This window comes from Bubalus kerabau, chromosome 14, assembly GCF_029407905.1.
Source record: "Bubalus kerabau isolate K-KA32 ecotype Philippines breed swamp buffalo chromosome 14, PCC_UOA_SB_1v2, whole genome shotgun sequence".
Lineage (NCBI taxonomy): Eukaryota > Metazoa > Chordata > Mammalia > Artiodactyla > Bovidae > Bubalus > Bubalus kerabau.
In genome coordinates this window covers 73,547,089-73,691,267 of record NC_073637.1, presented here as the reverse complement: position 1 = coordinate 73,691,267, position 144,179 = coordinate 73,547,089, and the positions used below count along the sequence as shown (strand labels likewise).

Below are 144,179 nucleotides of genomic sequence, written 5' to 3'. Positions count from 1 at the left end.
TTTTCCAGGCAAGAATACTGGAATGGGTTTCCATTTCCTTCTCCATTACATGCATTACTATGGCATTATTTCATTAACAAACTCAAAAAATGTTTAAATATTTATCATCACCTTTAATGAAATTATGTATAATACCAAGATGAGTTTCAAATAACTTTAAATGTTAAGAAAAAAAAATAGGCTTGCTTCACGGGTTAGATGCCTTAATTTTAAAAGTCTTTCTAATTATTAGTTTATATTATCCTTAATATCTCAAGGCAAGATAAGGTTTATTATTTATAGCAGATAAAACCTACATATTGAATACTGTTCATAATAGTTTCTAAATATTTTTCAAATTCTTTGGGGATTTGATTAGATTATCATGATTATTCTTTCAAATATGACCAAAAAAATCCTGTCCTAATACGTAAGAAGTCTCAGCTTTGCCATTTTCCTATTGCTCACGTATATTTATGCTATTCGTATTGTCTTCAATGTTTTTTTGTTTTTGCTTTTTATTTCTGGGCGTCCCTGGTGGCTCAGTGATAAAGAATACAAACCCGCAATGCAGGAGATGCAGGAGATGCTTATTCGATTCGCTCCAAGAATTCCTGGAGAAGGAAATGGCGCCCACTCCAGTATTCTAGCCTGGGAAATTCCATGGACAGAGGCGCCTGGGGGGCTACCATCAATGGAGTCACAAAAGAATCAGACACAATGTAGCAACTAAACAATAGCACAACAAAGAATCTTTAGAAGGCATTTATCTGTTTTGTGGCAATGCTCATTTACTTAAAACAAGACAATATATTCTTTAAATCAGTTTAATGAGGCACATAGCAGCCCAATACATTGCAATACCTTGAAAGCAAATGAGGGCAAGGCTGCATGCCTCTTCGTGTTGTAGATGAAGCCTGTATATTTACAGATAAATGACTGCCTGATATACAATACACTGAACAGAGGTGTTATTTTTAGGCCCCATGTTAAATATTAATAGAGTTTAATATCTTGATCATTTTAATATAAAAAATACAAAGATAGCTTATAACATTTTCTTTGCAAACCCAGCAAATCATCTTGTGCACCACACTTTGATGACCACTACTCTAAATCACACCTATTTATATGGTCAATTAGGGCAACTTATTCACCTCTCTGCATCTCAGTCATCTCCCAATTAAAAATAAAAGTCATTCCTGTTGTAGTTTAGGGTCCAAATTACACAGTGCTCTTCTCCTTCAAAGCCTAATTAGTTCAGTTCAGTCACTAAGTCATGTCTGACTCTTTGCAACCCCATGGACTGCAACAGACCAGGCTTCCCTGTCCATCACCAACTCCTGGAGCTTACTCAGACTCATGTCCACTGAGTCGGTGATGCCATCCAACCATCTCATCCTCTGTCATCCCCTTCTCTTCCCGCCTTCAATCTTTCCCAGCATCAGGGTCTTTTCAAATGAGTCAGCTCTTCACATCAGGTGGCCAAAGTATTGGAGTTTCAGCTTCAGCGTCAGTCCTTCCAATGAATATTCAGGACTGATTTCCTTTAAGATGGACTGGTTGGATCTCCTTGCAGTCCAAGGGACTCTCCAACACCACAGTTCAAAAGCATCAATTTTTTGGCGCTCAGCTTTCTTCACAGTCCAACTGTCACATCCATTCAGGACTACTGGAAAAACCATAGCCTTGACTAGATGGACCATGGTTGGCAAAGTAATGTCTCCGCTTTTTAATATGCTGTCTAGGTTGGTCATAAGCCTAATGGTAAGTAGTGGAACAGGGAGATGGTTGAAAATCAAAGCCTCAGCCTATTTAGGGATGTGCATCACTTCAAAAGTATAATAATTCATAACAAAGATACATGATTGATAACTGAGGTCAACATGGCTGTCTCCTGCCCTCTCCTCAACCCCATCCCCATGCCCACCCTTGACTCCTTGCCCAGGTCTAGACCTCAGAAATGGGGAAGAGTGTGGTCTGCAAACAGCCTCAGATACCTGCTCCATGTCTGCTGCTTGGAGAGGAGCTCTGCCTCAGGGTGACGGCAGCGGCGCTCACTACGTGCCTAGAGGGGAGCCCCAGTGGGCTCAGCGGAGCACAGCGAGTCTGTAACATGTCCTGGGTCTGTGAGTTCAAGGGCAGAGGGAGCTGAGGAAAAGCCTCATCTTAATTCTCTTCAGCTAAACAAAGAGCTCAAGAGAACCAAGATGGAGTCTCTACCCACGACTGAGGGGCAACCGTGTGTGAGACAGCTGGGATGAGAAGCACTGACTGTTAGGCTCTCCACAGGCCTGGGAGGAGCAAGTATAGAGAGGAGAGAATGGAGCCAGAAATGTCCCCCCTTAAAATTCCCCTTAAAGGCCCCTTCCATGGAAATATAAAAATAGAGGAGAAGGATTCCTCCCTGAAAAATCCACCTGGCAGGACTGGTAAAATGATTAAAGGAAGTGTACATGGAAAGCTCCTGAACATGGTTATATACGTAGCAGGTATTTCATAAAATTAGCTGAAAAAGTCAGAATAGTCCTTGAACTATACATCTGAACTCCAATGGGAAGAAGTTGCCAGTAATTACTATTAATGACTAATTTTTCCACAAGCACTTTAGTCCCTCCTTGTATATTATTGCTATTATTAAGTCCCTAACAAGGTTTGTTGGCAAAGAACAATGCATTGCCTTGAATTGAAAATAGGCAGGAATTCAATAGAAAAAAAAATTTATAGGCAGTGTAGAACCCCTTAAGTTGAATTAGATTCTTAAATATAGTACTTATAGTACCCTTGATGTAAGCTTTTTTAAAGCATTAGGGGAATCAAACAAACAAGGTCTATATTTTTGCATAGGGTGTTTTATGTTAAATGCTGCAATATTTATGTTTGGCACTATTCACTCCCTGGGAAAATATAGGCTGTGTGTCTTTTGTTCCCTTGATAGTTCAGACACACTGATACCCAAGGGCTTACTACACCCACAGATTTTGTCACAATACTTATATTTTGAAAAGGGATTTTTACCATTCAAAAGCAAGCCAAGACTAATTTTGTAATTGATGTATACTGTGAGATGTTATTATTTAGTACGTGTGAAGTGCCTCGAATATCTATTGGCAGTGAATATGACATAACAATCTATTTTACACAGTAAAATGACTTGCCAGGATCTGTTTTATCTCCAACCAATCCCCAATTTAAAAACTCTTGTTTCTTTTTTTTTCCTTCTTTCTTTTTTTGCCTTATTAAACTTACCATCAAAGCAATCAAAAGCTTGGATTATTTATCCAGTTCTCCTGCACCTATTTAGAACAAGTGGATTCTGACTTCCTTGTTAATTTCAAAAGTTAATGTTTTGCTTATGGAACATTTAAGTATTCCTTTCTTTGAGGTATTCCTTTCTTAAAGCAACAATAGTGAAGGTCAATTAGCAATATTATTTCCTACGGCTATGTAACACACCAGTTTTTTTCTCTCAGAAATAGCAGAAGATAAGCACTTTCTTTTGCTTTTACTTGGGAAAATGGAATGATGCTCAGTAGTTGGGAACTTAGAGATGGCAAAAAGACTACTTCCTGGAGGAGAGTGCAGCACTCAAGGATTTATTGAACAAAGGTCAGATTCTAAGCAAAGAAGAAAGATGATGACTATATAAGGCTCAACGCTTTCCAAAAGGAAGAGCATGCATTTCAGTTATACTTTCTCCACCAAACTGTGCTGGCATTATGTGTCAGGTGCTTTACAGATTCACCCAAATGCTTTAGCAAATAAATAAACCAAAGCTGCTAGAGGTTAAGGACATTAGTAATGTCAGGGGAGTTTGTGATTTCCTCGGTTCGGTCTCATCACAACAAAAATTTGAAGCAACGGATGGACCAGTGTGACAGCCCTATGTAATTTCCTCGGATGGACCAGTGTTACAGCTCAGCTTTACTGGCAAGCTAAGGAAAATATATCCTCGAGGCATGAGGGCAGGCTGACCCAAAGACCAAAGAGAAGAGGAGCCCCTGGCCCAATGTTGGCTCCTCTTTTTATCTGTTTTTTCTCCTCCCCCGAGCCTGCCCTATGTAAATTGTAAATTGGGCTAGCCAGGAGGGCTGTTTGTTTTACCTGAGGTCCTCACTCCAGTTCTTGGACCTTCCTTTGTTCTATTTTCGTGGGCTGTTCACTTCTTTGTCTTTTAGCCACCACCATTCTGGACTCCTTTTTCCTATTCTAACTACATAACAGAAAGATCAGGTAGTTCACAGATCATGCTGCAGGGACTCAAGCCAATTCAGTCTATGATTTTTCCACTAAACTATTATCATGTAAGAAAAAAGCTACACTCATCAAACTATCATTTGTGCTTCATTTGTACAGAAAGTCTAAGCTATTTAGATTCTAGTCCACTGCCACCTATCAGCACTATATCTGTAGGGAGGGATCACACTAATTTCAGTTCAATCACGCTGACTCAAAGGCATGCATGGGTTTATGATTACAAATACCTCTGTGATTCAAAAAGGCAAGTTCTTCAATTTTTTCCAATCCATCAAGTTGACTACTTCAGAATAAAACACTCCTATATAAGATGTTGCATGCTGATAATAAGCTTTTTAAAAAAGAAATGGAATTAACATTCATTATGCCAGGTCTTATGCAAGAGTTTGCTTTCATGATTCTAAAAGAACTTTACAGGAGGGTGTATTAGTTCCATTTTATGGATCAGGAACTTAAGTCTCACAGAGAACATGTCAGTTGACAAAGAAGACAGAGGAGGCCAGTAGTCCAGCTCTCCTGAACACAGAATGGTGGGAACACAAACACCGAAGGAATGAGACAGACCTAGGTTGGGCTGGCACTGTTCCTAACCATAACCTTGCCAGCCTCTGGACTATGCATAGGGGTATCAAGAAAGACTAAATTTCTCTCATTTGTTTTGCTTATGGGTGTAGTTTCTTTGATGACCTAGTTCTGTGGTGTGGCTTTTCAGAATCATTCTTGAGAGCTCTACCAAGTGTCCATTTCCTCAGCTCTCAGGATGACTTTGTAACCCATCTACTCATTGTAGAAAGTCCCTTCCTGCTTGAAGAAAATTAAGTGGATTGGTGCTCTGTTAGAGAATTCTCATCAATATTCATGCAAATACAATGGGTTAGTAGAATTTGTGAATCAGACAACATCATTTATACCCTTAGTACTTAATATTTTAGACTTTAGGCATTACAATTCATGAAAATGTGTAACCATATTGTTGGTTTAATAGAGGGCCAGATGGTTTGGCTTTTCTTTAAAAGGCAGAAAACCTGGTAAGAGATAGGGCTAAAGGGAAAACAAAACAAAACAAGGTAACAGATGCAGCAGCCCAGGATAAGATGGCAGTTCACAGATTATCTGCAGCAATTTTTCTTCTTACTTTGTTTTACCTCTTTGCCATGTGTGTGAAAGAGAAACTAAAAAGTGAAAGCCTAAGGAAGAGACTGTGGAAGTCATGGACAAAGTTTTTTAAACAGAATAAAAATAAATAAAAGAAAAATGCCATCAAGAAGTGTTAGATAACACATCACACAGAAAGATTAAATATTGTTTAAAAATTATCTCGATGTTAGTTCAAGATTTACAAATGGATTATGAACTGAAGTTTAGAACACACTGGTCTAAAGAGATTGTGTCCCAAGGAGTTCCAATTCTTCCACTGTCTTTGGGAGATCTTTCTCTTTCCCAATTTCTGCCTTTCTAGTCTTCCACTCCCCCCCCCCCCCCACCAACACCAGAGGCAGTCTTAATTGTGTCCTAGTAGTTGGAGTTTTGCCAAAAAAATCAACCTGTCTTTCCAACCCTATCTCCAAACTACCCAACCATTTAAACTTGTTGACTTTGACTTACCCCCAAGATTTCAGGAAACCAAATTATTAAACTAAATTGTGTCCAAACTCAATAAAGCAGCAATTCTTTTTACAATATCCCTGAAGAATAGCCATTAAACCTCTGCCTGAACAGTTATATTAATGCTTTTGTTGCCTAATTAATTAAGAGAAGGAATTCAGGTCAGATGTGAAGAATAGTCAGGTATTCTTCCCTAAAAGCAATTAACCACTTGGTTTTAACGTTTATGCTCCTTGAAAACATTATGCTTATTTACATTGTGCTTCTTTATCTCCCTCCCCAATTCAGGTGTAAACAAAGTGATAAAGTGTTTTCTGGTGCATCTGTTAACATAATATTAGCTTCGAACAGCTGAGGATGGCTGGACCTTAACCTCTACTTTATTTCCTCAAAATAACAGTTGTCAGATGCATACATACAGACATGACTACATAAATAAAACTTCAGAAATAAACATTTGCAGAGGATCATATGCTCAAACTAAAATTTCTTAATACCACTCAATCAACTGATGTTTTAGTCTTTTCAAGTTCAAGTGATGATCAAAGATTTATATCAGTTATGCAGATGATACCACCCTTAGGAAGAACATGAAGAAGAACTAAAGAGCCTCTTGAGGAAAGTGAAAAAGGAGAGTGAAAAAGTTGGCTTAAAGCTCAACATTCAGAAAACTAAGATCATGGCATCTGGTCTGGTCACTTCATGGCAAATGGATGGGGAAACAGTGGAAACAGTGGCTGACCTTATTTTGGGGGGCTCCAAGATCACTGCAGATGGTGGCTGCAGCCATGAAATTAAAAGATGCTTACTCCTTGGAAGGAAAGTTATGACCAACCTAGACAGCATATTCAAAAGCAGAGACATTACTTTATCAACAAAGGTCCGTCTAGTCAAGGTTATGGTTTCTCCAGTAGTCATGGATGGATGTGAAATTTGGACTATAAAGAAAGCTGAGCGCTGAAGAATTGATGCTTTTGAACTGTGGAGAAGACTCTTGAGAGTCCTTTGGACTGTAAGGAGATCCAACCAGTCCATCCTAAAGGAAATTGGTCCTGAATATTCATTGGAAGGACTGATGCTGAGGCTGAAACTCCAATACTTTGGCCACCTCATGTGAAGAGCTGACTCATTGGAAAAGACCCTGATGTTGGGAGGGATTGGGGGCAGGAGAAGAAGGAGATGACAGAGGATGAGATGGCTGGATGGCACTGACTCAATGGACATGAGTTTGAGTAAACTCTGGGAGTTGGTAATGAACAGGGAGGCCTGGCATGCTGTGGTTCATGGGGTCGCAAAGAGTTGGACATAACTGAGCGACTGAACTGAACTGAAATTTCAGGTGTACACAAAGTGAATCAGACATATTGTTAATCAACTATACTCCAGAAAAATTAAAGCAACAAAAACAAAACAGCGACAAAAATCTACATGGGGAGAGTTAAATATAGAGCCAACAGAGGAGGCTTCTTTCTGAAAAATCTCTGGTCCTCCACACCAAGAGCAGTAGTGATGCTGTTGAGGAGCCCAGCCCAGAAAAAACTACTGAGAAACTTGGACAAATGTGAAGTCCTGATCTGCATCTCCATATTCTTCTGTCTTTGGACTTTCCCCTTACACTTATTTATTATTCTTTAAGCATTTATATGCAGTCTTCTATCTAGGACCAGTTGTATATATGTTGCCTTAAGGATCTGGTATTTAGGACCCACACCTCCTCCTTATAGCAGATCATCTGAGAGATTTAGAAAAAGAGAATGAATCTCAAGAATAAAATGTTTTAGTTAACAGTCTCAGAGATCTCAAGCAATGGATATGTTGGACAGGAGCAAAGAGGAGTATTCTTTTATAGTAATGCCTTTGACCAGAATACAGAGTGAAGAGAAGTAGACATTTTCTGTTGCACAGCTGAAAATAATATCAGCTTTTTGAGGCAAACTATCTCACATTCTTTTGGTCCTATTTTCATTTCTCCACATTAGACAAATTTTCGAAAATATTGTCATTTTGTGCTAGTTTTTAACATTTGCTTATCTTTGAATTTCTATAGCTAGAAACAGAAGAATGAAGAGATAGAGTTTTATTTCCTATTATACAGCCCAGAGTTTACTTTGATGTGAATTTCTGCAGGCAATAGAAACATACAGGGACATGATGGTAACCCACTATGTATTGTCCTCTGATCCATCTCCTTTGTCCTTTTCTGGAGTGAAGAACAGGGACAGCTGCTTTTAGCAAAAACTTGGCAATTCCCCTAGAAGAGGCTCAATTAGCAAAGGTGATTTTCTCTGCTGGACTACTGTTCCCCAAAGAGCAGTGGCAGCATTTCAGCTGATTTAGGTTATGACGGATGGGGATTGTCAGGTTCTAACTGTCAGCTCCTTGGATCAATAATATTGAGCTCTCCTTTGGGGTGTCCAAAACAGTGGGTGTGGCATAGATCTTCCATCCTTTTCTACGAGGAAGAAATATCACATGCAACATTCCAGATCTCCCTAGCTTCATTTTTTCATGGTCCTCAGAAACCTGGGAATTCAAACGTAAGTTTATCCTGTGCAGTGCAGAAAGCCAACACAATGAATAGAAGCTGATTCCTTTCTTAAAATGATGGTATATCTTTTTAACAAGATAGTGAAAATAAAAATCTTAGTAACAGAAAAATAAACCTATGTGTAGGCTATAATCTAGACACAAGTCAAAGCTTAAGTTTATCTTATCTATGCATTTTTAAATAGGAAAAGTGAATGATCAGGAGGGCTGTATACTTCTGAAACACCTGAATAAGTCAAACTATAATTCTTTCTGGAGACACACTAGTTGTTTGTCTGTTCGTTTGTTTATTTACTGGCGCTTCATCTGCTTTGCTTCCATAATGTAGCCTACTCAGTCAGTTTCCCTGAGCCCAATGACCTTTTAATGGAAACACTTGCAGCTCCTTGCCCAGTAGCTGACCTGACCACAGGAGCATTCTCATACCATGGACAGGGCAGATTGAAAATGCTGAGTAATGATGATGGACAGCAGTTGGAAGATGAAAAGCCTCACTTTCTCAACCCCCTGGTGGATAGCCCTGAGTAACACTCTGTGCAGTTTTCCAGCTGTCCCCAGGAGGATTGAGTCCCAGCTGCACATGTGGTTATCTGTCCATGCATACCCTGTGTGGGCATCAGTCTCTTTCCTGCCTTCTTTCTGCACTCCCTGCTAGTGCTTCTTGTGGTCACTTCTTAAATAAACTACTTGTGTTCAAATCCTTGTTGTAAAGTGTACTGGTGGGAGAGCCAACCAGTGAAAAACAAGAATATTTTTATTTTGCTACTGTTTTCTGATTATAAAAATCACACTTGCCTACTGAAAGTAACTTAGAAAATAGAAGCTACCAAAAAAAAGACAAAAACTGTCAGAACGTAGATGCAGTAGATACTATTACGTTTTTTAAAGTTTTGGTGTATTTCAGTCCATATAAAAAATGTAAAGTATTAGAGTTGTATTAACCATTCAAGTTTGTATCCTGACACTACCATCACCAAGATGCATAATTTAGTAATTTAGACATTTCACCTTTAGCTATCTTAATTTTATTATTGGTAAACAATGTTTGCACACACAACCAGATTGTTATAAAGGTTAAATGCAATAAAATGTCAAGGTGTCTGGTGCAAAGCCAGTAGCTAATATTCACCATTTTAGTTGTTCTCCTTTTCAGGGATTTTCAGTGAAATAGATGGTCTACCTTTGCTTCTCCCAGCCTATTTGGTGATCTCTCTTCAGATCCAAACTTTCCAATAGTTAAAAGTATATAGATCAATGTTACCCAAAGTATAGTTGAAAAAGTCACTGAGCATCAGAATTACCCAAAGAGTTTAATAAAAAGGAAAATTCCCATAGTCTACCAAGTCAATCTCTGAAACAAGGCCCAGCATTTCAACAAAGCACCTCACGTGATTCTTGTTCCTGTTAAAGCATAAGAAGAAAATATTTAGGTTAAACTAATGAAAAGGACTTGGGAGACCTAAGGCTGTGCTGTGGGCTTTCCCCTTTTCAGGAGTCAAACACACTGGTGGACAGGCCTGGATTGAGACTTTGCCTACGCTGAAAGATCATCGCTGTTTCGAGTTTGGGCTTTGAAGCCAGGAAGACTTGAACTCAAGTCCTGGCTTTGCCCCTTACTTACTGTTGGATCTGGAGCTGGTTACTTGGTTACTGTGAGCCTCAGTGTCTTCCTATGTAAACTATGGGTAATAGTGGTAACTATTTCAGAGGGCTTGCGTGCTGTGCGTGCTCAGTCGCTTCAGTCGTGTCCAACTCTTTGCGACGCTGTGGACTGCAGTTCCTCTGTCCATGGGATTCTCCAGGCGAGAATACTGGAGTGGGTTGCCATGCCATCCTCCAGAGAATCTTCCCAACCCAGGGATCAAACCTGAGTCTCTTATGTCTCCTGAACTGGCAGGCTGGTTCTTTACCACTAGCGCCACCTGGGAAGCCCAGAGGCACTTGGGGATGATTAAAGGCAATAGTGATGTAGGTAAAGCATAACACCTCGCCTAGAGAAAGTGACCAGTGAGTGGTTGCCATCTTCACAACTATTATCTGCTCCCAGGAAAGCACAGGGAGTATACACTAATAAAGATTTCCTAAAAAACTTGCAGCAGCTAAGCTGTGGAAGCATCGGTTCCTCACTGGGACAATATAACTAGAAGATAAATCTTTGACTTCAAATTCGGGTGCCACAGAATTTACTATCAAGTTGTCAATTTTTTTTTCCAGGACAAATTCTAAAACCAATTGAATGCCTAGATATCAGCTGAAAACTGGGATCTGCCCAGGTAAATCAGAAGACTACATGGTCGCCCTGCTTATAATTTAACGTTAATACTGCAAAAAGGCAGTCTTTGGAATGGAAAATCCCAATATTGCACAGTCTGTCATTTTCTACTAGTATCTAAAAAAAAATATGATCTCAATTTCCCCCAATTGTTCAATAAATCAGTGCTAACCCTATGCTTTCTAATTCTGGATTAAATAAATTATTTCTTTGTTTAGCAGACTGTATTTGCCAAGAGGTGCTACTTTTTAGGTTATACTTCAATGCATGACAAATAATGTAACAGATACAATTGAAAAAATCATTTGTCAGCAGTTCATAATTTAATTTCTGTGACTGGAGAATGAGGTATGATGCAGTAGAAAACCATATAAAAATTTAGGAAAGCTAGATTATTTGGGTTGTCATCCTGACGCCATCACCAGCTGGCTGTGTGATCACAGGCAAATCACTAAACTCTGCTGTGTTGCACAGTTTCATCAGCTGCAAAATGAGAAAAATGCCACTTGCCCTAAGTCCTTCCAAGATTGGTAATAAGATCAAATGAGATGTCAGAGTAAGTGCTTTGAAAAAGTATGACAAAAGAACACTTATTTTTAGTAAAGGATGGAGCCTCACTTCTTCAAGAGAAAACACCCATATCTCCTTTTAAGCCACCAAATAGTATTGAAAGAGGCGATGTATAATTATAATAGAGCTCAAAAGATCTGGTCTCGCGGGCCTCATCCTCTCTGCTCTGCTATTGTTGCGGCAGATGATTAATCATCAGATTCTTGACTTCCCTCTTTGCTGACTGGCCACCCTAGGGTTGTAGCTACGTTTCAAATCCATCTTTGGGCTTTGCAGCGATGCAGGGCAAAAAGCCTTCCCTAGTGTTAGGGCATGCCAAAGCTGAACCTGGAACCCCCATTAGCCTAATTGACAGCATGACTTTGCCCTGGGGAGAAGAGTGATCATCTAGCTATTTATCTTGTCTGTAGGTTTATCACCACTGCGCTCAGGCAGAGATGCTTAAATATAAAAATGAGGTAAGGCACATTTTTGCCAGACTATGTGCCATTAAAGCCAGGTTGGGGGTCAGAAGCATGAAAGGGGAGCATCTGGGATCGCGGTCCTCTCTGTTGCCGCTTAATGTCTCAAGTGGCCTTGGCGTAAGGGGATGCTTACGAGGGCACTAAGGGACATCTCTTTGTAATTGGGAGCAAGCTGGAGCTGCGTGGCCACTGCTACCCACGGAGCTGCTGCCTGCAAGCGGCTAGACTGCTGGTTTTCTGCGAGGCAGGAGAGGCCCATTAGAAGCATGGAGGGGCGGTTTAATTCTGCAACAAGATGTGTACAAATGTATGCCTCCTATTGAAACCCATGCAACAGCTTCCAAAGTTAATTAAAAGCTAATTTTCTAATGAGGTGGCAACACTGGCAACAACATGCTATCAGTATGAGAGCTGCAGCCAGCAGCCGGTGAGGGAACAGGCGGCCTCCCTCTTACGGGATGGAGCATCCTACCTGTACACATTAATTAGCCTCCAGCTGTATTGCTTTAATACTAGACACCAGTATAGATGGTCATAAAACTCATAAATTGCTTTGGCATTGCCAAGACATCATTGATACTTATTTTACAGTAGGACTCTTTCCAGCAATAACGTCACAAGCAGTGAAATCCGTTCCTGGAAGTATTAAAGCCAGGGGCAGTGTGAGAGCAACTCTGTTATATGACGTGGACATTTTAATCCCTTGGGCAATTGTTGTATGTGAAACAGACTTGAAATTAGCTTTAATAAATAGAGAGAAAGTACCTTAAATTAACTGCACTTATGTTGATTTTGCCTCTTGTTTTGATTTCCAACACATAGCCCGGCAGGATGACTTGTGGTCATTATCCTAATGATATGGGTCTCCTGGACATAGTCAGAGTGTGCCAGCCACCTGTGGCCATTCCTTGGCGTGCTTCACAGGGAATGTATAATGATGCCATGCAAATAGATGCTGAGAACAACCAAAGAAAACGCTACGGAAGCTCTAGGATACTAGCTTGTTGGTTAAATTCTATCAGTAAATAATTGAAGACATACTTAGGGACTTTAAGATAGTCTAAGAAATTGAATAAACCTGTATTATATATCCAATCAATGCTAAGCAGCAGGTATAAAAATTTGCTTCGAACGTACTGCTTCTGCAGAAAGCTTCTTGCTGCCAAAGGAGAGTAATTTTTTAAAAATTCACCTGCTTGTAAAATAGTATAGAGATTGGTCTTTTCAGTTAACTAGTCTTTATGTACACACTGGCTTCCCTGGTGGCTCAGTCAGTAAAGAGTCTGCCTGCAATGCAGGAGACCTGGGTTTGATCCTTTGGTTGGGAAGATCCCCTGGAGAAGAGAATGGCAACCTACTCTAGTATTCTTGCCTGGACAATTCCATGGACAGAGGAGCCTGGTGGGCTACAGTCCATGGGGTCGCAGAGTTGGGCACAACTGAGTGACTAACTTTATGTACACACTCCTTTCTCTTATTTCTGGATGCCTTTTTATTCTCTCTCATAGTCTCTTTTGTAGCTTCTGTCTCTCTCATTAATTTCTTATTCTTGTTTCTCTTTTCCCTCACTTTTGTTCTCTCATATTCTTAGCAGATGGTATGTCCTTAGTACTTAATTTTAAATTTCAGAATGACATCATTACAACGGAAGTCCAATATTGCATACTTTATTGAGTCTTTAAGTAAATATTCATTCAGCAACTATTATGTGCCAGGTGCTGTTCTGAACCAGTGCTGAGGAACCACAATTAACAAAATCAGTGACACTTTTTCTGTTGAGGAGTTGAGATTCTCATCTATTTCTCACCCAACAAAAAGCAAACAATCAATGAAGTAGATGCTAATCGCATTTAGCACATGGAAATACTGTAGCTTAGAGATATTAAATACCTTGATTAACGTTATATATCAAAGCCTTATATTTTTCCACCACATACATTGCCTTAGTTGAATAAATTAAAAAAATAGCTCTGGGAGAAAATTAAGGTGGTAAACAAATCTTATGAGAACAGTCTTCAAAATATTCAGAGTAAAGACATCTGTAAACTGGTGGTGTCAGACCCTAAAATAAATATTTTTAAAATTAAATTATTTAAAACAGAAAACTTACAACTGACACCACAGAAAGACAAAGACATACAAACAATTATATATCAATAAAGTGAACCACCTAGAAAAACTACCAGATCCTAGAAATGTATGATTTCCTATGACTTAACCAGGAAGATATAGAAAACATGAGCAGATCAGTAATGAAACTGAATCAGTAACTTTAAAAACTTCCAATAAGCAAGCCCAGGACAGGCAGTCTCACAGGTGAATTCTACCACATATTTAGAGTAGAGATAATACCTATCCTGCTCAAACGACACTAAACCATTGCAGAGGAAGGAAGATTTCCTAATTCATTCTGCAAGGCCAGCATCACTCAGATACCCAATCCAGACAAAAATACTTGAAAAAAAATTATAGTCCAATACCACTGATGAACATAGATTCAAGAATTCCTAAGAAAACATTAGAAAACCAACTTCAACAATACATTAAAAGGATCATCCACCATAATCAAGTGGTATTTATCCCAGGGATGCAAGAATGTTTCAAAATCTGCAAATCAATGTGATACATCACATTAAAAATTGAAGAATAAAAATTATATGATTGTCTCAGTAGATTTGGAAGAAGCTTTTGACAAAATTCATCTCTTTGTGATTTAAAAAAAAAAGTGTCAGCTAAATGGATATAGAGGGAATATACTTCAACATAATAACAGTCATATATGACAGACCCACAGTTAACATTGTGGGTGAAAACAGAAACAAGTCAAGGATGCCCACTCTTGCCACTTTTATTTAATATGTTATCTAATAACACATTGATATTGTCCTAGGAACAACAATCAGACAAAAAATACAGAAAGAAATAAAAATATCAACTACAAATTGGCACTTGCCATTTACCTCTACAAGGATCAAGTCATAAGCTTCTGTGACTGCTGACCTTCAACACAGGCTGAGAGGAGGAGAGGGTGGAGGTCACTGTGCCTTGGAAAAAGTTCACAGAAGAGAATTCAGATAGATATTTTCAGGAGGAGATATCATGAGCCCAATTCTTACATCTCCTCATATCTAGAAAAGTACTAAAATCTTTAATGGTGATGTCTATTTCTTGAGATTAGCAGTAACTGTCATAAGACAAGCAGCAGACTTCTGCAAAACAGTATGTGCTTAATTTCATGTATTTTCCCTTTACCAAAATCACATATGCACTGACCTACCCCCTTATCTTTTTGGAGAAGCTTCTCAGAGCTATCTGAAATGCTATATCTTAGGCTATAGTCCCGATTTTGTCCCAAATAAAATTTGACTCACAACTAACACATTGTGTGTTTTTTTAGTTGACAAAAGAATTCCAAATTGAAAAAGAAGAAAAACTGTCACTGTTTTCAGATGACATGGTACTTTATATAGAAAACCTTAATGAGGTGGCAAGACTATTAGAGCTCATCAATGAATACAGAAAAAGTTGTAGAATACAAAATTTATATCTGTAAATCTGTTGCATTTCTATACACAAATAGTGAAACTATAAGAAAGAGAAATTAAGAAAATAATTCTATTTATAGCCGCATCAAAAAGAACAAAATACAGAGGAATAAATCTGAGGAGGAAGAAACTTGTACTTGGAAAACTATGAGACACTGATGTAAGGAACTGAAGATGACACAAACAATATGAAGATATGTCCTGCCTGTGATTGGGAAAAATTAATATTATGATGATCATACTCTCCAACGCAATCTGCAGATTTAAGAAATCTCTATCAAAATACAAACGGCATTTTTCACAGAACTTGAACAAATAACTGTAAAATTGGTATGGAAGCACAAAAGCCCCTCAACTGCCAAAACGATCTTGAGTAAGAAGGATAAAGCAGGATGTATCATGCACGCTGACTTCAAATTATACTACCGAGCTACAATAATCCAAACAATATGCCACTCGGACAAAAGCAGACACAGTAATCAATGGAACAGAATAGAGGGCCCAGAGCTAAATCCAAAATTATGTAGCCAATTAACCTACAAGAAAGGAGGCAAATACACACAATGAGGGAAAGATAGTCTCCCCAGCAAATGGTTTGGGGAAAACTGGACAGCTACATGCTGTCAAAATCTAACTAGACTATTTTCTCATACTACATACAGAAATAAACTAAAATGGATTAAAAACTCAAACATAAAACATGAAATCTTAAAACTCCTAGAAAAAAACACAAGCAGCATGCTGTTTGACATCGGCCTTAGCAATATTTGCTTTTTTGCTCTGTCTTCTCAGGCAAGGGAAACAAAAACAAAAATAAATAGGACTACATCAAACAAAAAATCTTTTGAACAGCAAAGGAAAATAACAGCAAAATCTAAAGGCCATCTGTGCCTCGTTGGTCAGTCATGTCTGACTCTTTGTGACCCCATGGACTGCAGACCACCACGCTCCTCTGTCCATGGGGATTCTTCAGGCAAGAATACTGGAGTGTGTTGCCAAGCCCTCCTCCAGGGGATCTTCCCAACCCAGGGATCTAGCCCAGGTCTCCCGCATTGCAGGTGGATTCTTTACCAGCTGCGCCACCAGGGAAGCCCAAAGGTCATCTACTGAATGGGAAAAGATATATGCAAATGATATATCTGATCCAGGGTTAAAATCCAATTGTACAAAGAATGTGTACAAGTCAATATCAAACAGACAAACTGATTAAAAAATGGGTAGAGGAACTGAATAGACATTTTTTTTTTCCTCAGAGAAGACATACAGATGGCCAACAGGTACATGAAAAGATCCTCAATATCACAATCATCAGGGAAATGCAAATCAAAGCCACCATGAGATTATCAACTCACACCTATCAAAATGGCTATCGTCAAAAAGCAAGTGTTAGTGAGGATGTAAAGCAAAGGTGATGCTAGTGTGCTGTTTGATGGGTATACAAATTTGGTGCAGCCACTATGGAAAACAATACAGAGGCTCCTAAAAAAAATTAAAAATAGAACTACTGTATAATGTGGCAATTCTACTCCTATGCATTTATCTGAAGAAAACAAAAACACTAATTAAACAAGATATATGCACACCTATATTCATGGCAGCACTATTTACAATAGCCAAGATATGGAAACAACCAAGTGTTAGTCACGTGGTCGTGTCTGATTCTGTGGTCCCATGGACGGTAGCCCACCAGGCTCCTCTGTCAATGGAATTCTCCAGGGAAGAAGACTGGAGTGGGTTGCCATATCCTTCTCCAAAGTGCCCATCAATAGACAAATGGATAAAGAAGATATGATACATATATAGACACAATGTAATATTGCTCAGACATAAAAAATAATGAAATTTTGCCATTTGTGACAACATGCATGGATCTCGAGTGTATTACACTAAATAATGTAAGTCTGACAGAGAAAAATGGATACTGAATGATTTCACTGATATAAGTATCTGAAAAATAAATGAGCAAACATAACAAAACAGAAACACTCATCAATATAGAGAACAAAACAGGTGGTTGCCAGAGGGGAAGGGATTGAAGGAGAGGAAATAGGTTAGGTAGATTAAGAGAGACAAACTTTCAGTTACAAAATAAATAAGTCAGGAGTATGAAATACATGATGTGGGGAACATAACCAAAATAATGTAACATTTTGCATGGTAACTAGACTTAGCATGGTTATCATTTATAATGCATAGAATAGAAATATTGAATCACTGTTTATATACCAGGAATTAACATAATGTTGAAAGTCAAAAAGTACAAACTTCCAGTTATAAGATAAATACATACTAAGAGGTGTAATATACAATGTGGTTGATATAATTAACACCGCTATATGTTTTAAATATAAATGTAGAGAGAAAATCCTGAGTTTTCATCACTAGAAAAAACTTTTTCCCTAATATCATATCTGTATAAGATGATGGGTATTTAAACTTATTGTGATAATTATTTCATGAGGTATGTACATTAAATTATTATGCTGTACACAAACTTACACAGTGCTGTATATTAATTAGAAGGAAAAAGTGAAAAAGTTAAATTATTTATATTAAATTTTCATTGCCTCAATACAATTATGATAACCCTAATAAAGATAAAAATGAGAAAAGTCTTTACAATTTGAATCTGTAGGTGCATTATTCAAGGAGTGTGGGTGTCTTGAGCTTTCATCAGGTCCCCAAAGCTTGTTCATTCAACTGGTCTAGAACCATCACTTGAGAGGTTACATATACCTCTAATGGGTGCTTTCTGGTGGATTTCAATGTAAAAAGGTATATTAAAGAAGAATAAATTGAGAATAATATTTGTTATTCTTTAATACATCTTGAAAGCTCTCTTTAGAGGCATATGTAACTTCTAAAGTGATGGTTCTAGACCGATTGAATATAACAAGCTTCAATGCTACTCTCTCTGTCCTTCCCACCCTCTCCTATACCAAAGCATCCACAAGTCTTTCTCTAGGTCTGCAACTCCATTGCTGCCCTGCAAATAGGGCCATCCTTACTCTTTGAGCACTTAAAGTGAAACTTTGATGTGCCAGAAGGCTGTCTAAAGTGAATGTTGTCAATATGAAATATTATCGCCAGAGAAACTAAAGATATTTTATATCATTCACTGGTTGGATTTGTTGAGCCATAAGTTTTTTCTTTTAATGTTTACTATACAGTTTAACCATCTTCACTTGAAAAAAATGCTACCATCATCTTTCTTCTTAAAACATTGTAAATATAAACAGGTTTTGACAATAAAAGCAAAACAAACAAAAATACAACAAAAAATTTAAAGAAAAAACTTGCTACCACAAATAAAGAACAGATACCAAAAAAGTAGCAGAGACTTTAAAGAATGCCATCAAGAAGTTTAAGTTTCTAAGTTCCTAAATGAATTGAAGTGACAGCAAATTGATAAAGATAAATACAAAAAAGTTTCACTTATATTCCAAATAAGAGCAAGGAAGTTCCACATTGCCAGCTGCTCGGGTCCCATTGTATTAGTACTGACAGATGACAAGTAGAGAACAGACTTGGTAAAGGCTGACCATTTCTTTCTGCCTTGGTTGTCGAAGGAAGATGATCCTCAGATAGGAAAGCTGGGACATATGCTTTTAAGAGGAAATCAAAGCCTTCGATTCATAAGAAGAATTTTTGTCTCAACTACATTTGTCTCTTAGTTTTCATGTATCACTTATTTAAAACTTTAAGGAAGTTTAGTGTGAATTTGTCAGTCTAGTTTGGATATCCTTATGGAATCATGGGGCTTCTCTGGTGGCTCAGATGGTAAATAATCCGCCTGCAGTGTAGGAGACCTGGGTTCGATTCCTGGGTCTGGAAAAATTCCCAAGAGAAGGGAATAGCTACCCACTCTAGTATTCTTGCCTGGAGAATTCCATGGACAGAGGAGCCTGGTGGGCTGTAGTCCATGCGGTCATAAAGAGCTGGACATTATTGAGTGGATAATACACTCATGGGGTCGCAAAGGGTCGAACATGACTGAGCGACTGAACTGAACACACACACACACACACACACACAAAATGAACTCATGAAGACTTCCCAGGTGGCACAGTGGTAAAGAATCCACCTGCCTATGCAGCAGACACAAGAGACTCAGGTTCCATCCCTGGGTGGGGAAGATCCCTTGAAGTAGGAAATGGAAATCTACTCCAGTATTCTTGCTTGGACAATTCCATTAATAGAGGAGACTGGCAGGCTACAGTTCATGGGGGTCACATAGAGCTGGACACGACTGAGCAACTGAGCACACACACACACACACACGGAATCATGAAGATGTGAAATTTTGAGAGACTTGAGGTGGACAAACTTAGCTCTGCTCTTTCAAAGCAGGTCAGAGAATTTGACTCCAGTCAAGAGTCTAGGATGTGTTGTTTAAAAATGTATTTTGTGAGCACTTAAAGTGAAACTCCAGTACTTTGGCCACCTCATGCGAAGAGTTGACTCATTGGAAAAGACTCTGATGCTGGGAGGGATTGGGGGCAGGAGGAGAAGGGGACGACAGAGGATGAGATGGCTGGATGGCATCACTGACTCGATGGATGTGAGTCTGAGTGAGCTCCGGGAGTTGGTGATGGACAGGGAGGCCTGGAGTGCTGCGATTCATGGGATTGCAAAGAGTCGGACACGACTTGAGCGACTGAACTGAACTGAACTGAACTGAAAGTGAAGGCAACATTGTACAATAAGAACTTATATCAGGTTTATTTTCATTTATAAAATATTATGGAAATGCAGTAATCATATCTCATACCATAATGTGTTTAATAAGGTCCTTATCTGGGAACACTTGTTTTTTTCCTAGAGCAAAGTACAGTATGACCTTACAGATGTTAAATACAAAAACTGGCAGACTCAGTAGAAGTGGCATTGTTTATACAAATATGTCTTTCTGACAGCAAAGATATTTAGAAGCTGAATAAGCATGGTTTAAAGACTGGCTCTAAAATCAGACATTTTTATTTTGAAAACTTAGATTCATTACTTCCAGATCATGACCTTGAAAAATCACTTCACTTTTCTAAGCCTCAGTTTCAATGCAAAATGGGGATAACAATATGGTTTGCCTCCTGGGGTTCTGTAAGGATCAAAGAAAATAATACACATGAGGTGCCTACCAGTAGACTTCACTGGCACAGTGCTCAGTAAATGGTAGCTTTTATTGTTACTATTATAACTAATAAAATGTTGTAGTCTTGGTAGTTGTAAGCCAAAGCAATGCTTAAGGAAAAGGGGCCAATACAATAACATGACAAATTTTAAAACCATCAAAGAAATTATCATACGAGGACTATTAGTAATAAGTCCTAATCTTCTCACGTTAATATAATGCCTCATTAAATTGTTATTAGTAATCATTAATGTTAATTTTATTTCAGAGTGAGCTCTTCCAAGGTACTCAGAGAACTGTGAAGTCATACATAATAGATGTGTAAAACATTATAAAAACATGTGAAATAACAGTATTGATGTACATATAAATAGTTCATTGAAACTAACTGAAGAAAAGATAACCACTATAATTTGCATATTTGTAAATTTGTTTTATATATTTTCTATATATAAATACATATATGTTCCTATATTTTCATGTCTGGTTATTCAGAATATGAAAAAGATACCTGCTTCTCAGTGATGCTGTGCCATACCCATCACTCACTGAGTGGTTTCATCAAGCACAATGTTTTCAACAGGACAGGAATTAGTGTGCTCACTTCTTAATTTCAGAGTATGTTAGGTATTCAGGAAGTTGCTAAGTAAGTGGCATTTTCCTAGTGATTATTATTGTGCCATTATAATATCAGCCCATTTACTGAATCTCAGCTATATAAGGCCAGTGCAGGAAAAGATGAATCAGACATGTGGCCAGCCTACAGGGGGATGATAGAATGTATGATGAATGCTAATGCTTGCTGGGCTGTGATCAGCACCTTACTGAAGCTGAGATGCTCTGGCAAGGGACAGACTATTCCAGCTGAGTCTGAAAGGATCAGTACTACAGATCTGGAGTAGTACCCATGAGTGTGTTAGCCACTCAATAATGTCCAGTGGGTTGATGGTGAAAGCAGAAAAAGAATCCAGAAAGTAAGGACAGTGTGGCCAAAAAGCAGAGAAGAAAAACATAGGTGAGCATTGGGGAATGAATGAATTTCATTCAATTTAATTAGATTGGAACCAGGGACTCAGATTAAAGACAGAGGTGTGCTGAGAGGATCACAAATGGACCTCTGAGGAACACTGGCCTGTTAAGGGCAGAGAGAGAAAGGGGAGGCTGCAAAAAATCAGGAGAGGTGAAAAAGTAGGCTAGGGAGTGACCAAATACAGTGACAGTTTAGAAGCACTGGGGAGAGGATATGGCATCAGGTTGCAATTTTAAGTAGACTAGTTAGGGTCGGCCTCATTGAGAAGGTGTCATTTGAGCAAAGATTAGAGATGAAGGAAAAAGTCAAGTAAACATAAGTCAGTGCAAAGGCCCTCTGGTGGAACTGTGTTTGGTCAAATCAGGAAGAACCTGAATTGTGGCTCTGGTAGAGCAAGTTGAGTGAAGAGACACTCCTTTTCCAAGCCCCTGACCTTCTTTTTCTCCACAGCACTTCTTATCACCTGGCACATTATGTTTATATATTTGTACATATTTTTTAATTTGTTCATTTTCTATTTCTGCTCACTTACTCCTCCAGAATATGCGCTCTATGTGGACCTAGATTTTATCATTTTTGGCTCACTGCTATATTTCCAGTTGCTAAAAACTGCCTTACTTCTAGTAGAAATATAGTAAATATTCGTTGAAAGAATGAATAAACAAGAATAAAGCAATATGGTAGGCCTGTGTATGTCTACATTTGTGTCTTTTCATTAAAGACAGCAAAAATTTGGTGTTACTGTAGTCACAGGCTATTGAGATCTGCAAACAAATATATTGCATATTTTATAATATGAAAGAATAAAGTCTAGAAGGCTAAAAGCAAACTAATTAATGTATAGATGTTATTAGGGTATATTTATGGGCAATATGATTTTGGCTTTTTTTTTGTATTTTTCCTATAATTATTTTATATATATATATATTTTAAGCCTGTGATATTTGCTGAATTAACTTAAACTTTTGAAATAGAGAGAGGCCTGTGTATATTAAAGCCTCGCTTTGGGATCTTATTATAATTTTTGGTTCGGTGGATTATAATTGTAGTATACCTCCACAAGCCACAATTTAATGAACCTAGAGCTTCATTTCTAGCACCAAAGAGAACTGGCAAACCTGGAGCTCGATAATGCTGTTTTGTTTCATTAAATGTTCTCACTGCCTGTGTGGAAATAAATGTGCGTCGTCCCTGACAGATGATAAAAGGCAGCAGACATCATTAGTGTCCATCACATGACTCCTGATACCTACTGGAGAGAAGGCTTCTGTTTGCTCATGATCAGAGGTGAAATCTTTCTACAGATTGATTTGAAATTACTTCTTAACTTCAGTGGTTCAGATCTGGCCATGAAGCCAAGAGTGGCTTCCTATTCCAACCTTAAAAACCTTCTTCTGAGGTTTTAAATTATTTCAGCTCTGTATTGCAGGATGTTTCAAGGGGGCAACCATGCTCACAAAGGAAAAGGGCTCCGTGGAATGCTTTATTAGAATTTCAAAAAAGTACCATCTCTTGAACTGCTCATTACTAGGAACAACCTGATGCCAAGCAATTTATGATTATTAAAACATATAATTTGCATTTAAATTAAATGAATTAATAAATAGCAGAGATTACAAAAATGTGTTATATTTTCTTATTGCTTGCTGCTTTAATTTTTACACATGTTAAAATGAACAAAATTTATAGGTTTCCACTTATTTTTTACAGAGAAATTATTGAAAAAAAAATGAATTGGAGAAACTACTTAGTCTCTATTATTTCCATCTTTTTCATGAGAATATGTTCCCATATTTGTGTTTCTTTTAAAACATGGCTTCTTTTAGTGAAATTCTCAAGATATTTTAAGTAATAGCTTTTAGAAGATATTTCTCTGGTTTATCTAAGACATCTTTTTGAAAAGATGTATAGGGAACCCAAATATTTTGCTTAGAATTTCTTATATAAAAAGGTTTTCTTATATTGATAAATGATAGTTGTAATAACTAAACAGTTAATAGAGAAACTATTATGTGTATGAAAAGTATACCAGGTACTAGGATGAATGATATTCAAATGAATATAATTTGAATTATATTAAATTATAAAAGTCCAAATTATAAAGTCCATTTAGGGGTATACAATTAGAAGACACAAAAACATTTTAAAAATCAAAATATAATAAGGTCTATAGAAACCAAATCAAAGGTGGCTTTGTACATTTAACCTAGAAAATGAGCAATTTCAAGATTTATTTAAAAACCATGGGAATTGAGATAATGATATCCTCCTGAAGTGAAATTTCTCAAGTCTTCCACCCAATGATAATATCAAAATATGACTGCAAATACAATCACAAATGGCTCAAGTATTGAGCCTTCCTAGGAAGTAGAAAATACCAAAATCAAACAGAAACATAAATACCACAGTCCAACAGGCATCTTACGACTACTGTAAGAGATTGCCCTAATGATACAGTGGTTAAGAATCCGCCTTGCAATATAGGGGATAAAAGTTGATCCCTCGTCAGGGAACTAAGATTTCACATACTGTGAAGTAACTAAATCTCAACTACTACATTACTGAGCCTGCACACTACTAGAGTCTGTGCACCACAATGAAAGATCTCACATGCTACAACTAAGATCCAATGCAGTCAAATAAATATTTTTAAAAAGACTACTGTAAACCTATGGGTTCCAAAATTAGGAAGCTTCAATTCAGTCACTCAGTCATGTCTGACTCTTTGCAACCCCATGGACTGTAGCACTCCAGGCCTCCCTGTCCATCACCAACTCCAGGAGCTTGCTCAAACTCATGTCCATTGAGTCAGTGATGCCATCCAACTATCTCATCCTCTGTCGTTCCCTTCTCCTGTGTTCAATCTTTCCCAGCATCAGGATCTTTTCCAATGAGTCAGTCCTTCCCATCAGGTGGCCAAAGTTTTGGAGTTTCAGCTTCAGGATCAGTCCTTCCAATGAATATTCAGGACTGATTTCCTTCAGGATTGCTTAAGACACACCATTAAAAAGTGGAGCACATCAACAAGTCATGGACCCCAGAGAAAGGAAATACTACTAAGTGCCAACATTTGAGGTCTGGTATTTGGCACTTCACAGTACCAGCTATAGGAGAAAGGTTTGAAAATGAGTAATACTGGAAGAAGTTAGCAGTGTCAAAAGAGCATAGCTTCCTATAAAGAATCATAAAAGTAGAGAAAAGATTATGCTCTTGAGGAAGTAGCAGAAATGAGAAAGAAGGTAAAATAAAAACTGAGGATCTTTCAGAAATGAAAAAGAAATAAGGCATGCCAATCCTGCCTGTCTCCCCTACCACTGAGAGCATTCATTAAAGAAACTGTCTTCAGCAGGTTGTTGTAAAGAGATAATCCTGGACTACAGACTCAATTCCTAAAATGACTAGAAATAGAGAAAAAAATCAAGCCAACTACATACAAAGCTAATGGAAGAATAAAACAGAAAATTCAAATCAAAACACTTCAGCTGAAGAATTGTTCCATACCAAAAAACAACAACAACAAAAAACACAAATCAGAAGAATGCTAACACAATTTTTAACTGAACTAAAAATGCTCAAATAAACATTTGGAAATTAGATGTAGATATGTAGAGATGCAGATGTAAATGTAGATGCAGATATAAACTAGAGATAGAAATTTTAAAGCTTAAGACCACAGTGACAAAATGCGGAATATTGCAGTAGGAGCTGATTGATCTCAGCAAAGAAACTGGAAAAAAAAAGCCCAACTCACAAACAGAGAATACATTGAAAGGTACCCAAGGTATATAATAGATTGTAGCAAAATTTACTGAGACTCAAGAAAAGCAGGAAAACCAAGAAGATAAAAGTGAAATAAAGCAGTAAGTAAAAGGGTCAAGGAAAATCTGGTGAAATGGAAGACATGAAAAGAGAATTCAAAATACATATAGTTGAAGTGTCTGAAGAAGGAAAACAAAACATTCTCTAACTGACATGAAAGTATAATTGAAAACTTTTCAGAACAAATAAAATATTATTTTTACATATTTAAAGGGCCCACTGTGTGCCCAGGAAACTAAAAAAAAAAGAGAGAGAGAGAGACATATCCTAGAAAAACAATTAGAATTCAGGGTATACAGGCAATAAGATCAAGTTACTTGCCCATCGAGGGGGAATTGGGAAAGACTGGCATTAAGCTTTTCAAGGGCAGCAACAACAACAAAAACAAAGCAATGTTGTGGCAACATTTTGAAGAAATTGAAGGAAAAAAATTGCAAGTCAAGTAGTTTATAATAACCATATTGCCTGAAGTGTAAAGGCAATAGAAAAAAAATACATAAAAGGTTCATGGATCCAGGGAATACTTTATAGATGAGCCCCTCCTTAGCTGGCTGAGCTTCATTCAATTAGGAGATAACTTGGAAAATTTTGGCAAAAGAACTGATCATACATTTTTTATTCTAGAGTTAAATTTAAGAGTAAAATACCAAAAAGGGTAGAAGAATACACTCTAGAAAAGTAGAGAGAAAACAACTAGAGATGGATGAAGGGAAAGACAAAGGAGAAAGCAGTCTAAGATTATTGACTGCTTTATAGGTAATAGACGAAGGTCAAGGGTATCATGTAAGCTTGACGGTCCACTGAGTAACAGATTATTTGTGAAAATGTATATTAAGTGTATTAAAAATGTATGTATATTCATTAATATACATTTTCACAAATAATCTGTTACTCAGTGGACGGTCAAGCTTACTAGATAAAAATACCAATGTTCAAAAATACCAAATTTTTTAGAAGCAAAGACACATCAAATACAGTAACATATATATGTCAATACATTTGATGACTGTAAAATTATAAAATTATTTGCAGAGTTGATAATAATATTGAAAAATGTGAATGGGTTTCACTTAGCTATTTCCAAAAAAATTTCAAATCGGCTCATAAAACAAATCTGAACTCTGCAATTGTTAATTCTATGTAAAGGGCACACCTAACATACAGTGATTCAGAAGGTTGAAATTATAGCTATAGAAAGAATATATCAAAAAAATTAAGTCTGTAAGAATCGTGACATTTTTATTAAAAAAAAAACACTGCAGAACTCAGATATAAAAGCATCAAAGACATTCTACAATGCTAGAAGCCAAAACTCATAATCAAGATTTAATCACTTTGAATATCAATACACCAAATAACAAGACACCAGATAACAGAGCAATCATGCTCAAAAAGCAAAAACAACAGAAAATACAAAGTTGCCCTAGTCTAACTGATGGATCAACGAGTGGTCACACCTTCTTGATGACCTCCTCCAATAATAACTATGGCAGGAGGAGGTCCTACTGGCATAGACTTGCATACAGGGTAGAGTATATGGCTAAGCATGCTCCAATGCACAGGACAGGGCCCCACCATAGAATGATCTGACCCAAAATGTCAACGGTGCCAACACTGAAAAACCCTATTCTAGGGAATGGGATGTAGTATTTATTCATTCAAAAATATTTACTGTGGCAAAAACCATGGGTCTACAGGCATTCTTGGCATTTGAGATACAGCAATAAAACTCAGAATCCTCACTGAACGACCTCAGAGTCCAGTTGGAGAATTATATAAATGAATAATTGTCATGGAATAAATTCTCTGAAAGACAAAGAATCATCATCACCTCACCTATCCTTGAGTTGGAAGGGATGGGGACTGGAAGGGGAAAGGCCAGGCAAATCGGAGAACAGAGAGGTCTTCAAGGATAGATAGGTAGGCATTTTCCAAGATTAAATATAAGGAAATAGTTTTAGGCAGAGGAAAGAAAGAAGGTGACAGTGAGTACAAAGGGACGTTAACAAATGACCTTCTCACTCCATCTACCTCATGCCCCCTGTGTTCCAGCCGCTCTTGGCTGCAACAGGCCAAGCGCTAGTATATCTTTATCCTCTTTCAGTGGTTTTCTCTCACTTTAGAATATACTTTCCACTCTGTTTGATGAAACCATCACCATCTCCATCTCAAGATCATGTCACGAAAGCAAGAGTATTGTTTTTGTTTCTTTTTGCTTTTTAATGTTTACAGATATGTTGCAAGCACAAAAACAATTCTGGCATGTAGCAAATGTTCATTTTTTTCAAATGAACAAGTGAATAAACCCCAAATCGTTACCAAGTCTAAGCTCATACTGCTTGCCACGTACAGGCCAATAATGGAGACGCGAGTTGTTGGGGCAAGGAATAACAACTTTATCTGAAAGCCAGCAAACCAAGAAGATGGTGGGCTTGTGCCTCAAAGAACCACATTGCCTGAGTTAGAATTTAGGCTTCTTTTATACTAAAAGGGGAAGGAGTAAAGTGCAGTATTTCCTGATTTTTTCATCAGCCTCTAGAAGAGATGTGTTAATTTCTTCTTCTGTCTAGTCATTCACAGGTGGGTCTGGTCAGGATGTTTCTTGTTGAGCTAAAATCTTTCCACTCAGTCCTGTCTGACTCTTTGTGACCCCATGGACTGTAGCCCACCAGGCTCTTCTGTCCATGGAATTCTCCAGACAAGAATACTGGAGTGCATTGCCATTTCCTTCTACAGGGGATCTTCCCAACCCAGGGATTGATCCTGCCTCTCTTGTATCTCCTGCATTGCAGGCAGATTATTTACCATCTCAGCCACCAAGGAAGCCATGAGCTAAACAAAGGTTAATTTAGCTTAACACTCATTACCTGGGAGGTAGGATTCCCCGAGATAAGTCATTATGTATAACTTAACCTTATAGGCAATATCTCTAGTTATTAACTGGTAATAGGATACAAAATGTTCTTCCCTATTACAATATCAGTTCTTTTCTGAAATACTCTTTAATTCTTGCTAAATATTCTTCCAACACACAAACACATTTACAACACAGAGACATGTTCCATGCTCAGTTGCTTTGGTTACGTCCGACTCTTTGCAACCCCAGTCCCCCAGGCTCTGTCAGGGGATTTTCCAACCCAGGGATCCAACCCGCGTCTCCTGTGTCTCCCACATTGCAGGCAGATTCTTTACTACTGATCCACCAGGGAAGCCCAAGACATATATACATTCCAAAAAAAGAGAACTGTATCACAATCACTTGTAATCCTTTATAACTTTTTTGACCTCCCTCCATGTCAGTTAAGTATAAATACATGATATTTTAGTGAATCCATCGCATTTTATTTTATAGAAGTAACAAGACATTTAAAAAGACTCCTGTATTGGAAATTTACATAACTTTGTTTCTTTTTTTTTTTTTTTTACATTATGAAGAATGTTTAAAGTATATATCAAATTTAAGAAGTTTTAAGGCAATGGCAACCTACTCCAGTACTCTTGCCTTGAAAATCCTACGGACAGAGGAGCCTGCTAGGCTGCAGTCCATGGGGTCGCGAAGAGTCGGACACGACTGAGCGACTTCACTTTCACTTTTCACGTTCCTGCATTGGAGAAGGAAATGACAACCCACTCCAGTGTTCTTGCCTGGAGAATCCCAGGGACGGGGGAGCCTGGTGGGCTGCCGTCTATGGGGTCACACAGAGTCGGACACGACTGAAGCGACTTAGCAGCAGCAGCAGCAGCAAAGTACACTGCAAAAGTCCCTTCCAGAAAGTGTGTGAGATTACTATTCCCCCAAGCAGTGTATGAAAGAGACTGTTTCTTCATATCTTTAATTAACACTGGGTACTGGCTTGTGTGTTAGATTTTAATTTAATGTGTTATAAACCAACAGTATTTTCTTTATGGCTTCTGACTCATGAATCAATGCCCAGAAATAATTTCCCTACTAAGAGCTTCTAAAAATATCTATAATTTCTTCTAATACTTTTTATCATTTCATTTTCATACAGAAATCAAATTCCATCAGAAATTAATTTTAAGTCATGGTTTAGGTATCTTTTAATTTCCAGATGGATATTCAGTTAGTGTATTTAATAAATAACTTATCTATCCTTATGACTTATAGGAAACATTAAATGAATATTCATATTTTGATCTATTTCTGGACATTGCACTTTTTCTATTGGTTTGTCTACTTTTCCTTGACAATGATATTATTTTATGTATTATAACTTTATAATACACTTTCATATCTGATGGGTTAAGGTTCTCTTTTCTATTTCCAGAGCAGAAGACTATTTTTATTAATTCTTTTTTTAAAGTTTTATTATGTTACCCTGTTACATTGTTTTATCCAAAGAATTCTCTTCATACTTTTGCTGATTTTCTTCTAGATAATTCTATAGTTTAGATTGCAATTGTAAAAGATATTTCTATGCTATTATATTTAGCTAATTATTGTATAGATAGATAAAGCTATTGATTTCACAAATATTTTTCTAAAGGAACATGCTACATAAATCTTAATATTTTCTTAGTTTTCTAGTCAATCATATAATATGCAAATATTATACTTTTTCCCACATTTACTACTTATTCCTGTTGTTTTTAAAATCTGACTAACTGGCTGTCACTTTCAGAATAACTTAAAATAGTGTAAAAGCATAAAGGTTTCATGATTTTAATAATATGAAGCATGATAACATAATTCTCATTTCAGTACTGAAAAGAACAAAGATTGCAATGGATTGAATCATATCACATATTTAAAATCTATGCCTTTATAGTGATAATAAAAAAACAACAGAAACAACAATGGTACATCTTCATTGGCCACAGTTAAGAGTACTAAGTCATAACTCTGAAATTTGGATTTCTTTAAGCTGTTTAAGCTAACCAAATAATTGGTAAAAATTGTTTTTAATAATTTCACTTAACATATGCTAAAGGAATGATGGAAAATCACCAGTCTGAAATGCCTAATGAGATTAATAACCTAGGAAACAATTATGAATGGATTAAAAAGCTTTAGGTAAAACTTTGATGTAAAACCTTATTTTGGAGGGAATCAGGTTACTAGCACATGAATCCGGTGACAAATTTCGGCATTGCCGTGAGACAAGCAGATATCATGTGTCTCATTAGGAATTATGAAATACCCTTGCTTTAAAAACAAATGACAACAACAAAATTGTCTGGATCTAACCTAACTTAAAACTTAACTTCTATTTTACAGAAAATAGGAAAAATAGAGGGAAAAAATGAATAAATGAATAATAAAATGGAAAAGGCCAAAGCTAGAAAGTTGAATGTTCAAAAGGACCAATAACTTGGTTTTCTCAACAATCAATGGCATGAAAGAAAGAGAGGTTTGTTGCTGACTACAGTTGACTCCTGAACAACGTGGGTTTGAACTGCAGGTGCCCACTTACATGTGGATATTTTTCAATAGTAAATACTACTACACGATCTATGGTTGGCTGAATCTTCAGATGTGGAGGAACCAGGAATATGGAGGGCTGACTGTAAGTTAGAGGCAGATTAGTCCCCATATTGTGCAAGGGTCAGCTTTAAAAGAATTTAAGAGACATACAAACAAAGGTAGTACAGATCTTGATTCAAAACCTACCTTAAATAGATATCTTAGAGACAATTAAGGACATTTGACCCTTGCCTTGGTATTAAATGATATGAGGAATGAATTATTTAATTTGATTAGCTTCTTAGTGACTAAAGAAAAAAAAAAAAAAAAACCTAACAGAAAACAAAATACCAAAGTACTTTCAGGAATGCATACTGAGATATTTGCAGGTAAAAATGTCAGCATATTTGAAATTTGCTTTAAAATACCTCAGGTTACAGAAGAAAATGGGTGGAGTATATAAAAAAAAGTGGCAAAACATTGGTAGTTGTTGAAACTAGGTGATGGGTGGATTGAAGTTCACTGTACTCTTCTCTCAAGCTTTGTGTAATACTTGTATTTAGTGGCAGATAAAGAAAGCAGGTAAGAAGAAAGACAATTGAAAAAAAAAAGCGAAGGATCAGTGATATTTCTAAGTAAAATGGTAAATATGTAGAGGCAGTTAATATAGTACGCACCAAGTTAAGTATGACAAAGTACATGTGAGGTTCATACAAACAGAGAAGGAATGTTCAAGATTGCCGAGAATTTAGAACTGAGGCAGATAGGGGAGACGGTAAAGAGTAAGTGAACAAGAGAACTCAAATAAGATGCCGAGATGGGCGCTATCTTGATCACAGATGTGGAGGAGCTAGTGCAATAAGTAAGTTTTTAATGTCTGGGTCACTTCTCTTTGGTCCACCAACTTCTCTCTCCTGTTGTTTTATGTACAGCATACTAATATGGGCTAAGACTATGACCTCCATCATTAGTCATTATACCAAGAGTTATATTTGGTCATGTTTTATTTATAAAACTTTCTTTTAAAAAACTGCTACAATTTGAGAGAATTTTAAAGATGCCTTTACCTTCACTTTATAAATATGAGAATAGGGGAAAAAAAAAAAAGGCCTCTGAATTTTGTGTTATCCTAGGATGTACAGAGAAGATAAGCCAATGAAGACCTGCCTTGTCACATTCAATAGAGCAACTGCAGAAGCAATTTGTTACAAGCAGATGGATAGTTGAACACTGAAAAGGATGATAAACTGGAACAAAATTAGATATTGAAATCAATTTCTTTTAGGCTTACCATGAAACTTCACATTTACACAAACAATTGTATTTGAAGAAGTCAGAAAAAAAAATGCCATACTAAGATGGGTGCCCATGAAAACAGAACTTTACACATGCTATAGCCTTTATAGCCACCATTTACTTGGTGGGTCCAAATATTTATAGTTCATTGTTATGACTGCCAAAACTGGCAACCACAAGGATTGTTGTCTCAATTAGGACAGTAAACAGATTGTCTCTTTTTTTAATGAAAAAATCTAAAATGTAATACTTCACAGTTTAACATGTTTATTCATCTAAACGAGCTAAAAAATAATGGTGCGACATCTGTTCGAGAGGCATTGGTACCTCAAATTTTGGCTGCCTCCCCACCAATTTGGTTGTTGTTTTAAAAAATGAAGAATAGGAGGGGGTACTGTCATCAAAAAATCTTCTGGCAAGTGAAGTATCTTATTTTTCTTGAAATACGGATCTCATGTCTGTTGCTAGGGATAAAAAAAAAATGTGTTTAACAAGGAGGCACAGTGCTGAATATGACAGCAGTTCAATTGTTTTAAATACATTTACTGACCCACTATAGATATTTCCACACTGCTATAGTTCTTTAAGCAACTCTCCCAGTTCCCTCTATATTTACCTGTATAGCTAAAACCTATACAAAATAGCAAAGTGTTTCTGTATCCACTGGATTCATCTGCTACGATATTTTCTGTAGGTTATACTGATTTTAGATATGGTGTCAGTGGAACAAAATCTAGCAAACATCCTAACCAGACTGCACTGGAGCAATTCTAATAAAAGAAGGCAGTGCTGCTAAGGCAGAAGCGGTGCGAATCTCCCCAGAGAAGCCTCAGGTAAGTGTAAAGAAGCCTAATTGCTGGTAACAAGAAAATAAAAGCTTATCTTAGATAGCCTCTGGCTCAACAACTTTATTTATAGATGAAATACATTAACATTTAAAATCTGTTTAATTTCTAGAAGTTTATTTCTGAAGCTTATCTAAAGTATAACTTGTTCTACTGAATTATCATGACTATATAATTTCAGAATCTGGAAAAATAAAGCATCTTCATTTTCACATAAATATAAACATTATAATGAAAATTTAGTTTGATTTTCAGTAAGACTGAAGATTTAGACTAAGTTAAATTTCAAACAATGAGTATGATTTTGAATGATAATTAAGATCAGAATAATGTATTTGACTTCCTGGAAAAGAGCAATATTTCTGTTTTACAATAGATCTAATGCTAGTTGTCTTGATCTTCAAGAAAACCAGGGTTAAATGTATATGTGCCCCAATACAAGCAAAGATCATAAATGCTAAGTGCTGAGTTGAAAAATATTGTGATTTTAAGTTTTATTTATTAAATGCAAATAATTTTTGACCATATATCACATGCAAAAACTGTGCCAGGCTCTGAGAAGACTAAAAGAGATTAATTTTAACATGCATTTATTAAATATATGCAGATTGCCACACTACTGAAATTACAGAAAAATAAGAATATATTCTCAGGACTTTGTAATCATCAGTTGAAATGGAAATAGTTCTATTTTATGAAAAATTGAAAAAGATTAGAAAATCTTCAAGTATTTTGTCACCTTAAAACAACAAGCCTCATACTAGTACTAAAACAGGCTTTTAGTACATTTGTTTCAAAAGAAATTCTAGATGAGGTAATATTTTTACATCTCCTCTCAGATGAATTTACATTTTCTTTATTTTGCATGCAAGATAAGATGCAGTAACCATTTTCACTTCATTCACAACATTTCCTAGGTTGTACATTAAGTCCAGCTGCATTAGTTGAAATTATTTTTTCCTGCAGAAACAGCATGTTAACAGATTCTAACATTCTGAAAAGTAATTAAATTTTTCTGTTTTTGTCTTCTGAATTACTCTGAGCAATGAATTATTGCAGGGGAAAAACCCACTCCTAAAATCTGTCTGGTGCCAGTCTCAGACTTACACCAAATACCCCTCACTATTCAAAAGTGTAGTGCCCTGAAAACCGTAGGCAGGATAACACCTCTCTGACCTCAAAGATTCAAACTAGACTTCAACCTGGGATTTCTCTATAAAAAACTGCTGCTTTCTAACTAAGGCGAGTTTGAAAAATGTGTACTTCACGAAAATAGTGTATTGTAAACATACACTGTCTCACTTTACCTGCTATTTATTAAAATCAGAATTTAGCTCTTAGAACTTACCATAAGTCAGTCAGTCATACAAACAGACCAGCCATAGACTCAGAGTATTGGTAAAACTATGTAATGAAACTTGCCTATAATCATACTATGTTTAGCCTAATATTCATTATTATCAAAAACAACATTTTCTCCCAAAGAATACCTCAATGGTGAACAGGATAATAAATTATTTTTTCAGGGTAATGAATTTTCAAACATTTCTAAGAGTATAATCATGTATTTTAAATACTATAAATTCTGTTATATCTCACTTGGATAGGTATCTAATAAACAAGTATTACATATCCTTGCATTTAAATTACCACTGAAATTAGAAATAATCTTTATTTAATACGACTGCATTTAGCACCAGATGGGAGGGAAAATAACTAAATGAAAATTGTTCACGTAAATGTGATAGGAGTAAGGGAAAACAGTATTTCTTGACATGTGGCATGTCACTCAGGAAAGTAAAAGACCCATCATATCCAAAATGCCAGCTTGGATATTCCCTTGCCACCCACTTCACAAACAGACATACCACATGGCATTAAATGCTGCAACCTTTCCTAAAAATGCCACTTGGATTGGTCCACTGTGGTGAGTGTATAGGAACTCTTGGTCTGTCTCTTAAGTTTGTGATTTCAAGGGGAAGAATCCAGTAAATAGCATTGGCTAAATTCTGCCCTCAGCTGTTTGACAAAAAGGATCTATGAGGATACTGGATCTTTTGGCTGTTTGCATCTAATGAAATAAATTAAACTACTTGAAAAAATTCTATAGAACAAAATGCTATATATAGCCACATTCAACTATCTGCAAAAGTCTCAAAGATATTTATCAAAACTTTGTTCTCTTGGTGAGTATGGAAACAATCTTTAACATTTTATTTACTCTTTATAAATACACTATAAAACACCTTAAGAACATGTTGCAAACTATTCATTTTCTATACACATTTATATAAGGTAGTAACTAACGACTCTGCTGTGGACACGTATTTTTCCATTTTCTAAGCTTAATGTATTTGTGTGCTGTAAAAATATTTTAAAAATCCACTACCAGTAAAAAATATTGAATACATTAGTCATTATAACCCAACAAATGTAAAATACCTTGAAAAATCATATAAACAAAAAACTCCATATGCAGGTAATATAAGACACATATTTTCTTCTATGACTTGCTTTTCACAAGAGAGTCTTAATTGATTTAATTCCCAAGAGGCAAAGTACAATTTTGTAAAACAAGTCTGCATTGTTCAGATATGAGACAACCCAAGAAAGTGCCTCTGAGTAGGTAGGACTTCTGCTATGACTGTTGTATGAAAAAGACTGCACAGTTAGATGACAGATTGTTACTCACTAACGAGAGGGGCAAACTGATACAGCAAGCAGCCAGAACAACATAATTAAAAAAGGATTCCAAGTTTATATTAGTAGAGTAATAAGTTAATTAAAATCAAGATCAACTGAACTTTCTATGTATACCAGTTCAGACAGCCCAAGAGGAAAGAAACTCTATTTTCGAGACATATGTGACTCTTTGAGCTTCTGTCATCCAGGTGCCATTTCTGATGGAGCACATGTGCACTGAACAGTTGGCAAAGAAGGAAAAAGATTACGGTAGATGTATGTGCAGATAGTCTCTCTAATGATATAAAATACGCCTGGAAAGAAAGCAGGGCTTCTTTGTAAAATGAAAAATGTCCCATGACTTTTCATTCCTTCTTAGGCGCTCAGTGTGACTAGAGAATGCTTCTGGAAATGAGGATATATACTTCCACTCACGATGTATATGGAACAAAACAGATTTGGTGATCTGCATGTGATGGAGTTATTCACATAAATTGCCTAAGACATCCGAAGAATTTAGGATCTGTTTCCCATTTTATCAAAATGCACCATGAATAGGTTGCCTGTCAAAGTAGAAAGATTTATAAGAGTATCTGGTAGCACACATATTATACTACATTGCTAGGTAAGGTTCTTTTCTTGATATCCTACACAACTACTTAAAAAGATATTTCTGCAAACTGAAAATACCAGCAGAAAAAAATTCAAGATCTTGTTGTCTCAGTACTTCAGAAAGTATTGGTCCCTAGAGGTGCTTTTATAAAATTATTTCCTTTTCATGCATGGATTGCTGCTCAACTAATCTTCATCTGGTTCCAGATCAGGGTCAACATCTGTGGACAGTCTGAGATAAAAGAAAGCATAGAAAGCCAGCAGGAGGGCCAGAATAGCTGCAAGCACAAGGCCAACTTCCTGAGGAAGGAAAAAAAAAAAAGTAGATTTGAAATTCATGAAATGCGATTGGTTAATGTTATCAGTTTCATGACATTAAAAAAAAAAAGTCTAGAATGATCACATTCTTTTTGTTTAACACTTTCTGTCATTAAGCAAAGAAACTTATTTTGTGGTTGAGGACACCTATTATAATGGCAAGTACATCAGTGGGTGGGCTTCCCTGGTGGCCTGGAAAATCCCACAGACAGCGGAGCCTGGTGGGCTACAATCCATGGGGTCGCAAAGGAGTCAGCTATGACTTAGTGACTAAACAACAACATCAGTGGGTATAATAACAGAAGTATATTCATACCTGTTATTACTTTTATTTAGCTTGTGTCTTTCTAATAATAACACTAACATTTACAATTTTAATATATTTTCATAGTTTAGATATCAAACTGTTGGATGCAAGCAGTGCAGTTTGCACCTACACAGTTTATCTTTCTCTGTATTTCTTGCTTCAGCGCATTTATTATTAGTTATAGCAATTGGACACAGATTCTAAAATGATCACTCCTTTTCTAACGGGAAGAAACAACTATAACAAGTTTCTAGATTACGTCTCTGCACTAGTGCCACCTGGGAAGCCCATAAACATCCTTATTAAATATTATTTTGTTAAAACTCTTATTTTTAACTTCTAAATTCTACAGTTTACAATGTGGTAGAACAAAACGGAATACTCTTGGGTCATGAAGCATGATGTGATATGATAGAATTATCACAACTATGAAGGATGGTCCTGGGTACTTCACTTAGTGATCTGATGCAGATTATATTGATTACGTTGAAATAATAGCCAGGAAGTTTACCACATACACAGGAGCAAAATCATATTATTTTTTAGAAAATCTATAAACTTTTTGTATTGATATAGAGACAGACCATGAAGGAATTTTCTCAATGTTAGCATATCACTTGGCTAAACAGAAAAAAGAATAAATAATGCCAGTACAGTATCCTAAAGGGCTTAAATATTCCCTTCTAATTTTCACTTTCATATCACACCCCTTCCTGATACTATTTTATGGAGAAACCATTTATTTGCATTTAATACAAATGTAGCTTTCATAAGCCACTTAATAAACTTTAAAGACAATAAAATCAATTTGGTTTATAATAAACATTTCATTTTTACCTGAATTTTGAAATTACAACTGGATATTTTATATAAATTTTTAGCTTTATAATTACATTTTTTTGAAAATGTATAAAATAAATATACATTTATTTTATATTATTAATTTATTTTATATTATTAATATACTGAAAGCTATAAAAATAAATATTGATGAAAATCATGGGGTTGAAAGATTTAGTGTCAACTATTTTTGTTAAGATTTGATTTTTAAATCTACTTTAATGAAATCAAAACAAAACAAAAATTACTCTATCAATAAAATGCCAAATTAAAGTGAATTCTTCTCTGTTGCAGTTGGAATACTTTGGCATCTCAAAAGGGCACGGCAGCATCAGACAGGTTTCATTTATTTTCTCGTATCCACAGCTGTGCTCCCAGACCCATCTGGTTACACAGCTACTAATTTTAAGAGGACGTAATAAACAAGTGACACACAACTGCAAACTCCATCTGTTCTGTGTAGTGGACAACAAAACTGTTCAACAGCAGTCACCATTCACATCAGCTTAACACAAGAATAAAGTTTTTACTCTTGATTGGAGGCCATGATTCTCATTCTCACTAATAATCACCTCTAATTGCTGCTTTTCAACTCCTTCTTATCCTTTCAAGCAACACTGTTTCACCTTCATTGTACATGTTTAGAATATCCAGAGGCATAAAAAAGAGGTTTAAGGGTAGAAAGTAGAGAACATTCATAGAATACAACTTCAGAGGATCTATTAATTCAATTAAGTCTATTCACTATACTATGTTATGCAGGTGAGGCTCAAGAAGTATTGGATGAGGAGGTACAGCAAATCATTTTTGTCAAAATGTCCCTTTTCTGTTAAAGAGATTATTCCTGTGGGGACTGCATGTTTGGAAGGTTAAACCTGTGGTAAAATTGGAAAACACTGCCTTCAGAATGCTGGTTATGCTAATCATAACCTATACCCCTAAGACATTGATGACTGTCCTTGCCCTTGGCCATTTTTGGCTTTAGATCAGAAATAACAAAAAAGAATAAAAATAATAATTCCAGGTGGCTCATGTTAGCAAGATCTGGTTGACATTTGAATATGTCATTTATATAACAGATAAATCAAATTTTGATCCTTATTATTTTATTATAATTATTTTTCAAATAAACTTCATAAACCACTTAATAAATATAGATTTTTTCCTTGTAAATACTAGGAAACAGGTATTTGCATTCTAAAATTTTTTTTTACTAATTTGCAATTCTTGAAAAAAGTTTTCAAGTTGAACAGCAACCAAATAGCAAATATTGGTCATGCAAATATTTTGTAGGTGGTACACTTTACTGGGTCATAAATTATTTTATTTACATTGGTAAGAGACAGGAACCAAAAATAGCTTCACAATAGAAATTAATTCACATTTTGAAGTAGCCATATTCATGTCTTATTCTAAATCATTACTGTTTCTTGAATTTTTCTATTGCTAAACATTCATTTATTAAAACGCACTGGAAGCCCCTGAGGGTAAGGTACCCTACTGTGTAATTTTTATATCTCATATCCATGATTCCTCAGTCAATTGATTTTAGATGGTACTGAAATCTGGAAGTGGTTTCTTGTAAAAATTTCTCCAAAATAATTATGTTTTTTCTTTCCTTTCACAGGTTCTACAATATGGTAATACAATTTCTAAATAAATAATGAAGGATTGAGTCAGATTTATATAATTCATATGTAAGGTATATATTAAAATTATAGACTGCTTTGAAAACTTTACCGCAATAACATCCACAATACTATCTTCACAACAAAACTAAGAACGTTTTGTAATATGTAGTATAGTCACACAAGGCAGACTTAGTTGAAGTAGGGGATCTTTAGGCCAATGACAAGCATCCAAGGAAAGTCTTATTTATGCAAACCAGTAATAGCTACTTCAAACACATATTTATGTTAAGTGTTTTCATTGTATCATTGTATTATTTAACTCTCCCAACTATTCTGTGAGGTAAATGGCATAAAATCCATTTTACAAATGTGCTATCTTAGACTCTGCATCATTATAACAGTAGAGGAAAGAAGCAAGTGATTCTAGGCCTCTTTATTCTGTGTGCAATTTTATCATTGCTGTTATTTTTCTATTCCATGCAGTTGTTCATATTTTCTATAGATTTATATTATTTGAAGAGCGTAACTATGATTCCCTCTAAAAACTAAGTAGTCAAGTGATAAAAGATACCATTACGGTCATCCTGTATTAACCAGGTAAGAGTCAAACATGTCTGATGTTTGTTAGTCCTTAGTTGCTTCTCTGACATTATCGCTATGGATAAAATCACTCACCAGGGAAATTAAATAGCATTAAATGGCAATCCTGAAAGAAACTTCGTTATTTAAAATACTATGCTAAAATGACAAGGCAATCAAAGTTTGACAGGGCAAGCTAATTAGGATGCTAGATTTGAAATGTAAAACACCTCCATGGTTCTGATTCTAAAAAGTTTCCTATCATTTTAATGGGGATTTCACATAAATTTTCAAGCAAAGTAAATGGTGTTTAAGGCTAAGGTTTTTGTTTTTCACAGGTTTACAAATCAAAATGCTTTGCTAGTTTATTAAAAAGGAGCTACGTTTTTGAGGTCAAAAACTTTTCTGTATGTGCTTTAAATCATAAATGAAATCTAAGAACAATTTTTTTTCTCATAAGAGAGAAATTCTATATTGTTTTGAAAAAATACTTTAAATGACTGTACTGTAAAGTAGACTTATACTAGAAATATGGTTATTTCCTCCAAGTAAAACCATAGCAAAAATTATAAGAGCCAATGAAAAAGGAAGTGTATGGGAAAGTGGTATACATCAATAAATGCACGGCTGCACTGTTTTCAAATTCTAATTTATAGTTTCTCATTATATTGTGCCGCAAGTAGAGTGTGCTACCCCGATATTTTTCTGACAAAACAAAAGCAAAGTACTGTATTATGAAAGATAAAAGTAAATGACACATTCCTTTCCTGGAAAATGACAAGACCATGCTCTCACTACAAAAGACAATCATCAGGTAACTAACTGCAAAATAAGGAAATAAGCACTGGTTTTAGAAAGTTCATGTCATAGAAATAATTTTAAAGATGAATGAAATTTCATGTGAAATTAGAAGAAAATGTCAAAAGATTAATCTCTCTCTTTTAAATAAAAAGGTAATTCACTTTTTTTTTTTTTTTCATTAAAAACCGACACACAGAACTAACTGAGGAGACTATTGTGAAAATACACCACAGCACACGGCAATGCTTGATCTAAATCAGCAACCAGGAATAAAAAGAAGGCCGTGTTTTGTGATTATAATAGCAAATTCTGGAAGACAACCAAATATATCATCTGGCAGTTCAACAGCTGTTACAGCTTGGTAGTAATACCTTGGCATTTGCTATAAGCTATAACTTAGAAAAATTGATTTTTCATCTGCCAGATAAAAACCAAAATCTCCTTTTAACATTTTAATATTTAAATAAAATATATGTACTAGCCACTTTTACACATTTGACAGTGGAGCCACCAAAATAATTTTTCTATTTATAGTTTAATTTTACTCTAAATACTTGGCAGAGTTGACATGAGTAATAATGTAAATGTAATTTTGTTGAACTTCATTGTGATAGCACATTGGATTATCTGTTAACATCATTCTCAATAGCTTTTATCCTTCTTAAGCAGTAAAAACACTGGTTTTTTAAAAGAACATCGTCTGGGAACATCATTAGAATTTCATCATCCAGAGTACTGACAACTAAACCAATATATGAGCAAAATTATGTATATTAGTGACCTAAGTATATACAATTATAATTAAAATATAAACAACCATAAAGTGCAATTTTTTGCAAGTGAGAAAAGTTTTTGATCCAGGCCACATATATCACTGAAGTGAAACAGAAGCTACAGAAAAAGTATGTTGCAACTTTAAGTGTAACTGGTTCTCTTAAGTGATATTGGGTCTTAATCTAAGACCTGATAAAATCTTAGAATGGGAAGGATGTTTCTCATTAAGTAAATTCTTTTCAAAAGCCTTTAATTCCGGCATTTGACTTAGATTTTGAAATGTCATAAAACATTTAGAATTCAATATTTATGCAATCCATTGTAGAAAATGAAGTGGCAGGCAATATATCAAATTTTAAAGTTATCAAATATAGGTACCTTTATGCCAATTGCTGTTTTCTTTGCTTCTGCTTTTAATTTAGTTGCTCGTAAAATAGGTTTGGTTTTTTTATAATCCTGTTTACCTAAAAAGAAATAATTTCAGACAATGAGCTATAATTCAAGTTTAATAGCCATCTGAAATGTCAAAGAACTTTTAGAGTAAACCTGGAACACAAAGTTGCAAAGTAATTCCCAGTTACAGAAACCATAAACTGGTCACCCTAAAAGGTCAACTTTTCTTTCTCCTACTTTTTCAGGAAGACGACTTGACAGACATATTCAGTTTCCTGTGACGTGAATATCAACAAAGATTAAAAAAAAATCCCTTTAGAGAATAAGATGTTTAAAGCAAAGGCCATCTGGAGCATTTGGAGACAAATATGGAAATAAATGAATATATATAAGATCCCATTAAATAGGTAAGGTTAAATGTCTTTATCCTGGAGAGGGGCATGGCAACCCACTCCAGAATTCTTGCCTGGAGAATGCCCATGGACAGAGGAGCCTGGCGGCTACAGTCCATGGAGTCACAAGAGTTGGGGACAACTGAAGTGACTTAGCATGCAGGGAAACAATTTTGTCTTGGTAACTAAAGAGTAACAGTTTATTAGAAATTTTATTATGATATATCAAATATTCAATAATCAATTTGAGAAATATTCTCAAGCTTTCTCTAGGTAAGATATTGAAGACTGATCTGAATTAACTTTCAATTCATTAGAAAAAAATATTTAACTTCTGTTTGTTATCAATGGAGGACAGAATAAATATGGCTTGATAAATGATCCAGGGTAGCTATATTGAAATATTAGTTTCAATCTTCTTTTCCAAATTTAACAACCAGAAATGAACAAAATTGAGTTCGAGTCACAAAATTTGCTTTTTGCTGTGTACCATCTGGTGACCCCACTAATGAGTAACAAAAGAGCTATTACACAGCCTGTGAGGAAAATAGATTTAACAACAATAACAACAACAAAAACACTGACTAGAATAATATACATATTTTTGTTAACCAAACTCTTAGCTAAGAATTGAGTCAAATGAGGGTCAAATATAAGCATATGTCATTCTGAGTGGGAATTAACATTTAACCAAATAATCTCTTTGAGTATTTTATATTCTCTTATTTGGCCACACTGAAGTAAGCCTGAAAGCAGTTTATCTAAAGTATATCATCAAAGTGTAATGTGCAATATATTTCTTAATGTGTTTGCTAATGATTCAAAAATATCTTTAAAATTCTATTAGATTTTTAGAATTAGAAATGGCAGGGAGAAGTGAGATAAATAGACTGGAATAACAAAGAAATGCCATATTTGTGTTTGTCAGACACAGAAAAGTATTTGTTTGGCTGAAGAATTATGTTTTTATTAAAGAAGAGTGTATGCTATTTTCTTAACTGTATGGTATAGCAGTCATTCTGGATCTATGAGCATGCAGAAGTCTAATAAATATTATTTGATGGTAGAGCTTAATGATCCAGAAATGAGCCAATTGTAAGAATGTATATCAAATGATCTAAATTTAAATTATACAATGAACAAAATACAGAAAAATACTACTCTGACCCATTTTAAATTAGCAACATTTAATTTTGCTGAAAAAAAACCTTGACAAGTGTTCACTCAGATTTCACATTCTCAATAGTCAAACTATTCATGTCATTATTCCTGCTGAGATATAAACAGTTCAGAACAATGAAACTGGTGACACATCAAATGTCTCCACTCATGGTTACAAAACAAATTTTTAATGAGAATCTAAAAAGAAATTTCATTATTATGTATATGAAGCCAAGGAGTCATTTCTTATATTATCTTATATATGCCCTATAACAAACTCTGGGTGCAAGAGGGGCAAAATAAATAAACAAAAAAGAATTATCTTAACCCATTTGCTTTTCATAGACATACAGTATTTTGGATGATGTGTCTGTCATAAAATAGATTAAAAAAATGCCTAAAAGAGTCAATGTTAAAGTGGGATTTTATCATTCTACTTCACTTTCCGTTGGCTAAATAATGCATTCTATTTCAATTCAACTCCTATAATCTCTTAAAGAATAATATTTATAGATTTTTATTAAAGTTGATACAAACATTTGAAGCTATATTTATAATAAATAGTTTTAAAAATTATTGCACACCTCATACCTCAAAAGGTATATCTGTCATTAATGTAGCATTCTCTTTGCCGACTATGATATCCAAAAGTATATACTGCAAAATGTGGTTTCATTCTGCTAAGGGAAAACATTTACAGGGACATCTGCTAAGTTCTTTGTAACTAAAACCAGATCTTTCCTTTATATCCAATGAGAATTTTAACATTTTTTTATGGCTTCAAAAAATACCTATGCCCACATGATCATAAAAATATAAAAAAGAAGCTCTTGACTTTGCTTACTTACACCTAGGAAAAAACACTTTTATATAATCTAGATTTTATATGTAGGCAAATTCTGAAATCCAGTTGGATCTGATTCTGATTACATCAGTAACACAATAATCAAAGTAGCAACTTAGCAATTGCTCATTATATTTTATATTAGGGAAATTCAAGCCCATGAAGCTAATACAGGGTCTCAATCATCTCATTTTTCTCTTCTCATTTTCACTATTCATCACATTTACATATTTGAATTTCCCATGATACAGTTTAAGTAGCAAAAGTTTTCTCCCCCAACAAAAGCATCTCCTTAATTTCTGATGTACTGATTTATGTCTCTCTCCAATATAAGCCTATTATTTCATTTTATTTTTAAATTATCATACAGTAAAGTCAACAATTTTTTCTTTCAGTGTACAGTTATATCAATTTTAATGCTTATACACAGATTCATGTAATTACTACTACAGTCTAGATATAGAAAATTTATCTTGGGTTTGGCCAAAACCTTCATTTGTATTTTTCTATAACATCTTACAGAAAACTCTCTGGCACTATCCTTCTACACTCAACCTCCCTCCAACCCATAATTCCTGGCAATCACTGATCTATTGTCTATTTATCTAGCTTTGTCTTTTCAATAATGTGGCAATAATGTGACAAAGGCTTTTTTATTCAGCATCAATTCAGTTCAGTTCAGTTCCTCAGTCATGTGTGATTCTTTGCGACCCCATGGACTGCAGCACGCTAGGCTTCCCTGTCCATCACTTACTCCTGGAGCTTACTCAAACTCATGTCCACCTAGTTGGTGATGCCATCCAACCATCTCATCCTCTGTCATCCCCTTCTCCTCCTGCCTTCACCCTTCCCAGCATTAGGATCTTTTCTAATGAGTAAGTTCTTCCCATCAGGTGGCCAAAGTATTGGAGTTTCAGCTTCAGCATCAGTCCTTCCAATGAATATTCAGGACTGATTTCCTTTAAAATTGACTGGTTTTATCTCCTTGCAGTCCAAGGGACTCTCAAGAGTCTTCTCCAACACCACAGTTCAAAAGCATCAGTTCTTTGGTGCTCAGCATTCTTTATGGCCCAACTTGCACATTCATGCCTGACTACTGGAAAAGCTATGGCTTTGACTAGACAGATCTTTGTTGGCAAAGTCAAGTCTCTGCTTTTGAATATGCTGTCTAGGTTGGTCATAGCTTTTCTTCCAAGGACCAAGCATCTTTTAATTTCATGGCTGCAGTGATTCTGGAGCCAAAGAAAATAAAGTTTTTCACTGTTTCCATTGTTTCCCCATCTATTTCCCATGAAGTGATGGGACCAGATGTCATGATCTTAGTTTTCTGAATGTTGAGTTTTAAGCCAGCTTTTTCACTCTCCTCTTTCACTTTCATCAAAAGGCTCTTTAGTTCTTCTTCACTTTCTGCCTTAAGGGTGGTGTCATCTGCATATCTGAGGTTATTGATATTTCTCCCAGCAACCTTGATTCCAGCTTGTAAGCACATCATCCAGCCCAGCATTTCTCATGATGTACTACTCTGCATATAAGTTAAATAAGCATGTGACAATATACAGTCTTAACATACTCCTTTCCTGATTTGGAACCAGTCTGTTGTTCCATGTCCAGTTCTAACTGTTGCTTCCTGACCTGCATACAGATTTCTCAGGAGGCAGGTCAGGTGGTCTGGTATTCTCATCTCTTGAAGAATTTTCCATAGTTTATTGTGATCCACACAGTCAAAGGCTTAATCAATAAAGCAGAAATAGATGTTTTTCTGGAACTCTCTTGCTTTTTCAATGATCCAACGGCTGTTGCCAATCTGATCTCTGGTTCCTCTGCCTTTTCTAAAACCAGCTTGAACATCTGGAACTACATGGTTCTCGTACTGAAGCCTGGCTTGGAGAATTCTGAGCATTATTTTGCTAGCATGTGAGATGAGTGCAATTGTGCAGTAGTTTAAGCATTCTTTGGCATTGCCTTTCTTTGGGATTGGAATGAAAACTGACCTTTTCCAGTCCTGAGTTTTCCAAATTTGCTGGCATATTGAGCGCAGCACTTTCAAAGCATCATCTTTTAGGATTTGAAATAGCTCAACTGGAATTCCATCACCTCCACTAGCTTTGTAGTGATGCTTCCTAAGGCCCACTTGACTTTGCATTCCAGGATGTCTGGCTCTAGGTGAGTGATCATATTTACCTTTTAAAAAATTGCCAAACCGTCTTTCAGTGTGGTTGCATTCGCACCAAAAACAAATTAGAGTTCTGATAGTTTTTCATCACCACTAGCACTTGGTATTATTTTATCTAGGTTATCTAATTTTTCAGTGTATAATTGTCTGTACTATTCCCTTATTAAAGTGAAAGTCATTCAGTCGTGTCTGACTCTTTGCCACCCCACGGACTATATAGACCATGGTATCCTCCAGGCTAGAATACTGCAATGGGTAGCCTTTCCCCTTTCCAGCTCTCCAAGCTTGTTGGAGAGCTTCCCAACCCAGGAACTGAACTGGGGTCTCCTGCATTGCAGGTGGATTCTTTACCAACTGAACTATCAAGAAAGCCCGTATTCACTTATAATCCATGGTATAGTTGTAAGATTGATAGTATTCTGGCTTATTTTATTATTGGTATTAGTACTATTTTTTTTCTCCCTTAGATAGTCTAACTAAAGATTTTTCAATTTCATCTGTCTTTCTAAATAACAACATTTGGGTTTTATTGATTTCTTTCTACAGATTTTCTTTTTCATATTATATTTCCACTCTAATCTTTCTTATTTCCTTCCTTCACATTGCTTTGAGTTCAGTTTGCTCTTGTTTTTCAATTTTTTTAGATAGAGATAAAGGTTATTGATTTTAAATCTTTTTTATTAATAATGTCATTAACAGGTATAAATTTACATCTAAATACTGCTTTATCAGCATCTCATAAGTCATAAAGGAGAAGAAAAAATTATATACAAAAACACTTGTAGATATATTTACCTATGCAGTCACTTTTATTGATGTTAGCTTATTTTTTCTTTGTGGATTCTAACTACTGTCTTATGGATTTTGATTTTAGCCTACAGAACTTCCTCGAGCGTTTCTTGTAGCGCAAGTGTGCTACTGATGGATTTTCTGGTTTTGTTTATCCAAGAACACATTAATTTCTCCCTTTTTTAAAGGATAGTTTTGCTTGGTACAGAATTCTTGATTGGCACTCCTTTGCTTTCATCACATCAATTCACTCTTTATGTCTGACTCTCAACAATTTTCTTATCATGTGGTCAGGTGTGGATCTCTTTCAGTTTATCTTACTCAAAATTTTGTGAGGTTCTTGAATATACAAATTAAAGTTTTTCATCATATCAGAGAAAGTTTTGGACATTATTTTTTCAAATATTATTTTTGACCCTCTCTCTTCTTCCTCTTATTCTAGAACTATTATTATGCATAGACTTGTAGTCTGGATAGAGTCCTGCAGGTATCTATGGCTCTGTTCCTATTTAACCACATCTCATTCATTATTTTTATGTAATGTTTTTCAAACTGGATAATCTCAATAACCTCTCTTCATGTTCCCTGTTTCTCCTATAAGGTTAAACCTACTGTGAAGCTCTTTAAGTGAAATTTTTATATTTATTATTATATTTTTTCAACTCTAGAATTTCTATTCCCTTCTATACATAATTTACATTTCTATAATATTATTCTCTATTTGTTGAGACATCATTCACATACATCAAGTCTTTAGACATGGTTTTCTTTAGTTTTTTGAACATATTTAAAATGAATGATTTAAAGTCTTTGTCTAGTAAGTCCAAAGTTTGAGCTTCTTTAGGGACACTTTCTATCCTTTTTCTGTGCATGGACCATAATTTGCTAATTTTTTTTCATACTTTTTGTAGAAAACAGTTTTCTACAAAATAATGTTATGTGGCAACAGTTAAATAATGTAAAATGGCAACTCTGCAAAACAGACCTCCCCTAGAATTTGTCGTTACTGGTCTTTGTTCTTCTTTTGTTGGTGTTAGTGTTTGTCTCTTTGTTTAGTGACTTTAATGGGCCAATTCTGTAGAGTCTGTATTCTTTGTCATATGGAATCACTTCCATAAATGTTCATCTAGAAACTGGATAGATATTGTCTTAAATGTCTTGAACCAGTAAATCTTTCAGGTTTGTTGAAGAGATGTTTCATGCTTTAACAGGACTTCATACTCCTGCCTTAGCCTTCACTTCCTGCTAGCTTCCTCAAGATCAGCAAGAAGTGAGAGTTTATAGCTTGCCCAGGTCTTTACTGAACATGGCATAGCTCTCCACAGGTTCATGACTTTCTAGATCCCCAAGAATCTATCAGGGATTTTCAAAGACACTATGAATATCTCATTATCTGGTCTAAAAAAAAAAAAAAATTTTTTTAGGTCAGCCTCATGCTAGTAATGCTGCCTCAGGCAGCTGTGATATTTAATGCTTGCCATGGATTGTATTTCCCAAATGCCATCAGGAAAGGACTCTTTACACAGAATGAAGAGTTTATTTGACCTGCCAAATAAAGACAAGGTCAAATAAAGACAAGTTCTTTGATTAGCTCTAGTAATTTTCTGGTGGAGTCTTTAGGGTTTTCTATGTAGAGGATCATGTCATCTGCAAACAGGGAGAGTTTTACTTCTTCTTTTCCAATTTGGATTCCTTTCTTTTTCCACTCTGATTGCTGTGGCCAAAACTTCCAAAACTATGTTGAATAGTAGTGGTCAAAGTAGGCACCCTTGTCTTGTTCCTGACTTTAGCAGAAAATTACTAGAGCTAATCAATGAATATAGTAAAGTTGCAGGATATAAAATCAACACACAGAAATCCCTTACATTCCTATACACTAATAATGAGAAAATAGAAAGAGAAATTAAGGAAACAATTCAATTCATCATTGCAACAAAAAGAATAAAATACTTAGGAATATATCTACCTAAAGAGACTAAAGACCTATATATAGAAAACTATAAAACACTGGTGAAAGAAATCAAAGAGGACACTAATAGATGGAGAAATATACCATGTTCATGGATCAGAAGAATCAATATAGTGAAAATGAGTATACTACCCAAAGCAATCTATAGATTCAATGCAATCCCTATCAAGCTACCAACGGCATTCTTCACAGAGCTAGAAGAATAATTTCACAATTTGTATGGAAATACAAAAAACCTCGAATAGCCAAAACAATCTTGAGAAAGAAGAATGGAACTGGAGGAATCAACCTGCCTGACTTCAGGCTCTACTACAAAGCCACAGTCATTAAGACAGTATGATACTGGCACAAAGACAGAAATATAGACCAATGGAACAAAATAGGAAGCCCAGAGATAAATCCACACACCTATGGACACCTTATCTTTGACAAAGGAGGCAATGGAGAAAAGACAGTCTCTTTAACAAGTGGTGCTGGGAACTCTGGTCAACCACTTGTAAAAGAACGAAACTAGAACACTTTCTAACACCATATACAAAAATAAACTCAAAATGGATTAAAGATCTAAGCATAAGACCAGAAGCTATAAAACTCCTAGAGGAGAACATAGGCAAAACACTCTCCGACATAAATCACAGCAGGATCCACTATGACCCACCTTCCAGAATACTGGAAATAAAAACAAAAATAAACAAATGAGACCAAATTAAAATTAAAAGCTTCTGCACAACAAAGGAAACTATAAGCAAGATGAAAAGGCAGCCTTTAGAATGGGAGGAAATAATAGCAAATGAAGCAACTGACAAACAACTAATCTCAAAAATATACAAGCAACTCCTGCAGCTCAATTCCAGAAAAATAAACGACCCAATCAAAAAATGGGCCAAAGAACTAAACAGACATTTCTCCAAATACAACATACAGATGGCTAACAAACACATGAAAAGATGCTCAACATTACTCATTATCAGAGAAATGCAAATCAAAACCACTATGAGGGACCATTTCACGCCAGTCAGAATGGCTGCGATCCAAAAGTCTACAAGCAATAAATGCTGGAGAGGATGTGGAAAAAAGGGAACTCTCTTACACTGTTTGTGGGAATGCAAACTAGTACAGCCACTATGGAGAACAGTGTGGAGATTCCTTAAAAAACTGGAAATAGAACTGCCTTATGATCCAGCAATCCCACTGCTGGGCATACACACTGAGGAAACCAGAAGGGAAAGAGACATGTGTACCCCAATGTTCATCACAGCACTATTTATAATAGCCAGGACATGGAAGCAACCTAGATGTCCATCAGCAGATGAATGGACAAGAAAGCTGTGGTACATATACACAATGGAGTATTACTCAGCCATTAAAAAGAACACATTTGAATCAGTTCTAATGAGGTGGATGAAGCTGGAGCCTATTATACAGAGTGAAGTAAGCCAGAAAGAAAAACACCAATACAGTATACTAATGCATATATATGGAATTTAGAAAAATGGTAATGACAACCCTGTATGCGAGACAGCAAAAGAGACACAGATGTATAGAACAGTCTTTTGGACTCTATGGGAGAGGGAGAGGGTGGGATGATTTGGGAGAATGGCATTGAAACATGTATAATATCATATAAGAAATGAAACGCCAGTCCAGGTTCGATGCAGGATACAGTATGCTTGGGGCTGGTGCTCTGAGATGACCCAGAGGGATGGTACGGGGAGGGAGATGGGAGGGGGGTTCAGGATGGGGAACATGGGTACACCTGTGGAGGATTCATGTTGATGTATGGCAAAACCAATTCAATATTGTAAAGTAATTAGCCTCCAATTAAAATAAATAAATTTAAATTAAAAAAAAAAAAAGACAAGTTCTGAGAATGGGGATATGCAGTGAGTTGCCGGATGGGTCAAATAGTGACAGTTCTCAGAGGATGGGATTTGGGGTAGCCCCAGATCCATTCCACCTTCTCCAGTGACTGCAGGCTGCTGTCTTTCATGACTGTTATCATTGTAAGGTTCAGGAGAGGAAAATGGTACACTAAGGCGAGTTAAACAAAACAAAGCTCAATGCTTTTACTCAGATTTAGCTGTTTTTCTCAAATAAATGTACTTGCAAGGTTTTAAAATTTGTATTAATTTACAGATTTTTTAAAAGGTTGATTTTGACAATTTTTTGCCATTGTTCTTGCTTATATAGAGAGTAGACTTTTTTAATTTAATTTTTAAATGTTTTTATGATGTTTTGTTGGTTTCTGCTGTTCAGTCACTCAGTCATGTCCGACTCTTTGCAACCCCATGGACTGCAGCATGCCAGGCCTCCCTGTCCATCACCAACTCCCGGAGTTTACTCAAACTTAAGTCCATTAAGTTGGTAACACCATCTAACCATCTCATCCTCCGTCATTCCCTTCTCCTCCCGCCTTCAATCTTTCCCAGAATCAGGGCCTTTTCAAATGAATCAGCTCTTTGCATCAGGCGGCCAAACAATTGGGAGTTTCAGCTTCAGTCCTTACAATGAATATTCGGGACTGATTTCCTTTAGCATGGACTGGTTGGATCTCCTTGCAGTCCAAGGGACTCTCAAGAGTCTTCTCCAACACCACAGTTCAAAAGCATCAATTCATAGGTGCTCAGCTTTCTTTATAATCCAACTCTCACATCCATACATGACTACTGGGGAAAAAAAAAAAAAAGCCTTGACTAGACGGGACTTTGTTGGCAAAGTAATGTCTCTGCTGTCTAGGTTGGTCATAATTTTTCTTCCAAGGAGTAAGTGTCTTTTTATTTCATGGCTGCAGTCACCATCTGCAGTGATTCTGGAGCCCCCCCAAAAAAAGTCTGGCACTGTTTCCACTGTTTCTCTATTTGCCATGAAGTGATGGGACCAGATGTCATGATCTTAGTTTCTGAATGTTGAGCTTTAAGCCAACTTTTTCACTCTCTTCTTTCACTTTCATCAAAAGGCTCTTTAGTTCTTCTTCACTTTCTGCCATAAGACTGCTGTCATCTGCATATCTGAGGTTATTGATATTTCTCCCGGCAATCTTGATTCCAGCATGTGCTTCATCCAGCCCAGCGTTTTTCATGATGTACTCTGCATATAAGTTAAATAAGCAGGGTGACAATATACAGCCTTGACATATTCCTTTTCCTATTTGGAACCAGTATGTTGTTCTATGTCCAGTTCTAAATGTGGCTTCCTGACCTGCATATAGGTTTCTCAAGAGGTAGGTCAGGTGGTCTGGTATTCCCATCTCTTTCAGAATTCACCACAGTTTATTGTGATGCACACGGTCATCATCTTTGACATAATCAATAAAACAGGAATAGATGTTTTTCTGGAACTCTCGTTTTTTCGATGATCCAACAGCTGTTGCCAATCTGATCTCTGGTTCCTCTGCATTTTCTAAAACCAGCTTGAACATCTGGAACTTCATGGTTCACGTTTTGTTGGAGCCTGGCTTGGACAATTTTGAGCATTACTTTACTAGCATGTGAGATGAGTGCAACTGTGCAGTAGTTTGAGCATTCTTTGGCATTACCTTTCTTTGGGATTGGAATGAAAACCGACCTTTTCCAGTCTTGTGGCCACTGCTGAGTTTTCCAAATTTGCTGGCATTTTGAGTGCAGCACTTTCAAAGCATCATCTTTTAGGATTTGAAATAGCTCAACTGGAATTCCGGCACCTCCACTAGCTTTGTTTGTAGTGATACTTCCTAAGGCCTACTTGACTTTGCATTCCAGGATGTCTGGCTGTAGGTGAGTGATCACACCATCGTGATTATCTGGGTCGTGCAGATCTTTTTTATACAGTTCTTCTGTGTATTCTTGCCACCTCCTCTTAATATCTTCTGCTTCTATTAGGTCCATACCATTTCTGTCCTTTATTAAGCCTATCTTTGCATGAAATGTTCCCTTGGTTTCTGCTGTACAACAACACAAATCAGCCATAATTTTATATTTCTATATCTATATATGTACCAATCACCTCCCTTTTGAACTTCCCGCCCCTTTCCACAACCCACCCCTCTAGGTCATCATAAAGGGCCAGGCTGGGCTCCCTGTGCTACACAACAAGCTAGAAGAAAGCTACCTTACACCTGATAGTATATATATGCTGGTGCTACTTATTCCATTCACCCCATTCTTTTCCTGCCCCACTGTGTCTACAAGTCCATTCTCTACGTGTGTCTCCATTCATTCTGTGCAATTAGGTTCATATATCCCACCACTTCATGGGAAATAGATGGGCAAACAGTGGAAACAGTGTCAGAATTTATTTTTCTGGGCTCCAAAATCACTGCAGATGGTGACTGCAGCCATGAAATTAAAAGACGCTTACTCCTTGGAAGGAAAGTTATGACCAATCTAGATAGCATATTCAAAAGCAGAGACATTACTTTGCCAACAAATGTTCATCTACTCAAGGCTATAGTTTTTCCTGTGGTCATGTATGGATGTGAGAGTTGGACTGTGAAGAAGGCTGAGCGCCGAAGAATTGATGCTTTTGAACTGTGGTGTTGGAGAAGACTCTTGAGAGTCCCTTGGACTGCAAGGAGATCCAACCAGTCCATTCAGAAGGACATCAGCCCTGGGATTTCTCTGGAAGGAATGATGCTAAAGCTGAAACTCCAGTACTTTGGCCACCTCATGCGAAGAGGTGATTCATTGGAAAAGACCCTGATGCTGGGAGGGATTGGGGGCAGGAGGAGAAGGGGATGACAGAGGATGAGATGGCTGGATGGCATCACTGACTCGATGGACATGAGTCTCAGTGAACTCCAGGAGTTGGTGATGGACAGGGAGGCCTGGCGTGCTGCGATTCATGGGGTTGCAAAGAGTCGGACACGACTGAGTGACTGATCTGATCTGATCTGATGTATATATGTATACATATAAAAATATACTATATTTGTTTTTCTCTTTCTGACTTACTTCACTTTGTATAACAGGCTCTAGGTTCATCCACTTCACTAAAACTGACTCAATTATATTCTTTTTTTATGGCTGAGCAATATTCCATTGTATATAGGTAAAACTTCTTCACCCATTTGTTTGCCAGTGGACATCTAGGTTGCTTCCATGTCCTAGCTATTGTAAACAGTGCTGCCATAAACATTGGGGTACACGTGTCTTTTTCGATCACTGTTTTCTCAGGGTATATGCCCAGTAGTGGGGTTGCTGGGTCATATGGTAGATTTATTCCCAGTTTTCTAAGGGATCTCCATACTGTTCTCCATAATAACTGTATCAGTTTACATTTCTTACAACTGTAGGATACTAAATATATCAGTTTTCAATTCCACCAACTGTGGATGAATTGTTGGAAAAGGAGAAAAGGAGGGTTCCCTTTTCTCCATATCCTCTCCAGGATTTATTGTCTGTAGATTTTTTGATGATGGCCACCTCACCAGTCTGAGGTGATACCTTACTGTAGTTTTGATATGCATTTCGCTAATAATTGGTGATATTCAGCATCTTTTCATGTGTTTATTAGCCATCTGTTTGTCTAGAAAAACACACTTTTGAGGTCCTTACTTGCCATTCAAGAAGTGCTTCTCTTTCATCCTTTTACCTTTAATATCATTATATTGGAAATGAGTTTCTTATCTCCAGCCTATATTTAGGTCAATTTATAAAATTTCAATCTGAAAATCCTCTGTCCTTTCATTGGTATGTTTAGACTATACATAGTTAATGAAGGGCTTCCCCAGTGGCTCAGCAGTAAAGAATCTGCCTGCAATGCAGGAGATACATATTCGATCCCCGGGCAGGAAGATCCCCTAGAGGAGGCAATGACAAAGCACTCCAGTATTCTTGCCTGAAAAATCCCAGGGACAGAGTAGCCCAGAGGGTGGTCCATGGGATTGCAAAGAGTTGGGCATGACTGAAGCGACTGAGCAGAGTGTGAGCATTTAATGAAACTATTAACGTATTTTTATTTAGGTCTACCATTTTATTTTTCTTTTCTTTTCTTTCCTTTGATTTCCTTCTGTTGGACTGCTCATAGCTTTTTTTTGAATTATTTGAATATTTGTCAATATCACATTCAAATCATATATTGTATTTTGATATATCTCTTAGAATAATGTTGCAATACCCTCCTTAGAGATTATAAAATATACACTTAACTTTTAAGAGTCTAATTCAGATCAATATTTTATAAAATTTCATATTTTAAACATATTCTATATCATCAAAAAATTTTAACATGCAATCCAATACAGTCCACATTGTAATAAAATGTCAACAAGCAACACATTGCTTTGTAGTGCTAGATTTATTAGTTGTTCCCCCTTTTGACTTTTCTGTGCCTATATTTTATTGTCTTAGATATATGTCACAGGTTGGGAAAGTTGTTTCCATTATACGTAAATGACTTTTAATAATTCAAGTCTTTAAATGCCTGCAAAGAATTATACAAGTGAATATACTATTGTAGAACAGATGTATTTTCCTTAAAAATGCTAGGCAAGAGACTGGTGTCCCTGTTTGATGCACCTGCTTATTATAGCTTAACTGTTTTACAATAAAAAGTGAAAGGCACATGCATAGTTAGAAGGACTATTATACTTGGTTACTGAAATTTTATATTCGTGATAAAAATTGCAAGTTGTCCTTAGATAATACTTGTAGTTTCATTCTGGAATAAAATTTCTAACTACTCTTCTGTCAAGTGCTGTATTCAGTTTAGTTGAAGAATAGCTTTAGCTGGATCTGTACTATTGAAAAGTTAAATTATTCTCTGTGACAACCTTGAGGGGTGGGATCAGGTGGGAGGTGGAGGGAGGTTCAAGAGGGAGGTGACATATGTATACCTATGACTGATTCATATTGATTGCTGGCATAAACTAACACAATATTTAAAGCAATTATCCTCCAATTAAAACTAAATATTTGTTTTTTAAAGTTATATTATTATGTTAACTATTTATTTATATTAAAAGAATTTCCTTGATATAGTAAAACTGAAACAAATGCAAGAATAAATGCAATGTTCAGGTTGATAAATGATGACAAATGCCACTCTTAATCCTCAATCTCAGTTACCTTCATCAAAACAGCCATAATGTTCTCTCTGATTTTCTCTAAAATAACTACATATTAAAACTTAAACTTATGAAATATATGTATACTAATGAAATGTCATCTTTGTATGTTTAAAATATTAAATATGTTTAATATTGAGTTGCAAAATCAATATTCTAATAAAAATTCTGTGATATGAAAAACAATTTTTATGCCTTAGTAAGAATATAGATTCTATTATCCATTATGTATAATTCTTAAAAAAATATTAATATAGCTTTAGATGGCCATATTATTAATATTGCCAATAAAAAAAGAAAATTTCTCTGAAATTCTGACATTGAAAGTTAAAATTCCTTTAGTACTATCTGAAATAGAGTGTGTTTCTGTCAATATCTCATTAGAAAGGTTCTCCTTTTGTATGTAAAATCTAAGATAATTATTAGGAAGAAATTAAAAAAGCCGTCCCCAAATATGCTAATGATAAGTAATGTACTTGGAGCAATAAAACATTAACTTTCATGTTAATCACTGGACTTATAGTAATTATATAAGGGAAAAAAACACTTAGAATATGTAAACTTTGGTATTTATGTTGCATAATAGAATTTAGTAGCTTTCTTCAAATTTCAAAATAATCTGCATTTTAAAAATTAATTTGGGAATACCAGACCACCTTACCTGCTTCCTGAGAAACCTGTATGCAGGTCAAGAGTAACAGTTAGAACCCAACATGGAACAACAGACTGGCTCAAAATTGGGAAAGCAGTATGGCAAGGTTGTATATTATCACCCTGCTTATTTAAGTTATATGTAGATACATCATGCATAATACCAGGCTGGATGAAGCATAAGATGGAATCAAGATTGCCAGGAGAAATATCAACAACCTCAGATATACAAATGATATCACCCTAATGGCAGAAAGCAAAGAGGAACTGAAGAGCCTCTTGAAGGTGAAAGACAGTGAAAAGCTGGCTTAAGACTCAACAAACAAATATCATACATTATGTGTGTATATAGGGTCTAGAAGGATGGTATTGATGAACCTGTTCACAGAGCAGCAAAGGAGATGCAGACATGGACAACAGACTTATGGACAAGTGTGGAGGAGAGAGGGAGAGGGTGAAATGAATGCAGAGTAGTATGGAACGGTATACACCGACATATGTAAGTAGAAAGCCAATGGGAATTTGCTGTATGACTCGGGGAACTCAAACTGGGGCTCTGTAATAACCTAGAGGGATGGGAATACATGGGAGGTGGGAGGGAGATTTAAGAGGGATGGGACATATGTACACCCATTGTTAATTCATACTGATGTATGACAGAAATCCAATCAATATTGTAAAGCAATCATCATCAATTAAAAACAAGTAATTATTTTAAAAAAACCCTCAACATCCACAAAACTAAGATTATGGCATCTGGTTCCATCACTTCATGGCAAATAGATGGGGAAACAATGGAAATAGTGGCAGGTTTTATTTCCTTGGGCTCCAAAATCACTGTGGACAGTGACTGTACCAATGAAATTAAAAGATTTTGTTCCTTGGAAGAAAAGCTATGACTAAACTTGACAGTGTATTAAAAAGCAGAGACATCACTTTGCCAGCAAAGATCCATACAGTCAAAGCTATGGCTTTTCCAGCATCATGTACAGATGTGAGAGCTGGACCATAAAGAAGGCTGAGTGCTGAAGAATTGATGCTTTTGAAGTGTGGTGCTGGAGAAGACTCTTGAGAGTTCCTTGGACTGCAAGGAGGTCAAACCAGTCAATCCTATAGGAAATCAGTCCTGAATATTCATTGGAAGGACTGATGCTGAAGCTGAAGCTCCAGTACTTTTGCCACCTGATTAGAAGAGCGGATACATTAGAAAAGACCCTGATGCTGGGAAAGACTGAGGCAGGAGGAGAAGGGGACGACAGAGGATGAGATGGTTGGCGGCATCACTGAAACAATGGACATGAGTTTGAGCAAACTCCAGGAGATGGTGAAGGGCAGGGAAGCCTGGTCTGTTGCAGTCCATGGGGTTCCAAAGAGTCGGACACAATTTAGTGACTAAACAACAATCTGCATTTAATGCTGAAAAATGGGCATTTTGAATGAGTAACATTAAAATTTTCATTTTCACACAGGAAATCTATATTATAAAATTTCTCTTTGAACAAATATTAGCAACTGATTATCAAATCACTGTGACTGTACACATATATATTGAATAGCTTATTTTGGCTAGCAAGTAACAAAATATTATTATCTATAAGGAAATACAAAAGTTATATCTGTATGTCTATATATCTATAATATTTTAAAAATTTTTTTCACCTGTATCCAAGCTCTTAATTACATGAAACATTATTTTTATGGTTAGCAGACAGAGTTGCCAGATTCTCTGAGAACAGTATTGTAAATACTGTAACATCAGAACATATCACAATTTTTTTAGTTAATCTTATGCCAAAGAATAACTGACAATATTCACAACTGGTCACAAGAACTCCTATTTTCTTAAACAATGCTTTCATTCAGTCATTAAAAATTGTTTATTTGCACTTACACTAGATAGAAACAGTGTTCAAGGTACTAAAAATAAAAGTTTGTCAAAACAGACCAAATGCCTGTTATCTTGAACATTATAAAAAGATGGATAATAAGCACATAAAAAGAATAGTTCAATTTGCCAGGTAATGAAAAGCACTAAAGAGAAAAACACAGTTGGCAAGGGGCAGAAAGGAATAGCAAAAGATGTATTGTTTCAAGCAGAGTGGTCAGGAAAGGCCTTCTTGATAACAGCACTTGGCATTATCAGTTGATGTCACTTATCCAGATACTTGAACGAATTTAGGAAGTCATGTGGATACCTACTGGAAGTGATTCCAAATACTGGCATATAGAGCTGGAAAGACTCAGAAAACACTAACTTTTGGAGGAGGTCAAAATGTCACTGAAGTTTCTCAAGTCAGAAAGAGAGCTTAATAGGTAATGAAATTTAAAAGTTCAATGTCTGATGTCAGACTCATTGTTCAAAAACCAAGTGTCAATATCTGAGTATACGGGCCCAAATAATATCCTTGGAAATAGGCAAAATCTCCAGCTTGGTTTCCTGACATGTGATGTGAGAGCTTTAGAAAGTAAGACTGAAGTAGAAATATTATTCCCCTTCCTTACTAAAGTGGTAAATCAAAGGGAATGCATATTCCTGGAGAAGTTTCAGAAACTGACTATATCATGAAAAACTAAGTATGTGCTTATGCTGATTATTTTCATAAATCTATTTATTTCCTCACTGTCTAGTTGGTCTTAGAGACTAACTGAGTAATATTAAATCTACTATGGTAGAATTTTTTTTTAATGCACTTGTTGTTCAGTTGCTAAGTTGTACGATGCCATGGACTATAGCCCACCAGGTTCCTCTGTCCCCTATTATCTCCCAGAGTTTACTCAGATTCATGTTCATTGAGTCAGTGATGAACATGACTAGCAATCTAACCATCTTGTCCTCTGCCATTCCCTTCTGCTTTTGCCTTAAATATTTCCCAGCATCAGGGACTTTTCCAGTGAGTTGGCTCTTTGCATCAGGTGGCCAAAGTACTGGAGCTTCAGCTTCAGCATCAGTCCTTCAAATGAATATTCAAGCTTGATTTCCTTTAGGATCGACTAGTTTGATATCCTTGCAGTTGAAGGAACTCTCAAGAATTTTCACCAGCACCCCAGTTGGAAAGCATCAATTCTTCAGTAGTCAGCTTTCTTTATGGTCCAACTCTCACATCCATACAAACTATTGGAAAAACCATAGCTTTAACTATGTGGACTTTTGTTGGCAAAGTAACGTCTCTGCTTTTTAACCTAGATACACTTAATTATAGCTTTCCTTCCAAGGAGGAAGCATCTTTTAATTTCATGCCTGCAGTCACCGTCTGCAGTGATTTTGGAGCCCGAGAAAATAAAATTTGTCACTGCTTCCACTTTTTCCTCTTCTGTTTGCCATGAAGTGATGGAACTGGATGTCATACTTAGCTTTTTGAATGCTGAATTTTAAGCCAGCTTTTCCACTTTCCTCTTTCATCCTCATCAAGAGGCTCTTTAGTTCCTCTTCGTTTTCTGCCATTTGAGTGGTACCATCTGCATATCTGAGGCTGTTGATATTTCTCCTGACAATCTTGATTCCAGCTTGTGATTCATTCAGCCCGGCATTTTGCATGATGTACTCTGCATATAAGCTAAATAAGCAGGGTGAAAATATATAGCCTTGTCGTAATCCTTTCCCAAATTTGGAACCAGTCAGTTGTTCCATGACCAGTTCTAACTGTTGATTCCTGACTCACATACAGGTTTCTCAAGAGATAAGTAAGGTGGTTTGGTACTTCCTTCTGTTTAAGAATTTTCTACAGGTTTTGTGATTCACAAAAAGGCTTTAGCAGACTCAATGAGGCAATAAATGTTTTCCTTGAACTCCCTTGCTTTCTCTTTGATCCAATGAATGTTGGCAATTGGATCTCTGGTTCCTCTGACTCTTGAAACCCAGCCTGTACATCTGGAAGTTCTTGGTTCCCATACTGCTGAAGCCTAGCTTGAAGGATTTCAAGCATAACCTTTCTAGCATGTGAAATGAGTACAATTGTACAGTAGTTTGCACATTTTTTAACATTGCCCTTCTTTGGGTCTGGAATGAAAACTGACCTTTTCCAGTCCTGTGGCCACTGCTGAGTTTTCCACGTTTGTTGACATATTGAGTGCAGCACTTTCACAGCATCATCTTTTAGGATTTGAAATAACTCACTGGAATTCCATCACCTCCACTAGCTTTGTTTGTAGTAATGTTTCCTAAGGCCCACCTGACTTCACTTTGCAGGATGTCTGGCTCTAGGTGAGTGACCACGCCATCATGGTTTTTTGGGGTCTTTAAGATCTTTTTTGAAGTTCTTCTGTGTATTCTTGCTACCTCTTCTTACTCTCTTATGCTTCTGTTAGGTTCTTACTCTTTCTGTCCTTTAATGTGCCCATCCTTGCATGAAATGTCCTCTTGATATCTCCGATTTCTTGAAGAGATCTCTAGTCTTTCACATTATATTGCTTTCCTCTGTTTCTTTGTATTGTTCATTTAAGAAGTCCTTATCTCTCCTTGCTATTCTCTGGAATTCTGTGCTCACCTTTTCCCCTTTCTTTTTGCTTCTCTTCTTTCCTCAGCTATTTGTAAAGCCTCCTCAGACCACCACTTTGCTTTCTTATTCTGGCAGAATATAAATGTCCTTTCTATATGGTTACAACTAGCTAATTAATCTACCCAATGAGTTTTTCTAAATTCTGATCACAGATACCATAAGAGACTATATACCTTTACTGGAAGGAACAGTAATATACTGTTTGTATACTAAATCAACTCTCCATTTACTGCTATAATCTAATTCTAAGAGTAACTGCCTCACCAACCTGTACCACATCATGGCACTGGTATGAAATAAGCCTTGGAGAAGATATGAACACTTTGTGAGATACCTCATTCAGATATATATCATTCATTTTTATATATATCATTTATATATATATATATATATATATATATATATATATATATATAATTCATATATGGGCTTCTTTACTAGTGGTAAAGAAGCCACATGCCAATGAAGGAAACCTAAGAGAAATGGGTTGGATCCCTGAGTTGGGAAGATCCCCTGGAGGAGGGCATGGCAACCCACTCCAGTATTCTTGCCTGGAGAATCCCATGGACAGAGGAGCCTGGTGGGCTAGAGCCCATAGTGTCGCAAAGAGTTGGACATGACTGAAGTACCTTAGCATGCACGCATGCACTCATATATATATATATATATATATATATAAAAGAGAGAGAACACAGAGCATTCTGTTAGAAACACAGAGGCTTGTCAACTACATTTGATTCATGAAATTGCATTGATTTAGAGCATAGTAGGATTATCTGCAAAAAATAAGTCAACTTGCTGCACTTGTGCCATATCTATCATTAAGAATGAAACATAGGCACAACTTCTTATAAAACTGGCATTACTTGATAATATCAAATATCTATACCTCTGAGCCAATGTTTTTCTACTGTGTATATATTGCAGAGAAATTCTTGTTCCTGTGAACCAAAGAGCAGACATGTCTGAAATTATTTATAGAAACCTTATAATATCATTCATAGAGAAAAAACTGAGAATCATGCAATTGTCAAAACCAAGAGAATAGGCTGGAAAATATTGGTATAGGCAGATGATGGATTATTATAAGGCATAGAAAATTAATGAACCATATCACCATTTATCAGTAAGAATAAAACTCAAAAATATGATATTCAATAAGAGCAAGTTTTATGACAATATATACAGCATGATTTCATTTATATAAGTTCATAAACAAAAAATACATTGTTTAACATGTACCTAGGTGGAAATTTCATAAATGAAATTAACACAAAATCAAGATAGTGGTTCTCTCTCACCAATACAGTGGCATAGAGGGTGTTGCAATTGGGAAAGTGCATAAAGAAGTATATATCTTATATTTAACCTAGATAATGGATACATGGCTGCTTATGTAGTTGTCAAGCTTTTTCATCTATATGCATATTTTATGCATGGAGAGAATGTGAAAAGGTGCTAAGACATGGTACAATAAAAGTTCTCTGGTAGATTGCTGTGCAAGTTCTTCTACCTCTTAGAACTTATGACATGGCACAGTCAGTGGAGCCTTAAGTGCATCTAACTAACTGAGACATAGAAATAAGCCTTTAGCATGTCCCAGTAAAAAAGAAGTGGCAGCCTCTAGGGTTTTGAAGCAATTCCATACACCCTTCAACAGGAAACAACTGCTATGAAACAAAGCCTGGATTGCTACCAAGCTCTGATGAAGACCGACTATCTGATTATGAGACACAGGGACCATCTGGCCTGAGCTACCAGTCATGAATTGGGAGTCATCTCATTCAACAAATCATAAAGTTGTATACCATTTTAGTAGTTTACAAAATGTATGTGGATGGTTCTTTAAAATATGCTGCACAATGGAAGTAAACTGCTATTTTGGAGGAGGCCCTAAAACACTATCTATAAGGGAAATCCTCCCAGTGGCCAAAGTTTAAGTAGTACATTTTGTTGTATAGCTTACCTAGAAAGAGAGATAACTAAGATAATGCGTATTATTTTTTATTGAATTGGAAACTGAGCCTTCCGTCTAATCAGTTTGGATCCTTCATGCCTATGAGTAAACAGTAAAATGGAGATTTGCAGTGTTGGGTGGGGTAACATTAATTATTATAATAATGTTTGCTATCAAGGAAAAAATGATTTGTTAATACACAATGAGGACTAAAAGAAATATGAAAAGCTGCAAAGGAACTCCTGGGTTAATTCCATGTATTGCTATGACCAATGGTAAATTGTAATGAAATAACTATACAGTCAACTGTAATCTTGGGCTTTTCAGGTGTCACTAGTTTTAAAGAACCCGCCGGCCAATGCAGGAGACTTAAGAGACACAGGATCGATCCCTGGGTTGGGAAGATCCCCTGGAGGAGGCCATGGCAACCACTCCAGTATTCTTGCCTGGAGAATCCCATGGAGAGAGGAGCCTGGTGGGCTACAGTCCACAGGGTCGCAAAGAGTCGAACACAACTGAAGCAACTTAGCATGCATTTTTTTTTTCTTTTTTTTTTTAAATTTAAATTTATTTATTTTAATTGGAGGCTAATTACTTTACAATATTGTATTGGTTCTGCCACTCATCAACAGCAGGGCTTCCCTGATGGCTCAGACGGTAAAGCGTCTGCCTGCAATGCAGGAGACCCGGGGGGTTCAATCCCTGGGTTGGGAAGATACCCTGGAGAAAGAAATGGCAACCCACTCCAGTACTCTTGCCTGGGAAATCCCATGGACGGAGGAGCCTGGCAGGCTACAGTCCATGGGGCCACATTGAGTTGGATATGACTGAGCGACTTCAGTTTCAGTTTTTTGTTCCTGCACAACTGTAATCTAGAGATGATTTAAAGCATACAGGAGGATGTGCATAGGTTATTCACAAATACAGCTGACCCTTGAACAATGCAGGGGTTGGGGCACTGACTCTCTGCACAGTCAAAAATATAGTACAACTTTATTGTCCGCAGTCAGCCTTCTGTATCTCTGGTCTCACATCCATGGATTCACCCAACTCAGGATCCTGTGCTGCTAAGTCGCTCCAGTCATGTCCGACTCCACGCGACCCCATAGACGGCAGCCCACCAAGGCTCCCCCATCCCTGGGATTCTCCCGGCAAGAACACTGGAGTGGGTTGCCATTTCCTTCTCCAATGCATGAAAGTGAAAAGTAAAAGTGAAGTCGCTCAGTCGCGTCCGACTCTTAGCGACCCCATGGACTGCAGCCTACCAGGCTCCTCCGTCCCTGGGATTCTCCAGGCAAGAGTACTGGAGTGGGGTGCCATTGCCTTCTCCACTCTACTATATTTTTATTGGGGAAAAAAAATTCATATAAGTGGACCTGAGCAGTTCAAACCCATGATGTCCAAGGGTCAACTGTATTTTGCCATTTTATTTATATAAGGGACTTGAGTATCCATGGGGATTCTAGAACCAATCTCCCATGGACAGCAAGGCCAACTATCTGTCTTTATAACAAGAAAAATCACTTAGAACCTTCAGGAATGAAAATTTATGTTTCTCACTAAAGGCAAAGGGCTCACCAAATTAAGAAGCTTGCTAAAATAGGAAGATCTAGAATGAATATTTGAGAATGGAGATCATAAATTAAAACCACAATGACCAGCTACAAGACTGACAATAATAACCTGAACCTTGCTTACTCCTTGCTTATTCCTCTCGTAAAGTATGATGCCTATCCTCTCTACACAACCAATTTCTAGGGAAAAACAGCATTATAAACATTTAAATATTTCTTTCTCACAAGAAAGATAAAAGTCTAAATATAACTCAAGATCCTAGACTTGGAAAGCAACAGCCCCTGGTTTGGTTGGAAAATATCTGGGTAGCTTTTGAGAATCTTCTTGGATATTCTTAGGATTATTTCAAATAATCCTAAGACTTTCATGATAAGGAACAGAAAGTCAAACTGAAATAACATGAAAATGAGAGAGAAAGAAATAGAGGAGAGAGAGAGAGAGGATAATTGATTATTGTTGTTTCCAGGATATAAGAGAAGAAGAGTTTATTTCTTGTTTCAGTCTGGAGTCATGGTTATCTCCAGCCCTGACTCACACTCTTACAAAACTAAGAGCAAGGTGGAAAGGATACTTTTCCTTGGGATCATTTTAATAATTTGTATGCTCCAAAAGGTTGTCTCACAAGTTACTTCCAATGACGGAAAACTAAGATTCATTCAATAATATGTGTACAGTTCCCAATTCAAGCAACTTTAACAAAGCAAACTACTCTGTTTCTGAATTCTGCTGTTAAATATAAACTGAAAATTTATACTTGAAAACTCAGCATATATAATCACCAGAATATCCTGCTTCAAGTCTTAAATAGGGATCACAAGTATCAACTAAAAGCAAAATAATAACTAAAAAAGAAAACATTTATACCAAAGATATTTGAATTATGTATGCCTGAATTTTTAGATAGCAAATATGATGCCATACATTCTCATAATTTTTATTTATGTGTACTTTGCAAACAATCTGTGTAATATCTGTTTTTTAAACAGAATACTTTCAGAAGTCATTTTCATTTATAATCTCTAATCAGTAGGCGCTATGTATGTTAAAAGTTCCTTTCTTATTCCATATAATTAAAATATATTTAACTTTAGCATGAGCACTGTTTTTGTAAAGAATCATAAGAACATATATTTAATAAAGATCATAAATATTTTGGTACCTCAATATTATCATTTACCATTCCTCATATTATATTAATTTAGGAAAGAACAAAGTAATCAATATGTTCTATTTAATTCAACATAAAAAGTTACATTTATACCGTGAATTATTTTACACTTAAAGCAGTAGTCAGTGTTAACTATGCCACAGTTTTACAGTCTCCTCAGTTTAATAAAAGAATAGATTAACCGCTTTTTGCTTTTTGATTTCTTCGTTTTGCCTAGAAACAAGACTGCATCTTTGCCCTTTGTTGATACTGCTGTCTAAGCTCATTATCATGTGAATATCCGGTTATTGTTTTATAACTGTTCATTTTTCAGAAGCTCACTGATTTTTTCCTTTCTTAGAACAGTAGACTTTACACTAGCCCCACTCATTATCATCGTGTGGCAGTACTGCTCTTCCTCTGCCTTTGCTGCTTTAAAAATTAATGCACTGTTATTTTCTGAATACTGCATAAGCTGCTTATGAGTACATTATGCTATCAAGCAAGCACATGCAGAAAAGCTTCCTAAACTGTTATTCTTTCAATGAAAATACAGCTGGTTCTGCTTCAAAGGCACATCTTTTCACCTGCAAATGGACTTGCTCCTACACTTATTCCTCAATTCATTGTCTTTTATTTGTGTCTGGAAATCTTTAATTGCCTTTAATTAGAAAAAAGTAAATTCAGTGCTTTAATCTTGCAAATACATTCAATCATAATTCTGTCTGGGATGAATACCAAGTTCTATTCACTGTCTGATCTCTATAACAAAGATATATAATTTATTGTCCATTTATATAGACCACACCAATTAAGATACAATAGAAAAGCAAAGAGATAAGAGTCAAAATATTTGAAAAGAAAAATTTGCAATCTAAATTTAATTACTCAAATGAATTATTAGAAGACGAGTTATTTACAGCATGCCAAAATTACTGACAAATAGTAAAATTTGCTAATCAACAATACTTTTATATTTCTTTCAACATTTTTAAATAATTTCTCATCAACTGCTTCAAATCCCTTCTTCCTTCCTTAAAAAAGCAAAAAGCTATTTGGAACCTTATTTTTTTCATATTATCAAAATTATACATAGAAGAACATTACAATTTGACATAGAGTCATTTTCCAACTACTATATGAACACAATTTTTAGTTATTATATTATAAATTACAAATAACTGTAGAAAATTCTTTGCAAAAGCAAGGGTCAAGAGTCTTATGAAAGTCTATAGCAAGTTCCAATAGTTAGGCCAGTAAACAAAACATCTGCATTTTGATAGCTGTAAGATTAATAAACTCACAAATAAAATAACATTATAATTTTAATCAGTCAAGTTGATAAAAGAAAATTATTACAAAAACCAGAAACACAATAAAACACAGATCTAATAGTCTCATCAGCACTGTATACCTTTATACTTAGCTAGTCTTACAAAACGATGCCACATATTTACCTAAAGAAAAAACAAGTATTATCTATAAAAATAATATTTGAAAAAAGTATTTTTCTTAAAATTATTATTTTTTTAATTATTTATTTTTTATTAAAGGATAATTGCCTTATAGAATTTTGCTGTTTTCTGTCAAACCTCAACATGAATCATCCATAGGATTACATGAGGAAACCAGTGAGTTCATCCTCAAAAACAAAAATTTCAGGAAAACTTTTGAAATTATATTACACAGGCAACTCAAACAACGATGATTTTTCAAATTTTGGACAAAATAACCAGATGTTAATTCTACGTTGCAAAGGACATACCATTATTTAATGGCATTAGTACTAAAAAACAAGCACTTCACTTTGGACTCCTACAAAGATAATGCAATAAGTTGCTTATATAAATAAACTTCCCAGAAAATGCATTAAAAATACTAACCAAGCAACAATTTATATATGTATGTGTAGGGGAGCAAAATTTACCATCCCAAACATCTTTTTGGCATGCAGATTATTTGAGCTGAAAACAATCAAGGCTCAAAAACAGCCATGTGGGTGAGTTAATTTTTCCCAGGCCTCTCCCATGTAAATGTGTTATTAAACTTTTGTTTGATATTTGTCCTGTTACTCTATCTCATGTACAATATTATGAACCTCCATCCATAGTTATTCAGGTACTCTGTCTATGGATATAATCCCTTGAATCTATTTGTCACTTCCACTGTATGGAATTTGATTTAGGTCATATCTGAATGGCTTAATGGTTTTCCCTGCTGCTGCTAAGTCACTTCAGTCGTGTCTAACTCTGTGCGACCCCATAGATGGCAGCCCACTAGGCTCCTCCGTCCCTGGGATTCTCCAGGCAAGAATACTGGAGTGGGGTGCCATCGCCTTCTCCAAATGGTTTTCCCTACTTTCTTCATTTTAAGTCTGAATTTTGCAATAAGGAGTTCATGATCTGAGCCACAGTCAGCTTCTGGTCTTGTTTTTGCTGACTATATTTGTTAGACCTGAAGGTGAAAGTGAAAGTTTCTCAGTTGTGTCCGACTCTTTGTTACCCCATGGACTACACAGTCCATGGAATTCTCCAGGCCAGAGTACTGGAGAGGGTAACCTTTCCCTTCTCCAGGAGATCTTCCCAACCTAGGGATCGAACCCAGGTCTCATACATTGCAGTTGGATTCTTTACCAGCTGAGCCACAAGGGAAGCCCTGCACCTGAAGGTGGAGAAGCTCTATAATCAATCTGATTTTGGTATTGACCATCTGTAGAGTTGTCTCTCATGTTGTTGGAAGAGGGTGTTTGCTATGATCAGTGCATTCTCTTGGCAAAACTTGGTTAGCCTTTGTCCTGATTCATTTTGTACTCCAAGGCCAAACTTGCCTGTTACTCCAGGTATCTCTTGACTTCCTACTTTTTCATTCCAGTTCCCTATGTTGAAAAGGACATCTTTTTTGGTGTTAGTTCTAGTAGATCTTGTAGGTTCTTCATAGAACCATTCAGTTTCAGCTTCTTCAGCATTAGTGGTTGGGGCATAGACTTGGATTACTATAATATACAATGGTTTGTCTTGGAAACGAACAGAGATCATTCTGTTGTTTTGAGAATGCACCCAAGTACTCTATTTCGGACTCTTTTGCTGACTATGAGGGCTAATCCATTTCTTCTAAGGGATTCTTGCCCACAGTAGCAGATGTAATGATCATCTGAATTAAATTTGCCCATTCCTGTCCATTTTAGTTCACTGATTCCTAAGTTGTTGACGCTCACTCTTGCCTTCTCCTATTTGAATACTTCCAATTTGCCTTGATTCATGGACCTAACATTTCAGGCTCCAATGAAATATTGTTCTTTACAGCATCAGACTTTGCTTTCACTACCAGATACATCCACAACTGGGTGCTGTTTCCACTGGGCTCAGCCTTTTCATTTCTTTGGAGCTATTTTTCTGCTCTTCTTCAGTAGCATATTAGGCACCTATGGACCTGGGAAGTTCATCTTTCAGTGTCATATCTTTGCCTTTTCTTACTGTTCATGGGGCACTCAAGGCAGGAATGCTGAAGTGGTTTGCTATTCCCATCTCCCATGTACCACATTTTGTCAGAACCCTCCACCATGACCCTTCCGTCTTGAGTGGCCCTACATGGCATGGCTCACAGTTTCATTGAGTCAGACAAGGCTGTGATCTATGTCATCAGTTTGGTTAGTTTTCTGTGATTGTGGTTTTCATTCTGTTTGTCCTCTGATGGATAAGGATAAGAGGACTGGCTGTGGGGAGAACTGGGTCTTGCTCTGGTGGACAAGGCCATGCTCAGTAAGTCTTTAATCCAATCTTCTGCTGATGGGTGGGGCTGAGTTCCCTCCCTGTAGTTTGCCTGAATCCAAACTATGGTAGGGGTAATGGCGACCTCCTCCAAAAGGACTTATGCCAGGACGCTGCGCCTCCTGGGACTGCTGCTACCAGTGTCCCTGATCCTGCGGCAGGCCACTGCTGACCCACACCTCTGCTGGAGACTCCTGGCACAGTCCTTTGTGGGGTGCCTGCTCCTTTCTCCTGGGTCCCAGTGCACACAGGTTTTGTTTTTGCCTTCAAGAGTCTCTGTTTCCTCAGTCCTGTGGAAGTTCCATAATCATATCCCACTGACCTTCAAAGTCAAATTCCCTGCGGGGAGGGGGGGGGTGGCGGTGGGGAGGGTTTCTCAGTCTCTTTGCTGGATTCCCAGGTTGGGAAATCTGTTGTGGGCCCTAGAACTTTCACACCAGTGCAAGAACTTTTTTGGTATAATTGTTCTCCAGGTCATGGGTCACCTGCTCAGTGACTCTATAATGGAGCTAATGATGACCTCCTTCAAGAGGACATATGCCCCACACCACACCTCCGAGGACGGTGCTGCCAGAGCCCCCATTCCACTGCAGGCCACTGCTGACCCATGGCTCCACAGGAGACACTCAGACATCCAAAGGCAGGTCTGGCTCAGTCTCTTGTGGAGGTCACTGCTCATTTCCCTAGGTCTTAGTGCACACAAGGTTTTACTTGTGCCCTCCAAGCATCTCTGGTGGGTATGAAGTTTGATTTTACACTCAGTTGCACCCTTCCTACCATCTTGTTGTTGCTTCTCCTTTGCCCTTGCATGTAAGGTATCTTTTTTTTGGTAGGATTCAACATTTTCCTGTGCGTGATTGTGAGTTAGAAATTGCTAGGCAGTCTGGTTCCAAATAGGAAAAGGAGTACTTCAAGGCTGTATATTGTCACCCTGCTTATTTAACTTATATGCAGAGTACATCATGAGAAACGCTGGACTGGAAGAAACACAAGCTGGAATCAAGATTGCCGGGAGAAATATCAATAACCTCAGATATACAGATGACACCATCCTTATGGCAGAAAGTGAAGAGGAACTAAAAAGCGTCTTGATGAAAGTGAAAGTGGAGAGTGAAAAAGTTGGCTTAAAGCTCAACATTCAGAAAACTAAGATCCGGTCCCATCACTTCATGGGAGATAGATGGGGAAACAGTGGAAACAGTGTCAGACTTTATTTTTTGGGGCTCCAAAATCACTGCAGCTGGTGACTGAAGCCATGAAATTAAAAGACGCTTACTCCTTGGAAGGAAAGTTATGACCAACCTAGATAGCATATTCAAAAGCAGAGACATTACTCTGCCAACAAAGGTCTGTCTAGTCAAGCTATGGTTTTTCCAGTGGTCATGTATGGATGTGAGAGTTGGACTGTGAAGAAGGCTGAGTGCCGAAGAATTAATGCTTTTGAACTGTGGAGTTGGAGAAGACTCGTGAGAGTCCCTTGGACTGCAAGGAGATCCAACCAGTCCATTCTAAAGGAGATCAGCCCTGGGATTTCTTTGGAAGGAATGATGCTAAAGCTGAAACTCCAGTACTTTGGCCACCTCATGTGAAGAGTTGACTCATTGGAAAAGACTCTGATGCTGGGAGGGATTGGGGGCAGGAGGAGAAGGGACGACAGAGGATGAGATGGCTGGATGGTATCACTGACTTGATGGACATGAGTCTGAGTGAACTCCAGGAGTTGGTGATGGACAGGGAGGCCTGGCATGCTGTGATTCATGGGGTCGCAAAGAGTCGGACACGACTGAGCGACTGAACTGAACTGAGGCAGTCAGTGTAGAACTCTGAGACCTAGGTCTTGTTTTCAGTAAACATCTCCCTCCATTAACCTAAAACTATATCCTTTGTCCTGAGTTCCTGGAATGTGTCCTCAGTCAGATAAATTATCAGCACTCAGATCCAGGGAAGAGGAGTAATTAACTTATGTTCCATATGCCTGAGGGAAAAACAACTGGTGACCATTAATCTTAAACTCATACATCTGGTCCATTATAAAATGGCCAGGGAATGACTTAATCCAAGGATCAAGAGAAGATATAAGGATGTAAAGCTAAGCATCTTGACCTTTAAACTGATTGGATAGAAATAACGTGATTTAAGAAGAGGAGCCAACCAAAAATGTACAGATTAATACTGGTAAAAATACAAATCTGCTGTAATCCCTGCCTTTTGGGGGACTCTGTACCCACTCTCAGTGTCTTTGCTGGGAGCTTTGTACTTTCCTTCTCTCTAAAAAATCCTATTCACTGGCTACCATGAGTATTTGCACATTTGTGAATTCCATTCTTTGGCTCCACAAACAAGAACTCAGAATTCCCATTTCAGCTGTTCAGCAGCTAGTTTTGATCTAGGTGTTCTCCCAAGAGAAGATAAGCACACATCCTTCTTCTCTGCCATCTTGAAAAACAAGTTCCAAAGATTATCAAGGACAGATAAGGATGCTTTCCTAAGTGATCAATGCAAAGAAATAGAGGAAAATAATAGAATGTGAAAGACTAGAGATCTCTTCAAGAAAATTAAAGACACCAAAGTAAAATTTCATGCAAAGATGGGCACAATGAAGGACAGAAGTGATACAGACCTAACAGAAGCAGAAAATATTAAAAAGAGGTGGCAAAAACACATGGAAGAACTATACAAAAAAGATCTTAATGACCCGGATAACCACGATGGTGTGATCACTCATCTAGAGCCAGACATCCTAGAATGTGAAGTCAAGTGGGCCTTAGGAAGCATCTCTAAGAACAAAGCTAGTGGAGGTGATGGAATTCCAGCTGAGCTATTTCAAATCCTAAAAGACAATGCTATGAAAGTGCTGCACTCAATATGCCAGCAAATTTGGAAAACTCAGCAAGTGGACACAGGACTGCAAAAAGGTCAGTTTTCATTACAATCCCAAAGAAGAGCAATGCAAAAGAATGTTCAAACTACCACACAATAGCATTCATCTCAAATGTTAGTAAGGTAATGCTTAAAATCCTTCAAGCTAGGCTTCAACAGTATGTGAAACAAGAGTTTTAAGATGTTCAAGTTGGATTTAGAAAAGGCAGAGGAACCAGAGATCAAACTGCCAATATCCATTGAATCAAATAAAAAGCAAGGGAATTTCAGAAAAACATCTACTTCTGACTCATTGACTGTGCTAAAGCCTCTGACTGTGTGGATCATAACAAACTGGAAAATTCATAAAGAGATGGGAATACCAGACCACCTTACTACCTCCTGAGAAACCTGTATGAAGGTCAAGAAGCAACAGTTAGAACCAGATATGGAACAATAGACTATTTCAAAATTGGGAAAGGAGTATGTCAAGGCTGTATATCATCACCCTGCTTATTTAACTTCTATGCTGAGGTAGATGAAGCACAAGCAAGAATCAATATTGCTGGGAGAAATATCAATAACCTCCGATATGCAGATGACATCACTCTTATGGCAGAAAGCAAAGAGGAACTAAAGAGCCTCTTGATGAAAGTGAAAGAGGAGAGTGAACAAGCTGGCTTAAAACTCAACATTCAAAAAACTAAGATCGTGGCATCCGGTCCCACCACTTCCTGGCAAATAGATGGGGAAACAATAGAAACAGTGACAGACTTTATTTTCTTGGGCTCCAAAATCACTGTAAATGGTGCCTGAAGCCATGAAATTGAAAGATCCAACCAGTCAATCCTAAAGGAAATCAGTCCTGAATATTCATTGTAAGAACTGATGCTGAAGCTGAAGCTCCAATACTTTGGCCACCTGATGCAAAGAGCTGACTCATTAGAGAAGATCTGATTCTCAGTAAGACTGAAGACAGGAGGAGAAGGGGCTGACAAAGGATGAGATGGTTGGATGGCATCACCAACTCAATGGACATGAGTGTGAGCCAACTCTGGAAGATGGTGAAGGACAGGGAAATCTGGCATGCTGCAGTCCATGGAATCACAAAGAGTCAGACAGGACCAAGTGATTGAATAACAATAATGCATAACAGAATCCTCAGAACAATTTAGTATAAGAAGAGGAATGAGACCTTACAATTATGTTATTTTCTCTCTTATTTTTTCTTTGCTCTTACACATATGAATATAACTAAATCAAAGGAAAACATGCAATGATTATAGAACAGAATACTTTAGAGATTTTTAGTATGTTTACTTTTAAAAATGGATTATGAGATATAATTCAATTTCAATAAAAGTCCTAGCAGATGCTTTATTTTTTCTATTATCAATGATGACAGAAATCAGAACAGTGGTTGCATATGGGAGGGTGGGATAGAGACATTGGAACTATTTGAGAGGATAGAAATGTTCTGCATTTTGATTGGCATATATGGTTACACGGATATATACACTTGTCAAAATTCTAACAATTGTTTAAGAGTTGGATATGAATTGTTCCTGAATATGTTTATTCTTTATTCATGTGGTTTCGCACATCCCATTTGATCAAACTTCAACCTAGTCAGTCCTTCTCTTTAAATACATAAATAATATAACAATCCACACTATTATTGATACAGCATCCCATAAGTGAAGGGAGGATATAAAAAATCAAATATCATAAAATTTCTCTCAAGAGATAATATAGCCAGAATTTTTTTATTTTTCAGTTATCAATTAGATGAATGATATCTTTTCATAAGACTTTTGATTGTATGTTTTATTTTAATATATGCAATAAAATTCCATGGACAGAGGAACCTGGCAGGCTACAGTCCTGCAGATTGGACATGACTTGGTGACTAACCTATGGTCACACACAGCAATAATAACAATGATCACATATTATACAGTAAAAGGCATCTCCAAAGCAGTAAGTCGCTTCAGTCACGTCCGACTTTTTGCAGCCCTAGGGGTTGTAGCCCACTAGGCTCCTCTGTCCATGGGTTTCTCTAGGCAAGAATACTGGAGGGTGTTGCCATGCCCTCTTCCAGGGGATCTTCCTGACCCAGGGATCAAACCTGCATCTCTTACATCTTCTGAATTGGCAAGTGAGGTCTTTACCACTCGGAGAAGGCAATGGCACCCCACTCCAGTACTCTTGCTTGGAAAGTCCCATGGACGGAGGAGCCTGATGGGCTGCAGTCCATGGGATCACGAAGAGTCGGACACGACTGAGCAACTTCATTTTCACTTTTCACTCTCATGCATTGGAGATGGAAATGGCAACCCACTCCAGTGTTCTTGCCTGGAGAATCCCAGGGACGCTGGAGCCTGGCGGGCTGCCGTCTATGGGGTCACACAGAGTCAGACACGACTGAAGCGACTTAGCAGCAGCAGCAGAGTTCCACTTATATGAATTGGCTCCTCATATTTTCTGCCCATTTTACCGTTGGGTTTCCAGATTATTTTACTTATTTATAGTAGGACATTATTTAGGGCTTCCCAGGTGGTGTTAGTGGTAAAGAACCCACAAGCCAATGCAGGAAACATAAGACAGGTGGGTTCACTCCCTGAGTCGGGAAGATCCTCTGGAGAAGGGCATGACAACCCACTCTAGTATTCTTGTCTAGAGAATCTCATGAAGCTTGGCAGGCTATGGTCCACAGGGTTGCAAAGAGTTGGACACGACTGAAGCAACTTAGCGTACATGCATGCAGGGTTTAATCTATCGACAGGTAAATTTTTAATTGGTTACAAATTTTAAATATTTTCCCTTTGTCTGCATCTTCTTTGTTTTGCAGAAATATCTTTTCCTTTAGGAGTATACTTTATGTATCATATTTATAAAACAGGTATAGAGTCTTTTGGTACCAATTACTTCTACTTATTTTCTGACTGGCAACTTCTTTATCTGTTAGTTATTTAGAAGAGTTTTTTAAACTAATTATTATTATAATTACTTTCTAATTTCCAAAGGGATGGGAACAGGTGAGAACAGGAAAAAACATGTAAGTTCCTTCCTGTAAGAGAGGGTGATGGGGGGCGTAGAAGTTAACTTTTTGACTTTTAACTGATTTATAATTTACTACACTGTTCAAAGTTGTAGTATAGGATATTGCTTCTATAAAATTGAGGAGACTTGATTGTGACCTAGTATGTAGGTAATTTTTTGTAAATACTCCATGCATTATTGAAAAGATTGGGTAGGAAATCCTGCACTTAGAGCACAGTCTAAATCAGAGAAGATTCCTTTTATCTTTCTATGCTGATGACTGGACTTCCCTCTGGTTCACCATTTTACTAAGGTTAAATTTTAATGGAGAATTTTGAGGCTATCACATTATTGCCACTAAGAGTCAACAGAACTGAAAGATTTCATAAGGATAACAAGAAATAAACATGATAATATTAAAATTACTGACTACATACAAGCACACAGCCTTAAGAATAAAAATAGAAGTATTTTTGCTTTTACCAGTCAATAAAAACTGTAAGAGCTTCAAAAAATCCTAAGTACGAAAATGTATTTCTTTATAGATAAAAAAGGCTGTGCTTATTTTTGTTCCTTAAAACCTCTGTGTATTCCCTTATTAGTCATATTCTGTGCATCATATGTATGAGGGAAAAGTTATTTTGTTAATATCACACACAATTGCTTTTTTTTCTTCGTCTTAATTCATAAGAATGTATCAAAGGGGATTCATTGCTTACCAATTTGCTTTCTGTACTGATCAACAGGAAGTTTTATAGTGGAGGCATCTTTTCTGCCCATCTTTGATCTCCAAGATGCCTGCTGCAAAGAAAAAAAATAATTATGATGAAGTCCTAAAAAAATCAAAAGGACTGTTTAAAAGCTTCAGGAATAATTCATTTCATAAAATTCACTTTTAAAGCAATGGGTAAAAATTCATTTGACTCATTCCCATTCAGTTCAGTTCAGTTGCTCAGTTGTGTCTGAATCTTTGCGACCCCATGGACTGCAGCACACCAGGCTTCCCTGTCCTTCACCGTCTCCTGGAACTTGTTCAAACTCATGTCCATTGAGTCTGTGATGTCATCCAACCATCTCATCCTCTGTCGCCCCCTTCTCCTCCTGCCTTTAATCTTTCCCACCAGCATCAGGGTCTTTACCAATAAGTCAGCTCTTCTCATCAGATGGCCAAAGTACAGGAGCTTCAGCTTCAGCATCAGTCCTTCCAATGAATATTCAGGATTGATTTCCTTTGGGATTGACTGGTTTTATTTCCCTGCAGTCCAGGGGATTCTCAGGAATCTTGTCCAATACCACAGTTTGAAAGCATCAATTCTTCAGCGCTCAGCCTTCTTTATGGTCCAATCTCACTCACATCCATACATGACTACTGGAAAAACCATAGCTTTGACTAGATGGACAAATCAGCAAAGTGATGTCTCTGTTTTTTAATATACTGTCTAGGCTTGTCATAGCTTGCTTCCAAGGAGCAAGCATCTTTTAATTTCATGGCTGCAGTCACCATTTGCAGTGACTTTGGAGCCCAAGAAAATAAAGTCTGTAACTGTTCCCAAAATTATTTCCAATGAGTGAGTGAAAGTCGCTCAGTTGTGTCCAACTCTTTGCAACCCCATGGACTGTAGTCTACTAGGCTCCTCTGTCCATGGAATTCGCCAGAGCAGAACACTGGATTGGGTAACCATTCCCTTCTCCAGGGGATCTTCCCAGCCCAGGGATCAAATACAGGTCTCCCATATTGCAGGCAGATTCTTCACCATCTGAGCCAACAGGGAAATATGTTATTCCCATTAGATATTGGAAAAAAATATAAAATTACTTCAAATAAATTATCAAAAAATATAAAAATTACAAAATTATTTCCAATACAACGGCTGGTAATTAAATTTCCCAAATGTTTGTTCTTGGCAACATTCATTTTATCAAATACTATCAATGCTCAATTAAACCACACTGTTATAGAGCTGAATATGGTATTTAAGTTGAGAGTTTCAGCCATTTTGATGAGCTACTCCATTTTCCTGGGTCTCTCCCATGTATGCATGCTATAAACTTCTGTTTGATTGTCTCCTGTCAGTCTGTCTTATATTAATTCTTAGACCAGCAAGAAGAGCCTATAAGGGTAGAAGAAAATTTCTTCCTCTTGTATACTACATTATACGCACTGTTTGATTTAATCCATAACATATCTTTCAAATCCTATTCTTGTTATCGAATTTAAATATTGTAGCACAGAATGCAACCTACCAACCAAAATCCATATTCTCCTTTTCTTCCTGGCACTATATTTCCTAGCTTCAAGTCAAACATTTCATTGAATTATTACCAGTAGAATATGAATGGAAGTGATGTGTGCCACTCCAGACCTGCACACTAAAAAATCTCCCTGTGTTCTTTTTCCCCTTCCAGTTGGCTAGAAGGGAAACAATCCCCTGACAAACCCTAAGGATATACTTGTAAGGACACAGAATCCTGATCTGCTTGGGATGGAGGAGGGTATTCTCTCACTTACGTACTACTACTGTTGACTGAAAAAATGCGTAATCTACAAATTGAGAGTAAAGACAGCGTACCTAATAACTCTAAGAGACTGCCCCAAAAAGGCAAAGCGGGGATCCAGGATAAAGAGAAGTTTTTTCTGTGACAAAAGACCAAGTTGGAACATTACATAGAAAACCAGACCTGTCAAGTTTAAGAAATTTAGCACTTTTCTATGTAGGGGAAGATGCAAGAGCCCAGGTGCACTGAAATCACTCCTTTGTTATGCACTTTAACCATCTGGGGCCAGCACCCTGGGCTTCCTCATCCCCAGCCACCCCAGGTACACCATCAGGGGTGGCTGCAGTGGCTGCCTGCGAGGTGGGCTTGGCAGTAGGCAGCCCATTAGCTTCCATCCTGAGTTCCCTCAGGGCTCACCATCCGGCGGCTGTAACATAATGACTTGATGGCTGCAATATCCTTTGTTCACTGACATGGCAGGCAACGTTTTAGTTCTCACCCTCATTGAACTCTACTGAAAAAGAAATGAAACTCTACTGTGACCGAATCATGTTCATTGGTGGGGTCTATTATAGATGTTAGCGTTCCCCAGAGTGGGGCCTGGAAGGTGTCCCTCACTGCTTCCACGAAGGAGCTGCAGGATAAAGATGAAGTCAGGCAAGAACTAGCCAGTTAACAAGCAAAACCACGAGGGATTAGAGGGCCCAGTAATTTGGGAACAAGTGTGGAAAAGGCGACTTCTAAATACCAAATAGCAGAAAAAATAAAAATTAATGAGGTCTTGAAGAAAAAAGTGCTCATTAAGACCTCTCAGTTTTAAAATGGAGGAGGGGACCAAGAGCAGATCAAGAATGTTCCTTTCTCACCTGAAGCTATTGTTCCAGATCACCTGGAGGCAGCCACTATAGAGAGACACAGGAGGTCTGATGTTTATAAAGAAAGCAGACTTGAGAACCATGTCTAGGAAAGAAATTGTAGTGTGATTACTGGTAGGTGGAACTAAAAGGAAATGGTAAGAATGTTACTAAACTCTGAGGGAATTGTATTTACAGGGAAACCAGAAACTTTGTTTAAAAACGTCTGTGAATGAAAACAAATCAATCCTTGGCCCTCTAAACTTAAACCAACAGAGTGTTGCCATAAGAAGGCAAACTGTGGATATGTAACGCACTTCATACGTGACCAGGAAGAGGAGTCATTAAGAAGGCAGAGAAGGGAATTTCTCCAAAAAGACCATAATTAGAGGCTAAGCAAGAAACTCCTACTGTCACTACAATGGGCCTTCTCAGTGGTCTCCTGTACAATATGGATCAGTGATCCCACTGTGTTTCCCATCTTGCCTCTAAATGGGAACAATTATCGGAGATATGAAGCAGTTGTCCTTTGCTTCACTATTATTTATTAGAAGCCAGGTGAGGCTGGGCATAGTAGGTAAATTTCATTATCTGTAAACCTCAAGGAACCACTGACTGTGTACTGGCTTGAGAACCATGACTTTGGAGATGGAGAACTTTAGTATTTCCCTACTGGGCAGGCAGGTAAAAGGATGCACATGGCTAACTCATGATCAGAAATGTGGAATTTAGAGAAAGCTATTTACTAAATTGCATGTTCTCCTTTTTTTCTTTCCTGGTCACAATTACATATTTCAGCTTCCTGTGGGCATGTGACTGAGTTTCAGTTAATGGAATATAAATAAATTAATCTCCTGGAGAAGGGAATGGCTACTCATGCCAGTATTCTTGCCCAGAAAATTCCATGGACAGAAGAGTCTGGCAGGCTACAGTCCATGAGGTTACAGAGTTGGACATGACTGAGTGACTAACACATGGTCACACAGAGCAATAATAACAATGATCACATGTTATACAGGAAAAGACATCTCCAAAGTAATAATTTATACCTATATGTAAGAAAATTATAAATTCACCTAAAATTACTTTTATATTCATAATAATCTTCAGATTTAATATAACAGTAATTGCTGCTGCGGCTAAGTCACTTCAGTCGTGTCCGACTCTGAGGAATGTAAAAAGTTAAACAAAAAGTCAAATAAATTGCCTTCATATCTCATAAACCATGTAGTTATTACATCTAAGATAACACATTCTTAAATTTCAGAATTGAAACCAAGACATCACCTAATCCTATATTCTCACTTGTTATAATTCAGAACATTAAAAATAATTCTAATAATACAAAATGCATAAATGTCAATAATCTTATTATAATTTATTCATATAGCAATTCCATTTGCAAGTGTTTTGCATTTGTTAATTGTAGATAAGACTCAAGTTATTTTGATCTTGATTGCATGAGACTAGACAAGATATCAATACATTTTAGGAAGGAAGTTAGTTTAAATGAATAGAGGCACCATATATTATTCCCTCTTTAATTTATGATTTTTGTTGTTGTTCACCCTCATGGAATAGCTTAAACGTTTAAAAAGCAAGTTATTAAGGCTACTTACCAACACAATCACTCACTATGTTTCCCTCAGTTCCTTCCTGGTCATTTAAACAAACATGTAAACAAACAGAACACTTTGGGCTCCCCTAGTAGCTCATACAGTAAAGCATCCGCATGCAATGCAGGAGACCCAGGTTCGATCCCTGAGTTGGGAAGATGCCCTGGAGAAGGAAATGGCAACCCACTCCAGTATTCTTACCTGGAGAATTCCATGGATAGAGGAGCCTGGTGGGCTACAGTCCATGGGGGTCACAAAGAGTAAAATAAAGATAACACTTTAGAGGCCAGTATTTTATTCTTTTATTACCTGGAGTAAATTTTTAAAATGTCAGGAACTCACAGAAACTATCTTTTCACCAAAGTAAATTGAACTTTATTTACTTTAAAATATACTTTAAATATAAAAAACTATAGCAAAAATTAAAAAGCTAAATAACCTAAAGTTTTATCAATATAAGGGCCTATACTCTATGAATGATACATTTTAGGTATATAATAACCTGTGAATATGAAAACTTCAAGAGAATTCCAACCTAGGAGAGACATTAAAGAGGAACTAGTTTTTCTATTTAGGTGATTGGTAATTCCTATGTAAAATTTCAAAAATTTAAACTTTATTCTTGTCTTTGAAATTATCTTCTATTTTTTAAGCAAGGATATATTTTAACAAATGTTGAAACAAACAAAAAAAGCCTAGAGGACACACATATGTGCAAATGGCTCAGATTTTTATCAATATTAGTTGCAAAAATGCAAGAATATGGGAAATATTTTACTTTCCTAATAACCATATTGAGCTATTTTAAAAGACCTATAGAGAAACCCATCCATGTCTATGGTACAAACTGTCAATGCCTCACACATCTAGAACCTCTAAAATGCTCTGCCTTTCTTTGTTCTTCAAAGCCTTGCAGTAATCATCATTCATTTCTATTGCTTTGATGGTTAGATAGCAAACTCCCAAGAAATCCAGGGAGACATTAGCACATACAGCCACAATTTCTAATAAGACAGCTATTTGCATATCAGATCAGCCACAATTTAAAATGTGTTGTGATAGATGTGGAAAGGGAATAACAGATTTATATTAGCATGTACAATACCAAGATTGTTTTCACAATTTAATTCCTTAGAGATTACATCTCATCACCTTCTTTCATAAAGAAGGCTACATTCCCTGAGGAATTAACTTGCTCTGAGATCCAGCTAAACTAAAATATGGATTAATAAGATAATATTTATTATTTATGAATTTTGCTGTAGGAATGATTTCAGATTAAATCATCAGAGAAGTTTTGAACATTCTTGAAACTTGATAACACATTTTTAAGGAAGAAAAAAATGCTAATTTTATTTAATGCCTAAATTGCATATTAAAACAATTCATAATTAACTTTACTTGATTAAAACTGTATGTTCTTTAAGACTTTAAAATTAAAGAGAATACTTAGTTTTTAATATCTTTTCTTAACCTGAATTTTGCACTGCAATTTGCTACCTATACTTTTAAGCATAACATGTGACCTTTAAAACAAAGATAGCATTATATTCAATCACATTCCAATGAACTTATTTTATTGCTCATTTATACCTCTCTTATGAAATCTAGAAAGTACATGTAAAGAAATAAGAAACATGAGCCTTCACATATGTCTCTGCTTCCAGAAAAAGAATTCAATCCAGACCGTGACATTTAAATACAGATTAAAACATAGGTTATTAAAAATATTCAACCCATGACCACAAAAAAATAACCAGCTTAGTTATTACGGCTGTAAGATAGAACTTAAAAAAAAAAACCCTCTTACTTAAGTATGAAGTTATAAAGAGGCCAAAAATGTTTGGCTATGACTTGATCAGAATTGAGAACCACTTAATGGCACCCCACTCCAGTACTCTTGCCTGGAAAATCCCATGGATGGAGGAGCCTGGAAGGCTGCAGTCCATGGGGTCATTGAGGGTTGGACACGACTGAGCAACTTCACTTTCACTTTTCACTTTCATGCATTGGAGAAGGAAATGGCAACCCACTCCAGTGTTCTTGCCTGGAGAATCCCAGGGACGGGGGAGCCTGGTGGGCTGCCGTCTATGGGGTCACACAGAGTCGGACACGACTGAAGTGACTTAGCAGCGGTATGAAAATACAATATTATACTGGATGCTGGAACGAAGAAAGATAAACATCTCCGATCTAACATTCCAGAGTAATATTCTGAAAACTCAAAACTGATAATGTAATTAACATGCTTAAGTCATCCAAGTGATGGCCCTTTTCCCTATATTAAGCAAAACTCCTTACTATAAAGAGCTATTAATGATTCAGGTTTATCATTTGCTCCCCACTCATGTTACTGCACACTATCAAATTAGGCTTCTAGGCCCATGATTTTGACAAGGTCATTCACTCTACAATTTACTTTAAATGTCAGTTCCGTATCTCCAAATTCATGGAAGCTATATTTTAATATTTCAAACAAGGGTACATGATTCAGATCTCTGGAGATATTTCTCCACACTTAAGGAAATGAAGTTCAGTTCAGTTACTTAGTTGTGTCTGACTCTGTGAACCCTTGGACTGCAGCACACCAGGCCTCCCTGTCCATCACGAACTCCTGGAGTTTACTCAAACTCATGTCCACTAAGTCAGTGATGCCATCCAATCATTACATCCTCTGCCTTCAATTTTTCCCAGGATCAGGGTCTTTTCCAATGAGTCAGTTCTTCATATCAGGTGGCCAAAGTATTTGAGTTTCAGCTTCAGCATCAGTCCTTCCAATGAATAGTCAGGATTGATATCCTTTAGGATGGACTGGTTGGATCTCCTTGCAGTCCAAGGGACTCTCAAGAGTCTTCTCCAACACCACAGTTCAAAAGCATCAATTCTTCGGTGCTCAGCTTTCTTTATAGTCCAACTCTCACATCCATACATGACTACTGGAAAAACCATAGCCTTGACTAGACAGATCATTGCTGGCAAAGTAATGTCTATGCTTTTTAATATGCCATCTAGGTTGGTCATAACTTTTCTTCCAAGGAGCAAGCATCTTTTAACTTCATGGCCGCAGTCACCATCTGCAGTGATTTTGGAGCCCAAGAAAATAAAGTCTGACACTGTTTCCACTGTTTCCCATCTATTTGCCATGAAGTGCTGGGACCAGATTCCATGATCCTAGTTTTCTGAATGTTGAGCTTTAAGCCAACTTTTTCACTCCCCTCTTTCACTTTCATCAAGAGTCTCTTTAGTTCTTCTTTGCTTTCTGCCATAAGGGTGGTGTCATCTGCATATGTGAGGTTATTGACATTTCTACCAGCAATCTTGATTCCAGCTTGTGCTTCTTCCAGCCCAGCGTTTCTCATGATGCACTCTGCATATAAGTTAAATAAGCAGGGTGACAATATACAGCCTTGACATATTCCTTTTCCTATTTGGAACTCATGATGCACTCTGCATATAAGTTAAATAAGCAGGGTGACAATATACAGCCTTGACATACTCCTTTTCCTATTTGGAGCCAGTCAGTTGTTCCACGTCCAGTTCTAACTGTTGCTTCCTGACATGCATACAGATTTCTCAAGAGGCAGGTCAGGTGGTCTTGTATTCCCATATCTTTCAGAATTTCCCACAGTGTGTGGTGATCCACACTGTCAAAGGTTTTGGCATAGTCAATAAAGCAGAAATAGATGTTTTTCTGGAACTCTCTTGCTTTTTTGATGAGCCAGCGAATGTTGGCAATTTGATCTCTGGTTCCTCTGCCCTTTATAATTCCAGTTTGAAGATCTGGAAGTTCACGGTTCATGTACTGTTGAAGCCTGGCTTAGAGAATTTTGAGCATTACTATGCTAGTGTGTGAGAAGAGTGCAATTGTGCAGTAGTTTGATAATTCTTTGGCATTGCCTTTCTTTGGGATTGGAATGAAAACTGACCTTTCCAGTCCTGTGGCCACTGATGAGTTTCCAAATTTGCCGACATATTGAGTGCAGCACTTTCACAGCATCAACTTTTAGGATTTAAAATAGCTCAACTTGAATTCCATCACTTCCACTATCTTTGTTTGTAGTGATGCTTCCTAAGGCCCGCTTGGCTTCCATTCCAGGACGTCTGGCTCTAGGTGAGTGATCACACCATCATTATTATCTGGGTCGTGAAGATATTTTTGTATAGTTCTTTTGTGTATTCTTGCCACTTCTTCTTAACATCTTCTGCTTCTATCAGACCCATACCATTTCTGTTCTTTATTGAGCCCATCTTTGCATGAAATGTTCCCTTGGTATCTCTAATTTTCTTGAAGAGATCTCTAGTCTTTCCCATCCTATTGTTTTCCTCTATTTCTTTGCACCAATCACTGAGGAAGGCTTTCTTATCTCTCCTTGCTATTCTTTGGAACTCTGCATTCGGATGCTTATATCTTTCCTTTTCTCCTTTGCTTTTCGCTTCTCTTCTTTTCATATCTATTTGTAAGGCCTCCTCAGACAGCCATTTTGCTTTTTTGCATTTCTTTTTCTTGGGGATGGTCTTGATCCCTGTCTCCTGTACAATGTCACGAACCTCCATCCATAGTTCATCAGGCATTCTGTCTATCAGATCTAGTCCCTTAAATCTATTTCTCACCTCCACTGTATAATCATAAGGGATTTGATTTAGGTCATACCTGAATGGTCTAGTGGTTTTCCCTACTTTCTTCAATTTCAGTCTGAATTTGGCAATAAGGAGTTCATGATGTGAGCCACAGTCAGCTCTCAGTCTTGTTTTTGTTGACTGTATAGAGAGTCTCCATCTTTGGCTGCAAAGAATATAATCAATCTGATTTCAGTGTTGGCTATCTGGTGATGTCCATGTGCAGAGGCTTCTCTTTGTTGTTGGAACAGGGTGTTTGCTATAACCAATGCCTTCTCTTGGCAAAACCCTATTAGCCTTTGCCCTGCTTCATTCTATACTCCAAGGCCAAATTTGCCTGTTACTCCAGGTGTTTCTTGACTTCCTACTTTTGCATTCTAGTCCCCTATCATGAAAAAGACATCTTTTTTGCGTGTTAGTTCTAGAAGATCTTGTGGGTCTTCATAGAACCATTCACCTTCAGCTTCTTCACCATTAATGGTCAGGGTATAGACTTGGATTACCATGATATTGAATGGTGTTCCCTGGAAATGAACAGAGATCATTTTGTCATTTTTGAGACTGCATTCTAGTACTGCATTTCAGACTCTTTTGTTGACTATGATGGCTACTCCATTTCTTCTAAGGGATTCTTGCCCATAGTAGTAGATATAATGGTCATGTGAGTTAAATTCACCCATTCCAGTCCATTTTAGTTTGCTAATTCCTAAAATGTCAACATTCACTCCTGCCATCTCATGTTTGACCACTTTCAATTTGCCTTGATTCAAGGACCTAACATTCCAGTTATGCAATAATGCTCTTTACAGCATCAGACTTTACTTCCATCACCAGTCCCATCCACAACTGGGTGTTGTTTTTGCTTTGGCTTCATCTCTTCATTCTTTCTGGAGTTATTTCTTCACTGATCTCCAGTAGCATATTGGGCACCTACTGACCTGGGGAGTTCATCTTTCAGTGTCCTATCTTTTTGCCTTTCCATACTGTTCATTCGGTTCTCAAAGCAAGAATACTGAAGTAGTTTGCCATTCCCTTCTCCAGCGGACCACGTTTTGTCAGAACTCTCCACCATGACCTATCTGTCTTGAGTGGCCCTACACAGCATGACTCATGGTTTCACTGAGTTAGACAAGGCTGTGGTCCATGTGATCAGATTGGTTAATTTTCCATGATTGTGGTTTTCAGTCTGTCTGCCCTCTGATGGAGAAAGATAAGAAGCTTATGGAAGGGGATAAGATAAGAAGCTGACTGAAGGGGAAACTGGGTCTTGTTCTAATGGGCAAGGTCATGCTAAGGAAATGAAAATTAGTTAATTAAAAGACTATCAGAACTATGGTTTTCCAATAATCATGTACAGATGTGAAAGTTGGACCATAAAGTAGGCTGCATGCCGAAGAATTGATGCTTTCAAATTTTGATGCTGGAGAAGACTCTTGAGAGTCCCCTGGACAACAAGGAGATCAAACCAATCAATCTTAAAGAAAATCAACCCTTCCAGTATATTCACTGGAAGGACTGATGCTAAAGCCGAAGCTCCAATACTTTGTCTACCTGATTCAAAAAGCTGACTCATTGGAAAAAAATCCTGATACTGGGGAAGACTGAAGGCAAAGGGAGAAGGGGACAACCGAGGATAAGATGGTTAGATAGTATCAGTGAGTCAATGGACTTGAAATTCAGCAAAATCTGGGAAATAGTAGAGGACTAAGGAGCCTGGCATCTTGAAATCAATGGGGGTCACAAATAGTAAGACATGACTTAATGACTGAACAACAACAACAGAAAAGACTATCAAAGTGTGACATAGCATTCAAGTAGACAGTTTACACTTTGACATAAGTGTAATAGTGAGACAGGTCTGTTATAGAACACATTCCTGCTGTATAAAGCTGGAGAGCTTAACAGTGGTCTTCCTAATGTTTTCAGGGATCACACTGACCATTTTTGTCTTTATTTGCCAAATTACTTTCCTTTGTGGGTGCAGAAAGAGCATGTAAGAACTTGAATGTGTGAAAAGGTGAGTTCTAAAATGGTGACCACTTGGCAACATTGACATAAAAATTAACAAGAAAAGTAACTATAGGACGGTACTACGTATGACTCCAAACAGTTACATTCTAAGAAAGAAATCTTAGTGGTTGGGACTATCCTTCCACTACACTTAAAACTAAAGTGATTACAGCTGGGACAACTGTATATTCTTACAGGAGAAAAAAAACCCAGGACCCTATCTTATCACACACAAAACTCACAAAAGATATAAATAATAAAACAACAAAGCTGCTAGGGAAAAAAATGAAGATTATTTTCATGACCTTGGGGTAGGCAAATAACACTTTAGAGAGAACACAGATAGTATGTAGCATCAAAGAAAAAAAAAAAAAAGGATGTACTGGACTTAATCAAGTAAGAAAATAAATAGGTGGCCTATATATAGGAAGTAAATATTCATAATACCTGTATATTACAAACAGAACTTGTATCTAGATTGTATAAAGAATTCTCAATAATGTAAAACAGACAAACCTACCAAAAAATGGATAAAAGAAACTTAACCAAAGAAGATATGCATATAACAAATAAGCACACAAAAAATTTCTCAACACCAGTAGTAATCAGCAAAATGTAAATTAAAATTAGAATTGTATCAGTACACACCCACTAGAATAATTCACATAAAGATTTGCTCTACAGAACACTGGGAAGATGTGGAACAACTAAAACTCTCATCTGTGTAAGTTGTAAAATCATACAAATATGTTGGAAAATTGTTAAGCAATTTCTCATAATGTTAACTACTAATAATTCTTCTCTTATGCATTTATCTAAGAGAAATATATATATATGCTCACAAAAAAAAAGCTTCATGAAAGGATATTCATAGTATTTTTATTCATAATAGCCAAAAAAATGGAAACAGCCACAATGTTGATAAATATAAAAATTGGAAAACTGTGGTTTATTCACATAAACAGATACTGCTCAGAAAAAAACTACTGATAATATGTAACAATGAAAATTAATCTCAAAAATAGTATGCTGAGCAAAAGAAGCAATGACTCTTTTGGACCTAAATTGAATAGGCATTTACCATTTCATTATAAGTGGCCTTGTAGCATGATTTAACCACTGTAATCCCTGCTCCTTCCCTGACACATACACTTAAGTATAATTTCTGTGGGCTAAGAAATATGTACAAGGTGAGAAAGCACAGATCAAAAGTCTAGACAAATCTATTACAAAATAAGTAAAAGGAAGGAGAGAGATAGGATAATGAGTAGAGAGGAACTAAGGTGGAGGGAGTGCGAGGAGTGAGCTCCGCCTGTGGCAAAGGTCATGAGGAAGGAGGCTTGGCATACGCAAAGGCGGGATCAAGCCTCAGGAGTCTCCCTGGAAATTCTCGAGCATGTACCCCCAAAACCAGAGTCTGCCTACTTTCTGCTTTGTGCTTTCACCTACACCTCTGACTTTATGGGGGGCTGCCTCCCACTACCTCTCTCTGAAAAAAGAGTTAGCTTACAGCTCCAGTTAATAATTCCTGGGTGTGACGGTGTTTCAACCTACAAACTCCTTTGGAAATCCTCTAGCCTGCCTGAATAGGTTTTTCCGGCCACATGTGATTGCTCAGAGCCTCCCAACTGTGAGAGGCATGAGATGTTCTAAACTGTCTAAATACAGATTCCTTTGAGCAGTTAAAAGATTGATTAGAAATTGTATTGGTGAAGGGTTTTTCACTTGTTGGGCCAATGTTTGCTGCTAAGTCTCCATATCTCTTACCTGCTGTGTCCCTGGCAGTGTATTGATTAATATAATTGGTGTAAATAGTAGCTTTAATGTTTGTAACCTGGGACCCTTGAGTTAATTCTTTTTCTTGTTATAGCCCACCATACCTTTGCTCTGTAGGAATGCAACTTTATCTAATGCTTTTGGAGGGTGGCGCTTGACTAATCACCTTTAGAGAAAAATAAGTTTTCTGAAGAAAGGGTCTTAAAATGTTAACAGGCCTCCGGGCCAGAAGATGATGCAAATCATCTAAACTTTTGCATATGGTAAGTTTGCAGGAAGAAAGCCTGGCTTACTGCATGACTCTACCCCTTCCCCCATTATCCTCTATGCATAACTTAAGGTATAAAAACTACTTTGGAAAATAAAGTGTGGGCCTTGTTCACCGAAACTTGGTCTCCCCATGACGTTCTTTCTCTCACCTTCTGGCTGAATTATTCAGCCTCTTTTCTCCACTGAATTTCCTCACTGAGCTATCCTTATTCTATTACTCTTTATATCCTTAATTAAAGTTTAATTAAGCAGTTGTTTCCTGATCCTTGCCAACGCCGTCCCCGCTTCGAATTCCCTGGATTCACCGGGGCTGGACCCCGGCAAGGGAGATTTTCTTTATGCCTTGTTTTGTTACATGTGAGGGCATGTTTGTTTTTCTTTAGGTTTGCTTTTTGTTTTAATTTTTTATACTTATTTACACACTTATTTTTGGCTATCCTGGGTCGTCTTTGCTGCACATAGGCTTTCTTTAGTTGTGAGTGGACGCTACTCTCCAGTTGTGATGCATGGGCCTCTCATTGCAGTGGCTTCACTTACTGCAAAGCACAGCCTCTGGGGTACATGGGTTTCAGTAGTTGCAGCATGTCACCTCAGTAATCATGGTGCATAGGCTTAGTCTCCCAACAGCATCTGGAATCTTCCCAGACCAAGGATCAGACCCATGCTCCTTGCATTGGTAGGTGGATTCTTTACCACTAAACCACCATGGAAGTCTTAGATGTTTGTCTTTGAGAACACATGGAAATTGAGTTGGTCTAAACATTAATTGGAAGGAGCTAGTACAAAGTATGGAGAAGGCAATGGCACCCCACTCCAGTACTCTTGCCTGGAAAATCCCATGGACGGAGGAGCCTGGTAGGCTGCAGTCCATGGGGTCGCTAAGAGTCGGACACGACTGAGCGACTTCACTTCCACTTTTCACTTTCATGCATTGGAGAAGGAAATGGCAGCCCACTCCAGTGTTCTTGCCTGGAGAATCCCAGGGACGGGGGAGCCTGGTAGGCTGCCATCTATGGGGTCGCACAGAGTCGGACACGACTGAAGTGACTTAGCATAGCATAGCATAGTACAAAGTAAGGAGAAGGCAATGGCACTCCACTCCCATGGATGGAGGAGCCTGGTAGGCTGTAGTCCATGGGGTCGCTAAGAGTTGGACACGACTGAGAGACTTCCCTTTCACTTTTCACTTTCATGCATTGGAGAAGGAAATGGCAACCCACTCCAGTGTTCTTGCCTGGAGAATCCCAGGGACGGGGGAGCCTGGTGGGCTGCCATCTATGGGGTCGCACAGAGTCGGACACAACTGAAGCGACTTAGCAGCAGCAATACAAAGTAAGGAGGTGAAGATACAGGGGAAAAAAACTAGAGAATCATGGAGGTTGCCAAGTAGGAAGGAAGGGACAGAATTCGATGTACACTGAAGTACTAATCATAGCAGATACTTACTTACTTACTTCACTTCAGCAGGAAAGAGGAAAAACAATGAATAAAATTATATGTAAGTTTCGAGGTTTGGTAGATAAAAGTAGAGGGAGCTCTAAGTTGTAGTTCTCCTTTCATATGAATTAGGAGGCAAGGTTATCTCCTAAAAGTTAAATGGGAGGTGAGAAGTTTGGAGATTTAAGAGTGCAAAGGATGAAATTTCTGTTGTGGAGAAATGGAAAGAGGTGTCTAGGGAAAATAGGATAAATCAGTAACATTATGAGACACATTAACTCAGTAACCATGAATCCATGGTAGCAGCAAACTACATGATTGCAAATAATGTATTTCTGAGTGCTCAGCTGTGCATTGCTGGTTTAGGGGAGGGGTAGACAGCTGGATCAAGCAAAGTTTCAATTTTCCCTGACAGGCATAACAGAAGGGCAGTAGAGCAAAAAAGACTAGGATACTATATAAAGTAGGGGAAATAATGTACCATAGAGCTTAAAGATAGAAAAGGAAGTGAAGATTGGTTCAGAGTAGCAGAGTAGAAGGATGTGCACTCTTCTCCTGTGCGAACATCAAAATCACAATTAACTACTGAACAACCATTGACAGGCAGATATTGGAACCCACCAAATGATACCCTATGTCCAAAGACAAAGGAGAAACTGCAGTGAGATGGGAGGAGGGGCACAATCATGATAAAATTAAATACCATACCCACCGAGTACATCCTAAAACTAGAGAACAGATCACAGAAGTTCTCCTACTGTTGTGAAGATTCTGAGGTCCATGTCAGGCTTCCTAGTATGGGGTCCTACAAAGGGACTAGGAAACCCCAGGGAATCTGACTTTGAAGGCCAGTGGGATTTGACTGCAGGTCTTCCACAGGACTGGAGGAAATAGAAACTCTGCTCTTACCGGGCACACACAAAATCTTGTGCAAATCAAGACCCAAGGCAAAGGAGTGGTTATCCCACAAAAAAATTGAAGACCTATCTGCTAGTGTTGGAGGGTCTCCTTCAGAGGCATGGGGCAGCAGTGGCTCACCACAGGGACAAGGGCACTGGCAACAGAAGTCCTAGGAAGTACCTGTTAGCAGGAGCCCTCCTGGAAGTCACCCTACCACAGAGCCTGCAGACTCCAGGGCTGGGTAGCGTCTGGTCAAACAACTAACAGGGATGGAGAATGGCCACACCTATCAGCAGACAAGCAGATTAAAGTTTTACTGAGCATGGCCCTGCCCACCAGAACAAAACCCAGTTCTATCCACTGCCAGTCCCTCCCATCAGGAAGCTTGCACAAGCCTCTTAGCCTCATCTACCAGAAAGCAAACAGCAGAAGCAAGAACTACAATCCTGCAGCCTTCAAGCTAAAACCACAATGACAGAAAGTTTAAAAAAAAAAAAAGAAAATACAAAGGATTATGTCCAAAATGAAGAAACAAGATAAAATCCCAGAAAAACAACTAAATGAAGCAAAAGTAGTCAATGTTCCAGGAAAAGAATTCAGAATAAAGAAAGTGAAGATGATCCACCATCTAAGAAAATGAATGGAAGCAAAGACAGAAAAGATACAAGAAATGTTTAACAAAGATCTAGAAAAACTAAAGAACAAACAGAGATGAACAATACAATAACTGAAATGAAAAATACACTAGAAGGAATCAATAGCAAAATAACTGAGGCAGAAGAATGGATCAGTGACCTGGAAGAGAGAATGGTGGAAATTGCTGCCTCAGAACAAAGAAAAAAGAATGAAAAGACATGAAGACAGTCTAAGAGATTGCTGGGACAATATTAAATGCACCAACATTCACATTACGGGGGTCCCAGAAAGAGAAAACAAAGATAAAATATTTTTTAAAATAGTGGAAAAATGACAAATAACATAGGGAATTCACACCAGGTTAACAACTGGTTCCTCAGCAGAAACTCTGCAAGCCAGAAGGGAATGGCATGATATATTTAAAGTGATGAAAGCGAAGAACTTACAACCAAGAACACTCTAACCAGTGAGGCTCTCATTCAGAATTGACAGAGAAATCAAAAGGTTTACAGACAAGCAAAAGTTTGGAGACTTCAGCACCACCCAACTGACATTACAACAAACTCTGAAGGAACTTTTCTAAGCAGGAAATACGAAAGAAGAAAAACACCTACAAAAGCAAATCCAAAACAAGAAAATGGTAACAGAAACATACATACTGAAAATTACCTTAAATGTAAATAGATTAAATGCATCATTTAATGCAACCAAAAGACATACATTAGATAAGTGGATACAAAAACAAGATGTGCCTACAAGTATGCTGTCTATATATGCTGTCTACAAGAGATGGACCTCAAACCTAGGGACATATACAGACTGAAAGTTAGGAGATGGAAGAAGGTATTCTACACAAACAGATATCAAAAGAAAGCTGGAGTAGAAATAATCATATCAAACAAAATAGACTTTAAAACAAAGACTGTTAAAACAAAAAAGGACATTATATAATGATCAAGAAATCAATTCAAGAAGAAGATATAATACTGTAAATATATTTGCCCCCAATATAGGAGCATCTCAATATGTAAGGCAAATACTGACAACCACAAATGTCTCCATTGACATTTGACAGTAACACAATAATAGTGGGTGTCTTTAACATCCTGCTTTCATCAGTGGACAGATCATCCAGACAGAAAATTAAAAAGGAAACAAAGGCCTTAAATGACACATTGGACCAGATGAAGTTAACTGATATTTACAGAGCATTCCATCCAAAAGCAGTAGACTACTTCTCATATGCACACAGAATATTCTCCAGGACTGATCACATACTAGGCCACAAGGTGAGCCTTGGTAAATTTAAGAAAATTAAAATCACATCAAGTGTCTTTTCTGGTCACAACACTATGAGACTAGAAATAAACTACAAGAAAAAGACTACAAAAATATCTACTAAATAGTCAATGAATCACTAAAGATATCAAAGAGGAAATAAAAATACACTGTGAAAAAAATTAAAATGAAAGCACAGTGATTCAAAACCTATGGCATGGAGCAAAAGCAGATCTAAGAGGAAAGTTTATAGCAATACAATATTCAAGAAACAAGAAACGTCTCAAATAAACAACCTAACCTTATACCTAAAAAAACAAAACAAATAAAAAAAAAAAACTAGAGAAAGAACAAAATCAAAGTTAGTAGAAGGAAAGAAAGCATAAAGATTAGAGCAAAAATAAATGAAATAGAGACAAAGAAAACAACAAAGATCAATGAAAGTAAAAGTTTGTTTTTTGAAAAGATAAAATTGATAAACTTTTAGCCAGCTTCATCAAGAGAAAAGGGGAGAAAATTCAAATCAATAACATAAGAAATGAAAAAGAAGTTACAACTGACCCCAGAGAAATACATAGGATTACAAGAGATCACTACAAACAACTTAATTCCAATAAAGTGGACAACCTGGGAGAAGTGAAAAAATTCTTAGAAAGATACTGTCTCCCAAAACTGAATCAGGAATACAAAATATAAACAGATGAATCACAAGCACTGAAATTGAAACTATGATTTAAAAAATCCCAACAAACAAAAGTCCAAGATTTGAGGCTTCACAAGAGACTTCTCTCAAACATTTAGGGAACAACTAACACCTATTCTCAAACCATTCCAAAACACTACAGAGAAAAGAAAACTCCAAAACTCATTCTCTAAGACCACCATCCCCCTGATACCAAAACCAGAAAGATACCACACAAAAAGAAAATTACATACCAATATTACTGACGAACATAGATGCAAAAACCCCCAACAAAATATGAGCAATCTGAATCCAACAATACATTAAAAGGATCATACATCATGATCAAGTGTGATTTATCCCAGGAGTGCAATCATTTTTCAATATTTACAAAATGATTATGACAAACTACATCAACAAACTTAAGAATAAAAACTATATAATCATCTCAATAGGTGTAAAAAAAGCTTTTAACAAAATTCAGAACCCATTTATGATAAAAATTCTCCAGAAAGTGGGCATAGAGGGAACACACCTCAACATTATAAAGGCCATACAAAAAACCTACAGCTAACATCATACTCAGTGGTGAAAAGCTGAAATCATTTCCTCTAAGAACAGAAACAAAACAAGGATGTTCACTCTTGCCACTTCTATTCAACACAGCTTTGGAAATCCTAGCTACAGCAATCAGAGAATAAAAAGAAATAAAGGAAATAAAAACTGGAAAAGAAGTTAAATTGTCAGTGTTTGCAAGTGACATACTACTGTACATAGAAGATACTAAATGTGCTACCACAAACCTACAGAGCTCATCAATGAATTTGGTAAAGGTGTAGTTTACAAAATTAATACACAGAAATCTGTTGCATTTATATACACTAACAACAAGAGATCAGAAAGAAAATTTCAAGAAATAACTCCATTTATTATTATATCAAAAATAATGAAATACCTAGGACTAAACTTACCTAGGAGACAAAAGACTTGTACTCTGAAAAACTGTAAGACGCTAATTAAAGAAATCAAAGAAGAAACAAACAAATGGAAAGATATACCATGTTCATGGACTGAAAGAATTGTCAAAATAGCTATACTGACAACTGTCAGTATTGTCAAAATAGCTATACTGTCCAAGGCAATCTACAGATTCAGTGCAATCCCTATCAAATTACCAATGGCATTATTCACAGAACTAGAACAAAGAGAAAAAAGTCTTAAAATTTACATGGAGACACAAAAGATCCCTAATAGACAACGCAATCCTGAGAAAGAAAAGCAGAGCTAGAGGAATAAGCTCCCTGACTTCAGACTATACTACAAAACCATAGTCATCAAAACAGCATGGTATTGGCACAAAAATACAAATATAGATCAATGGAACAGGAAAGAAAGCCTAAAAATAAACCCACAGAATCAATATACAGAAAAGAAGGCAAGATAACACAATGTTGAAATGATAGTCTGTTCAACAGCTGGTGCTGGGAAAACAGCCATATGAAAAAAAAATGTAATTAGATCATTCTTTAACACCATACATAAAAATAAGCTTGAAATGGATTAAAGACCTAAATATGAGACCAGACACTATAAAACTCCTAGAGGAGACAGGTAGAACACTCTCTGGCATAAATTGCAGCAATATCTTTTTCGATCCATCCCCCAGAATAATGGAAATTAAAACAAAAATAAACAAATTGGACCAACTTAAACTCAAAGTTTTTCACAGAAAAAGAAACAATAAATTATGTGAAAAGACAACCCACAGATTGGGATAAAATATTTGTAAATGATGTGACTGAGAAGGGATTAGTCTCCAAAATCTACAAACAGCTCATGAGGCTTAACTATCATCATAACTATCAACCCAATCAAAAAATGGGCAAAAGACATAAATAGATATTTCTCCAAAGAATATACAAAGATGGCCAAGAGGCACATGAAAAGATGTTAAGCACTGGTAATTATTCAGTTCAGTTAAGTTCAGTCGCTCAGTTGTGTCCGACTCTTTGTGACCCCATCAATTGCAGCACGCCAGGCCTCCCTGTCCATCACCAACTCCCGGAGTTCACTCAAACTCATGTCCATCAAGTTGGTGATGCCATCCAGCCATCTCATCCTCTGTCGTCCCCTTCTCCTCCTGCCCTCAATCCTTCCCAGCATCAGAGTCTTTTCCAATGAGTCAACTCTTCGCATGAGGTGGCCAAAGTACTGGAGTTTCAGCTTTAGCATCATTCCTTCCAGAGAACACCCAGGACTGATCTCCTTTAGGATGGACTGGTTGGATCTCCTTGCAGTCCAAGGGACTCTCAAGAGTCTTCTCCAACACCACAGTTCAAAAGCATCAATTTTTCAGCACTCAGCTTTCTTCATAGTCCAACTCTCACATCCATATATGACCACAGGAAAAACCATAGCCTTGACTTGACTAGATGGACCTTTGTTGGCAAAGTAATGTCTCTGCTTTTGAATATGCTATCTAGGTTGGTCATAACTTTCCTTCCAAGGAGTAAGCATCTTTTAATTCCATGGCTGCGGTCACTAGAGAACTGCAAATCAAAATTACAGTGAGCTATCACCTCATAACAGTTAAAATAGCTATTTCAAAAAAACCTATTAAATAACAAATGCTGGAGAGGGTGTGGAGAGAAGGGAATCCTCCTACACTGTTAGTGGGAATGTAAATTGGTACATCCAATACAGAATTTGGTGGTACTTTAAAAACTAAAAACAGAGGTACCATATGACCCTGCATTCCCACTGCTGGGCATATATATCCAGAGAAAAAACATAGGATACATGCACCCCAATATCTGTCACAGCGCTGTTTACAATAGCCAAGACATAGAACAATCTAAATGCCCATTGACAGAGGAATGGATATAGAAGATGTGGTACACATATATAGGTGGATATTACTCAGTCATAAAATAAACAAAATAATGCTATTTTCAGCAGCATGGATGGACCTAGGGATTGTCATACTCAGTTAAGTAAGTCAGAGAAGGAGAAATATCATATGACATCTCTCATATGCAGAATACAAAAAGGAATGAAAATAGACTCAACAGACTTAGAGAATGAACTTATGCTTACTACGGGAGAAGTAAAGGGGGAAGAGATATTTAGGGAGTTTGGGACTGACATGTAAACACTGCTATATTTAAAAATGAATAACCAATAACTCCTACTGCATAGCACAGGAAACTCTGCTCAATGCTATGTGGCAGCCTAGATAGCAGGGGAGTTTTCAGAGAACACATGCATATGTATGGCTGAGTCCCTTTGCTGTCCCCTTGAAACTACCACAATATGTTAATTGGCTATACTTAATACAAAATAAAACTTTTTAATTAAAATAAAATAAAATAAACATCATCTAAAAAAAAGAAGTGGAGATAGCAGCAATTTAAGAGTTAAGAAGAAAGCAGATTGATTTTTGGACTTAAAAGATTTGGGTGAAGCCAAACTACCAATGTCTTATTTCACTCAAGAATCCTAAATGTTACTAATAGAACATGTAAGGTGATTTATGTTATCATTGAGATGGAGTAGGTTATGATAGAGGGTGACTAAAATGATAGAAAAACATTATGGCTGATAAGTTAAGGAAAGGTGAAACCAGAATAATACATACTTCAATACATATGAATAAGGAAGGCACCAATGGCACCCCGCTCCAATACTCTTGCCTGGAAAATCCCATGGATGGAGGAGCCTGGTAGGCTGCAGTCCATGGGGTCACTAAAAGTTGGACACGACTGAGCGACTTCACTTTCACTTTTCACTTTCATGCCTTGGAGAAGGAAATGGCAACCCACTCCAGTGTTCTTGCCTAGAGAATCCCAGGGACGGGGGAACCTGGTAGGCTGCCGTCTATGGGGTCGCACAGAGTCGTACACAACTGAAGTGACTTAGCAGCAGCAGCAGCAGGAGGGTGGTACAATTGGAGCTAGGATGGAAAGAAAAACTAAGATAGGGGGACTCTGTGCTTTGAATGTCCACAGATAACAGCAAAGAAGAGCGGTAAACGGCACTACAGTCTAATAGAATGAACCACAAAGGAGTCAGGTCTTTTTTTTACTTGTCACTCCATATGCACAGAAAAGGAAATGATTTAGAAGTGGTAATAAAGAAATAAAAAGGTAACAACTGACTCTTAATCCAAGGGTATGTGGAGGATTAAAGAAGGATAGCCACAGCTTTAAAAAGCTTCAGGGAAATGGTGTCTATGACAAGAATAAGGTTTCAATTAACATCAAGAGGTAAAAGTAATAACTGCTTGAGAAAGTATGGGGTTCAAGAGGGGCATAAAGAAAATTATAGAGAGACAAGGAAATAGCAAAAGACTGGTCCAAAAAAAAAGAAAAACAAAAACAAATAAGCCACAAAATAATGGGATGCATATGTGTTAAAGGGAGGACAAATGGTCAAACAGGTCATCTTAAACAGTGAATGAGGGCTTCCCTCATAGCTCAGTTGGTAAAGAATCTGCCTGCAATGCAAGAGACCCAGGTTCAGTTCTTGGGTGGGGAAGATCCCCTGGAGAAGGAAATAGCAACCCACTCCAGTATTCTTGCCTGGAGAATCCCATGGACTGAGAAGCCTGGCAGGCTACAGTCCATGGGCTTGCCAGAGTCAGACACAACTTAGCAACTGAGAACACCAAATGGTGATTGAAGATACCAGGAACGTGGAGTATATTGAACCAACTCATCTCAAAATTGCACAGAGTACTCAGGCCTCCCAGCAGTCAGCTGAGACCTGGGTAAAAATGGGAGATCGCAGTACCAATGGGAAGAATCTGCTGTCCAGACCTGAGGATCTCAGTTCCAGGGACTCAAGAGTCTAACTAGGCACACAAATTCACCAGGAGTGACTAGAGGCCCTAGGCAAGTATTTCTCAAAATGTGTTCCATCACCAGCAAAAATATAGATTCCTGGGCCCCAGGAATCCCAAGGGCTAAGGTTCAGGAATCTCCATGGGATTTTTGTTTGTTTGTTTGTTTAGGCCATTAACGTTTGAAAGACATTAGTTTTCTTTTTAACCAGCTATTGGGTAATTCTCCTCTGTGGGAGCATTTGAGGAACGCTGCTAGAAGTAGATGTGAAGCCTGCACCGGGACCATGAGACCTTTTGGCCTTTTCAGTAGAGGCCGAGTGGGCAGTCTGCCTTGTGTAAGCTTTTCAGGACCAGCTGAAACCTCAGGCTTTTTCTGAATTCAACAGAAAGTTATAAAAAGGTATTCTGCAATGTGGTGAGTAAATCAGATACTTTTTAATGATATTAGAAAGACTAGAAGGTTTGAACATAGTTAATAAGCTTTAAAAAAGCCAAATTATATTCAAAGGCAACCCATTAGGGGACGAATGCAGCAAGTGAGTAGGAAGTGACAGTCTGGTATTCGACTTTTAGACTATGGGAACACCCTGGATGGGGGCATGAGGCAGAGGAAATGGGGAAGCCAACTGTGCTTTAAAAGTCGAGTCATAACCCAGGTCACACTCTTCAGAGATACCTGGTCAGTAATGTTGGGGAGGGGTCAAGGAAGCTGCATTTTAAACAAGAACCAACTCCATGTCAGAGTTTTCAAACTCATTTGGTATGTGGACCATACTTGGCAAAATACTGGGTTAGAGATATGATACCATCATCAACATAAATAGGTAATATAGTGGGAGAAGTAGGTATGGGGTAGGTAGTGAGGGCAGAATATTATTATAAATTCATATTATAAAATGTTTCAAATGCCTATAAGAAAACAATGTACTTGTTTTTCCTGAAATCTAATAGAATTAGTTAATCCAAACATAATGCACCACAAATTCACTGGTCTTCATAAAAAAAAAAAAAAAAACAACAAATATTTTACTTACTTTTATTTTAATGCCTTTCTAATGCACAGATTGTTGTGGCATCTGGACACATGACATACTTGAAAACAACACATTAAATTTATACTGCCCAGAATAGACAAAAAAGCTGCCTTGCATGTACCATCAACAAAGCTCATCATTTAGGGGTAGGGAGATTAGTTACATTATTTTTTTTAATTCTGAATTGCATAAATATCAAAGGAATAGGCACTTCAAATCTTGGAGGGATTTCTATCTGGACCGTGTTCCTAAGCAGAGAAATGATCATTATGGTTTACAAGGTTTCAGTTTAGTTCAGTCGCTCAGTTGTGTCCAACTCTTCGCGACCCTATGAATTGCAGCACACCAGGCCTCCCTGTCCATCACCAACTCCCGGAGTTCACTCAGACTCATGTCCATCGAGTCGGTGATGCCATCCAGCCATTTCATCCTCTGTCGTCCCCTTTTCCTCCTGCCCCCAATCCCTCCCAGCATCAGAGTCTTTTCCAATGAGTCAACTCTTCACATGAGGTGGCCAAAGTACTGGAGTTTCAGCTTTAGCATCATTCCTTCCAAAGAAATCCCACGGCTGATCTCCTTCAGAATGCACTGGTTGGATCTCCTTGCAGTCCAAGGGACTCTCAAGAGTCTTCTCCAACACCACGGTTCAAAAGCATCAATTCTTCGGTGCTCAGCCTTCTTCACAGTCCAACTCTCACATCCATACATGACCACTGGAAAAACCATAGCCTTGACTAGATGAATCTTTGTTGGCAAAGTAATGTCTCTGCTTTTGAATATGCTCTCTAGGTTGGTCATAAGTTTCTTTCCAAGGAGTGTCTTTTAATTTCACGGCTGCAGTCACCATCTGCAGTGATTCTGGAGCCCCCAAAAAATAAAGTCTGACACTGTTTCCACTGTTTCCCCATCTATTTCCCATGAAGTGATGGGACCAGATGCCATGATTTTAGTTTTCTGAATGTTGAGCTTTAAGCCAACTTTTTCACTCTCCTCTTTCACTTTCATTGGAAATGTATTTTAATTTCCTGTACTATATTTACAAAAGAAGATGTGTTAATTAAGCTAGACTGGCCTATCATATAACTTTAATAGTTAATAAAACAGTCATTAATGACATATGTTATACTGTCTTTCAAATAAAGGGGGCTTCCCGGGTGGCTCAGATGATAAAGAATCTGCCTGCAACTCAGGAGTCCTGGGTTCGATCCCTGGGTTGGGAAGATCCCTGGTTGAGAAGGAAATGGCAACTCAGTCCAGTATTCTTGCCTGGAAATCCCATGGACAGAGGAGTCCAGGGGTTGCAAAGAGTCAGACATGACTGAGCAACTAACACTTCAAATAAAGGTTATTTTGAGCATAAACTGTACTTTTAAAAAGTTTATGTAGGTTACCATAATATGGTACCAAATAATACTGCAGACCCTGCTTTTACTAATACAAAGTAATATATAAGCTGATGTAAGAAGAGAAATGTACTCAACCATGTAAAAAAGAACAAAGACATCCACAATTCTAATATAAATCAGTAAGTCAGGCAGTGTGTACACCACATGCTACAAGCTACTAACAGTAGCTCGGCATGAGAGATACTAAGGCTATCTTTGGCTTCAGTGAGTTGAAGTAGAGAAAAGGCAGTTTCGTATCTTGGACCAAAACACCTTTGGATTGTTTTTCCTGATGAGAAAATGAGTAATTAAAAATAGGATTCTAGTTATAAAGGTCACAAACTGATTTTTCAATACTTATAATCCCTTTAAACTAGGTTATTTTAAGAGAATTTTATGAAACCCAAGATTGTTTCAATTATACCAACAACAAAAAACTTTATTCTATCCAGATGGTACCAAAAACTGGTAGCTAAATGATGAGAGAAAACAATAAGCTCTAGATGCAAACATCTCACATGGCATCTATTCTTATCTCTGAAATTCCTAAGTAAACAGATATATGTTTGTTTTATGATAATTCTTCAATATGAACTCCCTTTTCTTGGCTGTGAAGTAATATTAGCAAATTCTTCTCAGAGCTTTCAATAAGTTACCTGAGACACAGGTTTTATGAGCAAAATGTACAACTTGTTATGTTTAGCCCAAATGTTACTCATTTGACTGGGAATTTCTAAATATATCTGTATAGATGAAATGTTCTGATTCACTCTAAATCTATCAAAATCACTATTTATAACCAAGTTTGGCTTATTTCAAAGTTAAAAGTCTTTTTCTTAATTTACATGTATTTTATATTGAAGTAAACATGAATCAAGTTCCCAAAATGTTTTAGGACAATATACTATTATTAGTTTGGCTTTACTGAAAAGCTTTACCGAGTCTCCACTTGTGCCTTGTCAGTCTCTAAGAGAAGATTTGAAAATGCCACATTTCCAATGTTATTTGTCCAACTTTTCAAATTTTGCACATTATCACCCTACAAAACTTCTCTTTCATGTAAAGTTTGGTGAAATAAAGGGATTTTCAGAAAGCTAATTAGGATTATAACAAAAGGGAATAAGCATCTGGTTAATGAATAAAAGTCATCAAGAACTGGTTAAGAGACATGCTTATCAACCAGCTCCCCAGCTTCAGATGTGAAAGAAATATTCTGTCAATAGGAACCTAAAATAGGGTGACTATACAATTTACATCCCAAATCAGGGCACTTTTGAGGTCTCATGTCAATGAGGCCCTGTGACACCAGCTGAACAACTATAAACCAGGGCCCATCGGTATTACTCTAACCCCAACTATGAAGCACACAAGGGCAATTCACAACACACTGTAGCTCAACTGGTTTGTCTTTTACAAGGTGTTGTAGGGTGAAGGTTAGAATGGCAAATCTTCTTCTGGAATATTTACATTTCAGGAAACAGATGACTATTTTAGACAACATATGCTGCAGATATGAGAATACCACAAGATAGGTTGTGCCACAGGACAAACAGTTCTTATTTATGAAACCTCTCTCTTGGTGATATGTGGCAGTACTGAGTACAGCTGTCCCTCAGTATCCATGAAGAGATTAATTCTAGAATCCCCAAGGATGCCAGGATCTTTCACATTCAAGCCCCTTATATAAGATAATACAATATTTGCATATAACCTATATAGCAGTAGTGTTAGTCACTTAGTCATGTACAACTCTTTGTGACCCCATGGACTGCAGCCCACCAGGCTCCTCTGTCCATGGAATTCTCCAGGCAAGAATACTGGAGTGCTTGCCATTTCCTTCTCCAATATAACCTATATACATCCAGCCACATACTTTAAATCACGGTTAGACTATTTATAATACCTAATACAATACAAATGCTATGAAACTAGTTGCCAGTATGTGGCAAGTTCAAGTTTTGCTTTTTGAAACTTTCTGGAATTTTTTCTCATTTTGAACTATTTTGATCCATTGTTGGTTGAATCAGTGGATGCAGAACCCAAGGATATGGAAGACCAACTGTACTTAGTATTGAAACTCTTAGGCATTAGTTTTCAAGTCAGTACTCACCTGATTTTCCACCTCCATCACCTTGATTTCTTGTTTACAACCATCATAAGCATTTTTTCCTCAGTCTGCTTGTTAAATTTTGGTGCCACCCACAGTACAACTGGGCTTCGCTGGTGGCTCAGCTGGTAAAGAATCTGCCTGCAATGCAGGAGACCTGGGTTTGATCCCTGGGCTGGGAAGATCCCCTGGAGGAGGGGATGGCAACCCACTTCAGTATTCTTGCCTGGAGAATCCCCATGGACACAGGAGCTTGGTGGGCTACAGTCCATGAGGTTGCAGAGTCGGACGTAACTGAGTGACTAAGCACAGCACAGTACAACCAGTCCACATGTGTTCTCCTTGGGTGCCCCACTCCTTCAAAGATGTATTTATTATATCCCAAGGACCTATATCCCTGGCCCTGACCTAAGGGATCAATCAATGCAAAGACATAGAAGAAAAGAGTAGAATGGGAAAGACTAGAGATCTCCTCAAGAAAACTGGTGATATCAAGGGAATATTTCATGCAAGGATGGGCACAGTAAAGGACAGAAACAGTAAGGACCTAACAGAACCAGAAGAAAATAAGAGGTGACAAGAATACACAGCTGCTGCTGCTAAGTTGCTTCACTCGTGTCCAACTCTGTGCGACCCCATAAACAGCAGCCCACCAGGCCCCACCGTCCCTGGGATTCTCCAGGCAAGAACACTGGAGTGGGTTGCCATTTCCTCCTCCAATAAGAATACACAGAAGAACTATTAAAAAATGGTTTTAATGACTCAGATAACCATGATGGTGTGGTCACTCACCTAGAGTGCTTCATAGAGTTGCTCAACTTCAGCTTCTTTGATGTTGAATGGTTTTACTTGGTACTGAACTGAGATCGTTATGTTGATTTTGAGACTGCACCCAAGAACTGCACTTTGGACTCTTTTTTTGACCATGAGAGGGCTACTCCATTTCTTCTAAGGAATTCTTGCCCACAGTAGTAGATACAATGGTCATCTGAATTAAATTTGCCACATTCCCCTCCATTTTAGTTCACTGCTTCCTAAAATGTCAATGTTCACTCTTGCCATCTCCTGTTTGACCACGTCCAATTTACCTTGATTCATGGACCTAACATTCCAGGTTCCTATGCAATATTGTTCTTTACAGCATCAGACTCTACTTTCATCACCAGACACACGCATCTGGGTGTCATTTCTCCTTTGGCTTAGCCTCCTCATTCTTTCTGGAGCTATTTCTCTGCTCTTCTCCAGTAGTATACTGGAAACCTATCAATCTGGAATGCTCATCTTTTGGTGTCATATTTTTCTTGACTTTTCATACTTTTTATAGGGTTCTTAAGGCAAGACACTGATTTTCCATTCCCTTCTCCAGTGGACAATGTTTTCTCAGGCCCAGACAAGCAGGGACATGCCCTTCAGCTATTCCACATAGCCGTAGGACATGCCCAGCTACCGGCTGCCCCACTGCTGATCCTCCTGAGTGTGTAAACTTTCACTGGTCTAGGAAAGGAAAGATATACCCAACTGAATGCAGAATACCAAGGAGAGGTAAGAAAGCCTTCCTAAGTGAACACTGCAAAGAAATAGAGGAAAACAATAATTTGGGAAAGACCAGAAATCTCTTCAAGGAAATTAGAGATACCAAGAGAACATTTCATGCAAAGATGGGCATGATAAAGGACAAAAATGGTATGGACCTAACAGAAGCAACAGATATTAAGAGGTGGTAGGAATACACAGACAAACTATACAGAAAACATCTTAATGATTCAGTTAACCACAATCGTGTGATCAGTCACAATCGTGTGATCACAATCGTGTGAGCCAGACATCCTGGAGTATGAAGTTAAGTGGGTCTTAGGAATCATCACTACAAACAAAGCTAGTGGAGGTGATGGAATTCCAGCCTAGCTATTTAAAATCCTAAAAGATGATGCTGTTAAAGTGCTACACTTAATATGGCAGCAAATTTGGAAAAATCAGTGGATGCAGGACTGGAAAATGTGTGTTTTCATTCCAATCCAAGAGAAGGACAATGCCAAAGAATGTTCAAACTACCAGACTATTGCAGGCATTTCATATGCTAACAAAGTAATACTCAAAATCCTTCAAGCTAGACTTCAATAATATGTGAACCAAGAACTTCCAGATGTACCAGCTGGATTTAGAAACAGCAGAGGAAACAGAGATTAAATTGCCAACATCCGTTGGATCATAGAATAAGCAAGAAAATTCCAAAAAAATCTACTTCTGCTTCATTGACTATGCTAAATTCTTTGACTGCGTGGATCACAACAAACTATGGAACATTCTCAAAGAGATGGGAACACCAGACCATCTTACCTGGCTCCTGAGAAACCTGTATGCAGGTCAAGAAGGAACAGTCAGAACTGGACATGGAACAATGGACTCATTCAAAATCGGGAAAGGAGTACGTCAAGTCTATATATTGTCAACTTGCTTATTTAACTTGCATGTAGAGTGCATCATGTGAAATTGCAGGCTGGATGAAGCACAAGCTGGAATCAAGATTGCTGGGAGAAATATCAATAACCTCAGATATGCAGATGACACCATCCTTATGGCAGAAAGCAAAGAGGAACCAAAGAGCCTCTAGATGAAGGTGAATGAGGAAAGTGAACAAGCTGGCTTAAAATGCAACATTCAAAAAACGAAGATCATGGCATCCGGTCCCATCATTTCATGGCAAACAGACAGGGAAACAATGGAAACAGTGACAGACCTTATTTTCTTGGGCTCTAAAATGTGGGTGGTGCCTGCAGCCATGAAATTAAAAGATGCTTACTCCTTGGAAGAAAAGCTATGACAAACCTAGACAGTGTATTAAAAAGCAGAGCCCTTGCCAACAAAAGTCCATTTAATCAAAGCTACAGTTTTTCCAGTAGTCATGTATGGATGTGAGAGTTGGACCATAAAGAAGGCTGAGCGCCAAAGAATTGATGCCTTAGAACTGTGGTGTTGGAGAAGACTCTTTTGAGAGTCCCCTGTACTGCAAGGATATCAAACCAGTCAATCTAAAGGAAATCAACCCTGAATATTCATTGGAAGGACTGATGCTGAAGCTGAAGTTCCAACACTTTGGCCACCTGATGTGAAGAGCTGACTCGCTTGGAAAGATTGAAGGCAGGAGAAGAAGGTGTCAACAGAGGATGAGATGGTTGGATGGCATCACTGACTCAATGGACATGACTTTGAGCAGAGTCAGGGAGTTGGTGAAAGACTGGGGAAGCCTGGCACACTGCAGTCTATAGGGTTGAAGAGCATCGGACATGAATGAGCAACTGAACAACAACAACCAAACCTTTACTGGCTACTGGGTGCTGGTCAATGTGCCACCCCAGGGCCTGAGCAAAGGCTCTCCTGGATTTTTTGACTGGAGCTGACGAACGTTGGAGGATGCCCAGGAGTGGAGGGCTCCCAGGCCTTTCTGCTGCCGCTGGCTGCCCTGGGGCTGATCCGCCACCCAGGAACTTCAAAAGGCTCAGGGATTCCCAGCCTCACTGTTGAAAAGACATATGAATGTACCTAAACTTGCAAATAAGAATGTCAGTGTTGAAGTCATGGAACCTACCTTAAATATTTTAAAGGCAGGAGCTGAGAATAACTAGCCAGCATATCAGTTTATTTAGTACAACAGAATCACAGAATCAGAAGAAACATGAGAGATGAAATACATGTGTTTGTTCTTAACCTTTTTACCTTAGAAAGTCCAACAAGCCTTATCGGAGAACCTGAGTTCAACCTACTGAATTGAACCTACTGAGATCAACCTGACTTGATCCTACTAACAATAGCAAAAAATAAATAATAACAAAATCTTTTTCTAAGAAGGATCATGTAAATACTAATCTCAGATTCTGCTATTACAGTAATCATGTGAAAATAGACAACTGGCTTTTGTCTACATTGGTAAAAAATACTGACCTAGTTGAATGCTCATATTTGAAAAGCAACACATCCACAAGATTGATGCCTTTCAGTAAAACTCTAGGACTCAACTAACAAAGGATGTCCAAAGGAATGATATATCACATTAATTATGCTTGGTTAATTTCCGCATCTTAAAAAAAAAAAAAAACTATCTAAATTTTGAAAAGGACTATCTGAGAACCTCAGCTGGTAAAGAATCCACCTGCAATGTGGGAGACCTAGGTTCGATCAGTGGGTTGGGAAGATCCCCTAGAGAAGGGAACTGCTACCCACTCCAGTATTCTGGCCTGGAAAATTCTGTGGACTGTATAGTCCATGGGGTCGCAAAGAGCTGGACATGACTGAATGATTTTTCACTGCACTTCACTTCACATCTGAGAACAAAGGAGGATATTCTATGTAAAAATTAAACTTCTTAAACATTTAAGGAGTTCTAACTGTGACCTGCGTCCTATCAAAGGCATACTTACATATTACAAATAATCCTTAAAGATTATTTAAATATTTAAAGATTAAATTATTTAAAGATGATTTAAAGACTCAACTTCTTTAAAGAAGTTGACCAGATGCAACCACTACACAACATTCTATGTTAGACCCAACTTACGTATTTTCCCATATTCACTGTCTCCTGGATGCTCAGTCACTTGCCCAATGCATAGCACCAGCAATTACCCACAACTAATCTAACAGTGCCGGAGAAGGCGATGGCACCACTCCAGTACACTTGCCTGGAAAATCCCATGGACGGAGGAGCCTGGTAGGCTGCAGTCCATGGGGTCGCTAAGAGTCGGACACGACTGAGCGACTTCACTTTCACTTTTCACTTTCATGTATTGGAGAAGGAAATGGCAACCCACTCCGGTGTTCTTGCCTGGAGAATCCTAGGGACGGGGGAGCCTGCTGGGCTGCCGTCTATGGGGTCACACAGAGTCGGACACAACTGAAGTGACTTAGAAGAAGAAGAAGAATCTAACGGTGCTGACTGACATGGCTTCCTCTGGGGGGTGGGTGAGGGTAAAGGTGAAGGTACAACTTCCAAGACCACCTCCACAGCAACAGCAATGCCTACACCTAGATCGATAGGGAGCTTGGCTTCTCCTACCACTTCCAAATCCCAAGCCCTATCCATAGCCCCAAAACAATCTGAAAAGTACAAGGACAGAGCTTTGACCAATAAAAAATAAGTGACAGGAAGATGTTAGCAGATAAATTTCTTTCTCTTCCTCAGTCCAACTAATTGGCTCTATACAGCCAGCCTGGAGATGTCCCACATGACTAAATAAAAGTCTATATTTTCTCTTACACTGTGGCCAGTTCAGTAACCACCTTATATTTGTTTTTCCTCCTTATCTAGTTTTTTTTTTTTCCTTCTATTTTTCACTCACTCTTGTCTCCCTAGTGTTGCATCCAAGTTTAAGCTGTGCCTCAGAATCTGTTGTCTGGGGAGCCTGTGGTAAAAATATATAATTCATTACTCTATTTCTGCCCTATCAATTCCTAAATACAATACAGCTTTTTACAATTAACTGTGTTTTCTCAAAACAGTTTTGAATGACCAAGAGAGACCAAGAATAACTCTCCATAGGAATTCATTAGCTGCTTTTTAAAAGTAGGAATCTCACTGTGTGGGTTCCTATGTCTCATCTGTTCTAAACACAGATAAGAAAAAAGTTATAATAATAGCAACATACATGCAGAAAGTAGGATGTTAGATGTAAATACAAAAATGGTAAGTAAGTAGAGAAAGAAAGACCTGGTATTAAGTACAAAAATAATGAGGCAACCCTGGAGTACCCACTAAATTAAAAATTACCCATACATTATACTGATAAGCAATGACTATATCAAATGTGATTGGCAGAATTCTAAATTGCCTCCAATATGCTGTTCTTTGCAAATTTCTTCCTCATCTAGAGTGTGGGTAGAATCTGTAAAGATGACAAAATATAACTCCTAAGATTATGTTACATTAACAGCAAAAGGGTTTCACACATTTAGTTAATGTTCTACATCAGCTGACTTTAAAATAAGGACGTCATCCAAGTGGTACTGATCTAATCATATGAGCATTTTAAACTACAGTCTAGAGGTCAAAGTAAGACAAGTCAGAGAAAGTCAAAGGATTTTATGAATGATAAATTCTCCATTGATGGAAGGGTCCATATAGCAAGAAATAAGGGTGATATGGAGGAGATCAGTCAACCAAGAAGGAAAGGAGGTCTTTAGTCCTACAACCACAGGAAATTAAATTCTGCCCACAATCTATAAGAACTTAGAAGCAGATTCTTTCACAAAGCCTTGAACAGTCTGGATGGCATTCAATTTCAGGTTTGCAAGATCCCAAGGAGAAAACCTATTCCGCCCATGTTGGACTCCTGACCCACAAAATTGTGAGCTAATAAGTGATTGTGCTGTAAGCCACTAAGTTTATGGTAACGTACTATGCATTTATAGAAAACTAATACATATCTGGGAATGAATTAGCTAGTATCTGGTTTATTGAATCAGTTAAACATAGCTGTTGGTTATCATTAGTAATTATTTATTTTGTTTTTGTTTCATTTTGTTTTTAAACTGGATCTGGTCCCACAGTGAAAGCACTGAATCCTAACCATTACCAGGGAATTCTAATTATTTTTAAAGACAAAAAAAGAAATGTGTAAAGTTTGTTAGATGCTCTCCAAGCTACATTCTTATTAGGAAATTAAATTGCCATTATATTCTACTAACATATCCTTTAAAGGTTTCTATTTTATAATCAATTTTTATTCTCTATAAATTGGCATTACTACTTTGCAAGTTTTCTCTCTTTCCCACTGGTCACTTTTCAACAGTGTTAATTAAATCCTCCTTCATATAAGCTAACATTTTATCTCAGAATCAAGTCCTCTAGAAGAATATTTCAAAGAAAAAAAGAGGGTGATTATTGTGAGCAGTGTGTTATTTTTCCCATGAACTAACAGAATAATGATTGCTGATGTTCAAAATGAAAGGCCGCAAGCCTGGGAAATACATAAATGCTTCTGAATTAAAAATTCAATTATTTTAATATAGTTTATAAATATATATTTATATCATTTTCCTTTATGCACTGTCACTTCTAATATGACTAAGCACAAATCTTCAGCCATAACATATAATAAAATAATGTATTTTATTTCTGCCTTAGCCATTGATATTTGAACTAAATGTTATTCAGATATCTACAGTACTAATTGAAAAAACATCCTTTCATCTTTCTTATTTTTATTATTTTCAAAGAATTTGAGAAACATACACTTTGGATCTTCTGGTTAAAGAAGCAGAAATGAATACAGACAACCTCAGGTCAATGATCTTTGAGTGCTCACTCATATGGTATCTATTGGGAACATGATCAATAACAACAAAATCAGGAGTAGTGAGGTGCAAGACTTTTGTTTGCACAGTTTCACACCTCTTATAGAATCACTTGCTTTATTACATGGTGAGAGTACAGAGTAATAGAATACTAGCAAGTTTTACTGAATGTTTCAAGTCAATTTGCTTATTGTGAGAATTCCATTTAAATTTTTACTAAATCCACATTAGGCTAACACTCATGCAAGGAAAAATGGCATTTGTAAAATGAACTAACATACTACAGTGAATGGAACGATGGACGGGTTCAAAATAGGGAAAGGAACACATCAAGTCTGTATACTGTCATTCTGCTTATTTAACTTCTATGCAGAGTACATCATGTGAAAAGCTGGGCTGGATGAATCACAAGTTGGAACCAAGATTGCCAGCAGAAATATCAACAACCTCAGATAGGTAGATGATACCATTTTAATGGCAGAAAGCAAAGAGGAACTAAAGCCCCTTGATGAAGGTGAAAAAGGAGAGTGAAAAACCTTGCTTAACACTCAACACTCAAAAAGCTAAGATCCTGGCATCCAGTCCCATCACTTCATGGCAAACAAATGGAAAAAGGTGGAAATAGTGACAGACTTTTATTTTCATGGGCTCTAAAATCACTATGGATGATGACTGCATCAATGGAATTGAAAGACGCTCGCTACAAGGAAGAAAAGCTATGACAAATCTGGACAGTGTATTAAACTTACAATACCATATGTAAAATAGATAGCCAATGGAATTTTCTGTATGACTCAGGGAACTCAAACAGGGGCTCTGTGACAATCTAGAAGGGTGGGATGGGGAGGGAGATGGAAGGGAGGTTCAAGAGGAAGCGAGGTTCAAGAGGTTCAAGAGGTTCAAGTGTGTACCTATGGCTGATTCTTCTTGATGTTCAACAGAAAACCATAAAATTCTGTAAAGCAATTATCCTTCAATTAAAAAATAAAGTGGCAAAAAAAAGGAGAAAAAAAAAAAAAAAGCAGAGACATCACTTTCCAGAAAAAGGTCCAAATAGTCAAAGCTACAGTTTTTCCAGTAGTCATGTATGGATATGAGAGTTGGACCATAAAGAAGGTTGAGCACCAAAAAATTGATGCTTTTGAACTGTGGTGCTGGAGAAGACTCTTGACAGTCCCTTGGACTGCAAGGAGATCCAACCAGTCCATCCTAAAGGAAATCAGTCCTGAATATTCATTGGAAAGACTGATGCTGAAGCTGAAACTCCAATTCTTTGGCCACCTGATGTGAAGAGCTGACTCATTTGAAAAGACCCTGATGCTGGGAAAGATCAAAGGCAGGAGGAGAAGGGGCTGACAGAGGATGAGATGGTTGGATGGCATCACCGACTTGATGGACATGGGTTTGTAAAAGCTCTGGGAGTTGGTGATGGACAGGGAAGCCTGGCGTGCTGCAGTCCATGGGGTCAAAAAGAGTCAGACACAACTAAGTGACTGAACTCAACTCAACTTAGATATTCATTCCAGTGTTGTCATGTTCCCAAAGAGATAGTTCCATGTATTAAGTTTAGAGTATAAAATACAATTGATTTTCAATGGAATTATAAAAGGAAGTTGCTAAGATATATATGTTCAGAGAAATAGCAGCATTCACAACTGAAAATAGAAGCAAAGAATAGAATAAGAAAGAATATCACACCTTATAAAAAATAATATAACTATAAAAAAGTACAGAAAACATTTCCCAGTGAAAAATACACTCACTCTGGGAAGAAAGAAAATGACTAATATATCAAAATGAAAAGTCAGAAAATAGTTTAATAATAAAGGCTAACTCAGTGAAAATCTACTACATTTCCTAGAATACTTTGATGATAGGAAAATGATGAGTAAATTATTTCCCAAGTGTGATGTATCTAGGAAATAGATCAGTGAAACAAAAAGAGTAATATCATCACAGCATACAAACAGAAAATTCACATATAGAAGCAAAAAAATCACAGTTTACATTGCATTCATGTTTAAAATCAAACATCACTTTTTCACATTCTGAAGATTCTCCCCTCCCCCCACCCCAAATATGGAAAGAAAAACAAGCCAGGACTTTAATATATTTTTTTTCAACCTGGAACAGCTGCAAAAAACAAATCTTGCTGGAGATAAGCTTGGTTATAAATATCAACATTCCCTTTAAACAAGGGAGTCCAGTTTTCATACCATCTGCCTCTTTCTAAAAGTAAAAAAAAAAAAAAAAAGAAAGAAAATCGTAAACCAGGACATTCTCTTTCAAATAGGCATTTGGAAATGAATGTCATAAAAAGGCTGTGAACTCTTCTGGGCCCCTGTGTTTAAACTTGCCCTTTCGGTTCATTTTACAAAATGGAATTTTATGAAAGTAAACAACTGAGTGCACTAATAAACTTCATGAAGCAATTAATAAAGAAAAAATATAATTTTTCAACTGTTCAACCCAGGAATTGAACCAGGGTCTCCTGCATTGCAGGCAGATTCTTTACCAGCTGAGCTACCAGGAAAGCCCAAAATAAAAAATAATTATTCAACTTTTTCACATTATTGACCATAATCACAATCTCTGGTCCAAATTTCCCCTTGATGAATCATATTCCCTTACCGTTTATTTTTTAACTATAATACATTTGTCATTTTTGCTACCTTTTTCCAAAATTTTTTTACAGCCTGTTCCTAAGACTTACACGTTATCTCTTTCAGTACAGAAGTCTAGTTACTACAGAACCAGACTTTCAATACAGGTTCTATCCTCTGCAAAAATCTCTCCTATGCCTCTCTCAACACAGTGGTGTTTTCATGCTTCAATTTCAAATTTACCTTAAAACCTCCTTTCATCTTTTGCCCTTAATTATTTTTCGTTCTTTGTTAATGACCTTGTGATTGAACACTTCAATTTTTCACTGTGCCACATTATTACGTCTTCAATAACGAAGTTCATAAACTTTGTATCTATTTTTTAACTCCTTAAAGCATTCACAAGAAAGAATAGATGCGAGATGATCCACCGAGCAGAGACATTCAGAGTGGTATAGTAGAGACGGCTACATAAAAGAATATCCACTACAGTAATATGAGACCACCTGAGAGAAAACAGAGGAAACAGAGAACAGAAAAAAATGGTATCTTGTCTTTTAATGATAAAGGTAAATGTTTAGTCAATTCCCTGAATTACAGTGGTAGGATTCTGAAAAGCTACTAAAACAAAACACCTAGGGAGCCTTGGCATAATTCATTCTCATCTTCATGTTTATTCTTTCCCTTCCTCTTTTTTTCTATACACACATAAACACACCCCTATATACTGCAAACAAAAAGAAGACTGAGTCTTTAATCATGAGCATTTGTAGCTATTTTGATGCTAAAATGCACTTAAATGTGTTCTTCATAGGAAAAATATGTCCTAAGACTTCTCACTGTCGATCCGTTTAAGCCACAGACCGCCTAGGTCTGTAATTATAGAAATTAAAGTTCTTTTACAAATGACATTTAATTGCTTTCTTGGAAGGCTGCATCTTCAATGTATAAGAAGGGAGGAGAGAAGAGATTTCTTCAAAGTCATGGTCAATAATATTTAAAATGAATAACCATATTATAGCAATCAATATTTCATTTCTTCATGATCTGATGCAAGCATGACAAAATATGAACAATTAGATGATCAGTGTTGCAACAGGAAAGTTATTTTACCTTAGACCTATCAATTGTTACTTTTAAAAGGTGAAAAAGCTCTTTTCATATTAAATTTAGTCTATTTTTTATTTTCTGACTTCCCTTCAGTAGAATGTTTGTACGGTTGTTTCTATACTAAAAAATCTCAAACAAATTAGAACACTGGATACTCAGTACATTTTTGAACAGATATTTTCCAGACCTATTATGTTAACTTAAAACATCCACATTTTATGCTTAATTATTATAAATTTGATTTTGAAAGCTTTGAATTTTAAAATATTACTATAAGTTCTCTTTTATAAGGAGATGAGTCTGATAAAGTATGAGTTACCTCTTCCTCGCTTTAACTTATTTCCTTTCTGGTTCTGTCCCTTTTTAATTGTTTACTAAGCTAAGCTCATTTACCATTTTTCAAATCAGTACAGTAAGAATTCCTATCTCATGTGGCTGCTGTAAGTGTTAAATTAAATTGCTAGTTCATGTAGAGTACTTAACATGGTGCTCCTCACATAGTAAGTGCTGGATGAATGCTGTTAGCATCATTACATCATACTGACTTAATCACTTACTCGCTGTGAAGTCACCATACAGTCCAAACAAGCTTTCTAAGAGAAAAAATTAATCTGAACTTGAAGACCTTACATTCATGTAAACAGTCACTGAGATACATAAAGAAAAAAAGAAAAGAATGCTCTCATAATATCTATGTGTAACTTAATTACATATAAATAGTACCCTTTCTGCTATCATTTGGTCTCCTAACCATCTTCTATCATCAGCTAAGTGGCTTCAGCAAAAATATCTTTGGATAACTTAAAACAGCAGCTTACATATATGGTCTTCTTCTTAAAGTGTTGAAAACTTTGGATGAATAGATTATCACTTATATGCTTACAGTTTATGTATATAAGGAGCATTCTAAAATACTTTCTAAAATGGAAGGCTTCTGAACAACAACAAAAATCTTGAACACTGGTCCCATTTTTTAAACTAACAATTTAATCTTTGTCAGAAATCTCAAGTTATTCTCCAGTCTAAGAAAAGAATCTTCTCCGTTCAACACTTGCACTACTTCTCTGTTATTCCTTCCTCAGGAGTTCAGTTGTAAACCCTTGATGTTATTTCTAAGCCTATATGTCACAATTTTTCTTATATATTCACACTTGCATTAGGTAGGTAAGTATGGTTCTTTTTACTAGAGCAGTGGTAATCAAACATTAGATAAACTGGTTCCATTAATGATCAAAACTTGAATTTGCAGTACCAAATTTAGCATTCCAAATGTTAAAAATGACCCTAGCTCTAAAATGTAATGCTGAGTAAGAAATATAATTTTAGGATATCCTTTAAATTACAGTCCATTCCAATGTTTTCCCAAAAAAAACCCTTAAGAAAAATATAATAATATTCAAATCACTTCTCTATTTTATTTTTGAAAATTAACTTCACTATAACATACTATTTATTTCAAGGTCCATCATAAAAATGATTTTATAAAAGCACTTGATAACTACCTCACTAATTTTAGAAATATTTCCCCTACTATTGGGTTTTTATTATTTTGACCAAAATTTGGGAGCAGGGAATAGATTACATATCATGGGCCCTTTTAATGAAAATGGCATACATAAAATTCACTTAAAATGTTTATTTTCAAATTATTACTGAACTCTGAACAATTTAAAGAAAAAAAGCAATTGAACTTTGCAAAGCAATTTTTACAGTAAAATGTTTAACCTGATTTTGTACAAGTACAGAACTCTGCCCAGCAACCTCTCAGTCCCAAGTTGATCTCATTTCCTGTTTGATTCAGTAGAAACTCCAGGTTGTGTTTCTCCTGAAACACATCTTCATCTCAGTATGGGCACATGAGTTTGTTTCCCAAATCACAAAAATATAGATCTTTAGGTAAGGTCAACTGACTTTGCCAGTTCACTCTCATTCTCTCACACACACCAAAACACACATTTACACATATATCAAACAAACAAAAATCTACATACGTGTGCTCAGACACAAACATTGATCATGTCAGTACTTTGATCTCAGTGCAAGAAGTGTCCCGCCTCCTTCAAGTATAAAAAGTGTCCTACTTCCTTTGTGCCCTGGAGTCTACACCATAAATATATGGGGAACCACTAAAGAGTTCTGATTAGAATGAGGGGTGGAAGAAGAGAGTAGAGGATAAGGTCACATATACAATAGGGGCCCATCTTCTTCCATTTTATGACAAATTTCTTCTCTCCACGAGACTTATGAGACATCAATGTATCAATTAATCAAGAAAGATTTAAAATAATGTTGAATAATAGATATTTTATGATCTTAATTTGTTCTATGACCTTAATTGCCTATATGCAGTTACATTGATTTTGCTGCTGCTGCTGCTAAGTCGCTGCAGTTGTGTCCGACTCTGTGCGACCCCACAGACGGCAGCCCACCAGGATCCCCCGTCCCTGGGATTCTCAAGGCAAGAACACTGGAGTGGGTTGCCATTTCCTTCTCCAATGCATGAAAGTGAAAAGTGAAAGGGAAGTCGCTCAGTCATGTCTGGCTCAGCGACCCCACGGACTGCAGCCTACCAGGCTCCTCCATCCATGGGATTTTCCAGGCAAGAGTACTGGAGTGGGGTGCCATTACCTTTTAACCAATGTATAATTATCAAAATACAGTAAAGTACCAAAATATCATAGTGTACCAAATATCAAGAGAGATCAAATATTTTAATTTGGCAACAAATTCTCATAGACAATAATACTAAATGATTTAACAAATTAATCAGATAAAGGTTTATGGTTTTATAGACCTCACTCTGTTTTCTTGGATTTATCCAAAATCACAAAATAAATTCAAGTAAAAACATTTCCCCTTCGTAATCCTGCCTCCCATAAGAAAGAGCAAATTCCAAACTCAAGTTCATTGCCAAAAACAAACAAAAACAAGAAAAACAAAGTTAAAGAAAACAAACCACAAGTCAAAACACCTTTTGCCAAATGTTAAATCAAATAAACACACCTTGTGCTTTGTCCTTGAGGCTGCCAAGTCTGAACTCTGGAGAGCTGCCAAGAGGTGAGATGTTTCCAAAGGCAAGATCTTTACCGAGGAAGCTGTGCTCGCATTCCTGGCAAATTCAGTTCCACCAATAATAATACTCTGATTGCTTTTTCTTACTGGAATTCAAATAGAGTATATGGAAATATTAAATGGATGATCTCCAGTTCCTTAGTGTATGCAAAATAAAATCACTGTAGTAGCATTTTCCAAGTTGTGGTTTATGGTTTGCTAACTCTATTATATGTTCATTCAAATTAAGTTTCTATGCCAATATACACTTGAAAAAACACTGCATACTATTCCCCCCTTTACACAAGATACAATTTCATTAAAAGGCTCTGAGAAGTCTTGTAATAGAAAAGCCTATTGAAATTTATTTGAACCGAGGTGTCCCAAACTTATTTAAGTAAAGACCCTCTTTCACTATAATCGACAGCAACATTATTTCTGCAGATCACACTTTAAGAATGATTCATTGTATAGTGATATCTGTAAAGCCAGTAAGAGATGTTTCCTCTACATTTTAGACTTAAATATGAATATAGAGACTGATTTGAATTTATTTTCCATTAGGGCAATTTGTAGAGTTGATCTATAAACATAATTATATTTATTCAACCATAATTTGTTAAGTACATGTTACTTTCTAAGCCAAATTTTCATTAAAAAGCAATAAGAAAATCAAATAATGTACAGTTTATTCATTTTTTTCAAAAAAATATTTACTAAATATTTACTATCCAGGAACTGAACTTATCTCTAGCTTTATGTTCCAATTGTTCTCACATAAATAAGAATATCAAATTTAAGTGGTTCCAAACTGCTATCTGATAATAATAAGCAACTCAAAATGTAACTCTAAGTATTTGAGAATACAATTTTTACTAATTATAATCACATCATTAAAAATATCTTGCAGAAGTGGCCAAGATCTGATGGAGTAGGAAGACCATGAGCACACCTCATCCCAAACAGATACACTAAAATTACACCTACCTACAGAGCAATTCTCCATGAAAACAACATTAAGACTAGCATAAAGAATCTTCTACAACTAAACACATAAAGAAGGGAAAACACGGAGATGAATGTGAGAGGGAGAGATGCCATATAGTCTGAACCCATTTCCTCAAGTTGTCAAACCACAAATGAAAATAATATCAAAATCTTAGTGTTCCTCCCCACAGACTAAGGGGTCTGATCCCCACACTAAGCTCCCTAGCCTGGGGATCCTGCACCAGGAAGACAAACCCTCAGAACACTTGGCTTTGAAAACCAGAAAGTCTTGTGTTTGGGAAAACCAGAAAGCTACAGGAATAGACTCTCTGCTCTCAAAGGGCATGACCCAAACCTCACAAGCTTTGTCTCCCAGCACAGAGGCAACAGTCTTGAGAGGAGCATGGTCAGATCCACTTGCTGACTCAGAGAGCCTCCAAGAGAGGCAGGAAGCAACTGGGGCTCCCCATGGGGATAGAGAATCTGGCAACAACCATTTCTGGGAGCTCATTCTATGGCAGTAACATCAGCATTGTCAACTCTCATTTTGGAATCCTGCCTCAAGCCATTAATGGGACAGCAAAAGGCCCATACCTCCCTGGAATGTGTAGACAGCCACCCAAAGACTTGGCTCCTCCCTCTAGCAATAAGTACCAGCCCAGTATCCCCCTGAACCACGCAAACAGTCATGTTAGGACCTAGCCCCACCCAACAACAGGTGAGAAGCAGTCCTGTTTCCCCCAAGGTATATAACCAATGGCATGGGAAGCTCATTCTATCCCTAGCAAGCCTACAGCTAACATATAACACATGACTTCACAGTCAACCAGGCTGGGGCCAGCCTCACCTACCATCACAAACATGGTAGTTGGCCCCACAACAACAGACAGCACATACAGTCCACGTAGGGGACACTCTTAGAACATATAGTTCTGGTGACCAGAGTGGAGGATGCCGTTGGGCCACCCAGGATGTCTATTACATAAGGCCACTTCAAGAATAAGACATGTAACTGATCGATCTAACAAAGACAAACACAGAGAACTGGGCAAAATGAGGTGACAGAGAAATATGTCTTAAAAAAAGGAACAGGTCATATCTCAGAAAAAGACCCAAACAAAGGTGAGATGAGCAATCTATCCAATAAAGAGTTCAAGGTAATAATCATAAAGATGCTCACCAAATTCAGGAGAATGGATGAACACAGTGTGAATTTCAACAAAGTACTAGAAAATATAAAGAAGACCCAAATGGAGCAAAAATTACAATAACTGCAATAAAAAATTTACTAGCAGAAATCAATAGTAGATTAGATACAGAGGAACAGATAAGCCATCTGGAAGATAGACTAGTGGAAATTAACCAAGCTGAATGGAAAAAAAAAAAGAATTAAAAAAAATTAGGATAGTTTAACAGTTCTCTTGGACAATATCAAGGGAACTAACATCTACATTATAGGAGTCTCAGAAGAAAGACAGGAAGGAGCAGAAATAATAGCTGAAAATGTCCCTAACCAGGGGAAGGAAGCAGACATCCAAGTCCAGGAAGCACAGAGATTCCAAAACAAGATGAACACAAAAAGGCTCATTCCAAAACACTTTATAAATAAAATGGCAAAAATTAAAGATAACAAGAGGATATTAAAAGCAGTAAGTTAAAAGCAACAAGTTATATAAAGGAACTCTCCTAAGGCTATTAAAAGCAGCAAGTTAAGTTTGAGGAAACCCCCATATCAGCTGATTTTTAGCAGAAACTCTGCAGATGAGAAAGTAGTGGCATAATATATATAACAATGAAAGAGAAAAACCCACAACCAAAAATACTTTACCTGACATGGCTTTCATTCAGATTTCTTAGCAAAACCAAAAGTTTTACAGACAAGTAGAAGCTGAATTCAACACCATCAAACTCAGTCTAAAAGATATATTTAACAGAAACTGTTGCATTTCTATACACTAGCAATGAACTATCAGAGAAATTAAGAAAACAATCCCATCTATAATTACATTAAAAAGAATAAAATACCTAGAAATAAATCTAACCAAGGTTGCAAAAGACCTGTATTCAGAAAACTATGACACTGATGAAAGAAACTGAAGCCACACAAATAACTGAAAAATATACTGTGCTCATGGACTGAAATAGTATGGTTAAAATGATCCTATTATTCAAGGAAATCAACAGACTCATGCAAGTCCTATCAAATCCCAAAGGGTTATTTACCAAACTAGAACAAAAAACTATAAAATTTGTATGAAAACATAAAAAGACCCTGAAGAGTCAAAGCAATATTGAGAAAGAAGAACAAAGATGGAGCCATCACCCTCCCTTACTTCAAACTACACTACAAAGCTATGGTAATCAAAAGAGTGTGATAGTGGCACCAGAAAAAAGACACAGAAATCAATGGAATAGAACTGAGTCCAGAAAGAAACGTACACTTTCCTGATCAATTAATCTACAAAGAAGGAAGTAAGACTATGAAATAGAGAAAAGACAACCTCTTCAATAAATGGTGTTGGGTAAACTGGCCCGTTACATGTGACCGACTCACAGAGCACTACTTTTCCACATAGTATACAAAAAAAAAAAAAAAAAACTGAATGGATTAAAGACTTAAATGTAAGCCATGAAACCATAAAACTACTAGAAGAAAACATAATATGCTCTTTAACATTAGTCTCAGCAATATTTTTTTGGATCTGCCTCGCCAGGCAAGGAAAATAGAAGCAAAAATAAACAAACAGGACTACATTAAATAAGAAAGCTCTTGCACAGGTGAAGAAACTATGGCAAAATGAAAATGCTGCCCACTGAATGGGAGAAGATATTTGCAAATGACAGATCTGATACAGGGTCAATATTCAAAATATAACAAGGATGCATAAAACTCAGCTTTAAAACACAAACAAACAAACAAAAAAACCCAAATACAAAATGCACAGAAGACTTGAATAGACATTTTTCCAATGACATATAGATGGCCAACAGGCACATTAAAAGATGCTCAAAATCATTAATCATCAGGGAAATGAGATATTACTTCACACTTGTCAGACTGGTTATGATCAAAAAGCCAAAAATTAACAAGGGTTGGCAAGAATGTAGAGAAAAAGGAACATAGGGAACTGCTGGTGAGAATGTAAGTTGGTATAGCCACTATGAAAACAGAATGGAGGTTTCTAAAAAAAATTACAAATAGAACTACTATATAATCTATTAATTCTATTTCCTGGTATTTTTCTGAAAAGAATAAACACTAATTCAAAAAGACATTGCATCACAGAAAAAGCAAAGGAATTCCAGAAAAACATCTCCTTCTACTTCACTGACTATGCTAAAGGCTTTGACTATGTGGATCACAACAAACTATGGAAAATTCTTCAAGATATGGGAATTCTAGATTACCTTACTTGTCTGGTAAGAAACCTATATACAGAGCAGGAAGCAAAAGTTAGAACCAGACATGGAACAATGAACTGGTTTAAAATTGGGAAAGTGAAGTGAAGTTGCTCAGTCGTGTCCAACTCTTAGCGACCCCATGGACTGCAGCCTACCAGGCTCCTCTGTCCATGGGATTTTCCAGGCAAGAGTACTGGAGTGGGGGTGCCAATGCCTTCTCCATTAAAATTGGGAAAGAGTAGGTAAAAGCTGTATATTGTCACCCTGCTTATTTAACTTATATGCAGTGTACATCATGCAAAATGTCAGGATGGATGACTCACAAGTTGGAATTAAGACTGCTGGGAGAAATATCAACAACCTCACATATGCAGATGATACCACTCTAAGTGCAGAAAGTGAAGAAAAAAAAGCCTCTTGATGAGGGTGAAAGAGGAGAGTGAAAATGCTGGCTTAGAATTCAACATTCAAAAAATGAAGACCATGGCATGTGGTCCCATGACTTCATGGCAAATAGGTGGGGAAAAAAGTAGAAATAGTGACAGATTTTATTTTCTTGGGCTCCAAAATCACTGTGGACAGTAAAAGCCACCACGTAATTAAAAGACACTTGCTCCTTGGAAGAAAAGCAATGACAAACCTAGACAGCATATTAAAAAGTAGAGACATTACTTTGCTGACAAAGTTTCGTGTAGTCAGGGCTATAGTTTTTCCAGTATTGTGCTGGAGAAGACTCTTGAGAGTCCCTTGGACAGCAAATAGATAAAACCAGTCAATCCTAAAGGAAATCAGTCCTGACTATTCACTGGAAGGACTGTTACTGAAGCTCAAGCTCTAATACTTCGGTCACTTGATGCAAAGAACTAACTCATTGGAAAAGATCCTGATGCCGTGAAAGACTGAGGATAGGAGAAGGGGGCGACAGAGGATGAGATGGTTGGATTGGCATCATTGACTCAACAGACGTATTTGAGCAAACTCTGGGAGAGAGTGAAGGACAGGGAAGCCTGGCATGCTGCAATTCATAGAATTGCAAAGAGTCAAACACAACGTATAGACTGAACAACAACAAGAAGGATAGCTATATCAAAAGACAGACAATAAGGAGTATTGATGTGGATGTGAACAAACTAGAACCTTCACATATTGCTGGTAGGAAAGCAAAATGGTGCAGCCACTTTGGAAAGCAGTTTGGCAGCTCCTCAGAGTCTAAACAGAAAGGCCATGCGACCTAGAAATTCCATTTCCAGGTATACATGTGACAGAAATGAAAATATAGTCACATAAAAATATGTACACAAATGTAAATAGAAGCATTATCCCTATAGCCAGAAAGTGAAAACAATCCATGATGAATAGGTAAACAAAATGTGGTATAACCATACAATTCAATATTAATTCAACATAAAAAGAAGTAATGAGATATTGATACATGGTACGACATGGATGAACTTTGAAAACTTTATGCTAAGTGAAAGAAGTCATTTACAAAAAGTCCAATTAATGCATCATTCCTGTTTATTCTCTTTATATATAATATTCAGAATGAGAAAATCTATCGGAGAAGGCGATGGCACCCCACTCCAGTACTCTTGCCTGGAAAATCCCATGGACGGAGGAGCCTGGTGGGCTGCAGTCCATGGGGTCACAAGGAGTTGGACACGACTGAGCAACTTCCCTTTCACTTTTCACTTTCACGCACTGGAGAAGGAAATGGCAACCCACTTCAGTGTTCTTGCCTAGAGAATCCCACGGACGGGGGAGCCTGGTGGGCTTCCGTCTATGGGGTCACACAGAGTCGGACATGACTGAATTGACTTAGCAGCAGCAGCATCATAGGAACAGAAAATAGATTGATAAATGGTTACTTAGGCTGGCAGCTCATCCGGTAAAGAATCTGCCTGCAATGCAGGAGACCCCAGTTCAATTCCTGGATAGGGAAGATCCTCTGGAGAAGGGATAGGCTACCCACTCATGTATTTTGGGGCTTCCCTGGTGACTCAGCTGGTAAAGAATCTGCCTGTAATGCATTAGACCTGGGTTCAACCCCTGGGTTGGGAAGATACCCTGGAGAAGGGAACAGCTACCCGCTCCAGTAGTCTGGCCTGGAGAATTCCATAGACTATACAGTCCATGGGGTCACAAAGAGTCAAACATGACTAAGCGACTTTCACTTTCACTTTTCATGGCTGAGGGTGAGAGCAGAAGAAATAGGGAATGACTAATAAAGGGTACTTTTTGAGGTGATAAATATATTCTAAAATTAGATAGTGATGATCACACACCTCACTCTGAATATGCTAAGACCACTGAATGGTACACTTTAAAATCATAAATTTTATGACTGTGAATTATATCTCGAAGCTGTTATTAAAGGAATCATAATATAGATGTGTAGTCTTTATCTAAAATGCTTGGGCCAGATGTGTCTTGGAGACTACAGAAAGTAACTATGTCTCATAGCTACTATAATTATATAACATGTATGGGGGCAGCATAGCAATACTTCACAGCAAAATCTTATCAATATTGACACTGACTAAAAAAATAAGTATATAAGTCGTCCCCTATCACTTCAAGGCTGGTTTGCATCAAATGAATTTGTGAAAATCTTGGGAAACATTTTTCAAAACTTGGGATTTTGAAAATGTGAATAATGGGTGTTGAACCCTTATAATGATGATGATTAATATTAGTAATAATAAAAATATCAACAGTTTCCATTTGTTGTGTTAAGCATGTCACATACATTATCAGAAATTCTCATATTCCTGTGGGATAAATACAATAAAACCCAACTGGGAAAACTAGGTTTTCTAATTATTGAGTTTTTCAAGCATGCACAGTTAACAGGGAAAAGGTAGAAAATTGAATTCAAATCTATCTAATCAAAGAACTCACTCACTTTCCTTTACAAGGAAGAGCTGTGTTCAGATCATTTATCTGAGATATAGATTTTACATCTGTAAAATGGAGAAAAGACATTGGGGGATTGTTTGTATATCTCCCTCAAGGAAGAACTGTTATAAATAGAATATAAATGGGTATATCTCAAGGCAACTTACGCCACATGAAACTACAAGTCATAACATTGGAGAATTTTAGGGAGGGCTACATTTGAAAAATTTAAGAACCAATATCTAAATATTAATAATACTAATCTGATCATGTGTCTCTACAGTTCAAACGTCTTAAATGGATCTTCGTTTGCCCACAAGATGAAGACCGTTTTGCATGACTAGGCTTCTTAGCCTGAGCTAGCAGGTCTTTATTGTCTCAACTCCAGCCACTATTTTTCCAAATTCTGTTCCAGCTACAGAATTTCTTTCATTTTCCAGTCACACGACCCTACTGACAGTCTAGTGGCTTTACACATCTTATTCTCCATGTTACCTTAGCGCCAGCCTCATTCACCTTGAATTTGCAGGCACCCTTCAAAACTGCGTTTCAATGCCACTTCCTCTGAAATAATTCACCTATGCTTGCCACAAATATAGGCTGATTAAATGATTGACAGACAACCAACTTATTAAATGTGGTATGTGCTTACCTCTAAAAGCACGTACGATTTTGGCATACCATAGTAAAGCATTCATTTTTTCTTCTTACAGCAGTATTAACTGACTTTTGTCTTTGGAAGTGATATTCGAAATCTTTACATGAATTTTGTCTCATTTAAAGCATGGAATGAAAAAGAGAAAATCTAGATTATTAAATATACAGACTAAAATATACTTGGTTTTAACCTCAGTCCATATAAGACCAAAGAGATGCTACAGTAAGTAGCGTATTGAAGGGCAATAGCTGAGTAAATTTGGGTAGTGTGGACTGAAATCAAAGTCTCAGTCTTATACACCAAAGTTCATACACATACTTTAGATTAGGAGTTGCAAAGTTTCTCTGTAAAAGGTCAGATCAAAAATACTTTGGGATCTTCAGGGGAAGAGGCAAAGTCAAATTATAACTCAATTTTGTCAGTGTGATTTGTAGTGCTCTGAGAAGCAATGCAAAGCAAGGAAAGCACCGCATTTACATCACTGTTACAATTACTCAAAACTGCTGTTTTAATGCAAAAGCAGCTATAGACAATATGTAAGCAAATGAGTGTAACTGTGTTTCAATAAAACTTTATTTATAATCAATAAGATTAGAAATGCATATTCTTTCACCTTGCAAAAATTATTGTTTCAATTTTTTCTCAACCATTTAAAACACAAAAAATATTTTTGGTTCCTGGGTTCTATAAAAACAAGCCAGATGTGGGTGGGCCTGGGTCACAATTTGCTGGATGTATTTTTTAATTTATTCATATCTTAAATTACCAGGTTTCATCTCTGGCGTAAATAAATCAAAACATCACATGCTTTATTAAATCTAGACTATTGTTACTGAACAAATTTTTACATTATATAGATATATAAATATCTATATAAAACTCATGCAGTTTTTTTCATTTAAATTTTTAATTAGACTTAATTATTTAAAGCCACTCTATATCCTAGAAACCTATATGTTTTGATTTTTAATATACCATTGCTTTTGCATTTATATTGTATCATCTTATTATTATCTTTTTTCCTCCAGAAGTAAAAAGTATGTAGTTTAGAGGTTCTATATATTTAAGAATGGTTTTCTCTTGCTGTGTGTGAACAAAACAAATTGCATGGAATTTTAACTCTAAAAATATTTATCTGTTGTCATCTAGTATTTAAAACTACAGAAAAAAGTCTGCAACCATATTGTTTGGTTTCCTGATAATAACGCCCTATCTTCTCCTCTCTCCTTCTATATATAGGAAGGATTTTTTTCCTTCATCATTATGAGTTGAAAAACTGTTGACATTGTGTATCTGAGTTGTCATATCTTATATAAGAAATATCCTTTCTGTGTCTATTGATCTTTTTTAGCTCAGAAAATTTTATTTCCTGCTATTTCTGTTTATTGAAAATTCAGGCTCCAAATTGTTAAGGTATGACCTAAATCAAAACTCTTATGAATATACCAAAACTTTTATGAGTAGATTCAAGGAACTAGATCTGGTAGACAGAGTACCTGAAGAAATATGGACAGGGATTCGTAACACTGTACAGGAAGGGGATACTAAAACCATCCCCAAGAAAAAGAAATGCAAGAAGGCAAAGTGGTTCTCTGAGGAGGGCTTACAAGTAGCTAAGAGGAGAAGTAAAAGGCAAAGGAGAAAGGGAAAGATATACCCAACTGAATGGAGAGTTCGAGAGAATAGCAAAGAGAGATAAGAAAGTCTTAAGTGAACAATGCAGAGAAATAGAGGAAAACAATAGAATGGGAAAGACTAGAGATCTCTTTAAGGAAATTGGAGATACCAAGAGAACATTTCATGCAAAGATGGGCACAATAAGGGACAAAAATGGCAAGGACCTAAGAGAAACAGAAGAGATTAACAAAAGGTGGCAAGAATACACAGAACTGTACAAAATAGCTCCTAATGATCAGATAACCATGATGGTGTGGTCACTCACCTAGAGCTAGACATCCTGGAGTGTGAAATCAAGTGAGCCTTAAGAAGTATTACTATGAACAAAGCTAATGGAGGTGATGAAATTCCAGCTGAGCTAATTCAAATCCTAAAAGATGATGCTGTTAACATGATGCACTCGTCATGCCAGTAAATTTGGAAAACTCAGCAGTGGCCTCAGGACTGGAAAAGGTCAGTTTTCATTCCAATCTCAAGAAAAGCAATGCCAAAAATGTTCATATTACTATACAATTGCACACATTTCACATACCATTGAGATTATGCTCAAAATCCTTCAAGCTAGGCTTCAGCAGTTCATGAACCGAGAACTTACAGATGTACAAGCTGGATTTAGAAAAGGAAGAGGAACCAGAGATCAAATTGCCAACATATGCTGGATCATAGGAAAAACAAGGAAATTTCAGAAAAACATCTACTTCTGTTTCATTGACAATGTTAAAACCTTTGACTGTGTGAATTACAACAAACCATATAATATTCTCGGAGAAGGCAATGGCACCCCACTCCAGTACTCTTGCCTGGAGAATCCCATGGATGGAGGAGCCTGGTGGGCTGCAGTCCATGGGGTCGCTAAGAGTCAGACACAACTGAGCAACTTCACTTTCACTTTTCACTTTCATGCATTGGAGAAGGATATGGCAACCCACTCCAGTGTTCTTGCCTGGAGAATCCCAGGGACAGGGGCGCCTGGTGGGTTGCTGTCTATGGGGTCGCACAGAGGCAGACACGACTGATGTGACTTAGTAGTAGTAGTGGAATATTCTTAATAAGATGGGAATACCAGACCACCTTACCTGCCTCCAGAGAAACCTGTATGCAAGACAAGAAGCAAAAGTTAGAACTGGACATGGAACAACAAACTGGGAAAGAGTATATCAAAGCTGTATACTGCCACACTGCTTATTTAACTTATATGCAGAGTATATCATGCGAATGCTGGACTGGATGAAGCACAAGCTGGAATCAAGATTGCTGAGAGAAATATCAACGACCTCAGATATGTAGATGATATCATTTTAATGGCAGAAAGTAAAGAGAAACTAAAGAGCTTTCTGATGAAAGTCAAAGAGGAGAGTGAAAAAGCTGGCTTAAAACTCAACATTCAAAATACAAAGATCACGGCATCCAGTCCTACCACTTCATGGCAAATAGTTGGGGAAAAAGCAGAAATAGTGAAAAGTTTTATTTACTTAGATTCAAAAATCAATGTGGATGGTGACTGCAGCCACAAAACTAAAGACACTTGCTCCTTGGAAGACTAGTTATGACAAACCTAGAGAATGTATTAAAAAGCAGAGACATCACTTTGTTAACAAAGGTCCATATAGTCAAAGCTACGGTTTTTCTAGTAGTCATGTATGGATGTGAGAGTTGGACCATAAAGGAGGCTGAGCACTGAAGAATTGATGTTTTCAAACTTTGGTGCTGAATAAGCCTCTTGTGAATCCCTTGGACAGCAAGGAGATCAAACTAGTCAATCCAAAAGGAAATCAACCCTGAACTTTCATTGGAAGGACTGATACTAAAGTTCCAATACTTTGGCCACCTGATGCGAAGAGCTGACTTATTGGAAAAGACCCTGATGCTGGGAAAGATTGAAGGCAAGAGGAGAAGGAGACAACAGATGATAAGATGATTGGATGGCATTACTGACTAAGTGGACATGAGTTTAAGCAAACTCCAGGAAATAGAGAACAGGGAAACCTGGCTGCTGCAGTTCATGGGGTCGCAAAGAATCAGACATGATTTAGCAACTGAAAAACAACAACAGTCACTTTATTACATTTTTCTGAATTGTTCTGTTCTCTTCTTTAGGAACAATTATCAGAAATTTCAAGCATTCATATAATGGACTTCATTCTTTTTTCTCCAAACACAGTTTTCTTTTCATGCATTCAGTATTTTAGCTAGGATAACTTTTCAGGTCTGTTCTGCACACATTAAGTTTTCTATAGTAACATCAGTTCTACTCTTTACTGCCTCAAATATGGACTTATGTAGTATGTTATTGTGGTAGGCAGGATAATGTTCCCCCTCAAAGATGCCCAAGTTCTAATTTTTAGAACTTGCGAATGTGTTACCTTATACTGCAAAAGGAACTTTGCAGATGTGATTCAAGGAATAACCTCCTGGACTATCCAACTGAGTCTCTGAATGTTTTAAGTTATCCTAGTTGTGGTCATAATTGTATTTGACTACAGAAGAATAGTCAGAGAGATGCAATGTTGCTGGCTCTGAAGATGGAGGAACCATCTTCATAAATCAATGAATGTGCGCAGCTCCAGAAGATGGAAAAGGCAAGGAAACATCTCTCCCAGAGGTCCCTGAAAAGAAAGAATTCCTGCCCATACACTGATTGTAGTTCAGTAAAACCTATATCAGACTTCTGAAGTACAGAATTATAACATCCTGAATTTGTGCTAGTTTGTTACATCAGGAATATAAAACTAATACAATTCTCACATTTTTTTCAGTTTTTTCATCCTCTTTTTGTTCTACCTTATCTTCTTTCCACTGTCACTTAATCATGGCTCTTTTTACACAGAGTTCTCCTCTCTATGTGTTAGATATCAAAGAATTCTATCAAGTGTTCTTCCTTACCTTAAAATTCTTCTCAGATTTTCACAGGTATGCCTGAGTATTCTGCCAATTTCCTTTTTCTTGGCTTTGTGGGATTTTTTGTTATTGTTGTTCCACTTTATTCATTTCAAATGCTATATTTATCCAGAAAAATTTGGCATTGAAAGAGCCTATATAGATCATTTCTACATAATCCAGTGTTTTCCAAATGTGTGCATGTGTGGAGGTTGAGGGAAATATTGAAGAAAGAAGAAGAGAATAAACCTCTATGAACAGACAAAATGAAATCAGGAACTGGGAGATTATTGTTTAAATTATACCTTAAAAAATCTAATATATCCCTGCCCAGAAAGATTCAGTGCTATAGTGAATCACTGTGAATAATGAGAATTTTCATAATACGCAAGCATATTCTTCAGAAAAAAATGGCAGAAAACCAGTAAAAATCTTCAACTCTTGCTATTCTTAAATAAGGAACTTGATGCCTGAAGACATTATAAAATCTAACAAATGATATATCTACTGCAAGAAGCCAGGTCTGAAGCTTTCAATCCAGTGCACTTTCTACCTGGTAGAGGTTATAAACTGCAATCCACAATTAGGATCTGTCACAGGTATCCATATAATTTCTTATACAGATATATATTTGAATGTTTTAAAATTCAAAGTATGTAAAAAATGCTTTGGGATTAAACTATCTTTGTCTTAGCCAAAATTTTAAGGTGTTCAGTCTAACTGGTCTGCTGCTTTTGCAACTTTGTTCTGTATAATACCATTACAGAAGAACTAAGCTACTTTATTCCTGCTTCATTCTCCATGTTTAATGGCTTGAAAACCATGAAACTGATAAGATCCTCTCATTTAAGGACCTGTATCCACCTTCTGATTCAACACAACAGAGTTTGTTAAACCACTAAGTACAGAGGATTTATCTTTCTATCATTGTTTTTTTAACACTGCAAAACTAAAAAGTAAGCTATGGTGATCTAGTCGCTCAGTCATGTCCCACTCTTGTGACCTGCCAGGCTCCTCTGTCCATGGGATTCTCCAGGCAAGAATATTGGAGTGAGTTGCCATTTCCTTCTCCAGTGGATCTCCCCAACCCAGGAATCAAACCCAGGTCTTCTGCATTGCAGGTAGATTCTTTATCAACTGAGCTACAAGGGAATTAGTAAAAAGTAAGCTAAGAAGAGAGTCCCTTGGACTGCAAGGAGATCCAACCAGTCCATTCGGAAGGAGATCAGCCCTGGGTGTTCTTTGGAAGGAATGATGCTAAAGCTGAAACTCCAGTACTTTGGCCACCTCATGCGAAGAGTTGACTCATTGGAAAAGACTCTGATGCTGGGAGGGACTGGGGGCAGGAGGAGAAGGGGACAACAGAGGATGAGATGGCTGGATGGCATCACTGACTCCATGGACGTGAGTCTGAGTTTACTCCAGGAGTTGGTGATGGACAGGGAGGCCTGGCATGCTGCGATTCATGGGATCACAAAGAGTCAGACATGACTGAGTGACTGAACTGAGCTGAACTGAAGCTAAGAAGCCGTCTTTTCTTTTTCATGAAAATATATACCTACTCACTCTATTGTTGCAAAGATACTTAACACTTGAACCATATAAGAAAGGATTAAATGTACATAATAAGTGTGACCAAAACTTAGCTCTTAGGAGTCTATGATTCTTTTATGTTCAATAAGGATATATTTAGTCTTAAGAATATCAAATATAATTAAATATATATTGCTATTTTCCACTAATATAATTTTAGTCATTCTGAGAGAATACCAAAAAATAACCATATTCTAAGCAGTATTTTTAAGACCTTCACACTTAAGAGTCAAATCCATTGATATCAAAAACATGGTACATACTCAACAGATGAATGGATAAAGAAGATGTGGTATGTAAATATAAAAGCTTCCCAGGTGGCACTTGGTACAGAATCTGCCTGCCAATGCAGGAGATGAAAGAGGTATTGGTTTGACTCCTGGGTCGAAAGATCCCCTGAAGTAGGTAATGGCAACCTGCTCCAGTATCCTTGCCTGGAAAATTCCATGGACAGAGCAGCCTGGGGACTACAGCCCATGGGACTGCAGAGATGTGGTGTGCAAGTATATATATACACACATATATATAAAATAGAATACTATTTAGCCATAAAAAGAATAAAATCTTTCCATTTGCGATAATACAAATGGGCCTAGAAGGTATTATTCTCAGTGAAATAAGACAAATACTGTATATTATCATTTATATGTGGAATCTAAAAAATAAAATGAATGAAAATAACAAATCAGAAACAGACTCACATAGAACAAATTACTGGTTATCAGTGGGGAGATTGGAAGAGAGCAGGGGTATGATAGGGGTAGGGTACTAAGTGGCATGAACTACTATGTATAAAATAAATACAAGGATATGCCATAGAGCATAGGAAATATACCTAATATTCTATAATAAATTTAAATGGGGTATAATCTACAAAAATTCTGAATCACTATGTTGTATGTGTGCTTAGCCACTAAGTCGTGTCCAATTCTTTGTGACCCCATGGACTGTAGCCCACCAGGCTCGTCTGTCCATGGAATTCTCCAGGCAAGAATACTGGAGTGGGTTGCCATGCCCTCCTCCAGGGAATTGTCCCAAACTAGGGATCAAACCCAGGTCTCCCGCATTGCAGGCAGATTCTTTATTGCCTGAGCTATCAGGGAAGCCCAAGAATACTAGAGTGGGTAGCCTAGCCCTTCTCCAGGGGATCTTCCTGAACCAGGAATAGAACCGGGGTCTCCTGCATTGCAGGCAGATTCTTTACCAGCTGAACTACCACGGAAGCCCAGTAGCTTCTAAAACTGATACAATATTATAAAACTACTACACTTAAATTTTAAAGAAAACAAATAAAAAGAAAGAAAAAATATGGTACACAGGAACAAAGGCCAGGGGGAAATTTATTCCATTTTCATGTTTCTTTATGGAGGAACTCCACTGGAATAGTTCGGAGATGATTTTGGCATTGGAGTAGAGGAAGGAAATTTTTTACTGAGCTGGTGGACCTCTACATTATACAATATTCATCATCCTTAAACTTCAAGGTCCTAAAAGTCAGTAGCTTTTAAGGATATCCTGTTAATAGTTTGAGCAAACTCCAGGAGATAATGAAGGACAGGGGAGCCTGGCTTGCTGCAATCCATAGGGTTGCAAAGCGTTAGACACGACTTAGTGACTGAACAACAACAATAATTTAACAACATCCCTACATACTTCAAATGGCCCAGAGGTACTATCCAGGATGAAAAACCAGAGGACTAGATTAATAGCCCTGGCCTCAGATCCCACTCTGTATTCACAGCTTCTCAACAGGGAAGTTATCTGATTCAAAGCTGAAATCCATTGGTCCATATTATTTCAATGGGGAGAGATAACCCATTACAAACCTGTAAACACTAGAGGTTTATCTTCTTTTTCTCCCCTCTCTGCCCTAGATCATATAGACCAGCAATTCTAACTGTATCTATCTGTTCTTTAAACTGAAATTTTCTCTCACTGGACTAAAGTCTAGGTTCTGAGACAGAAAGTAGAGCTAGAAAGGGGAAGGAAGTATTAGTACTCAGTTTTGGTCTCCCACTGAAAGCAATGCATCCAGTCAGCTCTGTTGTAATGAAATGGATATTACCAACTCCACCTGTCTGTTTACAAATGCAATAGCTATTATTTACTAAGCCCCTAAAACTCTAATTCCATTAGAACTGTCTCTGTAATCAATTTATCTTTATACTCGTTTTTCTACTATAAATGATGTGAGTTAAGAAAATAATAGTCAAATACTAAACAGTTTGAATATAACTGTAAGTGCTAAAGAACAATACTCTTATGTTTATTACAAAACATACATATTTTCCTTTTTCATCGTTTTCCCTATCTAATAATAGTATCTACTACAGATGCCCACTTTTATTAATAAAGTTAGATAAAGGTATATTAGCAAACAAAATATTTCTATTTACTGCCTTCCATTTTAATACAGAAATCAGGAAAAGAGCCAAACCAGAGTCAAATACAGTATTTTTTAGCCATGGGGAATTATGTTATAAAGGTCATTCATTTGAATTAAAGAATTCTAGTAACATATTGGAGAAGGCAATGGCACCCCACTCCAGTACTCTTGCCTGGAAAACTTCACTTTCACTTTTCACTTTCATGCACTGGAGAAAGAAATGGCAACCCACTCCGGTGTTCTTGCCTGGAGAATCCCAGGGACAGGGGAGCCTGGTGGGCTTCTGTCTATGGGGTCACACAGAGTCGGACACGACTGAAGCAACTTAGCAGCAGCAGCAGCATATACTAAAAATAATTTTTTTATTTGTCAAAAATGGACTTTGATAGAAGAGAAAGTTTGTGTATTTAATATTTGTCTAAAAAATACAATTTACCATTTCCCCAAACAAGTTGACAATAATTTCTCTTTTCATTTGCTTAAATATAAAATATTCTTTGAAAGAATGATCAAATGGCATTTATAAGAAAATTCAATTTACATGGTTTTAAGAGTCAGCTATCATTTATTGATCATTGGTAGTTCATGTTTGTTAAAAACTAAAAAAATAAACTTTTTTTTTTTTTAAAGAAGAAGAAAAAGGATTCATTGAAGACCATAAACTAAGGTAAGCCACAGTAAGATGCATTGTGGAAGACATGGAAGAGACCCAACTCTCCTCCCAGTACTTTTGGATATAAATTACTCAAGTCACTCTTTGGAGTGAGGCAAGATGGGAGAGTAATTTTCTTAACTCTCAAGAAGCTGATCAAAAACAGATGTTCTTTATCCAACATCCACTTATGTTTCGAATTGTGTCTTTTTCTAAGGGGAGAGTCAGTAGTTTCCCTTGGCTTCTCAAAATGGTATATACCACCAAAAATGTCATCCATCATTGAATTAGAAAGTAATCTGTCCCAATTTTTTCAGGCTATGCATATACTTGAAAAAATCTAGTGATATCAATGGAGAAAAAATGTATGCAGGACATTTCAGGTACTATGTAAGAAGAGCTAATACTGAATCAACAACAGAGATCATATAGACCAAAAAAAAAAAAAAAGGTTAAACATGTAATCAATGTTTACATTGTAAATAACAGTTTACAATTAGCTCTCCTTACGTTTTATAACCAAAGGGCACATAAGTATCTCCACTTTCCAGATGAGAGAAGTTATGAAGGTTACTGCCCAATGGCAAATATTTCCTAACAGCTAGATTCCTGATTTTTAGGTCAATCTTCTTCCTAGTGGTAACAGGCACTACAAGCTTCCTTCTTGGGGATTAACACAGTAAACCTAGCACAAGGAAGTAAAAGCAGACTTTTAGTTTCTTTGTGTTTTCTCTGTGGATTGTTTGCTCTGCTGAATCATTTGGGGGCAGACGATGGGGGCAAAGAAGAGATGTGAATGGTTATCTATGGTTACTATCTCACAGTTAATCATTAAATGGGGCATTGAAGCCAAAGAGGGCTTCAGTTACTTAGTACCAACCACCCTTCTCCATAAGAGAGTCTGAAAGGGAGATCATACGTTATTAGGACCTGTCCAAAAATGACTTGCCTCAACTTACTGAGAAGCTCTTTGAACTCAAACAGCAGCAGCAATCAAAAAGACTTACAGGTGGAAGAAATCACATCTCCTATCTCCCTTGTCCTAGTCATCCACAGGGACACCATTACCTTGTGGCTTCAAGCATTCACCAAACCCCAGGAAAAGGCTCATTCCCGCCCCACCATCCTGGCAAATAAAGCCACCTCAGGCTGCCTGAAACCCTTCTCTGAACGTGTTCTGGTCTGCAGATCCTTGTTCATTTTGGAAGGCGAGGAGCTGAAGTGTGCAGAGGAGTAACATGGGAGAGGGAGGCCTGAGTGGGAGCTCTGCACCCACTACACCGGAGAGCAGGACAGCGAAATCAGGGGACGCGAGTTCACTGAGGGCACAAGGGGGGCCAGCCCCAACCCAAGGGGAAGGCCGCGGGGAGGCGGGCAGAGCCATGCTTCGCAGGGCCGGGCAGCCAGGGCCAGACACGCTGGCAGGGCGGGGCCCGCCGTTCCTTAGCAACCGCGGCGGCCACGCCCACCCGCGAGCCCTGCGCCCGCCGCCCCACCCCCACCGCGAGCGCCCCACGCGCCCGAAAGACTCCTCACGCACCACCGTTCCTACGGGGTTTCCTGGGCTCTGGGGTCCTCCACTGCCAAAGACCCCTGCCCGCCCACCTCCGCCCAGTACTCCCAAGTGCAGCTCCCAGGGGTGGACCGAGCGTCCCCTAAACGCGCTAAGGGCCCAGTGAGGAACCGCTTTCACCCCCAGACCCCGAGCTTCACGGGCAGGGCCTCCCCAATCCCCTCGCCGCCCCTGCCTGACACACACACACCACACACACCTCAGTTCAGCCAGCGCAAGGGCCGACCAACTACGTGTCCGGCTGGAAATGTTGCTGTCCACGGTTCTGTCACTCAGGGGAGGGGGCGGGACGAGCCTGCCGGACTCCCAGAGGGCGGCACGGGGAAGAGGCGGGCTCGACGGAAGGGGGCGGGAGCAGCTCTAACCTGCGCTCCGATTGGCCAGGCTCTCTGTCTATCCTCTGCTAGAGCCCCCCGACGGAAATGCGCGGGTGATGTGGCCTTTCCTCAACGTTTAATGGGATTCTCAAGCCTTCACCCTTGTCTAGCAAACTGACTCTAGAAATTGAAAATAAGGACTGCCACTTGTTTTTAAATATAAAACACAGAAATACGTTCTTTTGATTATTGAACTTTTCTCACCTCTCTCTCACACACACATCCCCATCCAAACTCTTTAGGGGACATCCCTGGAGGGAAGGATGAACTGTCTAGGAAAGCAGTGTTGTTTGCAGATGCAAGCTTTTAACAGACTGATTAGGAAAGGTGATTCTTGAAACCTAACATTTAAGGTTTGGCGATACGTCCAGATTCCCAGTTTTCACACCTTTCACACATACAAAATGGGAATGAAATATTATTACTAGCTGTCTTTTGCACAGCGTCTGACGATTGAATGATTTATACCTGATATAATCCTCACAACACCCAATGAAAGTTTTATCCACAATCTATGAAGAAGGAAACCAAGTCGGAGAGTGACATTCATTCAATTGTCAAAGTGCCTGTAGTCATTATTTTTATGCTGTGGTAAAATGAGCTGAAATATCTTTTTTAAAAACATTATGTGACTTCCATTTTAATTTTTGTCTCATTGAAGTATAAGTCACTTTCCTCTAGGCCAGTTCATCAAATCTTTCAAAACAAACAAACAAGTGCATGAAAACCTTGAGAAACGAATAGCTTATAAAAGAGACAAGTATAAACTAGACTAGAAAATTCTGTGAGATGTCCCAAGATATCAGGGTCAGGAATTGAGTCTAAAATGTAATTTTATTTTCTGTCCTTCTAAATCTTTTGTTGGTCTCCAGTTCCTCTTCCAGAAATAGCCGTAGAGTTAAATGGAATTATCTTAATACTCTTAACCAGATTTGCATGTGTGCAGCTTTAAAATCGGAGAAGGTAATGGCACCCCCTCCAGTATTCTTGCCTAGAAAATCCCATGGCCGGAGGAGCCTGGAAGGCTGCAGTCCATGGGGTCGCTGAGGGTCGGACATGACTGAGAGACTTCACTTTCACTTTTCACTTTCATGCATTGGAGAAGGAAATTGCAACCCACCCCAGTGTTCTTGCCTGGAGAATCCCAGAAACAGGGAAGCCTGGTGGGCTGCCGTCTTGGGGTCGCACAGAGTCAGACAGGACTGAAGTGACTTGGCAGCAGCAGCTTTAAAATAGTAAAATCCTTTTTCTATATTATACCATGGTATCATATATACCTATATTATTCGAATACCCAGAAGTGTTTATCTTGTCAGGTATGGTTTTATTTTTATAAAATAAAAACAAAAAAAACAATGTCTTTGGATAAGTGTGTTGAGAGTCAATTAAAATGGCCACCATACTATGATAAAACTGTTGGAGTAAAGGAAACACATTCCAGTTACAAATGATTTTATCCTCTTGATGTACTAAATTTCCAAATTCTTCTGAAAGTTTGCTAGTTATGAATCATTCTGTATGAAAAGTGTTTTCATTTATATAACTCATAATCTGCATTATGTTACTTTAATATTTTAAAAACATGGTTTTACACTAAAATGTGTTCTGGTTCTATATTAATAGGTATATTGTGTAAATAAATACTGTAAGATTTAAATAAAAATGGTAAATTATTTATTTGAATCCTTTTTCAATTGCATATTCAAATCTCAGCAAATGAATATCTGAATATTCTTACACGTTTAAGAGATTTAGTTAAGTCCCTCAGTCACGTCCCACTCTGTGACTCTGGGGCCTGCAGCATGCCAGGACTTCCTGTTCAGCACCAATTCCTGGAATTTGCTCAACCTCCTGTCGGTCGAGTCAGTGATGCCATCCAACCATCTCATCCTCTGTTGTCTCCTTCTCCTTCTACCTCCAATCTTTCCCAACATCAGGATCTTTTTTAATGAGTCATTTCTTTGCATCAGGTGGCTTAAGTATTGGAGCTTCAGCTTCAGCATCAGTCCTTCCAATGAACATTCAGGACTGATCTCCTTTAGGATGGACTGGTTGGATCTCCTTGCAGTCCAAGGGACTCTCAAGAGTCTTCTCCAACACCACAGTTCAAAAACATCAATTCTTTGGTGCTCAGCTTTCTTTATAGTCCAACTCTCACATCCATACATGACTACTGGAAAAACCATAGCTTTGACTAGATGGAGCTTTGTCAGCAAAGCAGTGTCACTGCTTTTTAATATCCTGTCTAGGTTTGTTATAGGTTTTCTTCTGAGAAGCAAGTGTATTTTTAGATACCTTTGCAATATTAAGTGTTATTCTTGAACGTACATCTTTTTTATACCTCATTAACCTAAGTTGCATAATTTTTATGTTTAGGTCATGCATATTTTTATGCATATTTGTTTTTAGGTTTGTTTTTTGGAATACTGTAGTTTTTTTTGTTTTATGGATTGCATTTACTATATGCATTTTATTTTCTAATTGCTTACTATTAATTTGTGGGAAAGATATTGATTTTTGCAAACTGATTATGTATACAGCCATTCAACTTGGTTTAATTTCTTAGCTGCTATAAATGTTTGTCTGTTGATTGATTTGAAATTTAGAATCATGTAAAAATAATGATGAACTGTCTTGGAATTTAGAATTATGTATAACTGATAGAGTTGTTTCTCCCTTTCCAATGTATATACTACTTTATTTTTACTATTCCCTTAGCTGGGATCTTTGATATGATGTTGAAGAATAACAACAATAAAGAGAATCTTCATCTTGGCATCAATTCTAATTTGAAATATTTCTAAAGTTTCAGCATTATGATATGATGATCACTTAAATCTTTGGTACTTTACTAAGTTAAGGAGGTTCTAGTCCAGATTTGGTTTGTTTTGTTAAATATTTTCATCATGAGTGAATATTTGCTTCTATTTAATGTTTATTATTGTGCATTGAAATGAGCAACGGCATTTTACAGTTGTTACATTAGTAGCTATTCTAATGTGGGAATGTATTTTATCCTAGAGAAACATTATTGGTCATGCTTTTTTAAAAATATGCTGCCTAATTTTATTGGTGAATATTTTTTATGTTTTCTGTATCTATTTTGGAAGTATAATTGGCATACTGTGGGACATGTGTGTGTTTGCTATCATTGCCCAGTTGGGGAACTGTTCGGTATATTAGGTTAATAAAACGACTTAGGAAGCTTCATCTTATTTTCTTTATTTTGGGAAACTTTGCAGAAAGTTGGGATGTTGTTTACTTTGTAAAGTCTTACCAGAACTCACTACCTAAGGAAAAACCTGGACTGATATGCCTTTAATTTATTTTGGGGCTAAAGGTTTAATTCAGTTGTTCTTCTTCCTCTTGAACACACTTGAAAATTCACATTTTCTCAAAAGTATATACTTTTTTGTAGGCTTAAAAATTTATGGTCTAATATTGTACATTCTCTTATAATATTTTAAATTTTACTCAATAAATGAATGAACTTGAATTCCTAATGTGTTCTCCTCCTTTTTCATGACCATAGTTTTCATATTTGTTTATATTAATCTCTCCAAAAATCTTGTTTTTGGTTCCTGTTGTCTGAGGAGCCCTTACAAATTGCTGAGAAAAAAAAAGATGCAAAAGGCAAAGGAGAAAATGAAAGACACACACATTTGAATGCAGCATTTAAAAGAATAGCAAGGAGAGATAAGAAAGCCTTCCTCAGTGATCATTGCAAAGAAAGAGAAAAACAGTAGAATGGGAAAGACTAGAGATCTCTTCAAGAAAATCAGAGATAACAAGGGAATATTTCATGCAAAGATAAGCACAATAAAGGACAGAAACAGTATGGACCTAACAGAAACAGAAGATATTAAGAAGAAGTGGCAAGAATACACAGAAGAACTGTACAAAAGAAGATCTTCATGACCCAGATAACCACAATGGTGTGATCACTGACCTAGAGCCAGATCCTGGAATGTGAAGTTAAGTTGGCCTTAGGAAGCATCACTACGAACAAAGCTAGTGGAGGTGATGGAACTCCAGTTGAGCTATTTCAAATCCTAAAAGATGATGCTGTGAAAGTGCTACACTCAATATGCCAGCAAATTTGGAAAACTCAGGACTGGAAAAGGTCAGTTTTCATTCCAATCCCAAAGAAAAGGAATGCCAAAGAATGCTCAAACTACCACACAATTGCACTCATCTCACATGCTAGTAAAGTAATGCTCAAAATTCTCCAAGCCAGACTTCAACAGTACGTGGACCGTGAACTTCCAGATGTTCAAGCTGGTTTTAGAAAAGGCAGAGGAACCAAAGATCAGATTGCCAACATCCATTGGATCATCAAGAAAGCAAGAGAGTTCCCAAAAAAACATCTACTTCTGCTTTATTGACTACGCCAAAGCCTTTGACTGTGTGGATCACAACAAACTGGAAAATTCTGAAAGAGATGGGAATACCAGACCACCTGATCAGTCTCCTGAGAAATCTGTATGCAGGTCAAGAAGCAATAGTTAGAACTGGACATAAAACAGACTGGTTCCAAATTGGGAAAGGAGTACATCAAGGCTATATATTGTCACCCTGCTTATTGAACTTACATGCAGAGTACATCATGAGAAACACTAGGCTGGATGAAGCACAAGCTGGAATCAAGATTGCAGGGAGAAATATAAATAACCTCAGATATACAGATAACACCACCCTTATGGCAGAAAGTGAAGAACTAAAGAGCCTCTTGATGAATGTGAAAGAGGAGAGTAAACGAGTTGGCTTAAAACTCAACATTCAGAAAACTAAGATCATGGCATCTGGTCCCATCACTTCATGGTGAATAGATGCGGAAACAGTGACAGACTTTATTTTCTTGGGCTCCAAAATCACTGCAGATGGTGACTGCACCCATGAAATTAAAAGATGCTTGCTCCTTGAAAGAAAAGTTATGATCAACCTAGACAGCTTACTAAAAAGCAGAGACATCACTTTGCTGACAAAGGTCCATCTAGTCAAAGCTATGATTTCCCCAGTAATCATGTATGGGTGTGAGAGTTGGATCATAAAGAAAGCTGAGCGCTAAAGAATTGATGCTTTTGAACTGTGGTGTTGGAGAAGACTCTTGAGAGTCCCTTGGACTGCAAGGAAATCCAACCAGGAAATCAGTCCTGAATATTCATCGGAAGGACTGATGCTCAACCTGAAGCTCCAATACTTTGGCCACCTGATGCGAAAAACTGACTCATTTGAAAAGACCCTGATGCTGGGAAAGATTGAAGGCAGGAGGAGAAGGAGATGACAGAGGATGAGATGGTTGGATGGCATCACCGACTCAAAGGACATGAGTCTGAGTAAACTCTGGGAGTTGGTGCTGGACAGGGAGGCCTGGCATGCTGCAGTATATGGGGTTGAAAAGAGCCGAACATGACTGAGTGACTGAACTGAACAGAACTTACATTACAAGAACTTTTGATTACTCAATGATGGTTGGAAAGAAAGTCTTCCAAGATCCAATTCACAGAAAATCCTTATTTTAAACACTTCTGTGCTTATTAAATAAGGCTTTATTTAGTAACACTTTGACTATTTGGCTTGACTCTTATCCAACTTAAAAAATAATTATTATCGTCCATTTATGTATCTCTTTTCCTTATTAGATGGTGAGCTTCTTATGGTTAGGGTCCATGTCTTACTGATTTTCACAGTCTTTGTCACATGGTAAGCTATAATATTAATAAATAATACATGCTATTGGAAGGAATGAGGGAAATGGGAAGGAAGGTTGCAAGGGCAGGAAAGAAGAGCAGACTTGAACAAGATAAAGGAGTTAAAATAGGGTTTCAGACATGCAAGTTCAATAAAGATTTTACTTCTGTGCATGAATTTGATTTTTAAATTGTATGTGGTCCATAATATAGAAGTATCTCCCAAATTACTCAACATACAATAAAACTACAGAATATAAATATGTTGTTAAGCAGGTGCTGTCAGTGTTTGTAGCTAATTTTTACATGTCCTTTTGTAGCATTATTCATGCAGTTTTCCTATGTGCTTCCCGCCACAAAACAATCCATTTTTCTTAAATAATAATAATCGCTAGCAGCCCAACTATAATAAACAACCCTACAATAATGTCAGTATGTGCCCATACAGAGGAAAGAGAAAGGATTACTTCAGAAAACAGATGTCAGCTTCAAGCTTCCAAGGATTTATTATAAACAGAAATGAGTAAAGAACATGAAAAATACTTTGGCAGCGTTATTTGAATACAGAGCTAATGAAAGGCTATATTCACCATCAAATATATGCTAACAGCCAAATTGCCAGAAAATCTACTGTTTCATGAGTGGTCTATGCCAAAACACAGACTACAATTATACATAAAAAATGGTTAAACAAAATGTGGAACAGCAGGATTAACTTTCTACTGGGAAATCTGTTTCAGTATAATTGCACTCTGTTGTGACAAATAGGAAATATATGCAAATAATGAATTAGAAATCAATTATGGATAAATAAATAATGTTACAGAAAAAAGATATTGTAAGATTAAAATTTGTGAATTAGCCATTATTGTGAAGAACTTTTTTCTTTTTGCTATTCATTTCAATCAAGTAACAATATATATGTAAGCCCATTATAGCTTACTCTGAAAATTCTTTTAACTTTTTTCATTCAAATTATTTTGCTATGTAAACAAAATACTAGGAATAAGTTTTAACATTTTCATTGGAAAAATTTAATATTTTTAAAGACACAAACCATCTAAGAAATGTTTTAAATAAAATAAATGTTTTATGTTTTGCAATTTTATGAATCTTACTACTTGATTTTGTTTGTTTGAAATTGTTATTGATGTTTTGAGTAACAATCAAGTGATACCATAAAAAATAACTTTATAACTTTTAATCACATATATTTCAAATATCAAGACTATGGGAGAATATATTGTTTAGAGGACCCTGTTATAATATATAATAGTGTGGGGCAAGATGCTACATTTATTTTAAGAGAGGGGAAAAAAAAAAACCTGTATTTCATTTGTTACACTGCTAACTTCACTTTAGGTAATTGCATTCAGCTTTATTATTGCCCAGAGCAATAACTGATTGTTAGTTATTGAAGTCTGAAATGATTTTCTCATTTCCCAGGGGACTCTAGAGATTTACATCGTGCACAGCAGTAACTAATAGATGTAATCTGGTCATAATGTAGCTATACAATGTGTTATTTACTTGTGGAGAACATAGATGTTCAACATTTTAACATTTCCTCAAGAAGAATGGGATAGTTCATTCAAGATATAAATATTAACTGTATATTGCTCTACCAAAAATTGACCAGGAATATTTTGTTAGAATTTATAAAAAGTATGCATATATATGGACATGAAGTAATATATAAAGAGGTTTTTATCTTTTGTGATTTTTTATTTTATTGAAAGACTTTTGAAAAAGTATATTATTTTTAAAAACCCTCTCCAAAATTCCAGCATATTTCTAAATTATAACATCTAACATATAATCAAAGAAAAACAAT

The 144,179-nt window shown here is 37.1% G+C and overlaps 1 protein-coding gene across 5 annotated transcripts; it reads right to left on the bottom strand.

Annotated features, from left to right (window-relative positions):
• Positions 1–33,247: 33,247 nt before the first annotated feature.
• On the bottom strand, positions 33,248–136,607 carry TRIQK (triple QxxK/R motif containing). 5 transcript variants are annotated; one of them, XM_055546677.1, is made up of 6 exons: positions 136,478–136,607; positions 117,528–117,682; positions 103,528–103,665; positions 76,303–76,384; positions 41,705–41,790; positions 33,248–36,376 (listed from the first exon to the last, which is right to left on the bottom strand). In XM_055546677.1, the coding sequence occupies exons 3-6, from the start codon at positions 103,543–103,545 to the stop codon at positions 36,263–36,265; spliced, it is 300 nt and encodes a 99-aa protein (XP_055402652.1). In that variant the 5' UTR covers positions 103,546–103,665; positions 117,528–117,682; positions 136,478–136,607; the 3' UTR covers positions 33,248–36,262. The 5 variants fall into 5 exon arrangements, with proteins under 5 accessions (XP_055402652.1, XP_055402656.1, XP_055402651.1 ...); XM_055546681.1 differs by lacking the exon at positions 103,528–103,665 and adding an exon at positions 78,946–79,039; XM_055546676.1 differs by lacking the exons at positions 103,528–103,665; positions 136,478–136,607 and adding an exon at positions 125,515–125,643 and having other exon boundaries at positions 76,303–76,381.
• Between the last annotated feature and the right edge of the window lie 7,572 nt (positions 136,608–144,179).

Coding starts and splice junctions, on each gene's coding strand:
- TRIQK (XM_055546675.1), bottom strand. CDS start 125,560: ATGAATGCTTTACTATGGTATGCCAAAATCGTACGTGCTTTTAGAG. Junction 117,683..125,514: donor AATCGTACGTGCTTTTAGAG/GTAAGCACATAC, acceptor TTTGAATTCCAG/TAAGAAAAAGCAATCAGAGT. Junction 76,385..117,527: donor CCTCAAGGACAAAGCACAAG/GTGTGTTTATTT, acceptor TTTTCTTTGCAG/CAGGCATCTTGGAGATCAAA.